Source organism: Salarias fasciatus, unplaced genomic scaffold, assembly GCF_902148845.1.
Source record: "Salarias fasciatus unplaced genomic scaffold, fSalaFa1.1, whole genome shotgun sequence".
Lineage (NCBI taxonomy): Eukaryota > Metazoa > Chordata > Actinopteri > Blenniiformes > Blenniidae > Salarias > Salarias fasciatus.
The window spans coordinates 306,329-443,605 of record NW_021941387.1 but is presented as its reverse complement, the minus strand read 5'-3'; the positions used below and the strand labels follow the sequence as shown (position 1 = coordinate 443,605).

Sequence of the window (137,277 nt, the reverse complement as noted above, 5' to 3'; positions counted from 1 at the left end):
CAGACGGCTCCCAGGACGCTCAGCAGCTCACACAGTGTCCGCAGGTAGTCCAGAGGGACGTCCTCCACCGGGAACGGCGGCTGCAGGACACACACCTCGTCTTCGTCCCCATCACAGACATCAAACCGTGTGTGTGTGTGTGTGTGTGTGTGTGTGTGTGTGTGTGTGTGTGTGTGTGTGTCACCTGGCCCTCCTTCCTGTAGAAGGCCACCATGGTGAAGATGCTCAGGTAGATCATGTAGACCAGGAAGTGGACCAGCAGCAGTCGGGAGGCGAAGTTCTGCCACTTCTCCTCCAGGAGGCTCCGCAGAGGTTCCACCTGCAGCATCTGGGGCCGGTTCTGAGGAGAACAACACTCAGAACACCGTCGCAGAACGGTCTGCCAGTGGCTCCGAGGTCACAGGTCACAGAGGTCAGAGAGGTCAGAGGTCAGAGAGGTCAAAGTGGTCAGACAGGTCAGAGTGGGTCAGGACAGAAGCCTTTCACAGAAGGTTCAGAATCAGGTTTCCTGCGGTTCCTCTGATGTTCTCACAGTTCAGCTGCTCTTCAGCTGGTTTTCCAGGTGAGAGGGCGGGGTCAGTGGCAGGTGGGGGTGTGTCCAGGTGAGAGGGCGGGGTCAGTGGCAGGTGGAGGTGTGTCCAGGTGAGAGGGCGGGGTCAGTGGCAGGTGGAGGTGTGTCCAGGTGAGAGGGCGGGGTCAGTGGCAGGTGGAGGTGTGTCCAGGTGAGAGGGCGGGGTCAGTGGCAGGTGGAGGTGTGTCCAGGTGAGAGGGCGGGGTCAGTGGCAGGTGGAGGTGTGTCCAGGTGAGAGGGCGGGGTCAGTGGCAGGTGGAGGTGTGTCCAGGTGAGAGGGCGGGGTCAGTGGCAGGTGGAGGTGTGTCCAGGTGAGAGGGCGGGGTCAGTGGTAGGTGGAGGTGTGTCCAGGTGAGAGGGCGGGGTCAGTGGCAGGTGGAGGTGTGTCCAGGTGAGAGGGCGGGGTCAGTGGCAGGTGGAGGTGTGTCCAGGTGAGAGGGCGGGGTCAGTGGCAGGTGGAGGTGTGTCCAGGTGAGAGGGCGGGGTCAGTGGCAGGTGGAGGTGTGTCCAGGTGAGAGGGCGGGGTCAGTGGCAGGTGGAGGTGTGTCCAGGTGAGAGGGCGGGGTCAGTGGCAGGTGGAGGTGTGTCCAGGTGAGAGGGCGGGGTCAGTGGCAGGTGGAGGTGTGTCCAGGTGAGAGGGCGGGGTCAGTGGCAGGTGGAGGTGTGTCCAGGTGAGAGGGCGGGGTCAGTGGCAGGTGGGGGTGTGTCCAGGTGAGAGGGCGGGGTCAGTGGCAGGTGGAGGTGTGTCCAGGTGAGAGGGCGGGGTCAGTGGCAGGTGGAGGTGTGTCCAGGTGAGAGGGCGGGGTCAGTGGTAGGTGGAGGTGTGTCCAGGTGAGAGGGCGGGGTCAGTGGCAGGTGGAGGTGTGTCCAGGTGAGAGGGCGGGGTCAGTGGCAGGTGGAGGTGTGTCCAGGTGAGAGGGCGGGGTCAGTGGCAGGTGGAGGTGTGTCCAGGTGAGAGGGCGGGGTCAGTGGCAGGTGGAGGTGTGTCCAGGTGAGAGGGCGGGGTCAGTGGCAGGTGGAGGTGTGTCCAGGTGAGAGGGCGGGGTCAGTGGTAGGTGGAGGTGTGTCCAGGTGAGAGGGCGGGGTCAGTGGCAGGTGGAGGTGTGTCCAGGTGAGAGGGCGGGGTCAGTGGTAGGTGGAGGTGTGTCCAGGTGAGAGGGCGGGGTCAGTGGTAGGTGGAGGTGTGTCCAGGTGAGAGGGCGGGGTCAGTGGCAGGTGGAGGTGTGTCCAGGTGAGAGGGCGGGGTCAGTGGCAGGTGGAGGTGTGTCCAGGTGAGAGGGCGGGGTCAGTGGCAGGTGGAGGTGTGTCCAGGTGAGAGGGCGGGGTCAGTGGCAGGTGGAGGTGTGTCCAGGTGAGAGGGCGGGGTCAGTGGCAGGTGGAGGTGTGTCCAGGTGAGAGGGCGGGGTCAGTGGCAGGTGAAGGTCAGTCCAGGTGAGAGGGCGGGGTCAGTGGCAGGTGGAGGTGTGGGGGGGTGCTCTGGGTGGAGGTCAGGCTCACCGGCGTCTCGCTCCCGAACACGATGAGCTCCAGCACCGACTCCGCCTGGGTGGTGTCGATGGAGCTCAGGTCGTAGAGGGCGGAGCGGACCGGCCCGTACACCCACTCCGTCAGCTTCCTGGACAGAGGCCTCGTCTCCTCGTCCACGAACTCCCGCTGCAGCATGTGCTTGAAGATCTGGAGGCGGGACGGAGGACACGGTCTAAAGGAACCGGCGATCTCAGGTGGAGCTGGACTCTCTGACCAACGTACTGAGAACGGGGAAACCACGGAGGCCCGGGTCTAGAGCCGGGCCGAGGTCCTGCGTTCTACCGGACCTGGCCGGACCGGCGCCTCACCCCGAGTCTCCCCAGCGTGGCGGCCAGCTGGAGCGGACTGAGGTTCTGCTGGTTCTGGATGTCCTCCAGGCGTACGCCCCCTTTCCCCTGCAGCCTGCGATGGAGGACGAGGATCTGGTCGTAGACGTGCGCGACGGCGTGCGTGTTGTCCTCCGAGTCATCCGCCACGACCACCAGGGCGTGCAGCACCGTGTTGCCCTGCGAGTCGGCGTCGGCGGCATCCGCCCGGCGGTGCCGGTTCTCCATCAGGAAGGACACCACGTCGGGCTGGTTGGTGCAGGCGGCCAGAGACAGAGGCAGCTCCCCTGGAGGACGACGGGACGTTAGAGACCGCCGAGACGTTCCAGTTCAGGAGCCACAAGCAGCCCGATCTGGTCCCGACTGAGCCCCGGCGGCAAAACCTTCAAATGTAAACTTCAAGGAGAAGCAATGAGAAGACCTCAGCTGGACGGTCGTGTCCAGACCTCTGAAGACATCAGTGAACAAGCCGTCGTTGTCTTTGGATTGCTGACTCCCTGCTGGGGATTTGACGGACGGACCAGAGCGACCTGTGGGAGGAATACTCACCAAAATAAAAGCCTCTTCCTGCGTCTCTCTGGAAGAACTTCCCGCTGGCTCTGGCCTGAACGTCGGCTCCCTTCTGCACCAGCAGCCTCACCAGCTCCAAGCTCCGCCTCTCGATGGCCACGTGCAGAGCGGTCTGACCTGCCGACACACACACCGCCGGAGGCTCGGTGGGCGGGGCCCGGTGGGCGGGGCCCGGTGGGCAGGGCCCGGTGGGCGGGGTGTGCAGCACTCACCTTTATAGAAGGGATCTGTATAGGAAGAGTTGATCAGAGCCTCTAAATCTCCCGTTCTCTCTGCGACGTCCAGCAGGACGGCGACAGTGTCGTTGACGCCATGCTTCAGGTTGAGCAGAGCTTTCAGGAGGGCCGTTTTTCCATTTCTTTCATCTAAAAAAATCACAAAGATTCAATGTTTTTGGGTTCTAATTAATGGAAACAATCATTTCAATTAATAAGCAAAAGTTACTAATAGTTTTCATTTGCTAAAGATATGAAAATGGACAAAAATATGGAGATAATTTTGTGTCTTTATTATTCAGTCAATCAAAAAAAGGTTTTGCAAACAAAAAAGAGAGTTGAGACCAAAAAACATAAAGTTGCAATCACGCTGTTGCTGCTGCTTCCGCACTCGGTAAAGGCCAGCACACATTACAGGCTTTTTTCAGTCTTCCCCGGTTCAGAGACAGAAGACAACAGAGGACAGAGCGCACCAGATGGATGGAGACGGAGCTGTTCGGCCAATCGGGGAGCTTTATTCTGGGGGTGTGGACAGGTCGGCTCTGAACTGATCATCCAGAGCTCCACACACCACAGGATTTCCGATCGGAAATAATAAACATGTTTATTATCTCCGATCTCAGTTTCCAATGCCTCCAGAGCGGCTCTGACTGGAAAAGAAATCTCTCTGAACACACCGCACACTACAGGAAGGGGGGGGGGGGGGGGGGGGGGGGGGGGGCACGGCTCATCTGAGACAGATGTTCAGCTTTTCAACATGAACATCTGTCCAGGATTTCCAATGAATGACTTATTTCAGTAATAAGTCATTCAATAAGCTGGGATGGGAATCGAACCGCAGTGCCGCTGCTGGGACTGGCCTGTGAAGTGGGGGTCCGTCAGCCTCTGGCCGTGCCGCTGCAGGTAGTCCAGCAGGCCGTCCAGCTGACCGGCGTCCCCCTGGGACACTGCTCTGAACAGCTGGTCCCTGCTGAAGACTGGACTGGAGACGGGGGAACGAACGTCCCCACTGCACCGACTGGGGGGGGGACAAAGAGAGAGAGAGAGAGAGAGAGAGAGAGGGAGAGAGAGAGGGAGAGAGAGAGAGAGGGAGAGAGAGAGAGAGGGAGAGAGGGAGAGAGAGAGAGGGAGGAGAGAGAGAGGGAGAGAGGGAGAGAGAGAGATTATTCATGTTTCAATATTCTTGTACATTTCCACTCTCATGTTCACAAGTTGTTAATCAGTTCTCATGTTTCAGAGAAACACACACACACACACACACACACACACACACACACACACACACACACACACACACACACACACACACACACACACACACACAGAGTTGCGGCTCCGTCAGTGTTTCTCTGTGGCTCTGCTGAATCAGCTGTTCCAGAGTGTGAAGTGAGCCGTCTGGGTCCAGACCGGTCCTCTTGGGTCCAGACCAGTCCTCCTGGATCCAGACCGGTCCTCCTGGATCCAGACCGGTCCTCTTGGGTCCAGACCAGTCCTCCTGGATCCAGACCGGTCCTTCTGGATCCAGACCGGTCCTCCTGGATCCAGACCGGTCCTCCTGGATCCAGACCGGTCCTTCTGGATCCAGACCGGTCCTCCTGGATCCAGACTGGTCCTTCTGGATCCAGACCGGTCCGTCAGCCTGCAGGAGACACCTGAGACACGGCACCACGTCACCCGACACCTCCCTGCCCGTCGCCATGGCCGCCGGCCTGAAGGACGCCGGCGGGGACAGGCCCTACCTGCTGAGGCAGATGTTGGTGTCCATGGGGCCGGGGGGGGGGGTCCGAGTGGACCCCCCTCAGGAGGCGGTCCAGGTCTTCGCTGCTGTCCTCCTTTGCCGACTCTCTGTCGTCCATCTTCACGGGATTCGGGCGGAGGTGTTTGTGGACAGGTGTAGATCTGGAGCAGCTCTGAGGCGGGGCCGACGGCGTTACCACGGCAACACCCCCCTCCCCAGAGACCCGCCCCCACCTGCTGTTTACACACCTGCAGGTTTCCACCTGCACACAGCACACCTGTCATCAGGACAGAGAGCTCAGCATGTCCGCCAGGACGGGTGTCCCAAACAGGATGGGTGTCCCAAACAGGATGGGTGTCCACCAGGACGGGTGTCCACCAGGACGGGTGTCCACCAGGATGGGTGTCCCAAACTGTTTTGGGGTTTTTGTCTTTACCTTCTGTAAAGTGTAAACAGGGATGCTGCCACTTTAAGAAAGAGACTATTATGGGATGCCTGTGCCCTGTGTGTTATGTTGTTGACGGAGGAGCTCACTAACGGCAGTACTTGCTCAGCCGCTGGCTGTCGTCGTGTCTTATTGTATGTCTGACAGAACACACTCATCACACGGTGTCAGGAGAAGAACTCCGCTCCGGGATGGCCAGGCTTGATCCACCCAGCGAGTTGAAGTCCGACGGCCGGCGACTGGCCCTGCTAGCAACAAAACTTAGCCGGGACGGTGGAGACGTCCAAGTGAGTCCGCTGATCTATTCCATGGGGAGCGAGGCGGAAAAGATTTTCAGCTCGTTCAACTTTGAAAATGAAGAAGACAAGAAAAACTACGACGTGGTGCTTGGGAAGTTGGATGAGTACTTTATTCCTCGCCGCAACATCAAACACGAGCGGGCATGTTTCCCTCAGCAGCCCGGGCAAGGTGCAGAGCAATACCGCCGGGTGTTGTACGAACTGCCGGAACATTGCGAGTTTGAAGGCAAGCGAGACGAGTACATCTGAGATGGTCTGGTCCTGGGCTTTCGAGACGAAGAGCTGTCCCGTAAGTTCCAGCTTATTACCGATCTGACGCTGCAAGAGGTGATAGAACAGGTCCGCCAGGCGGGTCAATCTCCAGTCCAGCACGACCAAGGCCATGGCGGTGAACACGCCACAGCATGGGCAGAGCGGACAGACAGGGGCGCCAGAGACCGTCAGAATGAAAGCAGTTACCAAGACGGATAAGCCCAAACACTCAGAGATGAAGAGATGCCCAGCACTGAAGAGCAAATGGAACAAATGAAACAAACAAGGACATTGGGAGAGGACGTGTTGTTCCAAAGCAGTGAGAGGAGCTACTGAAGAAGTGGAGCAGACATACTTCCTTGGAGAAATTGGCAAAACTGACGAGGCAAATAAATGGACAGTGGACCTGGAAATAAATAAAGTGCCAACAACATTCAGAATAGAAACTGGTGCAGATGCTACAGTCATCAATCAAAGCTCGTACAAAAGGATGAAGCCATCAGTCGAGTTGCAGACACCCAAGTCCAGGTCTGTGGTCCAGGCGGGGCTCTCATCGGTATGGGCCTGTTCCAGGCAGCCACCAAGTACAAAGACAGGAAGTATTCCTTCAACACTTATGTCATGGAAGGAGGAGTCAGCCGCTGACCGCAGCTCGTAAAAAGAGTGAAGGAAGTCAGCTGTTTTCAGCTCAGGTGGACTGCCGAACACCGAGCCAGTGAAGACACTCCTGCAACAAGACGCAGAACCGTGCGCCGTGACACAGCCAGAGGAACCCCCCGGCGAGGGCATCACTGAGAAGGCGACCCGGCCGACGGAGTGGCGTGCAGCCGTGGTCCCGGTGCTCAGGCCCAGCAGGAGGTTCGCCGCTCTGCAGATCTCAGGAAGCTGAACCGCGCAGAGAAGCGTGAAAAATACGACCTGCCAACTGTGGAAGAAATCCTGCCAGGCTAGCAGGTTCAGAAGTGTTTAGGTCTTTGGACGCAGCCAGTGGGTTTTATCAGACACCTCTGCATGAGGACAGTCATAAGCTCACGACTTTCAGAACTCCGTTTGGGAGGTACGCCTTCAGACGCCTCCCAGGAAAACGACAGAGACTCTGGCAGGACTGGAAGGGACTGAAGTGAACATGGGTGATATTCTCATTCACGGTGAGAACGAGGTGTTACGGGCGTCGCCGTGTTCTCAGGTCTCCCCCCCATGTGTGTGTGTGTGTGTGTGTGTGTGTGTGTGTGTGTTCGTGTCAGTGCGTGGTTCTCAGGCTGCTGCTGCTGCAGGACCCAGTCTTCCTCACTGCCTGCACCTGAGGAGCCTGGACAGAGAGCAGCTCGTCAACCAGCCAGCAGCTGAGGGGTTAAAAGCGGCCGACGGGACAGACTGCAGCTGGCTGCAGCTGGCTGCAGCTGGCTGCAGCTGGCTGCAGCTGGCTGCAGCTGGCTGCAGCTCGCCACGCTCACGTGCCTCTGGAGCTTAGTGTTGTGTCTGCTGTTAGATAGTGGGGCACTCGTTACTGTTTGAGGCTTTTGGCTCTGTGTTTTGGGATTATCTGTTTTTGATTTGGTTTTGGCTTCAGGTATCCTGGGTTGTTATTCTGTATTATTAGTTACCCGTTGGTTTTGTGTTTTGGTTACACCTCTAGGTTAGAGTCTCTTTTTGTTACCGTTTGTTCTTACTTTTGTTAATAAATAACTTTAATTTCCACATTACCATCTGTGGTCTTTTATGTCACTGCCTACACCCATCTCCCAAACGAGCTGGTCGTAACACGAGGAGATCCATGACCAGCGCTTGGCAAAAGCTCTCCACGTCATCGAGGCAGCAGGACTCAAGCTTAACGAACATAAGTGCAAGTTCCGGCAGAACCAGATTCGTTTCCTGGGACACCTCATCGACAAGAACGGCGTCTGTCTCGACCCAGAGAAAGCCGCAGGAGGAACCGCCACGCCTCAGAGACCGAGTGAGACCAGAGAAGACTCTACTAATGACCCACAGCTACAGACGGTTCCAGGTTTAATCAGATCAGGGTGGCCAGAGTACACTGGAAACGTCCCAGACTCAGAGAGTTCTGCCACATGAGAGGAGAGTTATCTGAAAGAGGGAGCGTCATGGTGATTCCCACAAACATGGGAGAAATGAAACTTGACAGAATCCACGACGGGCACCAAGGTCTGAGCAAATGTAGAGAGAGAGCTCTACAGGCTGTATGGTGGCCCAGAGGGGACAGGATATCTCTGTTAGAGTGCAACAGCGCCAGCACTGTACAGGAAACAGGCACTCTCACAGAAAAGAGCCCTCACGTCCAAGTGCTCTCCCATCAACACCATGGCACAAGGTAGCAGTGGACCTTATCGAGTTCAAAAAGCAGAACTAGTGATGTCTGATTACTTTTCTAGATTTTTACCTCTGCCAGGAGGTTATGTAATCATGTCGGTTTGTTGGTTTGTTGGTTGGTTTGTTAGCAGGATCCCAGAAAAAGTAATTGACGGATTGCAATGAAACTTTGTGGAAAGGTGGGTCTTGGGCTAACTTAGAATTGATTAAATTTTGATGATGATCCGGATCACTGTCTGGATCCAGGAATTTTTTAAAGGATTCTTTATCATTGACAGATAGGGAGTCTTTCACATGGTTGGGCAGGCCCGCCGACAGGGGGCGACAAACGCCTGGTTCACAGGAAGTGGAAGCGCAGCACACCGACTGTCAGATCAGCGCCCCTGTTCACCTCTCTGACGGTTCATACAGGAGGCGTAGCGGCTCGCGCCGTGGACCGCGGCGCTCCGCTCCTCTCTATTTTCTCCGCGAGCTGCGCGCCGTGGACCGCCAGCTGTAAAGCTGGACAGAGCAGATCGCACCACACAGGAAGTCGGAAAAGGAAAATACGAGACAATCCAGTCAATTTTCATATTAAAATGAAGTAAAATAACATAAATTATGTTGCTTTTTGGTTTTCCTTTTCAGATAAACACACACACACACACACACACACACACACACAGGGAGAGAGGGCGACAGAGAGAGGCACCGCACGCTGCAGCGCTCGGCTCCGATCACAATGTTGTGTGATTGTATCTGGTGTTCTTACGGTTGTTGGTGACTGATTTCAGCTGTGGCGGAGGTCTGCGCTCTCTGAGTGACAATTTCTAGTTGGAAATACTACACTTAAGTGAACTACAAGCAGCCCGGTTCTAACTAGGCTTACAGCTACGTTTGCTGGTCATGGTATCCCAGAGGTGCTGCAATATTATATTTGAAATTTGGTATTATTGCCAATTGTATGTAAAGTACCTGAAATGGATTTCATAATGTGCGTTCCTGATGTTTGGGGGTCAGTGATAATTAGATTCGTAAATTTCAATTTTGACCACAAATTGAAATTATTCTTTAAGAAGGGGAGATGTACGAGGGGGTACCGGAAAAAAAACCGGACAGTGGTTCTAACTTTTAATGTGTTTAATTGTAACAATCCTTCAAAGCTGTCGCCTTCACAGTAATCCCCGCTGGTTTGAATACACCGTTGCTTCCGTGTTTTCCAGCTTTCAAAGACGTTTGAAAACTGGTGCGTAATGATGCCGTGCAGTGCGTCCTTCGATTTTTGTTTAACCTCCTCGACGTCCTCAAAGCTCCGCCCCTTCAGCTCTTTCTTCATTCTTGGGAAGAGAAAAAAGTCACATGGTGCTAGGTCCGGCGAATCGGGCGGATGAGGCAGCAGGATCATCCCGAACTACATTCCGCGCAGGGCCCGGTTCGCCGGCGCGTTGTCGCGGTGCAGCCACCACTCGCCATCCTGCCAAAGCTCCGGAGCTTCTGCCTCCCTGCTCCTCGGAGCCCCTCAGGACCTGGATGTAGTGGTCCTGGTTAACAGACTGCCAGGCGGCTCAGACTCGCTGTGTTCGGCTTCCAGAAAAAAGATCCTCGCGGATCTTCTCCTGCGTGCGTGAGGATGCGGGTCGTCCGGAGCGGGGCTGGTCTTCAGTGGACATTTCTCCCCTTTCAAAGCGCCATCCCACTGGAGAACCTGCGTTCTCCCAGGGCGCCGTCTCTATACGCCTCCTGGACCATGCTGAGTGTTTCTGATGCTGTTTTTCCCAGCAAAAAAAAAAAAAAATCTGATTCTTGCGCGCTGATCGCGTTTAGAGACGTGTTCTGTCGTTTCGTGCTTTTCCGAAGACGGGGGTCCCGCTGTGCTGACAGCGGCGCTGTGTGTGCTTTCCCTGTGTGACTTTGTGAGACGATACTTTGCAGAGATCTGCACAAGAACCTGCTGTAGTGACCGAACAACCACAACTCTGAAATCATTCTTGTTTTAATTTTATAAACACAGTCCGGTTTCTTTCCGGTCCCCCCTCGTAATGTGTGATTTAAACACAGGGATGCCGCCACTTTAAGAAACAGGCTATTATGGGATGCCTGTGGCCTGTGTCATGCTGTTGCTGATGGAGGAGTTGACTAAAGGAAGCGCTCGCTCAGCAGCTCGCTGTCGTGTGTCTTGTGTTACACACACATCACACCTTCCACGCTTTCTTCTGTTTCCTGATCACCCTTGTTCAGGTTCCCACGTTTCTCCTCTGACCTTCCCCTGCTGACGGTTCACAGAGGGAGCTGCGCGACACGCTTCACAGCAGGCTCCTGCAGCTGCATGTTCTACCTTCCCCGTGTTCTCTGAGCTGCAGGCCCACTCCAATGAAAATCCAGTTTTTCCTGTGGTTCACAGGACGTGTGGAGAAAACTACGCTTCGAGCTGCACTTCTGAGTATTTCTGTCAAATTGCTGCGAGCAACAATCTGACGAGAAAATGCAGAATCAAAAAGACACAAACCCAGTGGGCGGGGCCACGAGCTCAAGCACCGCCCACTCCACTGGAGCGCAGGACAGGGGAGGAGCTCTCTTTCAGCAGCGCGGCCGGGGTGGAGGCGGTGGGCGGAGGGGGGGCGTGGAGCAGCGCTGACTCCGCCCACAGCCCAGAGGTGCGCTTCAGAGGCCTGGAACAAGGCCTTCGGCTGAAAGCTTCGTCCCCACCACTGACCCCATCCAGAGGGCGTTTCAACCGCTGATGTCAGGACACGTGTCGAGGCTTCCAGGCGTGTCGAGTAATGGAGGGGGCGTTTCCACGAAGCGCGTATCGAGGCCTGCTGCATTTAGGGGAGGAGCCAAAATGATGATGTCCGAAGCCTCGTGAGCCGGTCGAACCACCTGACTGCTTCAGGCAGTGGATTGTGGGTATGATGTGATTGAAAATACAAGGGGCAGCGACAGCAGCGGACTCCCCCGTTCACATCTTGTGGACTTGTGCCGTCTGGATGTTGCACTGGAATCGGTTTGACTCTCTTTTCTCCACGGAGCCAGCCAGCGAGAGACAACTGTCCCCTGTGTGGGAGCATTCTGACTTCATTTCACCTCATAAGGTCGGCACATTGCACCAGTGAAGTTTTTGTTTGTTTTGTTTTTTGGGTATTTTAAAAGGAGAAATGTCTGTTGTGTTCCAAGGAGCTTGAACACAACAACACCTCATCCATGCTGAGGCATTCCAGAGCCCTGCATGAGAACCAGGAGACCGACCGCGGTGGATCCAGCTCAGGTAAAGACTTTCAGGATGCAGTGATAAGTCAGCAAAGAAAAAACACCAAGAACATAGAACTATATGTTTGATACTACAACAACAGTTGATATTCTGCGTATTACTTGTTTGTCAATACATGTAACCAAACAGTGCATTCACTCTGTCATCAGGGATGAAGGATGTGACTGAAGCCCTGGTGGGCGTGGTCACTGAGGAGACCCAGCCCTCCTCTACTGGAGGACGGCGGGCTCAGGAAGCCGGCTCAAGCTTTACACCCTGTCTATGTTCTCCCCACAAGACCGGTCAGTATGTCAGTATGTGAGCACATGAAGCATTATTCACCATTTCCCCATCATGCCCATCCTAAGAGTGTTCTTTTCTTTTGCTTCTTTTAGGGTTTAAAAGCTATGGTGGAGAAAAAACACAAGGAGTCCAGAGAAAGCCAGAGCCGCGGCCTCCAGGCCGGCCTCTGTCTGACATCCGACATGTGGACCTCGATAAACACTGATGCAGATTCGGCGGCGACGTGCCGTTTCATCGATGCAAGCGCCGCTTTGTAATTCTGTCATTGAATGTAGTCACTAATGACATCCTGCTTTTCTGCCTTTCTTAGGTAGAAACTCTGGCAGCGACTCAACGGCACAGTTCAGCAGACAACAACCAGAACGTGACAGCCGACGCAGCGACTGACGTTCAGATGAACCTTGGTGAACCAAACGGAAACATTCTGCGGAGCCCTCTGGGTCACTGGAACAGGCGACTGAAGCTGGTCCCAGTTTGTTCACACTTGCTACAAAAACCCTCTGGACCCCTCTGGACCCCTCTGGACCCCTCTGGACCCCTCTGGACTCCTCTGGACCCCTCTGGACCCCTCTGGACCCCTCTGGACTCCTCTGGACTCCTCTGGACCCCTCTGGACCCCTCTGGACTCCTCTGGACCCCTCTGGACCCCTCTGGACTCCTCTGGACCCCTCTGGACTCCTCTGGACTCCTCTGGACCCCTCTGGACCCCTCTGGACCCCTCTGGACCCCTCTGGACCCCGGCCTCATCGTTCCTCCAGAAAGGGTTTTTTCAGAAGCTGGAGAAATACTGTCCAAAAAAAGAAACTGCCTGAGTCCCAGCACAGCTGAAAATTTAATTTTTTTTTTAATAAAAACGAATAAAATGTTGTCTCTACTTAGTTTTTCATGTTGTCACTAGTAACTCAAGCACAGTCACAAAACAAGTAGCACAAGCACATAAAGTTTTATTTATCAAGCCTGTTTCATATTTAAAAAAATATCGAAGCACTTTCCTGAACACCAGAACCTGACCCCGATCAAGATGGAGGTCCATTTGTTTCTTTGTTTTTCAATCGAAAATAAAGTTGCTCCAATCGCAAAACATGTTTTCAATCAGAAAAAAACTTCACTTCAATAAAAAGACGTTTTCAATCAATGAAAAAACTTGTTCAAACCCCAAAAAATATTTGATATCCCAAAACACTGCACATAAACACGTTTTTTTCTTCGATAGAATTTTTTTTTTTTTTTGGTTGAGAATACATTTTTTAATTGAAGTCCTATTTTTGGATTTGAGCCATATAGGTAGGACATTTGTTTCTTTATTATTCAATCAAAGACATAACTTCAATCTAAAAAAATGTTTTCAATCAAAGCAAAAGGAAAAAAAAGTTCGGAGTGTTTCGACTTTGTTCTGACATTCAAACACCTTTTTTCCGATCGAAGTGAAAAAAGTTTTGAAACCTGTTTTTTGATTTAATCATTTCGTCCCGCAGTGGGCGGAGCTCCTCCATTGGTCGGGCATGTTTGAGTGACAGGTGTCCCCACCAATGACGAGTCTCTCCAGAAGAAGCTGGAAGCTGGAAGCTCGCTGCTTCAAGTGGATCTTTCTGCGGCCTGCGTGTGGAGCAGTGACGTCACTAACGCGTTACTAATTAACGTGTTACTTTAATCTGATTACTTTCTTTCAGTAATGAGCAATCTAACGCGTTAATTTTTCCAAACCAGTAATCTGATTAAAGTTAGTTTCCTAAGTGACTGTGTGTTACTATTTTGTTATTGCCTCATAATATATCAGGGTTTCCGCCAGACCTTTTCAGTCCGGGCGCCCGGTCCACGCTAAATTCTGCAGTGTCCGGACAACGGACAGGAAAAAAAAAAATAATAGCGCTGCGTTTGCGGCTAATTAGCAGTTGCGCTCAATGGATTGAGCTGGACGCTCCGCTATGAGTGAGCGCCGCCCCGCTCTGTGCCGCTTCGACGCTCCGTGTGAGCAGCGCACTGCTCGGCATCGCTCGGTTTACTATTGCAGCAACACATCATCAGTAGGTAAACCAACCTGTCTCACGACGGCCCCCCCCAGGCCACTCGCTCCCCCCGGCCAAACTTTTATCCTGCAGGAAACACTGTATATTGTAACGTTCTGCAATCCACGAAGCACCAGACGTCCCCGGGTCGGTCCAAATGACTTTTTTTTATTTTACTGAGGCCAAGCAGACAATCAACAACACAGGGCTACTGCTGCGGCCGTAACCCACGCCAAAAATCTCCACTCAACTCTCTCCAACAGTCCTGAACACAACACCAACAGGCTGGCTTCAGCCCCCTATCTAATCTTAGAGTGCCACCTTCAGGAAGAATGGTGCAACAGCACATTTAACTGATTATTGTTGTCTCAAGAGTCATTACAACATGTGAATTTCTAAGAGAAAATGTTTCTCTTGCATCTGGAGTGACGTCGCATGTCACGTTTTCCCAGGGGAGGACAACACGCCGGGTCACGTATATTAAAGGTGTCATACAGGATTTTCTCAAAAAGACTAAGCAAAATGTCTGTTACTCACTTTTTGAAAAACGTGCATGCGCCAGACCATCCTACCTGGTCGACGGCTTCTCCAGAGGAAACGCCTGCGGCTCCTCTCCGGGCGTGCACGGCTCGGTTTACAGTTTCTGCGCTCGGCCTCGCTCATAAAGCTGATTTTCCGAAACAGTTCCAGTTTCATGATGTCAGACCAGCCTGCAGGTGGAGCGTGTTTTACACCAACTTCTGTACCGTAAAGCCGATGAAACAGAAACAAAAAAACATGTTCACGTTTCAAGTTCGTGCACTTTCAATAAAGTATCATTTAAACAACCAGTCATTCTTATGTTGAGGCAGCAGAGGGAGGAAATCGGTAAAAAGTACCTAAGTTACTTTCAAAGTAACTTAGTTACTTTGAGATTGAAGTAATCAGTAAAGTAATTAGATTACCTTTTTGAAGAGTAATCAGTAATCAGTAATTGGATTACTTTTTCAAGTAATCTGTGACAACACTGGTGTGGAGCAGTGACGTCACTACTCCACACGCCAAAAGTTACATTTGTCCTGTCTGAGTTCACATTATTCAAATGCACATACTGATCTCTGATACTAAGATAACTTTTAATCCAAGTACGTGCTGTTCCCCTGATCCCATACCTTTCCATGTTATTTAACAGCAGTGACTGGTCTATGGTATCAAAGGCCTTACCTAAAGCTGCTGTCCGGAGTTTCTGTTCGTTTCCAATGTATGTATCGTTTTTTAACAGAGCTTCAATGTGTCAGTCTGGTTCCATACTATAATATAATATTAAGTCTGGAGCTGTGGATGATGATAACAAATGGTGTTGAGTATTATACATATAGTGGAAATTGATATATTGCTGTTATACTGTAGTTACATTATAATTATTCTGTTATATAGTATATGTTTATGGGGATAACTATATGGTATGTGTGGGTATATATTATGTATTTATAGGGATATCTGCATGGTATATGTATACATATATCATATTATGTCATATTATATTATATGATGTTCTAAGATGTATGATTTCAAAACTTGTTAATAGTTAAAAAGGGTTAGGAATCTCTAAAAAGTTTTTACTTCTTCCTACTCCTTTTTTCGAACTATGCTGTTATGTTGGGTTTTTTTTTTTCTTTTTTCGTTGATTTGCATTAACTTTCTTTTTTATCTTTTTTTTCTTTCTTCACTTTCTTCATGTGCGAAAAATAAATAAGTTCATTCATTCATTCATTCATTCATTCATTCATTCATTCATCCATAGCATAAAGCAATAAAAATGTATTAATGAGCCCCGCCTTCCTCTCATAGACCCCCATGTTATCCCAAAAAGTGCCGGTCAGCTTCAGCCAATAGATTTCGAGCTTCCGCCTTGTCCTGCTGTCAGTCAACGTGCAGCAGCCAGAGAGCACGTCGCTCGCCCAGCAGAGGAGAGTTAGCTCTGCAGCAGATATATCCACTGTCTGCTGAACATCCACCAGAAACAGCTCAACATGGAGGATGCTGCAGGACTGGAGGCTCTCATTTTCACCTGACGGATAATAGCGTGCACAATTAAAGGGGCGTGGCTTGGTCGCTCATGAAAGCAGAGGGAGGGGGAGCCTGAAAGGTGGATTATAAAAAACCCTCTCTCTTTCAAAACTCCGGACAGGAGCTTTAAGTCGATAGAAACTCCCACAGTGTTCTCTTTTGTATCCACTGAAGTTGAAATATCCTCCAGCGGCTCCAGGACTGCCACTGATGTTGACCTGTTTGCTCTAAACCCATATTGATGTTCAGCTAACAAATTATGTTTATCTACAAAGTTATCTCGTCGTCTGACAAATAATTTCTCTAAAATCTTTGAAAATTGCGGTAGCATTGAAATCGGTCTGTAATTGGAGAATTGATGCTTATCACCACTTTTAAGAATGGGTATTACTTTAGCTAATTTCATCTTATTTGGAAAGATACCAGTTAAAAAAGAAAGATTACAAATGCATGCAAATGGTGTAACTATAAAGTTTATAATGTCTTTTATAAAGACCACATCTATATTAAAACCATCAGTGGATCTCTTGTTCTTAAACAAACTAACAATTTCAATCATTTCATTCTCATTCACACCTCTTAAGACGAATGAATTTGGATTGTTTTTAATAAGTCTAACGTCAAATTGATTTATACTTGGTTGTGCATTTTCATTGGCTAAGGCGGGGCCAACAGAGACAAAGAATCTACTGAATGCATTATGTATTTCTTTAGCTTCGCTAATAGTGTGATTGTCCTCTGTAAAATATTTAGGATATTCATTTATTTTCCTATTCCTAATGATGCTGTTCAGTACTTTCCAGGTGCCTTGAATATTATTTCTATGCTGTACCAACAAATCACTTACCATGGCACTTACCAGCTGCAATACAGTCATTTTGATATATTTCTTTGTGGACAGGCGCTGTGGGCCCCGGACGGCGACCCTCCCCCCGGTGGCGGTTTTTTTCACTTTTCAGTTCGCGTGTGTGCCGGTGACACGGGTGATATGTTTGATTCCTCTCCCTCAGTTTATGTGGCGGTCCGAAGGCACCCAGCACAGTCCATCCCCTCTCCGTTCAGCGCTCTATGTGTGGTGCCTCCACAATATTAAAAACTGTTTAATACATTTGTTCTTTTAACTTGAGCTCTGTCTCCTGCCTCGTGGTGATCCCAACCTGTGTAGCCTTTTAACAGTTTTAGTTTATTTCCTGGGGTGAAATTCCGCAGGTGGCGTTGTCCGGCAACATATATTTATGACCCCGCTTTGCCGCAATTAACTCAACTGCCAAAGTCAAATGTCCAAACAAAGTCCAAACAGTCCGAACCTTTTTTTGTGCTTTGATTGAAAACATTTTTTTTTTTAGTGAAGTTATATCTTTTATTGAGTAATAAAGAAACAAATGTCCTACCCATAATATGGCTCAAATCCAAAAATAGGACCTCAATCAAAAAATGTATTTTCAGCCAAAAAAAAAATTCTATCGAAGAAAAAAACGTGTTTATATGCAATTTTTTGGGATATCAAATATTTTGGGGGGGTTGAACAAGTTTTTTCTTTGATTGAAAACGTTTTTTTTTTGATTGAAGTGAAGTTTTTTTTCTGATTGAAAACATGTTTTGCGATTGGAGCAACTTTATGTTCGATTGAAAAACAAAGAAACAAATTGACCTCCATAAATCAAACAGTCAAGCTACATATCTCAAATCTCTCCTCGATTTGTTTCCACTTCCCCCTCTGTCCCGCTATCAGGAAAAAAACACACTATATGAAGTTTCTTGTTGTTTATTGGCAGGATCATGAACACAATTCAAAGCTTCACATAGGCGCTCTGCCTGTTTTACTTTCATTCGTCCACTTGATGGCGCAGTAGAGCAAATGAAGCGCCATGGGAAGCCTCAGTGGTTCATGAAGCTTCATCTCGCCATCACTAGTTTTAACACATCTGCAGCAGGGGCGGACCGGGACCGGGACCGGGACTGGGACCGGGACCGGGCCTCGGGTCAGAACTCGCCGTATGTGAGAGGAGAACCGTTGTTTTGCTGCCACTGATATTTCCTATCATGCGGGAGGCCCTGAACGCGTCACAGACCGGTCACGTGGTACGCCCGGTTGGTTCGTCGCGTCACACGTCATCAACCAGCGCCTCGCAGAAGAGCGATCAGTGATGGAGCCCGTGAAGAAGAAGAGGACTTCTGCCATCTGGGAGCATTTCGAGCTCGTCTCTCCTCGGAAGGTAGGAGCCGCAGCGCCGCGGCCGCGCGCGACTCTTCCCGCGGCACGTGCAGTAACGCCCCGCCCCCCCCCGGCGGCCGAAAGGTCCGCTGTTTCTTCTGCTCCAAAGAAATCCGGTTCAACGACAACACCTCGTCCATGCTGAGGCACTACAGAGCCCTGCACGCCAAGAAGAGGAGCGGCGGGCCCGGCTCAGGTGAGACCCGGATCCCGGGCAGAGGCAGGGGGGGCCCGGGGAGACCCGGAGACCCGGGGAGAGGCAGGGGGGACCGGGAAGACCCGGAGACCAGGAGCCAGGTGAGCCCGGGAGCCGGGGGGTCTCAGGCTCAGCTGTGTTGGACCATCAGGACAGAAGAGTCTTGAGGAAAACGCCTCGACCGATCAGTTGATGGATTCCTCACAGAGCAGGACTCGGTTTGGAAACATCAGCGAGACTGGCAGGAACAAGATGGTCCTCAGAAGTCCCTGTCCTCCACCTCCTGTCCTCCACCTCCTGTCCTCCACCTCCTGTCCCCCAGCCCCTGTCCCCCAGCCCCTGTCCCCCAGCCCCTGTCCTGTCCCCCAGCCCCTGTCCTCCACCTCTTGTCCCCCAGCCCCTGTCTTGTCCCCCTGCCCCTGTCCTGTCCCCCAGCCCCTGTCCTGTCCCCCAGCCCCTGTCCTCCACCTCTTGTCCCCCAGCCCCTGTCCCCCAGCCCCTGTCCTGTCCCCCAGCCCCTGTCCTGTCCCCCAGCCCCTGTCCTGTCCCCCAGCCCCTGTCCTGTCCCCCAGCCCCTGTCCTGTCCCCTAGCCCCTGTCCTCCGGACAGACCCCACAGCGTCCCTCAGCGGTCCCGGTGCGGCTGGGCTCAGCAGAGTCTCCAGCTGCTGCCGGTCACTCCACACCTGGCTTCACGTGCAGAGGAGGTTCCTGGTTCCTGGTAAACCCGCTGTGAGGGCTGGGAGAGCGGACTCCGATTCATCAAATGAATAAAAGTCCTCCAACACGAGCACGTTTGTATTTATTACCTTAATCATTTCAGCTCAAACTAGTCGAAGCTTCGCGGTGAAGCAGCGGGGCGAACCAACCTTCGAGTCGCGTGAGCACCGCGGTGTTTTTGTCCTCTGCTTTTTAGTCCTCGTCGGCCGCCGTACTCCGCTAGGGCGAGCGAGGCTAGGTAGCTAGCTAGCTAGCGAAGGGTTAAAGGAGTGTCTTTCTTGTTTCTCCCGGTTCCTCGGTTGTGGCGCCTCCTCGGCCGCTCCGCGTTTCCGCCTCTGTCCGTCCTCTGGAGGGAACCGAGCTGAATATCAAACCGGGTGAGTCAGCGGCCCTGCCTGGTTAGCTTCAGCTAGCTTCAGTTAGCATCGAGCTGAAGACGGACATTGATCCATATCTTGTGGTCTCGTGCTCGCTGCAGGTCTGGACTCTCCCACGAAGCGATGTTTTCAGGGGTGATCAGGCCCGCGCTCATCAGATGTAAGTGTGTGTGTGAAAGTATCGGTACTTTGGTGGATTAACCCGAATATCGACTTTAACTAGTCGATAAAGAAACGGTTTTAATGCTCGGGTCAACTGAGGCAATGAATGCATATGTAGGCCAAAGGTCACTCGCGTAAAAGCCCTTTGTGGAAGGTCCGACGGAGCTGCGGGAGCAGAGGAGTGTTCGGTTCGGTGAGGCAGTGGCTTCAGTGAAGGTCCACACGAAACTGTCAGTGAACCTTTACTGACCACGATCTCTGTGTTCCCTCCAGAGATCGTGGTCACAGCACTCCGACCAGACGTGGCGCTGTGGTCAGCGTCTACAAGAGGCCATTTGTGGTTGAACTAACTGTCCCATGGGAAGATGGTGTGGAAGAAGCGTATGAACGAAAGAAAACAAAATACGCAGAAGTAGCTTCACAAGCAGCACAGGATGGAGGGAAAGTGAATGTCTTTCCTGTTGAAGTGGGGTGTATCAAAATCTATGACCTACCGTTTGAAGAAATTTGACATCAAAGGGTCATCTCTCCAACAAGCCATCAAATCCATGTCTGCTGCTGCAGAGAAAAGCAGCAATTGGCTTTGGATAAGAAGGAGAGATAACACCTGGGCTGCTAGATGAAACTGATGGGATGGAAGCGGAGGGGAGTGTACCTGGGACGCCAGGTATCACTGTTGAGCCCTCTGGAGATGTTGTGGGCTCATCAACGAAACATCAAGGAAGGAGGGTGTCTACCTGATGACCCCAGTGACCCGTTTACCCATCAGAACATCTAATTCTAGGCCACGACCACGAGTAGGGACTCTACCTTGGGATAGAAAAATCAAATCCTGTTAGCTCTACTACTGCGACACTGAAACGGACGGCAGTGCTGCAACTCCCCAGTAAGAAAGTGGCTGGCCTGGCAGTCGCTGGATGACGTCATCACCCAATTTGCATAATTGGCAATTTGCATGCAATTGTCATGGATGTAGAAGAGAGGAATAATGTTGTGGGAGAAGCAGAAAGTGATAAAAAAAAACACCATAAATATGTGGAAATCTACAAAAGAACTTTCTTTTGTTGATTCTTGGTTTGTTTAGATTAGAGTAGAGTTTATTGGAATTGACAAAAAAAGTTGCCAAGAAGCTTTGGAAAGTCTCCAGATTTAGCGAGAAAGTCGCCAAGTTGGCAACACTGCAGACGGACATCCGGGTCCGTCGCCCATAGCAACCAGTGCAAAGGGGAAGGCCATCGTCTCCGCTCGCTTCGACAGAGTAAAGACGAACAATTCGAGAGCGGCTCGGAGACGGCTGTGTGGTCGCTGCACCAGCAGTGCAAGGAGAAACCCCGCTGCATCGCTTTATACAGACCGGAGTGAGAGAACGCCACCAGGAGGCGCCGACTGTGGCTGCAGGCCGTGGACCGGAAGCCTGACCCCCCTGACCCCCTGACCCCTTTGCACAACAACTTACAGCACCCAAGACCTGATTACTCGTGTGTGCTCAGCCCTCCTCCATCCTCCTCCTCCTCCCTCCATCCTCCTCCTCCTCCTCCTCCTCCTCCTCCTCCTCCTCCATCCTCCTCCTCCTCAAAAGACTAAACTATGGTTTTTGTCCTCGAGGTTCTTAAAGGTTCTGGTCTTTTGAAGAACAACTCTAAAGATTTAGTTTATCTGCCAGGCCTGTCCCCCTGTCCTGAGCCCAGAGGACTCCGTCCCCCTGTCCTGAGCCCAGAGGACTCCGTCCCCCTGTCCTCAGCCCAGAGGACTCCGTCCCCCTGTCGGTCCAGCCTATATCCAGACCTGTTGCAGGTTCCTTTCTGTCTTTGTGGATCATGTGCGTCTCCTTGTCTGTCCCCCCCTCAGACTCGGGGTCCAGGCTGTCCTCCCCAGCCGTCCTCAGAGCCATGTCGTCCTCGGCCGGCCCCACCCCCCCCTACACCACGCTGGCCGTCAGCCGGCCCGCCCCGGCCGTCACGCACGTGGAGATCCACCGGCCGGACAAGAGGAACGCCATGAACAAAGCTTTCTGGAGGTCACACACACACACACACACACACACACACACACACCCTGGTCTCCAGGCAGTAGAGGCTGTGTTCACACCGAGGCGTTTGGCTCGACATAAATGACGTGGTGGAGCCGGTAGCGACAGTGTGACATGTTTTTCACGTGGGAGCGACCTACTTGTGGGTGGAGCCTCCAGGAGGAGGTCTGAGGTCGGCCCCGGCTCCATCTGCATGCGGTGAGAACACGGTCGCTCCCCGGGTCCAGCCAGCTTTCCTCGTTTGCCACACTTTTGTCCGTGTGAGGCTTCCGTAACGCACGACACGGACTGTTGTTCTGAGCGCACGTTGAGCACGGCGGAGAGCCGGTCTTCCTTCTGAAAGTCAGCGATTTGTATGGTCTGCAGAAAAATCACGTACAGCAGAACAACCGTTGTTCTGGCTGCGTTTCGTCTGCAGAACGGAATCACCGCAGCACCGTCTGTCTGCAGTCCGCTGGAGGAGGTTGCCAGATGTGTTGATCTCCAACCATAAACCCGTTTAACTCAACAGAAAGCAGCCAAGCCGCCATCTCGGTTGAAAATGCACGTTAAAACTGTATTTGTATAATTAAAAAAACACTTCATAAACACATAATCATTCCATCAACCCGTCAGACGTGTTCAACAAAGAAGCTTGATTTGGTGAAAACCTGCCCAATCTGGCAACACAGAGCCGCTCCGGTCACAGAGCTGTTATGAGCCATTTTGGAGTCATTTGACTTTCCTGCAGAGACGAGGTACAAAACCGTTCATTCTTCTAAAGCGTATAATGACTACATCACGTTGTTAGTTCTGTATTGTACCAGGAAAAGTAGAAAAATAGAATATTAAGACAAAAACACAACACGGATTTAATTTTGAAACCACTTATTTTGGAACACTTATCGCGTTTCCTTCTGGCACCCGACTTGCTTCCGTCTGGTTTGACGCCCCTTCGGTTCGACGGTGAGAGCACTATTCAGTTATTTATGAGGAGGCTGATTTACTAATTCACACTTCCCAGTAGGGTCCTGGCTCGACTCAGCTCGGTGTGAACTCAGCCTGAGAGTCCAGCTGTAAGTCATCAGAATGTTGATCAGATCTGCAGCTTCTGATACACGACTCAGACACTGACACTGAGTGGACGGCACTGAATACCAGGCAGAACCAGCTGGGGGCCCAGGTAGAGTCCCAGGTAGAGTCCCAGGTAGAGTCCCAGGTAGAGTCCCAGGTAGAGTCCCGGGTAGGGGCCCAGGTAGAGTCCCAGGTAGAGTCCCAGGTAGAGTCCCAGGTAGAGTCCCAGGTAGAGTCCCAGGTAGAGTCCCAGGTAGGGGATCAGGTAGGGGATCAGGTAGAGGGCCGGATAGGGGCCCAGGTAGAGTCCCAGGTAGAGTCCCAGGTAGAGTCCCAGGTAGAGTCCCAGGTAGAGTCCCAGGTAGAGTCCCAGGTAGGGGACCAGGTAGAGGCCCAGGTAGGGGACCAGGTAGGGGACCAGGTAGAGGCCCAGGTAGAGGCCCAGGTAGGGGACCAGGTAGAGGCCCAGGTAGAGGCCCAGGTAGGGGACCAGGTAGAGGCCCAGGTAGAGGCCCAGGTAGGGGACCAGGTAGAGGCCCAGGTAGGGGACCAGGTAGAGGCCCAGGTAGGGGCCCAGGTAGAGTCCCAGGTAGGGGACCAGGTAGAGGCCCAGGTAGAGGCCCAGGTAGAGGCCCAGGTAGAGTCCCAGGTAGAGTCCCAGGTAGGGGACCAGGTAGAGTCCCAGGTAGGGAACGAGGTAGAGGCCCAGGTAGAGTCCCAGGTAGAGTCCCAGGTAGAGTCCCAGGTAGAGTCCCAGGTAGAGTCCCAGGTAGAGTCCCAGGTAGAGTCCCAGGTAGAGGCCCAGGTAGAGGCCCAGGTAGGGGACCAGGTAGAGGCCCAGGTAGAGGCCCAGGTAGGGGACCAGGTAGAGGCCCAGGTAGAGGCCCAGGTAGAGGCCCAGGTAGGGGACCAGGTAGAGGCCCAGGTAGAGGCCCAGGTAGGGGACCAGGTAGAGGCCCAGGTAGGGGCCCAGGTAGAGGCCCAGGTAGGGGCCCAGGTAGAGTCCCAGGTAGGGGACCAGGTAGAGTCCCAGGTAGAGTCCCAGGTAGGGGACCAGGTAGAGTCCCAGGTAGGGGACCAGGTAGAGTCCCAGGTAGGGGACCAGGTAGAGTCCCAGGTAGGGGACCAGGTAGAGTCCCAGGTAGGGGACCAGGTAGAGTCCCAGGTAGGGGACCAGGTAGAGGCCCAGGTAGGGGACCAGGTAGAGGCCCAGGTAGGGGCCCAGGTAGAGTCCCAGGTAGGGGACCAGGTAGAGTCCCAGGTAGGGGACCAGGTAGAGCCAGGTCCAGAGCTCCATGCTGCCTCAGACCTGACAGGACTGAATTTGTGTTCTGCTTGTCATTTCACACATCAGCTGATGTTCTGCTAGAAGTAGCCAGAAGCCACACAGCTAACCGCTAACCAGCTAACCACTAACTAACACTAGCATGCTCCCCGCCACATGGGTTCTAGATCCAGTTGATCCGGTCCGGCTCTTCAAGCTGATTCCCAGAGTGCACATGGACCAGATCAGATCGTGAGACTTGTAGTTTGAGTTCGAGTTCCTGAAGTCCGGGCCCCAGTCTGACCCCTGACCTTTAGAGATGAGCGGATGGCTCATTTTTCCATCCGCCCGCCATCCGCCCATATGAACGATTCTTTATCAGTTTTCAAAACCGAACCCGCCCGCCATCCGCAGCAGAGTGTTGAGGTGTATTGAAGTTGCTTTTTCTATTTGATTGCGCCCGAATGTCATTAAAATCTTAATTTTTCGACACGTCATCCGCGGTCATCTGCGGGCGCAACCGCAATCCGCGCATCTCTACTGACCCTGGCTGTGGTTCTGCTGTGCCTCAGGGAGATGGTGGAGTGCTTCAGTGAGATCTCGGAGGACCAGGACTGCAGAGCCGTGGTGGTCTCTGGAGCCGGGAAGACCTTCACAGCTGGTGCGTGGTGCGGGTCTTGCGGTTCTCCCGCCCGTGGCTCGGTTCCTAACTGGTCTTTCTGTTCAGGCATCGACATCGTGGACCTGGCCGGAGAGGTGCTGCAGCCCCGAGGCGACGACACGGCCAGGATCTCCTACAACATCAGGAAGACCATCACCCACTTCCAGGAGTCCTTCTCTGCCATCGAGCGGGTCGGTCTGCTGACGGAGAACCACCCGGTCTCGCTCTGGTTCTGAAGGTTCTGAAGGTTCTCTGCTTTTCACACAGTGTCCAAAACCGGTTCTGGTGGCAATCCATGGAGCCTGTGTGGGAGGAGGTACCACTGTCCAGTTCTGTTCTGCAGGAGGAAGATGCTCTATAGCCTGATGTCAGAGGAGGAAGATGCTCTATAGTCTGATGTCAGAGGAGGAAGATGCTCTATAGCCTGATGTCAGAGGAGGAAGATGCTCTATAGCCTGATGTCAGAGGAGGAAGATGCTCTATAGCCTGATGTCAGAGGAGGAAGATGCTCTATAGCCTGATGTCAGAGGAGGAAGATGCTCTATAGTGTATTTAAACTCAGATCTTTGGTCTCGTCAGTCGTTCTCGGGGTTTCTTCAGATCACAGAGGGGGAGCTGAGCTTGTGGGTTGTGGGCGGATCTTGAGGGACCTTCAGGGTGTGGGCGGGTCTTGAGGGACCTTCAGGGTGTGGGCGGGTCTTCGGGGACTCGGGTCCTGGTGTTCTGGGCTGAAGGTGTGGTTCTCTGCAGGTGTGGACCTGATCACGGCCTGTGACATCCGTCTCTGCACGCAGGACGCCTGGTTCCAGGTCAAAGTACGTCCCGCCCGTCTGGGTTTTCTGGGACACTTCAGAAATCCTGGAGACGGGCCGAGCTGAGCGTCCAGACGTCTCCTGGCGTCTCCCCATGTCTCCTGACCCTGACTGTGCTCCACAGGAAGTGGACATCGGCCTGGCGGCGGACGTGGGGACACTGCAGAGACTCCCCAAAGTCATCGGCAGCCGCAGGTGGGTCTGTGGAGGGCTGTGGAACGGGTCAGAACCCGGGTGGACCTGGTGGAGGGCTGTGGAACGGGTCAGAACCCGGGTGGACCTGGTGGAGGGCTGTGGAACGGGTCAGAACCCGGGTGGACCTGGTGGAGGGCTGTGGAACGGGTCAGAACCCGGGTGGAGGGATAGTTCAGGGATCCGGCCTGTTCCAAAGCGATCGTGGTCGGCGGGTTTCTGCCGATGTGTTCTGATTTCCTGGTGAAGCAGTGAAGGCTGTGAGGCGTCGGAGTCGTCCTCGCACCGTTGGTCCAGCAGAGGGAGCCTCAGTCCTCACTGCTCCGGTCTCAGGACGGAGCATGAGGACTGGTCCAGGCGTCCTCGGGGAGCTTCCAGAACAATCTGCTCTTTTATTCATTTTTCATAGAAACAGGCTGAGTCGCTGTCAGTTTAGTGTCGGAGGGTCTGAGTCGCTGGCGGCGCCGAGAGATTCCACTCTTTCACTTCTGTCGCAGACAGTCTGTCTCCGTCCTCCAGTGTCTCTCTCTGGGTGTCTTTGTGGGCGGAGCTACAGGCTGATGGCTTCAGGGTCACTTTTGAAGTAGCGTCCGTCGTGGTTTGTTTGCCGTGGCGCTCTGGAGCGTGAGCACACCGGCGTGACCGGCGAGTCGCGCAACGCCGTCACAAAATCTGGCTGCAGCGTGGACGACCGGATCGACCCGGAGACCGGCGCACCGAAGAAGAATGATGAGGATTACCATTACTGTCTGTGTTCAGCAGCCGTCGTGACATCATGATGTCATGATGTCATAACATGACAACGCCAAAGTAAAACTCAGTGACATCATGAGTCATGACATGATCATGATGTCACTGAGTTTTACTGTGGCAGAAACTACAGAAACTAGCAGGCCGTGGTGAGACAGGTTAGTTTTACCCCACTGATGATGTGTTGTTGCAGTAGTAATGCTGAGGCTCGGTAGCAGCGTCTGTGCAGTGATGCAGTACTGTCAGTGTGGGACTGTTCGGGACCATTATGTCTTCAAATTTTATTCGTGAATTTTTAAATTAATCAGTTGATAAATCGGACTTGGAATTTTTTTCTGTGGAACATCGGAATCGGCCTGAATAAAGCCGCATCGGTCGGACTCGAGTGTCTTCTGGTTGGTGACGAGACGCTGGAGGACATCAGTCCTCGAAGCAGAGAACCTTCATTCCTCCGTCTGTCCCTGTCTCTGTCCCTGTCTCTGTCCACAGCCTGGTGAACGAACTCGCTCTGACCGCCAGGAAGATGTACGCCGACGAAGCCAAGAGCAGCGGCCTGGTCAGGTAACCCCTCCCCTCCCCCCGGGACCTAATGTCCACCGTCTCCCCTGTAACCTATCGTCTCCCGTCCCCCCCGTCCCCCCGTCCCCCCAGCCGGGTGTTCCAGCACAAGGCGGCGCTGATGGCCGGCGCTCTGGAGATGGCGGAGGAGATCGCCGGCCGCAGCCCGGTGGCCGTCCAGGGAACCAAGATCAACCTGCTGTACTCCCGAGACCACAGCGTGGAGGAGGGGCTGCAGTTCATGGTGAGGCCTGTGGGGGGTCTGGGTCTGGTTCTGGTCCCGGTCCGGTCTCTAACCTGCGCTCTCTCAGGCGGCCTGGAACATGAGCATGCTGCAGACGGCCGACCTGATGAAGTCTGCTCAGGCCTCCATGGAGAAGAAGAGTCCCAGAACGGTGGCCTTCGCCAAACTGTGACCCGGGACCGGACCGGGCGCGCCGGACCGGGCGCGCCGCCCCGGGACCGGACCGGGCGCGCCGCCCCGGGACCGGACCGGGCGCGCCGCCCCGGGACCGGACCGGGCGCGCCGCCCCGGGACCGGACCGGGCGCGCCGCCCCGGGACCGGACCCGGCACCTGGCTTTCTAAAGTTGTGATGAATTAAAGGATGATTGTAAACTGGGTTTGGTCCCTGTTCTGTCCAGCTGGGGGGTGAAGTGGGAAACGTTCAACTGGGGTGTTGAACAAACTGGATTCGGCGAGACATCGTCATACTGAGATTCTGGCTCCATTCAAAACGCGTCCCTGTTGATTTTTAATCATGTACGTTTTGGGTCAACGTCCACTGCAGTGTCTTGTGCTGCACTTCTACTCCTGGCCACTAGTCGGCAGCGCACCACAGCAGGAGAATGCAGAGCCAGAGCTTCCTTGACAGGCTGGGTGGCGGAGGAACCGGGAGACGTGCAGATCAGCTCGTGATTGGTCGGTCGGTCAGACACCAAGTCTGGACGTCTGCAGAACGTACGAAGTGGATCCAGGTCATGATGGGACCTTTGTTGACGTCATAACGACCCAGCTGGCATTCAACCAACCTAAAACGCTGAAATAATGTCAGCTGATGGAAAACGTTCATTCAACATCAAAACGTTGACACTACATGGTTGAAGTCGTGTCGTGAACTCACTGTGGACTCAGCAGTGGAATGTCAACTTTCTTTAGATGGATGTGTAATCGTCAGTATTATTGAAATCACGACTTCTCTAAATTTAGCTGAAATGTCAGTTGAAAAACGTCATTTCAACATCTGTTGATAAATGTACCAGTGGAAAAGTGTTTATGTGAATGTGAACCCCGCCTTGTGTTTCTTTGTCTTTGGGTCTGTTTTCATTGTCTCGTGAAGACAGAATTATGTCTTATAAAAGAGCCGCCCAAGCCGTTCAATCCAGTACGTCATTTCATCAAATTGTGAACTTTGGTGAAAAACTAAACAAACGTCTTTAAAACCACCACTTTGCAGAAAACCACTTATCCTGAAATACAGTGCAAGACGCACGAAGCAGACGAGTGGTCCCCCTCCCGTTCACAGATGAAACACAGTAAACGTGTAGCTCAACAGGTGAGGCTGAGGACCGCTGAACAGTAAGTTGTAAGTTCAAAACCCGTGTTTCACCCGTCTGTGATGAAATGCTGAAAGAAGATGCCTGAGCCTCAGACTGCGAGCCCAGTGGTTAGAACGGGGTTGACTTAATTCCTAACTTTTGCTGCTCAGTTTAACTAAAAGCACCCCTGCATTGGAGGTCGGCACGGCGGCAGATCCACACCTCCGTATGACGTCCAAACAAGACGTCACAAAAACTTTCATTCTGCACCTCCACAAGACCTGATTGGGAGCTTAAAAAATTACGTTAATTATACGTTATTTCAACGTCACACTGTGCAGTGGGTCATAAGGCTGAACTCTGGACACACTTTGTCCTTTACAACCGGGACGGAGGGACGGACGGAGGGAGGGACGGACGAGAGCCACAGCGACGGGCCGCTTCCTCGTCTCAACCAGCAACTTGGTAGCTGGTGAGCAGCTGCTGCATTGGGGCTGGAGACGTGTCTCAGGTCTCTGCTGGACGCTGCTGGTCGCAGAGGACCACCTCTGGTCCGAGAGCAGGCGGTCCAACCTGTTAAATGTAATCTGATTACAGCTCCACTGCAGAGACTCGCTTCCGGACGTTCAGTCGGCTCACAGCAAGAAGCCACATGTTCTCCCTGGGGTTTCTGAAAACCTTTATTAAGATCTGAACCTGGATCACAGCGGAACCGGGGTCAGCGGGGGCTCAGTGGGGTCCGGGGGGGGGGTCCAGGGGCTCAGCGGGGGGGCAGTGGGGTCCGGGGGGGGGTCCAGGGGCTCAGCGGGGGGTCAGTGGGGTCCGGGGGGTCAGCGGGGGGTCAGCTTGGCTCACTGGGTCTGCTTGGCTCGGAGCCTCTGTAAGGTTCTCTGTGGAGAAAAGACAGCGGCGGCTCAGGAACCAGCACTCAGGACCCGTCTGGATGAAGACCTGACCTCTGACCTTGTGGAACTCTCGGGCCTTCAGCCGGTTCCGGGCGGAGTCCTCCTGCCGGTTCCTGACGGTTCTCTGGAGCTTCACCTCCTCCAGCTGCTCGTACAGCCTGGACACAAGGACACCCGGTCATGGACCAGCCAGAACCCAGCCGCCCGGACCCCTCCAGCCCCGGACCCGGACCCGGACCCGGACCTCTGGGTTCTCCGACGCATCTCACTCAGATCCCGTCTCGTCCGCTCGGCTGTCCTCGTCTTCACCGTCTTCTGTCCCTCAGACTCTGCGTTCCCTGCAGGCGACGGATCACAGCTGGAACTCTGGAAGACAAGACAGTTCAGAACCGACGGGACCGACCGGAACCGACCAGAACCGACCGGAACCGACCGGAACCGACCGGAACCGACCAGAACCGACAAGAACCGACAAGAACCGACCGGAACCGACCGGAACCGACCAGAACCGACCAGAACCGACCAGAACCGACAAGAACCGACAAGAACCGACCGGAACCGACCGGAACCGACCAGAGCCGACAAGAACCGACCAGAACCGACGGAACCGACCAGAACCGACCAGAACCGACCGGAACCGACCAGAACCGACCGGAACCGACCGGAACCGACCAGAACCGACCGGAACCAACCAGAACCGACAAGAACCGACCAGAACCGACCAGAACCGACCGGAACCGACCGGAACCGACCGGAACCAACCAGAACCGACAAGAACCGACCAGAACCGACAAGAACCGACCAGAACCGACCAGAACCGACCAGAACCGACAAGAACCGACCAGAACCGACCAGAACCGACCAGAACCGACAAGAACCGACCAGAACCGACCAGAACCGACCAGAACCGACAAGAACCGACAAGAACCGACCAGAACCGACCGAAACCGACGGAACTGTCAGAGAGGAGCCTCACCGACCTCGGTCCAGTCTTCTGCTCCCTGCTGCTGCTGCTGCTCCTGCTGCTCTTCCTCTTGCTCTTCCTCCTCCTCCTCCTGCTGCTCTTCCTCCTGCTGCTCTTCTTCCTCCTCCTGCTGCTGCTCTTCCTCCTCCTCCTCCAGGGCGGAGTCCGTCAGGCTCACCAGACTGATCTCCTCCTCCAGGATCCCTCGGTCCTGAGAACATCACAGGTTCGCAGACGTCAGTCTGACCGGAGACCCTCCTTCCCGCCGCCGGCCGTGATTGGCGGAGCCTTCGTACCGCCGTGTGGCGAGCGCCGGAGGAGGCGGGGCCGGCCGGTCCGGCGGACCGGTCCAGCTGGAGGGGGTTCGGGGAGACCGGGAGCTCACAGCAGGACCCCTGCGAGGAGGGCGGGGCCTCCTCTGAGCGAAGGCGATCTGGGGACGGCGCCGAGCCTTCGGGCGAGTGGGCGGGGTCAAAGGTCACGGAGGGCTGGGCGGAGTCGTCGTGAGTAACCTGGGCCTGGAGCAGCTGGAAGGAATCTGGAAACACATCCGACTGTCAGCGACGGGCCGAGGACGAAAAGCCTTGCTCAAGGGTCCACAGCAGGATTTCAACCGACATACTTATATACTTACATACTAATATAATTATAAGCTCACTACCAGAAAGTCTATCCATCTGTCCTCTGATCAGGGACGCTGAGGCTGTCTCCAGACCCCCATGCCCCCAGACTCTTCCTGGAGGATCCTGAGGTGTCCCAGTCCAGCCCAGAGACTCTGACTACGTCTACATGCAGCTGAACTTCGGGTTCAGGTCCACATCTGGGTTCTGAGACAGCAGGAAAACCCCGTTTACAAGTCAGCGCATTCAGTCGGGATCTCCCTTTCCAAACCACGGCGCACGTCGCTGTTCTCAGAACAAAACCGCTCTGACCGGAGCGGCTCTGTGTTGCCAGATTGGGCGGGGTTTCCACCAAAGCGAGCTTCTTTATTGAACACGTTGGACGGGTTGATTAAATGATTATGTGTTTATGACGTGTTTTTTTTATCATACAAATACGGCTTTAACGTGCATTTTCAACCAAGATGGGGGCTTGGGCTGCTTTCTACGAGTTTCAGATGTTTTTACGGGTTCGATCGACAGATCTGGCAACCTCCTCCACTGGCCTGCAGAGGCAGACGCTGCGTGACTCCGTTCTGGAGACGGAACGCAGACAGAACGGTTCTTCTGTTGTACAGGATTTTTCTGCATGCCGTACAAGTCGCCAACTTTCAGAAGGAAGCATGTGCGACGTGCGCGCTCAGAATAACAGTTCGTATCGTGCGTCACGGAAGCCTCACACGGACTAAAGTGTGGTGAGTTTCGCGCCTACTCGTTGCTGGACTCAAAAGACCATGATTCCTTGCGGATGGGAGCATGCGCAGAGCCAGAAACAATGTCCCTTAACTTGTTATCCATTTACACGGCGGCACTGTGGAGTTTGAAAAGGAGTAACCCAGTGGTCTTTATCGGGTTTTACAAATCTGGAACATGAGCTTTTCCAGGTTTTGGCGGGTGTTAACATGGCTTATTGCCAACATTCGAGTTTGAAAAGGGTTTGAAAAGAGTTATTGGCTGCATGTAAACGTACTGATAGTCCCTCCAGAGCGTCCAGGTCCTCCTCCCGGTGGGGACATGTCCAGAACTCGTCCCCAGGGATCCGTCCAGGAGGATCCATCCTAAAGAGGAGCTGAGCTCCTCACTGCTCCTCCCCATGTGGAGGAGCAGCGGCTCGACTCCCAGCTCCTCCCTGGTGACGTAGCCCCTCCCCTGGTGACGCAGCCCCTCCCCCTGGTGACGTAGCCCCTCCCCCTGGTGACGCAGCCCCTCCCCCTGGTGACGCAGCCCCTCCCCCTGGTGACGTAGCCCCTCCCCTGGTGACGCAGCCCCTCCCCCTGGTGATGTAGCCCCTCCCCTGGTGACGCAGCCCCTCCCCCTGGTGACGTAGCTCCTCCCCCTGCTGATGTAGCCCCTCCCCCTGGTGACGCAGCCCCTCCCCCTGGTGACGTAGCCCCTCCCCCTGCTGACGTAGCCCCTCCCCCTGGTGACGCAGCCCCTCCCCCTGCTGACGTAGCCCCTCCCCCTGCTGACGCAGCCCCTCCCCCTGGTGACGTAGCCCCTCCCCCTGCTGACGTAGCCCCTCCCCTGTCTCCAAGGGACAGTCCAGCCCACTGCGAGTGGTGAAGCTGAGATGCTAACAGCCGACCGATGCGACTGGCTCCTCTGCTGCCGACTGATCCTCCTCACGGGGGAAACGGGGGTCTGTCTGGACCGCCTGCTGGTCGGACAGCGGGGGGTCTGCCTGGACCGCCTGCTGGTCGGACAGCGGGGGGTCTGCCTGGACCGCCTGCTGGTCGGACAGCGGGGGGTCTGCCTGGACCGCCTGCTGGTCGGACAGCGGGGGTCTGCCTGGACCGCCTGCTGGTCGGACAGCGGGGGGTCTGCCTGGACCGCCTGCTGGTCGGACAGCGGGGGTCTGCCTGGACCGCCTGCTGGTCGGACAGCGGGGGGTCTGCCTGGACCGCCTGCTGGTCAGACAGCGGGGGTCTGCCTGGACCGCCTGCTGGTCGGACAGCGGGGGTCTGCCTGGACCGCCTGCTGGTCAGACATGCTTCAGGACGTTTGACGGATCACTCTGCAGTCGGACCACCGGGATGAAGTCTGGGGTCTCTGAAGGACCAGCTGTGGTCTTACTGGACCAAACAGGAAGCAGGTGACGGTGAGAAGAACCAGGTGGACCCAGCAGAACCCTGGGCCTGAAGACCTGACAACCTCCTCATGATGCTCACTGACAGAACTGGAACTCTTAGGACTCACCGCTGCTCCCGTCCGCCGGCAGGACTGGATGGTCTGGATGGTCTGGGTGGTCTGGGTGGTCTGGGTGGTCTGGCTGGTCTGGGTGGTCTGGGTGGTCTGGGTGGTCTGGGTGGTCTGGGTGGTCTGGCTGTGGGTCTGGGATGCTGGCTGGGTCTGCTGGGTCTGGTGGGTCTCCGCCGTCAGAGCAGCTGTGCGTGGGGGTCTCGGGAGTCTCGGGGGAGGACAGAGGGACCAGGCTCTGCTCACCTACAGACAGGAAGACTTCAGGTCACTGAAGACACAACATGTCCATCCTCAGGGAGAACATGCAGGCACACAAACCCAGAGGAACCAGGAGCGTCTGAGGTGAGAGCAAACCACTGCACCGCCGTCCAGAACACCGCGGAGCCCTGCAGGGTCCGTCTGACCGGGACCAGACGCAGCATCAACACAGAGCCTGCAGAACCAGCAGAACCAGCCGGTCCTGGCTCTGGACCCGACGGGTCTAGCGGGCGTCCTGCCACCTCGCTGTATCAGGAGCTTCAACATGTGGCTGCAGAGCAGGTCAGACGGGCCCCTCCCGGGACTCAAACCGGCAACCCTCCAGTCACTCACCTGAAGCTCCGCTGAGCCGCCCCGCAGACCGATCCGCTTCTCCGGTCAGCGGCCTCATCCGGCTCTCCGGCCACGAGCCCCGCCCCTCGCCGGAGCCCCGCCCCCGGACGGGGCAGTGAGCCGAGGGGGGGCCGACCGGCTCCCAGGACCACGCCCCCCCATCGGCGGCCAGGAAGGACGACTCGTCCGCCAGCTGGCCAATCAGAGTGTGGAAAGAGTCCCGGTCCGGGTCCGGGTCCGGGTCCAGGTCGTCTCCAGGGACACGGTCCAGGGAGGGGCGGCCAGCGCCGTCCCTGTCCTGCAGAGCCAGGACAACCAGGGTCAGCGAGCTTTAAGCCCCCAGCTGAATTGTGGGTAAACATGAGGATCCAGGCTGACTTCCTGTTCACACTGCAGGACCAGGACCAGGACCAGGACCAGGACCAGGACCAGGACCAGGACCAGCAGGTCCAGACTGTCTACACACTGCAGGACCAGGACCAGGACCAGGACCAGGACCAGGACCAGCAGGTTCGTCCTGATGTGTTTAGAGAGACTCTTAATCAGCAGCGTCAACATTAGCTGAGCTTTGCTAGCTCCCCGCTCTCTGAGGCCCCTTAGCTGCCCTGCAAACGCCTGAACACAAAACGTAAACCCGAGGCTCCTGCAGGACCCAGCAGGAGCCTCAGGAGCCTCAGGGGCCTCAGGGGCCTCAGGGGCCTCAGGGGCCTCAGGAGCCTCAGGGGCCTCAGGGGCCTCAGGGGCCTCAGGGGCCTCAGGGGCCTCAGGAGCACTGAGGAGATGTGGAAGAAATACATGAAAGGATGAGAACGTCTCTGTCCACGATCAGTTCAGGAGTTTGCAGTTTGTGACAGGATGAGCAGAGAGCGGAGAGGTGAGGGTGCGGGTGAGGATGCGGGTGCGGGTGAGGGTGCGGGTGCGGGTGAGGGTGCGGGTGAGGGTGCGGGTGAGGGTGAGGGTGAGGGTGCGGGTGAGGGTGCGGGTGAGGGTGAGGGTGAGGGTGAGGGTGAGGGTGCGGGTGAGGGTGCGGGTGAGGGTGTCCTCCTGTGCGGGCCACAGAGCTTCAGGACAGGTTCCGTCTGTCCTCACATCTCAGACTGGTTTGATTGGAGCCGTCAGCTCTGCAGCTCTGCTGGACTCTGACACTGAACCTTCACTGGGAGCAGAGCAGCGCTGGGCTTTACTTGACAGCAGAGTTGTTGGGGTTTCGCAGACGGAGGTGGTGACAGAGTAACAGTCCAGATGGTGGAGTTTCATTAGTCATTTTTTTATCGCAACATTTATCGTTAGCGGAATAAAGTCCAGAAACTATTGGGATCATTTTCCAGCGCCTAACGGTCAGCGCCTTCAGGCAGCCTGAATCCAGAGCTATTCTGGCACCTAGCCATTAATGCACACTGTAAACACTTCAACAACACTTTTTAATCTGCAGCTGATCAGCTGGGTGGAGGCCATCTTGAAATCCAAGATGGCGGACTCAAACACCGTTATAAACAGCATCATTGAATCATGGGGGCAGATCTTGAAAGCAGCTTTGTATCTGCTGCATTAAAGCTGCTGTCCGGAGTTTCCGTTCGTTTCCAATGTATGAATCATTTTTCAACAGAGCTTCAACGTGTCAGTCTGGTTCCATACTACAATATAATGTTAGCATAAAGCAATATAAACATGTATTTATGAGCCCCGCCTTCGTCTCATAGACCCCCATGTTAAGGCTGGACGATTCATTGAATTTTAATCTTGATTTCGATTTTGGTTACTCACGATCATAAAAACGTTATAATCGGAGAAAAACGATTAATTAGCCGCACGGCGCGGCGTGTATGTAATTTCCTACGCTGCCAAAGTACCATGAATGCACCTTGTGCAGCAGCTGCAGCCAGGGCTCCATCAGCAACACGTGAAGGAAGGTTTACAAACACGGCAGAAAAGGAGCCTTTAGTGGACAAGAAAGGCAGGACTGCTTCAGTCATCTGGAAGCATTTTGGCTTCAAGTCGTCGGACATCCAGCATCCTGCCACAAGTGCTGCATCAGGCGGGTTTTCAGCGCAGGTGGAAATGTTGTCACCTGCCTTCGTTAGTTGCTGAAGCCAGACCAGGTGAACAGACTCGTCTTCCTCGCCAAAAACCTGTAGGAAGTTAACTACAGGGAGTGTTTAACTACGCAGCCAACCCCTCTTTTGTTATTTAAAATAGTTTTTGAGAGAGTTCAAAGAATATTTTCAGGCTGTGTTTTTGACTGAGTTATTAGTGTATTTTGCATATTGCTATTTTTGCAAGTTTTATAGAAATGCATGCAGATTGGGTATTTATTTTTATTTGTTTTATTGATATTATTTAAGACATTAATTTTTTATGTTTGTTTTTGATTGTTCTTTCAAGTTGTAGTTTAATAAATACTCAAGTTTTGGAATTATGAATAATCGTGGTTATTAATCGTGATTTCAATATCTATCAACATAATCGTGATTATTATTTTTGCCATAATCGTCCAGCCCTACCCCATGTTATCCGAAAAAGCGCCGGTCAGCGTCAGCCAATAGATTTCGAGCTTCCACCTTGTCGTGCTGTCAATCAAGGTCAGGAGCAGCCAGAGAGCACGGCGCTCGCCCAGCAGAGGAGAGTTAGCTCTGCAGCAGATATATCCACTGTCTGCTGAACATCCACCGGAAACAGCTCAACATGGAGGATGCTGCAGGACTGGAGGCTCTCATTTTGACACCACGGGTAATGAGCGTGCACAATCAAAGGGGCGTGGCTTGGTCGCTCATGAAAGCAGAGGGAGGGGCCTCCAGACGTTGGATTAAAAAAAACCCTCTCTCTTTCAAAACTCCGGACACGAGCTTTAAAGCTAGGGATGGCGATTTGAATGAGATAAATTTTTTTAAATACTGGTTAAAATGATCTTTATGACCCGATGGGAAACAATTCATAGCGTGTTCTTAAAGTAGTTTGGAAAATATCCGCTATCTACAGCAGGAGTAAAACGGGAAAAACAGCAACCAATCGTCTTGACGGGACACCTTTTTTTAAACCAATCAAATCCCTTCGCCGTTCGACCTGCCCCCTGCGCGTCCATGTCAATGGCGTGCACTGACCCTGGTTCAGTGCGCGTAGAAGGACGGAGCGTCGTTGCAGAATGGCGGAGAAGAATGTTTGGGGCTTTACTTACCGGTGAGTGCGCCATACTTGGCATAGTGCAAATAAAGAAAAACGAAGCGCTGAGGACAGGTTACGCCAGGAACGCACTGGACGCGGAAGTGCTGCGCGCACCGCGCGCGCGGAACGTCTCTGCGTCTCCGCTCCCAAGGAGCTCCTCCAATGGGGTGGGAGCTGGGCGGAGCCTTGGGAGATGCTACATTCGTGCTACATGCTAGTTTTCCAAGATCGCCAACCCTAGCTTTAAGGCAGATATTACATAAAATAAGTCTAGCAAGGCGGCCATGTTTCAATTCAAGATGGCGGCCACCAGGGGGCTTAGGTTTTAAGGGTCATCCTCTTAAATTCATTGTATGGTTATTCACTACGTGCTTTTAAAATCTGGCGCTCTCCTGAAAAAGTGAACTATCATTTGACTGATCCACCTAACTATGATGACCCCTGTGCCCCCTGTGCCCTCTGTGACCCCTGCCGCCTGTGTCCCCTGTGTTACTGCCCTGTGCCCTCTGTGACCCCTGCCGCCTGTGCCCCCTGTGTTACTGCCCTGTGCCCTCTGTGACCCCTGCCGCCTGTGCCCCCTGTGTTACTGCCCTGTGCCCTCTGTGACCCCTGCCGCCTGTGCCCCCTGTGTTACTGCCCCGTGCCCTCTGTGACCCCTGCCGCCTGTGTCCCCTGTGTTACTGCCCCCTGTGCCCTCTGTGACCCCTGCCGCCTGTGCCCCCTGTGCCTTCTGTGTTACTGCCCCCTGTGACCCCTGGAGTTTCTAAGGGACCCTATGTGACCTGTCCTGTTTTCTGGCTGTAGTTTAAAAAATGACCCCTGACCGCTCGTCTCCTCGGAGCTGCCGATCCGTCCCACTGCCGCACCGCGCCGCCACCGCCCTCCTCTCGGCTGTCCGGGGCTCCGAGCAGGCGGTCCACTTCACCGTCTGCAGGCAGACAGAGGTGACACGGTGGGGTAGTGGTTAGCTCTCCTCAGGAATCCTCACACACACCTGACTCTCTCCCATCCATCCAAACTGCACCAGACCAGCGTCAAGTCGGGATTCAAACCAGCAACCCTTTACTGATGACACCATCACCACTTAACTAATGCAAACTGAACTATTACAGCTGAGCATCATCAGAGTAACCATGGAAACTGATGAACAGCTGAGCATTATCATCAGAGTAACCATGGAAACTGATGAACAGCTGAGCATTATCATCAGAGTAACCATGGAGACTGATGAACAGCTGAGCATTATCATCAGAGTAACCATGGAGACTGATGAACAGCTGAGCATCATCAGAGTAACCATGGAGACTGATGAACAGCTGAGTATCATCACAGTAACCATGGAGACAGATGGGTGGGGGGTTTCCCCTCCTTGGTGTGGGGGTTCCGCAGTCTGGCGGGGTTGGGGGTCGGGTGTCGCAACCCCAGTAGTCCTGACCTATGACCTCTGGTGGTGTTTCCCATGATGCTCAGTGCCATGGCTTTGCATGAGACGAACTGGGAATGTGTGTGTGTGTGTGTGTGTGTGTGTGTGTACACCTGGGAGTTTGAGTTTGTGTGTGAGCTTGCTGTTACACAGACGTCACTGTTCAGCACTTGGTGTGGTTGTCATGAAGATGAAAAGTCATCTAGAAATAGAGCTGGACTGACTGATTGACTGACATCCGGCGTTTTCCCATCAGGCAGACGGTCATGATATGAGGACCGGCGTCCGGCCGGGTTCCAGTTCCCTTACTCAACTGTTACCTGCGGTTCCCCCTGCGGTTCCCCCTGCGCCCCCCAGGGACCGGTCCAGCTCCCTGGTGTATCGCTCGATGATCCGCTGGACGCTGCTGTCGCTGAACAGCAGGTCCACAGCGGCAGCAGCACCACCTGCCACCCAGCCTTCCTCCACACACACACTCCGCCCGGGGGGAGGGGAGACGGGGGGACTGGGGTGGAGACGCCTCTCTGTGAGGAGAGAAGAGGCCGTGAGGAGAAGGAAGAACATGAAACGGTGATGAAAGGGTGGAGATGGTCACCAGCAGGGAGGAGCCCGTCAGGACAGGAGGACGGGGGGGACGAGGGGACCAAGCTGCCGGTGGACAGAGTGGAGGAGAGGACGTCCAACAGTCCACAGTTCACCGGTCTGAGGGGAGACTGAGAGGAGAAAACAGTGAGAGACAGAGACTAACGGAGGGGGGGGGGGGGGGGGGGGCGAGGCGAGGGGGCGGAGAGAGAGAGAGAGACTTTCTGAGCTCAGCTCAAGTGTAGAAACCTTCATTAAATGTATTTTTTAAAATACAATTCAGGTTCAGTTATTTGACATCATTGCTCAGAAAATGGAGAGAGAGAGAGACAGAGAGAGACAGAGAGAGAGACAGAGAGAGAGACAGAGAGAGAGACAGAGAGAGAGACAGAGAGAGAGACAGAGAGAGAGACAGAGAGAGAGACAGACAGACAGACAGACAGACAGACAGACAGACAGACAGACAGACAGACAGACAGACAGACAGACAGACAGACAGACAGCTTCTCGTGTGTCTTCAGAGCTGAGGCAGACCGCCTGAGCGTCAGATTTGGCTAATTTTCATCATTGATCCACGAAGGTGGACCTCAGAGGGTTTTCCCTGGTCTAGTTTCGGGGGTCCAGAGGGGGAGTCCGTACCTCTGTGAAGGATCGACAGCCGGCCACGGCAGCTCCGCACACCGGGACGTCTGTCCCAGAGCCAGAGGACGGAGGAGACGTGATTCTCCGGATCCAGTCTGGAAAAGCAAGCATTTCAAGTGTCAGAGCTCCAGTGAAGCCCTGATGAATGAAGCTCCGCCAGCAGAAGGTGGAGGAGGCGTGGCTGAACGCCACCGACCTCCAGTCAGCTGAGAGGACACCAACAAACCCACTGGAAAGCATCATTTCCTGCTTCAAAGTCCTACTCCCCACTGACCAGCTCACAGCCAGCAGCCAGACTCAGAGGGACGAGGGCTGCAAAAATCCAGGAGTTTTCAAAGATGGAAACTTTCCATGGGAATTTATGGGAATAAACAGGAATAAATAAGACATTTACAAAACTGCAGGTTGGCCCTTAACAGGGAACTTATACAAAGCTGGGTGGAATATATTGCAGTATAGTTTTGGCAAACAACCAGATTTAATGCAAGTACACTCCTCCATCACATGCACACAGCTTACTGCAGGGCTACGAGGCCACGCCCCCTACATGCACACAGCACACAAACCAGTTACAGACCAGTATCCAACCTTCCCTTTATTTCTAAAATCCTAGAGAAAGCTGTTGGAGTCAGCTCTGTGACCATTTATATAACAATGACCTGTTAGAGTCTTTTCAGTCAGGTTTCAGAGCTCATCACAGCACAGAGACAGCTCTGGTAACAGTCACTACTGATCTCCTCACAGCCTCAGATAGAGGACTGGTCTCTGTTCTGGTCTCTGTTCTGGTCTCTGTTCTGGTCTCTGTTCTGGTCTCTGTTCTGGTCTCTGTTCTGGTCTCTGTTCTGGTCTCTGTTCTGGTCCCTGTTCTGGTCTCTGTTCTGGTCCCTGTTCTGGTCTCTGTTCTGGTCCCTGTTCTGGTCCCTGTTCTGGTCTCTGTTCTGGTCTCTGTTCTGGTCTCTGTTCTGGTCCTGTTAGATCTCAGTGCTGCATTCCACACTGTTGATCATGATATTCTACTACAGAGACTAGAACAGGGGTCGGCAATTAGCGGCCCGCGGGCCAAATGTGGCCCGCCGAACCGTCCAATCTGGCCCGCGAGAGGATCCCAACACGCGCACGCACAAACGCATTAACGCACGCATTACCCCGGGCCCTCGAGCGGACGCACGCACCCCTGTGAGAGTGCGATATCTGTCATTGTGTTGCAATAGACAATCTTCGAGGGATGTGTTGTTTAGTTGTGGTTGCCGGTTTGTCACTGAAAAATAAAGAGGAGTGGCGCCTCGTCTGGTGAACAGAGAGCGCAAGTGAGCGCTGCACCGAGCTCACCGGGTGGTTATTCTCCAGTCAGTTTGAGTGTGTGTTTCACAAAGTCACTGTAATGACGTGATTGTCGCTCAACCTTGAGCGGTGGACGGTGAGCGATGACGCGGTGAGCGGCCAGCGGCCAGCGTTTCAAGGGAAAAATCCACGCGCCCGTCGACTTGCACTGCCACTCGCTGCCGCCGGCCACCCACCGCTCCATCGCTCGTCGCTCGAGTTGAAATAATTGAACCTTTCAAGCGAATTGGCGCCAGGACAGCCTGTCAGCGTGGAGCTCTTCACGGACGTGCTGACGGAGGGCAGCAGGGCTCCGACCACGCAGAACAGTTGGCGTGATGCCAAGGCGAGCGGCGTGCGCGATCTCACTTGTTCACCGCTTCTGGTGGAAACACAGCGTCAGCCTGAAGCAGCGCTGGAACCGGCCGTCCGGGCAGCTCCTGCAGAAGACGGTGGAACTCACCGAGCTCAGACCGCCTCCGGAGGGCAGCAGCAGCCTGAAGCGACGCCGCCGCCTCGCTGCAGCCGGAGCTGAGTCCTCAGGCCAGATACAGAGCAGCGACGGTGGCAGGCGGAGCATCTCAATCTCTATTTGTAAAAGTACCACTCGTTTTCATAAAAGTGCTGAACAGTAAAAACAGTAAGAAAAACAAAAAAAGAACAAAACCCGCACCATCGATCAGTATGCGCGCGCGCGCGCACACACACACACACACACACACACATACACGTCACACACACAGACAGCCGGGTGCACACAGGACTGTGGGACAAACAGAAGAATCCTGACCACTGCTGCTGTGCAGGAGACGGTGAGGAGGAGCTGTGATGTTTCTGCAGGATGTTCTGTGTTGCATATTTGTACCAGCGTGACGCGTCCCGCGAATGAATTCACACACCAGCGACAAGTTTTGCTTGTAGCGCGGCACGGTGTTACTTGTTGCGCAAATGCAGTCGCGTGAAATACGTCCAGTGCCCCCCTGCACCCCCGCTCTCCAGTCCGCGGATGGACGCCCGCGATTGAAGTGCCCCCCAAAAAAGTGGCCCGCCGCCAAATCTAATTGCCGACCCCTGGACTAGAATATACTGTTGGGATTAAAGGTTCAGCATTAAACTGGTTTCAGTCATATTTAACAGACAGGTTCCACTTTGTTCATGTTAATGACGACTCTTCAGCCCGGATCAGAGTTAAATATGGAGTCCCACAGGGTTCTGTTTTAGGACCTATACTCTTCACATTATACGTGCTTCCTGTAGGAACATCATCAGGAAACACTCCATTAACTTCCACTGTTATGCAGACGATCCACAGATCTACCTATCCCTGAAGCCAGACGACACCGATCAGCTGGTCAAACCAGAAGCTTGTCTTAATGACATAAACACCTGGATGAGTCATAATTTTCTCCTCCTAAATTCAGATAAAACAGAATTTATTTTATTTGGCCCAAAACACCTGAGAGAAAAATGATCTAATCAAATACTGACCCCAGATGGTGTTGCTTTAACTCCCAGTAACACTGTGAGGAACCTGGGAGTGACCTTTGACCTTTAACTCCCACATTAAACAGGTCTGCAGGACCTCCTTCTTTCACCTGGTAATATTTCTAAAATCAGGAACATGCTGACTCAAAGCCAGGCTGAGAAATGAATCCATCATCTGTTCCTCCAGAGTAGACTACTGGAACTCCTGTTATCAGGAACCAATAACTGCCTAAAAAGTCTCCAAATGGTTCAAAATGCTGCAGCAAGAGTTCTCACAAGAACCAGTAGGAGAGATCATATCAGCCCAATATCAGCTTCCCTTCACTGCTTCCTGTTAAATCTAGAATAGAATTCAAAATCCTCCTCTGAACCTATAAAGCCCTGAACAACCAGGAACCATCAGATCTTAAACAGCTGTTAGTCCCAGACTGTCCCAGGAGAACGCTTCCTTCTCAGAGCGCTGGTCTGCTGGAGGTTCCTGGTTCTCTAACAGTAGAACAGGAGGTGGAGCCTTTAGCTATCAGGCTCCTGTTCTGTGGAACCAGCTCCAGAGTCTGGAAGGGAGGCTGACTCAGTCTCTGCTTTAAGACCAGGATGAAGACCTTTCTGTTCAATAAAGCTTACAGCTAGGGGTCACGTTCTCTCTCTCTCTCTCTCTCTCTCTCTCTCTCTCTCTCTCTCTCTCTCTCTCTCTCTCTCTCTCCCCCCCTCCCTCCCTATTATGTAACTGTTCTGTAAGGTGATGTTGGGAAAATGAGTCGTGGATTTATTGTATAAATCTGTGAACCTGTGTCCACTTCAATGGAAATAAAATGATCTCTCTCTCTCTCTCTCTCTCTCTTTCCACTGTGGGAGACCAAAAAGTCAGAACACCAGAACCCTGGACGAACAGGCTGTCTCTGAGGTGGACTAGACCTGTGATTAAGGGATCTCAGACAGACCATCAGTCAGCTGATCCATTGAGACAGCCTGGATCCAATGGGTTCAGTTCTAATTGGGCTTCAATGAAAACAGCTGCTCCACTGATTAATGGAGGAACCCGGACCCAGTGGGTGGAAGGTTTACTGAACCCCGGGTTCTACCATGTGGAACCGGCTCCCAGCTCTGCTCCTTCTCTCATTTCAATGTAATTTCATTGTACTACTGTAATTTCATTGTTTTGCTACATGTCACTGATGATTGTTCCTCTTGTAGCCTCTGTACCCTGTGTTTCTATATGAACTGTATGTAGATACAAGAACCTGTCTGTCCTATCTCCTTCTCTTTCTGTCCCCTCACCCCAACCGGGACAGCAGAAAGACCACCTCTGAGCCTGGTTCTGCAGGGTTCTCCTCCTCTGAGCCTGGTTCTGCAGGGTTCTCCTCTGAGCCTGGTTCTGCAGGGTTCTCCTCTGAGCCTGGTTCTGCAGGGTTCTCCTCCTCTGAGCCTGGTTCTGCAGGGTTCTTCCTGTTAAAGGGAGTTTTTCCTTTCCACAGTGGCTCATGCTGCTCATGTGGATCTGCTGGGTTTCTCTGTAAAGTGTCTAGAAACCACCATGTTGTAACTGGCACTTCATAAATAAAGCTGAATTGAATTGCTGACTGCAGGCCACTGAGGCCACGCCCCCTACATGCACTGTGCATCCCTCCATCACATGCACAGCTGATTTCTTAAAGCCTGGAGGCCACACCTTGAGCTCAAAGCACAAGAACGTTGAAGCCACACATTTGAGCAGCGGACTTTAAATAAAAATGTATTACTACAGTTGCAGAAGTTAACTGGCTGGTAAGTTGGTGCTAAATGAAAGCTATTTTCCTTTGCATTGACATTTAAGAGGCTGGCTAGTTATGGCGGTAGCTAGCTCAAATTTGATGCAGTTTCTTCTGCAGATGGGGGGGGGGGGGAGTATTTACTCAACATTCATGTTTTGGTTGTTCATTAAAGGAGGGTTTTATGCAAAGTCCACTTTTTTGAGCTTTGTATAAAGCTATGGAGTCGTTTCCTGAACCATTCAGCACATGTGAGCTGAACCTCCCCTGGCAGCCATGTTGAGGCTGAAACGCTCGGTGCTGCACAGCTCCACCCATAATGCACAGCTCCGCCCCAGCTCTGATGCAGTCTGCACAGCTCCTCCTGCACAGCTGGCTGCCCCGCCCCTCTCCACTCTGAGGGGGCGTGTCTCTAAGCTGAGGAGCTTCTTAAAGAGACAGGGACTCATTTCCAGCGTCTGAGGCAGCCTGATGCAGAGGAACATGGATTTCAGTTGTTTTTGACTCACGCAGCAGCTTTCAGCCTCCGGCTCTGGGCAGAGCTGCTGCTGGAGGCTGGAGACTGATACTGAAGGCCTAAAAACACCTGATACCCCCCTTTAAAATAAATGTTCATCCAAGAATAAAAACTAAAGTTCTACTGAAATAAATCTGTTGAAATGTCATGTTCTTGTATTATTTCGCATGGATGTCTGCTTATGACAAAAAAAAAATTTACACTTATGTTTAGATATGATAGTTTGTTTAAATTATCCCCAATTTCCAGTTAATTCCCATAATTCCCATGGAAAGTTTCTAATTTGGAATATTTCCAAAAACCCCCAGCTTCACTTCCCATGGAAAGTTTCTGGAAATTTACCGGAAAAGTCCCGCCCCTTTGCAACCCTAAGACAGACCTGCCAACCTTGGTGAAATTTTTTGAGTACCACTTGCCAGAACACTTGTTGACCGGGGGGGGGGGGGGGGGGGGGGGGGGGGGGGGGGGGGGGGGGGTTAAAGACTTAACAGATGTTTTTCTGATACACATTACATTGTGGCTGACCGTGCACGTTGTCCCCAGAAAAGAGCTTCAAAATGCTGCTACATGTCCTTTAACTAAGCATTTTTTGCTGTGTGTGTGCGCATGCGTGCGCGTGTGTGTTCCATTACTAAAACCTTTATAAAGCAGTGAATACGGTGTTTCAAATTAACTGGTGTCCTTGTTACCTGGTGACTGACTTCCTTTAGCATTTCCTGCTGCTGCTGCTAGTAGCAGCAGATGTTGAAATCAGACTCATAAAAGGTCTGACACGACTTTTTGTCTGGTTTTTAATATCTATCAGCAACAAGGGACGTGAAAGAAACCCAGTCGCCAGTTAAAAGGGACTCAGTTATTCCAAAACACCGGCTCCGCTCCGGTTTCGCGACACTCCTCCTCCGCTAGTTAGCTGCTGCGTTCAGGTGACTGGAGCTGCTGCGGAAAAGTGAAACTCGGTCGTTAACACGAAAGCAGCGGTGACAGCTGGACTCAGGAGACACTCAGGAGACACTCAGGAGACACGTGAAGGAAGCGTGGACAGTTTGCACAAAGGAACGGCTCTCAGACAGCTGTGAACCGGCTCTCGTCGTTCACTTGAAAGAGCCGTTCAAACGAACGACTACGAGGGTAGCACATGTGTTTCCTCTCGGTTCCATAGCTGCGGCGCACCAGCCTAATTTACCGGTATTTTTTTTCAGCGTGACAAATACAATGTGTGCCGTGACTGCGTGACAACACACCGAAATGCGTGACACTTCAGAGTGCATCGTGTCCACGGTCCGCATTTATAACAGCGCTCACAGACGTCTGCAGCTTTTTGCGTAGTTTAATGAGGCAGAGCGTACCAGCGTATTTTGATGTCAAATTGCGTACCTGCTACGCAAAATGCGTACAGGTTGGCAGGTCTGCTAAGAGTGACTCACGGTACAAACCACCACCGCTCCTGTTCCAGGCTCCTGAAACCGGCCCATTCACGGGGGAGACGGGCTGTTCTGGCCTCCGTCAACCGGGGCTAAAGGTTGAAAGTTCCCACGGTTGCTCAACGGCGAGCGTGTTTGCGGCGTCACACAGACGGACTGACTTCATTGGCTCTGGCCGTCTTGTGAAAGCAGGAAAACCCCGACTGGGGTCAATAAGAGCAGCAGAGACCCAGCGGTACCAAGCCAGACCAGGACCCCAAGATGAAACCAGCCGTCCTCCTGATCGGTGAGACACTTCATCCTGACCGAGGCTCTTCTGCCGGAGCTCAACTTTTCATGTTCCTGTGTGTGTGTGTGTGCAGCTGTGCTGTGTGTGAGTGTGTGTGATGGTGTGAAGTTCGGCCAGCTGTGCAGCGGGAACCCTCTGAACAGCCGCAGGACGTCGGACCACTGGGGCACCGGGAGCTACGGCGCCAGCCGGACCCACGGACGCCACCAGGGCCTGGACATCCGGTGCAGCGACGGGGCGGAGGTCTACGCTCCCTTTGACGTCACGCTCCACGGGAAGCTCCTCGTCTACAACAGGCCCGAAAAGGCCGCCATCGACCAGGGAATCAACCTGAGGGGCGGCGGTCTCTGCTTCAAGCTGTTCTACGTGAGGCCGGACCGAACCTCGGGGACGGTCCTCAAGGGCCAGAGGATCGGCACCATGCTGCCCATGCAGAGCGTGTACCCAGGAATCACCTCACACATCCACGTCCAGATGTGTGACAAGAGCGACCCCACCCCCCACTTCTGACCCACAAGGAGCTGATCCACCCGCCAGAACCTGATCCACCCACCAGCACCTGATCCAGCACCTGAGCCAACAACCAACCCCTGATCCAGCACCTGATCCAACCGCCAGCACCTGATCCAGCACCTGAGCCAACAACCAACACCTGATCCAGCACCTGATCCAACCGCCAGCACCTGTTCAGCACCTGATCCAACCGCCAGCACCTGATCCAGCACCTGATCCAACCGCCAGCACCTGATCCAACAACCAACACCTGATCCAGCACCTGATCCAACCGCCAGCACCTGATCCAGCACCTGATCCAGCACCTGATCCAACCATGTGATCCAGCGCTTGGTTGCTCACATCATGAAGTCTTTTTTCTCACCTGTCAGTCATGATTGAACAAAAGTAAATTGAACTTAAAGTAAAAGTGTTTTGTTGTCTGGATGAATCACTGTGGCTTATTTGAAAGAAAGAAAACAATCACTAATCAGTTCAACTAGTTGTAAAAAAAACATCAGCTGGCTTCGATAGATTTCCATCCCTCCAATTTCCACCACTTATCCGGACCGGGTCACGGGGACTAAACAGTCTCAGCAGGGATGTCCAGACTTCCTGTCCCCAGACACTTCCTCCAGCTCTTCCTGGAGGATCCTGAGGCGCTCCCAGTCCAGCCAAAAGACAGTCCCTCCAGCGTGCCCTGGGTCTTCCCCGGGGCTTCCTCCTGGGGGGACATGTCCAGAACTCCTCCCCAGGGAGGCTCCAGGAGGTTCCATCCTAAAGAAAAGCACAAACTTCTCAGCTGCTCCTCTCCATGTGGAGGAGTAGCGGCTCTACTCCGAGCTCCTCCCTGGTGACGTAGCCCCCCCCCCCGGTAACGTAGCTCCTCCCCCTGTCTTTAAGGGAGCCCAGCCCCCCTACAGAGGAAGATCATTTCAGCAGCTTGTATCTGGATCTTGTCCTATGGGTACTGACCCAGAGATCCGGAGCAGAGGTGGGGGTGGGGACATAGACTGACGGTAAACCCAGAACTTCGCCTTTCAGCTTCTTCTTCTGCATCCCTGCAGACGCTGTACTGATCCTCCAGTCAGGCTCCCCCCCATCCTTCCATTACGCAGGAATAAAACCCCAAGATACTCCAACTCCTCCACTTGGGCCAGAGTGTCTCCACTGACCTGGAGAGGACAGACCACCCTCTTCAGGTCCAGGACGAGGGCCTTAAACTTGGAGGTGCTGCTCTCATCCCCAACGTTTCACACAGGGAGACGGAGGCATTAAGAGACTGCCTGGAAAACACTAACTGGGAGATTTTCTCTCACTCTTATGACAGTGTGGGTGTTCTCAGAGACCATTCAGGGTTTCCCTCAGTGCTTTCTGGGCCTGGCGGGCCACCAGGCTTTTCTTGCCCCCCTGCCAGGCTAAGCGTCGCTAGTTTATTAATTGTAAATGTGTTTTTGTTTATGCACCAAAACAGCGACACCAAAGACGGTCTCTAGAGCTTTTAATGGCATCTGGTGATACGGTTGCAATGGCGACACCTGATGGTGGATACGTGAACACACAGGGGGTCAGAGGTGAGGCGTGTTTTCATCAGAGAGAGTCGGCAAGTTGATGAGGCAGAGCCGGTGCGAGTAGCATGGATGTTAGCACGTCAACAGAGCAGCCTTCTGCGAGCCGCGATGGGAAACATCGAACTACTGGATTAAATCCAGAATGGTTGGTGTTCTGTCCTCAGAATGATTCACTGTCCAGACGGTGGAACTGCTTCTGTTTAATGAACAACGTGCTTCATCAGTCAGGAGGATCCATTCAGACACATTCTTCTACTACTGCTTCACACCGCACTGTACAGCTAACAGTGACACTGCGCCCTCTGCTGGACTGAAGGAGGTACTGCTGGACTGCTGCACTGCTGTGAACTCCATAGAAACAACAAATACTTAACGCTGTAGCAGAGGACACAGCCATCACTGTTTAACGCTGTAGCAGAGGACGCAGCCATCACTGTTTAACGCTGTAGCAGAGGACACAGCCATCACTGTTTAACGCTGTAGCAGAGGAGGCAGCCATCACTGTTTAACGCTGTAGCAGAGGACGCAGCCATCACTGTTTAACACTGTAGCAGAGGACGCAGCCATCACTGTTTAACACTGTAGCAGAGGACGCAGCCATCACTGTTTAACGCTGTAGGAGAGGACGCAGCCATCACTGTTTAACGCTGTAGCAGAGGACGCAGCCATCACTGTTTAACGCTGTAGCAGAGGACGCAGCCATCACTGTTTAACGCTGTAGGAGAGGACGCAGCCATCACTGTTTAACGCTGTAGCAGAGGACGCAGCCATCACTGTTTAACGCTGTAGCAGAGGACGCAGCCATCACTGTTTAACGCTGTAGCAGAGGACGCAGCCATCACTGTTTAACGCTGTAGCAGAGGACGCAGCCATCACTGTTTAACGCTGTAGCAGAGGACGCAGCCATCACTGTTTAACGCTGTAGCAGAGGACGCAGCCATCACTGTTTAACGCTGTAGCAGAGGACGCAGCCATCACTGTTTAACACTGTAGCAGAGGACGCAGCCATCACTGTTTAACGCTGTAGGAGAGGACGCAGCCATCACTGTTTAACGCTGTAGCAGAGGACGCAGCCATCACTGTTTAACGCTGTAGCAGAGGACGCAGCCATCACTGTTTAACGCTGTAGGAGAGGACGCAGCCATCACTGTTTAACGCTGTAGCAGAGGACGCAGCCATCACTGTTTAACGCTGTAGCAGAGGACGCAGCCATCACTGTTTAACGCTGTAGGAGAGGACGCAGCCATCACTGTTTAACGCTGTAGCAGAGGACGCAGCCATCACTGTTTAACGCTGTAGCAGAGGACGCAGCCATCACTGTTTAACGCTGTAGCAGAGGACGCAGCCATCACTGTTTAACGCTGTAGCAGAGGACGCAGCCATCACTGTTTAACGCTGTAGCAGAGGACGCAGCCATCACTGTTTAACGCTGTAGCAGAGGACGCAGCCATCACTGTTTAACGCTGTAGCAGAGGACGCAGCCATCACTGTTTAACACTGTAGCAGAGGACGCAGCCATCACTGTTTAACGCTGTAGCAGAGGACGCAGCCATCACTGTTTAACGCTGTAGCAGAGGACACAGCCATCACTGTTTAACGCTGTAGCAGAGGACGCAGCCATCACTGTTTAACGCTGTAGCAGAGGACGCAGCCATCACTGTTTAACGCTGTAGCAGAGGACGCAGCCATCACTGTTTAACGCTGTAGCAGAGGACGCAGCCATCACTGTTTAACGCTGTAGCAGAGGACGCAGCCATCACTGTTTAACGCTGTAGCAGAGGACACAGCCATCACTGTTTAACGCTGTAGCAGAGGACGCAGCCATCACTGTTTAACGCTGTAGCAGAGGACAAAGCCATCACTGTTTAACGCTGTAGCAGAGGACGCAGCCATCACTGTTTAACGCTGTAGCAGAGGACGCAGCCATCACTGTTTAACGCTGTAGCAGAGGACGCAGCCATCACTGTTTAACGCTGTAGCAGAGGACGCATGCAGGACACCCTGAGGGCCCTGGACAGCTGTGTGAGGGACAGACTGCGTCCCCCAGGTGTGTGAGGGAGTGTTACCACAGGTCCTTCCTCCCTGTTGCCACCAGCACTGCTCCAACGACACCAAACACACACCACACACTGTCCTAAATCAAACTACTGTGTATATATCTTCTTGTGTATATATATTTTCATGTTTGTCATATTTTTCTATAATATTGGACATATGTGTCTTGTATATTTAATTTATATGTAACTCATATATTTTATTAATATTATAGTTTACATATGTGTTGTGTCTTAAATGTATATTTAAGTTATATTTAAATGTATCGTTTGTATCATAGTGTACATATGTGTCTGTCTGAAATGTATATTTAAAGGTGCATTAGGGAGTTTTTCAACTTTTAAAATACTTATTTTCCACCATAAATATGTTCCAAATATTCAATGATGTGAACAATGTCCCTGACATATTCATTGCTAGCACCACTAACGGCGCTAAACTGTCACTTGAAAGTCACAGTGCCGGTGTAAGATTCCATATTCCGCTGCGGAATCTGGACCCCAGGTCCTTTTTCCAGTGGGTCCATATTCCATACTACACCGGTCCGGCACCAGAATTTTTTGGGGAGAATTTGAGACGATGTGACGTAATGCGCCTCCTGCTGGCCTGATTTAAATTTGGTTTTGTCCGCCATTACTCTGTCAGATGCTCAGCGAGCAGCAACTGAGCAGTAGTGAGGATGGAGCTTCCAGAAAGTCAGAACAGACCGGCTTCCAGCGCTGCAGCTCCACACTGACCCACCAGGCAGAAGAAGCTTAAATTTTACTCCAGCGCTACTAAAAGAGCGAGGAAGGAGTTCCCCTCTTCAGTGCACGTACATGGACGCAAGCCACAGGCACGAGCGTTTCACTAAGCTGCAGTTACACCCAAGGCCTGCAGGGGCGCTGTTACATTTGATGTATATCTGTGTATATCTGGTACTCATTTAATTACATTTACATCTGCTGATGTAGACATGTTATTTAACTATATCTGCCTTAGATTATATCTAATTCATATCTGTTAGTCTATATCTGTTATTTAATTATATCTATCCTAAATTTATAGTTATTTTTTCTATGTATGGTCGGGCCTTATAAATTCTCATATTTCACATTTCTTTTCTACTTAAATTTCTTTTCTCTGTACTGCATAACGTTGCAATTTCCCCATGAGACAATTAAAAGATGTTACATTTTTGAAGATATATTTAGCCTTTATTTTTATTTACTGTTCAAATGAAAAAATACCTTGCAACTTGTTTGCTGTTAAATATAGATGCTTGAGTGCTGCTGTTGCATTTGGGATGAATAAAATGTGTTTCATACAAGTTTTCTCATGAAGTAGTACTAGTTTACAAATGAGTTGTTCCTAAAGTATTGCAGTTATCGTCATAGACACTGGTTTGGGGTTATATATCGGGATCGTATCAGATCATGACCCATGAGTCGAGATGTGAATCGTCTCGCCGGATACCAGGCAGTACACATCACTAATGTAGATGAGATAAGTGGAGTAGGCGCAGTTCTTAGGGGTGATTCAGCAACCAAGATGGGTGTCGGTTAGAACACAGGAGGGGGAGGAGGTTTGGCTCTTCAGGTGTGCTTTTACTAGTTGATGCCCATGATCACAAAGTAGTTCTGAAATAAATCATAATAAACAAATCAGCTTCAGTCTCTGTGTTTCCACTTAACAGGAACATAAATACTTCATTTAATGACAAATGATACAAATATATAGGTGAGTAAACACCACCCGCCAGGCTACACGATGTGCGAAACGAGCGCTCCTATAACGTCATGAAAGACCGAGCATATCACTTAACCCCGCCCGCCTGGAACGTGTGGGTGTAGGAACAAGCGCTCCCACCAGCGCAGACGCCGACAATCGGCTTATCAATTAAGGAAATAAACACGGGTTAAACTACCGGACGGCACACAGGCACGAACTGGTAGCGGCAGGAATGAACATCTGTCTGTAATAAGGAAGGACGGCACGGCACGGGGAACACAGCTGACAGGGACCAACGCAGGCTGCAGATAGACCGTACTCACTCTGGTCCTTTACTGTGGATCCGCGCATCAACCAGACACGCACGTCCGCAAGGCGAGGCAGGAAAGGTGAAGGTGATACCGACTCTTCGGCAAAGGATTCAGGTAACTCAAAGAGGGGGATCTGCTAATCCACACGCTCAGCGGGACATTAACACGCCACAGCTGACGACCCGTCGTCATTTCCGGCCGCCAGGAACCAACCCGGACACTCCCTAAACCCAGCCTTTTATACAACTAATATATCGTGATTTTTTGATATCACAATACCCTGTATATCGCAATATCGTCATAATATCGTATCCTGACTTAAATATCGTGATAATATCGTATTGTGGTGTCTCTGGCGAGTCCCACCCCTAGTTGAGACTTAACAACTTTAAATTCCTCGGCACACACATTGACACGAAACTTGCTTTTCTTGAAAATACTGACTTTGTTTTAAAGAAGTGTTCGCAGCGTCTCTACCTTCTTCGAAAGTTCAACAGTTTCGGGGTGAGTCAACCAATCCTTGAAACTGAACAAAAGCCTGGTGGAGAGCTGATGTGGTCTGGGAACCTCAGCGTGAAGAATAAACTGCAGAGGACTGTGGACTCGAGCCCAAAGACCACTGGGCGGCCACAGAGAGCTGTGAGCAGCCTGTACGAGGAGCGCTGGGGAATCAGGCGAAGAGGAATATCTGGGGAGCGAGCCCTGCGGCCACCATGCCTGCAGGGCAAGGTCTCCACTGTTTCTCATCCGTTTCTTATTTTACTTACGCATAAAGAAACCCTAATTTGACCCCCTAAACATGCACGAAAACTCACCAAATTTGGCACGCGCATCATGACCGGCGAAACATTTGATAAAATGGAAAAATTAACCCCACCTGCTCTCTAGCGCCACCTAGAAACAGTAAAATAGGCGCCACGGCCTGTAGGAATGTCGCAGAGAGATCAAACCAACGTTGCCGCGTTCGTCTCATCAAGATCTACATTTCACGCGCCGACACCCCTGACCTATATTTCCCTTTCAAAGTAAAAAAAAAATCGCTCCTCCGTGTGTTTGGTGAAACCAAAGACACATGTCCACCTCGGTGGACAATAAAGTATTCGTAATCGGATTCCTCCCATAATGCATCTGCTCTAATGCTGTGAGGAGCACAGTGCTGCTGGTTGGACCTCTATCTGCTGCTGACTGTCTCCACGCTATAGGACAGCTCCCTGTACCATGACCAGGAGAATTCCACCCCTCCCTGCTCCTGTAGACCCGCCCCTCCCCGCTCCTTTAGACCCGCCCACCCCACCCCTCACGTACCGCTGCCCGGCGCTCCAGGGGACGCTGCGTCTGCCGCTGGAAGGGCGGTCGTCCAGGCCGGGCAGCCGCAGGGCTCTGTGCTGTCCTCCCTCTGCAGACGCATGTCCTGCATCTCGCCACCGGGACAGGAAGTCCTCACGCTGTCCTCCAGGCCTGACGGTTAGAAAGAGGAGTCAGCACAGCGTCCTCGGGGGCGTCGGGGGGGGTTCTCTGTCTGCAGGACAATACCTGCGGCCTGGCTGCGGTCCACGGGCGTCTCCACTTCCTCGATCACACTCAGCTCCCGCTCCGCCGCCATCGTCTCCAGGAGGCCCCGCCCAGTCCCCGTCACCGGGGGCTGCCGGGCACCAGGGGGGGCAGGCGATGTCAGGGACGGTTCTCCAGAAGGGGGGGCAGAAGACATCCTGGGAGGAGGTCCAGGAGGGGGGACATTACTCAGAGCAGCAGACGCTGAAACGGGGGACAAAATAAATAAATAAATAATTAAATAAACAAATGTGTTTTACAGTCTATAACTACAATCTGATTATGCTGTCTGAATTCAGGATGATCCCATCTGATATTCTGGATCAGTATCGGGACTAAAATAGGTCCAGAGGAGGAAGAGAGAGGAAGAGCTGAGTGTCGTCAGGTGGAAAAGAGAGGAAGAGCTGAGTGTCGTCAGGATGAAGAGAGAGGAAAAGCTGAGTGTCGTCAGGAAGAAGACAGAGGAAGAGCTGAGTGTCGTTAGGAGGAAGAGCTGAGTGTCGTCAGGTGGAAAAGAGAGGAAGAGCTGAGTGTCGTTAGGAGGAAGAGCTGAGTGTCGTCAGGTGGAAAAGAGAGGAAGAGCTGAGTGTCGTTAGGAGGAAGAGCTGAGTGTCGTCAGGTGGAAAAGAGAGGAAGAGCTGAGTGTCGTTAGGAGGAAGAGAGAGGAAGAGCTGAGTGTCGTCAGGTGGAAAAGAGAGGAAGAGCTGAGTGTCGTTAGGAGGAAGAGCTGAGTGTCGTCAGGAGGAAAAGAGAGGAAGAGCTGAGTGTCGTTAGGAGGAAGAGAGAAGAAGAGCTGAGTGTCGTCAGGTGGAAAAGAGAGGAAGAGCTGAGTGTCGTCAGGAGGAAGAGAGAGGAAGAGCTGAGTGTCATCAGGTGGAAAAGAGAGGAAGAGCTGAGTGTCGTCAGGAGGAAGAGAGAGGAAGAGCTGAGTGTCGTTAGGAGGAAGAGAGAGGAAGAGCTGAGTGTCGTCAGGATGAAGAGAGAGGAAGAGCTGAGTGTTGTCAGGGGGAAGAGCTGAGTGTCGTCAGGAGGAAGACACAGAGGAAGAGCTGAGCGTTGTCAGGAGGAAGAGCTGAGTGTTGTCAGGAGGAAGAGAGAGGAAGAGCTGAGTGTTGTCAGGAGGAAGAGAGAGGAAGAGCTGAGTCTTGTCAGGAGGAAGAGCTGAGTGTCGTTAGGAGGAAGAGAGAGGAAGAGCTGAGTGTCGTCAGGTGGAAAAGAGAGGAAGAGCTGAGTGTCATTAGGATGAAGAGAGAGGAAGAGCTGAGTGTCGTCAGGAAGAAGACAGAGGAAGAGCTGAGTCTCGTTAGGAGGAAGAGCTGAGTGTCGTCAGGTGGAAAAGAGAGGAAGAGCTGAGTGTCGTCAGGTGGAAAAGAGAGGAAGAGCTGAGTGTCATTAGGATGAAGAGAGAGGAAGAGCTGAGTGTCGTCAGGTGGAAAAGAGAGGAAGAGCTGAGTGTCATTAGGATGAAGAGAGAGGAAGAGCTGAGTGTCGTCAGGAAGAAGACAGAGGAAGAGCTGAGTGTCGTTAGGAGGAAGAGCTGAGTGTCGTCAGGTGGAAAAGAGAGGAAGAGCTGAGTGTCGTCAGGATGAAGAGAGAGGAAGAGCTGAGTGTCGTCAGGAGGAAGAGCTGAGTGTCGTCAGGTGGAAAAGAGAGGAAGAGCTGAGTGTCGTTAGGAGGAAGAGAGAGGAAGAGCTGAGTGTCGTCAGGATGAAGAGAGAGGAAGAGCTGAGTGTCGTCAGGAAGAAGACAGAGGAAGAGCTGAGTGTCGTTAGGAGGAAGACAGAGGAAGAGCTGAGTGTCGTTAGGAGGAAGAGCTGAGTGTCGTCAGGTGGAAAAGAGAGGAAGAGCTGAGTGTCGTCAGGAAGAAGACAGAGGAAGAGCTGAGTGTCGTCAGGTGGAAAAGAGAGGAAGAGCTGAGTGTCGTTAGGAGGAAGAGAGAGGAAGAGCTGAGTGTCGTCAGGATGAAGAGAGAGGAAGAGCTGAGTGTCGTCAGGAAGAAGACAGAGGAAGAGCTGAGTGTCGTTAGGAGGAAGAGCTGAGTGTCGTCAGGTGGAAAAGAGAGGAAGAGCTGAGTGTCGTCAGGTGGAAAGAGAGGAAGAGCTGAGTGTCGTCAGGAGGAAGAGAGAGGAAGAGCTGAGTGTCGTCAGGAGGAAGAGAGAGGAAGAGCTGAGTGTCGTTAGGAGGAAGAGAGAGGAAGAGCTGAGTGTCGTCAGGATGAAGAGAGAGGAAGAGCTGAGTGTCGTCAGGAGGAAGAGAGAGGAAGAGCTGAGTGTCGTTAGGAGGAAGAGAGAGGAAGAGCTGAGTGTCGTCAGGATGAAGACAGAGGAAGAGCTGAGTGTCGTTAGGAGGAAGAGCTGAGTGTCGTCAGATGGAAAGAGAGGAAGAGCTGAGTGTCATCAGGAGGAAGAGAGAGGAAGAGCTGAGTGTCGTCAGGAGTAAAAGACAGGAAGAGCTGAGTGTCGTCAGGTGGAAAAGAGGAAGAGCTGAGTTCTGCCAGGTGGAAGAGAGAGGAAGAGCTGAGTGTTGTCAGGGGGAAGAGCTGAGTGTCGTCAGGAGGAAGACACAGAGGAAGAGCTGAGCGTTGTCAGGAGGAAGAGAGAGGAAGAGCTGAGTCTTGTCAGGAGGAAGAGCTGAGTGTCGTCAGGAGGAAGAGAGAGGAAGAGCTGAGTGTCGTTAGGAGGAAGAGAGAGGAAGAGCTGAGTGTCCTTAGGAGGAAGAGAGAGGAAGAGCTGAGTGTCGTTAGGAGGAAGAGAGAGGAAGAGCTGAGTTCTGCCAGGTGGAAAGAGAGGAAGAGCTGAGTTTTGCCAGGTGGAAAGAAAGGAAGAGCTGAGTGTCGTCAGCATACAGTGGTAGGAGAAGATATGGGAGTGAATCACTGCACCAGGTGAGGTGGTGGTCAGAGAGAAGAGTCAGGGGCCAAGCACCAACCCCTGAGGGACCCCTCTGATAGGCCATGTGACCTGGACTCCTCCCCTCGCCATGACACTGAAGGATCTACCTGTGATTTTACAGACAACAAGCTGAAGAGCTGTGAGAAAAGCCGTCGTGAACATAAGAGCAGCTTCACAGCGGAGCCGGGGGAACCGGACATGCAGCCTGAGACAGTGGTTGATGACAGAACAAGGCTCTCGTCTGAGGTCTGCTGGAACGGCTTCGATTGAACGGGACTATGAGGGACTGGATTTCAGTGAAGACAGAGCCCTCTAGTGGCTATAGAGTGACACTGATCACTAATGTCTGGCGTCACGCAGAGTTTCCCCTACATACACTTTACTTGGGTGGGCCGCCCAAGTAGATTGACACCCGCCCAAGAAGATGAATGAAAAAAAAAAAAAACGCGCGGTCTGTCTCTCACACTGGGTGTCAGGCTCGTGCACCCCCGTGTACTCTGATCTCTGGACACATAGCATGGAAGCATGCTAGTTTAGCCGCTACCGGCTACAGGCTAACAGCCTGCAGGCTGCAGATTAATGCTGGTCGACCGTCCCGGACAGTAAAACTTATAATCAGCTCGATTGGCTGATTTTTCCTGCAGAAGCTCCTCATGCTGTTTTATTGAGCAGGCTGTATGTTCTGGTGTTGTGTTTGTTTATATGACGCTGCGTGTGCAGCTCCGAGTCCTGCTCCGTGTCTTCTTCTCTATTTTGGAGTTGCTGTGTCAGAGTGACAGCGCCATCTGAAGGCCTAGCGGATGAACTACATCGTTTTGAGTCCTTGTTATGTTGCGTGGATGTCGATATTTCCTGAAGCGATGCTGTGTGGACAGGAAACTGAGAAGGAGATTGTAAACAAATAAGTTGGGCTCATTTGTAATTCAGGGACAGGTAGACGTCCAGTTGTGTTCCATTCTCAGCTGCTCATAACACCACATCACACTGGAAACATCTGGAACCACGGAACATGAATAATTTTCTATAGTCTTCCAGTCATCGGATTTTCCCTAAAGCCCACAGAGAAGACATTTACATTACCAGCAGAGTTCTGTCGGATTTGGACGTCTGTTGCTGTGAAAGTTAGGATACATAGATATGTTTTGTACCCTAATCTTGATAAATGTAATAGCATTTCATGAAAATTGACCCCATTTAATGAGAAATAAAATAATAATAACGTTTGCACCACCTGAGCCCACAGTAAGCTGTCATAAATTTAATACAGTACAATAAAAAGCTTGATTAAATGCCCCCCCAAGTAGATAATTATCATCCATTTATCGTTATCGAGGTGAACTGCTTAATATTATCGTGATATTGATTTGAGGCTATATCGCCCAGCTCTAGTAAGTGATTTAAACCATAATGCATAAGAGCACAATGTGAATAATTTCAGTTAATTTTCTTGTGCTCTTTTGCATTATGGTTGTGCAAGTTTTTTTTCTCTTTTAGATCAAAACTGAACTGAGGAACAGGCTGCAAGGGGAGCATCTTGCTGCATGCATGCGCATCAGCATAAATGGACCTGACCCCCGATCCTTTCCGTACCGAAAGGCATTGGAGATCTTTTTTACTAAACCAAGAAAAATGCTCTGACACAAACTGTCAGCTTTGCAACTAGCTGTGCAAGTGGCTTTAAATGGCTATTTTTCCTTCATTTTTTTTTTTATTTCGCTTTTCTTTTTGGTTCTGTTTATGTTAAAGCAGGCTTAAGATGTATCTAGAATAAATAATACATGGTTCATAAACCAGTTTGACTAGGTTATTGTGAATGCACTTATCAAAGACCGCAACGTCCTCCTACACCGCCCGGCCCACCACCACAAGTAAATTCTCAACCTAGGGGAAACACTGCGTCACGTGGAAGCAGCTCCATGGCGGTTAACGTCCCGGTTACAGCAGCAGAAAACATTAGCAGCCACGACACCCCTACCGCTGACACAGAAGAGACCGGGTAACCTCTCCCTCTCCCCTGAACAGAGGCGGCCACGCCGCGGTGCCAACCTTCCACAACCAAGGTGAGAACAGGGGTGAACTGCCGTCGCTGCCCCGGCCAGCACGGTTGGTCAACAAGCTTCCAGCGATGCATTATGGTCCCGTAACGGTTTGTTTCCACCGGATGCGACGTGAATTTTTCGCGCAAAGACATTACATGCAAAGTCAATGTAATGACACAGTTGTCGCTCAATCTTGAGCGGCGGCCGGCGAGCGATGACGCGGCGAATGTTTCCAGCGAAAAATCCGTGCGCCCATCGACTTGCACGGGCGTTCGGCCCCACCCACCGCCCGAAGCTTCATCGCTCCACGCTTGTCGCTCCAGTTGAAATAATTGAACTTTTCAAGCGAATGGGCGCCAGGACAGCCTATCAGGGTGGAGGTCTTCACTAGGGTTGGGCGGTAATAAGGTAATAAGGTATACCGGCGGTGTCTTTCAAAAGCAACGGTATCAGTTTCAATACCATCATTGAAAAAAATGGCAGTGCACTTATATAGAAGATAAGGATTAAATGTAAAATATAATTTATTCACTGCCTAAAAATGATTCCTTGTCCAGCAGCACTTATGTGTGGTTGAATTTTCAATTTTACTTCCACAGGAGTTTAACTTTTTGAGACTTTTGATTAAGTTTATGAACATGACGTCATCACGTGAGAGAGCGAGAGAGAGAGAGAGAGCAAGAGACAGAGAGAGAGAGAGAGCGGGAGACAGATGGCGAGTCACGCAGCGAGTGACCTGGTCCCAAGCAGACCAGGACTGCAGCGGACCAGCAGTATTTCGGGTTCTGAGCTAACGAGAAGAGAGCGGTGTGCTGACCAGGCAGTTTGTAAATTGTGCAATATGAAGGTGACTGAATTTAATTGACGTGTGCGCGGCGCATTCTGTGTCAAAGCTGCTCTGGACGGTCAGGTTAGTTTAATTGTTTGATTGTTGTATTTACACCTTTTTAGAAGCTGCTGTTTTTTGTTATTCAAAGTTGTTCAGGTTGTGATTTTCATTTAGTTGATGTGTTTGCGGCACATTCTGCACACAAACTGTTCTGGATGTTTGTGTTAATAGTTTGTTGTATTTGCAGTTTTTGCACTGTTGCTAATAAAAGTTGTTAATATTTTGCACATTATGTTGTTGTTCTTTCATTATCAGTGGTTGGGTTCCAGTTTCTGGACGGTGTAGGGACAAGACAACAGTCTGGTGATGCTGTCTGAGCCTTGAGTTATCATTTTTAATTAGTCACGGTCATACCGGGTACCGGGGTAAAATGTGGAGACGGTATGACGGTATCAAAATTTGGATACCGCCCAACTCTAGTCTTCACAGATGTGCTGACATGGGGCATGCAGTGCTCCGACCACGCAAAACAGCTGGCATGATGCCAAGGCGAGCGGCGTGCACGATCTCACTTGTTCACCGCTTCTGGTGGAAACCGGGCGTCAGCCTGAAGCGGCGCTGGAACCGGCCGTCCGGGCGCAGCTCCTGCAGACGGCGGAACTCACCGAGCTCAGACCGCCTCCGGAGGGCAGCGTGCCGCCAGAAGCGATGCCGGCGCCTGGCTGCAGCCGGAGCTGACTTCTCCGTGACAAATACAGAGCAGCGATGGCGGTGGGCGGAGCATCTCAGTCTCAATTTGTAAAAGCACTTCTCATATTCATAAAAACAACACAAAATGCTGAACAGTAAAAACGACCATAAAAAAAGAACCAAAACCGCGCACGCACACGCACACGCACAGAGGAGACGGTGATGAGGAGGCTGTGATGTCCCTGCAGGGTGTTCTGTGTTGCATGTAGGTACCAGCGTGACGTGTTGTGCGAATGACTTCACACACCAGCGATGACACTCGGGTGTGTCGCGTTAAACGCGTGTGGTGGAAACACACCGTAATGCTCAGGGCTGCAGTCGGCTGGACGCCAGCAGAGGAGAGAAGCCAAACCTGCGGCGATCCCGAACATGACCCTGTCTGGGGTCACTCAGGGGTCACAGGCAGGGTTTCCGCTATTAAAAAATGGCACCAGACAACGTGACCGGCAGGTTTCCAATTTACCGGACAAGCGCTGGATTTCCCAGTCAAATGTTATTGGGGGGGGGGGGTGTCCTCGCTTGTCAAATTTCATGTGGACCAAACTTTAATAGAGTGGTCAGGAATTTATTCAAAGATTTGCCCAAAGATCAGGACATATATATAAAGTCTGCTCACCTGCAAAGAAGCAAGCCTGTAAAAGAATCCATTCCTGTTTTTAAGGGGGGGTGTCTTTTCAATCGATGTAAACTTTGTCGCTCTACGTGACAAAGCCATTTAAAGACAAATAATTTGGTCCAAGAAACATTTTTTCAATCTTCAAAGTAAAGTTGTGTTTGCAAAAACGGACTCTAAAGCCTGCAGTGTGCGTCAATGAGTGAGGAGTCAGACGGCGGCGTCCCGGACAGCGCCTCACCTGGCTCTACAGCTCTGACCCCTCCTCCTCTGAACTACTTTGTTGAATAAAAACGTGTTTAAGTTTTGCCTGTTTCCACACGTGTCTCCTGTTGTACTGTTGTTGTGCTGTGCGCTTTGTCGGAGTGATGAAGCACTGCTGCAAGTTTCGTTTTTTGTTTTTTTTTACCTTTGCTACAAGTTTATAACCTTGCATAGCAGATGGGCCTGATTCAGTTCCTAAATCCTGCAGCTCCCATCTTGCAGCGCTCCACAGACCAATGTTTCACTCTGTTAAAATGTCACCGGCCCAATCAGAGGAAAGAGGCGGAGCTGCGGGAGGAGCGGACGTGACGAGAAGACGTGACGACAGCGGGAAGCGCACGAAAGTTTGAAAACAATGGCGGCATGCAAAGCGATCTCCGTGGACACGGCAATATCTGCTGTTTTATAAGAAAGTGACTCAATTTCTTCTTTGAAAGAGGAGCACAGAACATCACTTCAAGTCTTTTTGTCAGGAAACGATGTCTCCTGCTTCTCAGCAGCACAGAGCTCCGTCACACCGCGGCTGGATGCGGATTGGTCTGTGGTGAGTGTGTCGCGTGTCAATCAGAACGGTCGTCCAATCTTCTTCTTCTTTGGTTCGAACGGTCGTCCAATCGCCAGCTACGGATTGTTTCGAAGGTCCCGCCTCTGAAATCAAATCGGAAGAGCGGCTACCCAGATGGACTTGTGTAATATTTCCGTGGCGGACATGAAACTGTCCATCTGGAGCGTCGGGTTAACAAGTTTAGTTCCGCCTGAAAAAAAAAAGTTTTTTTCCACACAGACCAGGCTTATTCATAAAAGATCAAATTCGGGGTTTTATTGTTCTGTTTTTTTATAAAACGGCGTTGAAATTGCCTTTTTGAATTCAATTTTTGCTTGGAGGGAAGATTCAAATAAAAACTGATTTTGGGGGGAATATTTTCCACCGGACATTTTGACCAGTGGTGTTAAAATATGTTGGACTTGGGCAGATTTTACCGGTCAAAGTCTGGTAATTACTGGATAACGGAAATCCTGGTCACAGGTGATGCTGGTATGAGTACTCAGCACTGCCTCCTGGTGGCCAGGAGGGGTGAAATCTCTGGAAACCCTGGAAAAACCTGGAAATCCTGGAAACACTGTAAACCCAAAGGGTCAAGGCATTTCAGTCCGAGTTCCTCCAGGACAAGTCCTGGAATGTGTAAACCGTTTGATGTGGCCAGGATCCTCCGGACCTGGTCCAGGACCAAGAACACCAGCTGACAAGACAAAGCGGATCTGGACGGAATGAAGGGTGCATTTAATGCTCAGTGTCAGACTGACTACAGGTTGTGGTATCAAAGCCATCCTCAGTGTTTGTGATGAGAGTCCAGACAAACACTTAAACGTCAAACTCATCCAGAAGCTGAAGACAACACGTCAGTCTGCACTGTGGCACCTAATAAAGCATCATTCATTCATTCATTCATTCACTCACCTGTGTCAGGGGGCGGCGCTGGACGGCAGCTCGGGGTCTCTCCGGACGCCTCCAGGTGAGACAACGTTCCTCCGTGAGACTCTTCGATGGTCCTCAGCAGTGAGGACAGTAACCACAGACGCTTCTGAGCCAGCGTGTCCGACAGCGGCGAGTCCCTGCTGCTGCCTGGAACCCACTGGAGGGAGACAAACCCCCAGTAGTCCAGATCAACTCCTGATTAGTCCAGACTAACTCCTGATTAGTCCAGACTAACTCCTGATTAGTCCAGACTAACTCCTGATTAGTCCAGACTAACTCCTGATTAGTCCAGACTAACTCCTGATTAGTCCAGACCAACTCCTGATTAGTCCAGACCAACTCCTGATTAGTCCAGACTAACTCCTGATTAGTCCAGACTAACTCCTGATTAGTCCAGACCAACTCCTGATTAGTCCAGACCAACTCCTGATTAGTCCAGACTAACTCCTGATTAGTCCAGACTAACTCCTGATTAGTCCAGACTAACTCCTGATTAGTCCAGACTAACTCCTGATTAGTCCAGACCAACTCCTGATTAGTCCAGACTAACTCCTGATTAGTCCAGATCAACTCCTGATTAGTCCAGACTAACTCCTGATTAGTCCAGACCAACTCCTGATTAGTCCAGACTAACTCCTGATTAATCCAGATTAAAGGTGCCGTAGGCAGGATTACTGTCACAAGATGGCAATCTGACCCATCCAAGATGGAGATTTGAAACCCGGAGTCGTGCCCACCTCGGGCTGCCGGGCGGGGCCGGCAGTGTCACGGCCGCCTGCGCCGGTGGGTCGATTCACCTGTGACCTTTTCACGGCGGCCGGGGGTCAAAGCCTTCTTTTAAGAATTCCAGTAGAAACAGACGGTGTCCTCCGTGGAGTTTTGATGATGTTATGTCCGATGAAGCAGGTCACTATGCGGGCCTGGACTTCCTCATGCGCGTTCACGAGAAGCAGAGCTTTGAAGCACCGCCCCTCGACCAATCAGGATAGAGCCTCAGGGGCTCTTCTGATTGGTCAAACATACCGGGAGCGGTGGAGATTCCTTTTCAGCTCAGAACAGAGACAGATGGAAACGCTGCACCCTCGCGGTAGAGCAGTTATGCTACACTCCTAAAGGATTATCAATGGATACTCTAACATTTAATCCAAAGAAAACACAGAAACATCAGCAGTGACCAGCAAAATCCTGCCTACAGCACCTTTAACTCCTGATTAACTCCTGATGACTCCAGTCAGACTCACTTGTGCGTCGGTGTTGATCAGAACCTGTAACGTCTCCTTCTGCCTCCTCCTCTGCTCCCGCTGCAGCTCCTCCACCAACTGCCCCTGCTGCTCCACCACCGCCTCCTGTTCCGACGGGCGCCCCGCCTCCATCAGCTCCATCAGCTCCGGGCGCCCCGCCTCCATCGCCTCCATCAGCTCCGGGCGCCCCGCCTCCATCAGCTCCGGGCGCCCCGCCTCCATCAGCTCCGGGCGCCCCGCCTCCATGACAGGCTGTCTAAAGCTCAGGGGGGCTCCTCTCGGCAGGGGGTCTAGTAGGGGGGCTCCTCTCGGCAGGGGGTCTAGTAGGGGGGCTCCTCTCTGCGGGGGGTCTAGCAGGGGGGCTCCTCTCTGCGGGGGGTCTAGTAGGGGGGCTCCTCTCTGCGGGGGGTCTAGCAGGGGGGCTCCTCTCGGCGGGGGGTCTAGCAGGGGGCTCCTCTCAGCGGGGGGTCTAGTAGGGGGGCTCCTCTCGACGGGGGGTCTAGTAGGGGGGCTCCTCTCTGCGGGGGGTCTAGTAGGGGGGCTCCTCTCAGCAGGGGGTCTAGCAGGGGGGCTCCTCTCGGCGGGGGGTCTAGCAGGGGGGCTCCTCTCAGCGGGGGGTCTAGTAGGGGGGTTCCTCTCAGCAGGGGGTCTAGCAGGGGGGCTCCTCTCGGCGGGGGGTCTAGCAGGGGGGCTCCTCTCTGCGGGGGGTCTAGTAGGGGGGTTCCTCTCTGCGGGGGGTCTAGTAGGGGGGTTCCTCTCTGCGGGGGGTCTAGTAGGGGGGTTCCTCTCAGCAGGGGGTCTAGCAGGGGGGCTCCTCTCAGCGGGGGGTCTAGTAGGGGGGCTCCTCTCTGCGGGGGGTCTAGTAGGGGGGTTCCTCTCAGCAGGGGGTCTAGCAGGGGGGCTCCTCTCAGCGGGGGGTCTAGCAGGGGGGCTCCTCTCAGCGGGGGGTCTAGTAGGGGGGTTCCTCTCAGCGGGGGGTCTAGTAGGGGGGCTCCTCTCGGCGGGGGGTCTAGCAGGGGGGCTCCTCTCGGCGGGGGGTCTAGTAGGGGGGCTCCTCTCAGCGGGGGGTCTAGCAGGGGGGCTCCTCTCAGCGGGGGGTCTAGTAGGGGGGCTCCTCTCAGCGGGGGGTCTAGCAGGGGGGCTCCTCTCGGCGGGGGGTCTAGTAGGGGGGCCCCTGGTGTGGAGCCTGCTGGGACCAGAAGTGGACCGTGTCCATCCCTGTGGTGCAGGTCCCGGGGGTCTGGCTGTAGGGGGGGCCAGGCTGTGGGTCTCTGCCTCTGAGGAAGATGCTTCGTAACTCTGTCCATGACGGCGTCGGTCAGGAAGGCCGTAACGTCTGAAAGTGTTTCTACCTGGTCCCACGGGAGCGCAGGCAGGCGGGGAACCGGGGCCCACATGGAGGTCTGCGGGTTCTCCCGAGGGTCTGCGGGGAGCTGGGAGGGGGCCCGGGTCCACGACTGAACCCGTCCCGCAGGTCTGACCGTGGGCGGCCTGTAGCGGAGCTGTAGAGATCGCTGATACTCCTCCAGACGCTGGCGAGCCACGCCCACTGACCTCTGAGGGACTCTGAAGACACAAGGTCAAAGGTCATTTAGGATACACAAACCTCCAAGGCCCTCCTTCCAGACCCGGAGCCGTGCGGGGCAGCGATCGGACCTGTTGAGTCGCAGCAGCAGCTGCTGGTGGTCTCTGATCCTCCGGGCCTGCTGGCCTCCCTCTGCAGGGCGGAGCAGCTGAGGACACAGAGAACAGGGTGGAACCTCCACAACCAGTGACCTGGAGGAAACCGCGACGCTGCGGGCGGAGCCCGGACCTCAGAGGGGGGCCGAGTGCCCAGGGGGTCCGGCGCCTCCTCAGAGGGGCTTCCAGCAGCCTGCAGCTGGTCCCGCCCCCTCTCAGCGCCCAGCAGCAGCTGCTCCAGGCTGGCCTCCTGCTGCAGCTCCGCCTCCTGCTGCAGCTCCGCTTCCTGCTGCTGCAGCTCCGCCTCCTGCTGCAGCTCCGCCTCCTGCTGCAGCTCCACCTCCTGCTGCAGCTCCGCCTCCTGCTGCAGCTCCGCCTCCTGCTGTTCAGTCACAGCATAGCGGTGAGTTCACCATGTGGAACATATGAATGTGAGGGAAAGACACTGAACCAGAGAACCTGCTGCTCCCGTTCTCCCTCAGGTTCTGAGGTCCTGCCGGCGGCGGGCTGAGGGGACGGAACGTCTGCCGGGCCGGCGGCGGGCTGAGGGGACGGAACGTCTGCCGGAGGCTCCTCGGATCCAGATTCACCAACAGGACGGAGAACCTTCCAAGGTTCTGTTGGGAAGCAGGAACGTCTCTCAGAGACGACCATGACTCACCGGTTCACAGACAGAACGGATCCACCACCGACCTGGAGGAAGGGACGCCGCCTGGACGGGACTGGACAGGGACCCCGTCTCCATGGAGGAGGCCTGGTCCCAGACGCTGCTCAGAGAACCGGCTGCGGGCTCGGCCATCTGGTTCCTCTGGTTCCTGATCCGATCCAGCAGCCTCCGGAGCGCCTGGCGGGGGGCCGGCCTGCAGGGCGGCGCTGCAGGACAGGAAGCAGGCTGACCCCGTCTGACACAGCTGAGGTGACGGATCCACCGGGGTCTGGATCTACCTGATCTGGTCTGGATCTACCTGATCCCTGTCTGGTTCTACCTGATCAGGTCTGGATCTACCTGATCCCTGTCTGGTTCTACCTGATCTGGTCTGGATCTACCTGATCCCTGTCTGGTTCTACCTGATCTGGTCTGGATCTACCTGATCCCTGTCTGGTTCTACCTGATCTGGTCTGGATCTACCTGATCCGGTCTGGATCTGCCTGATCTGGTCTGGATCTACCTGATCTGATCTGGATCTACCTGATCTGATCTGTATCTACCTGATCCCTGTCTGGTTCTACCTGATCTGGTCTGGATCTACCTGATCCCTGTCTGGTTCTACCTGATCTGGTCTGGATCTACCTGATCCCTGTCTGGTTCTACCTGATCCGGTTTGGATCTACCTGATCTGGTCTGGATCCACCTGATCCGATCTGGATCTACCTGGTCCAATCTGGATCTACCTGATCCGATCTGGATCTACCCGATCTGGTCTGGATCTACCTGATCCGGTCTGGATCTACCTGATCCCTGTCTGGTTCTACCTGATCTGGTCTGGATCTACCTGATCCCTGTCTGGTTCTACCTGATCCGGTCTGGATCTACCTGATCTGGTTTGGATCCACCTGATCCGATCTGGATCCACCTGATCTGGTCTGGATCCACCTGATCCGATCTGGATCTACCTGATCTGGTCTGGATCCACCTGATCCAGTCTGGATCTACCTGCAGCAGACGTCTCCAGCAGCTGGTCTCTGGGTTCCAGCTCAGGTTGCAGTTCGAGGTCCCCGGACGTCCCCTCGGGTTCCGCTATATGGACGCCGGTCGGAGTGACGTCCAGGTCGGGGTCCAGGTCGGGGTCCAGGTCGGGGTCCAGGTCCGGGTCCCGCCCGGCCGGAGACTCGGGCAGAAGAGGCTCGGGCTCCAGCCGGACCAGCAGGTCACCTTTGACCCCTGAAGGACAGTGGAGGTTTGACTCCGAGCCGTGACACCCGTCTCAGCAGAGGCGTCGTCCTCACGTCTCTCGCCGGTATACATGTCCTCGAAGGCGAACTCCAGGAGTCTCTGGACGTCGTCCCGGGCGTCCCGGCGGATGGAGGCCGGCTGGAAGACATGAGACGGCGTCCCGGCCGCCCGGCGCCGCCTCAGCAGGTCGGCCTGCTGCAGGCGGTCCAGCTCCACCAGGAGACGCTCGCCGTCCTGAGGACGCAGGAGGACGGTGCAGAGTGAGGACGGTCCAGAGAGAGGACAGTAGAGAGAGGACAGTCAAGAGAGGACGGTCCACAGAGGACGGTCCAGAGAGAGGACAGTAGAGAGAGGATAGTCCAGAGAGGACGGTCCAGAGAGAGGACGGTCCAGAGAGAGGACAGTAGAGAGAGGACAGTCCAGAGAGGACGGTCCAGAGAGAGGACGGTCCAGAGAGAGGACGGTCCAGAGGGGGTCTCCTGTCCTACCTGGACCTGGCGCTCCCTCCTCAGGGCCCGCCTCCCCCTCAGGCGGGCCGTCTCCAGGCGCTGCTCCGTCCTGCGGGCCTCGTCCCTCTGGACGTCCCGCCGCCGGCTGTCCTCCAGCTGGGCTGCCTCGGCGGCGCCGGGCTGCGGACACGGAGGCAAGTGTTGTGATACTGGGCTACACAAAGATGAACTGATTCATTGATTGGCACGGAGACTGAGCAGGTCCAGACCCGGCAGGTCCAGACCCGGCAGGTCCAGACCCGGCAGGTCCAGACCCGGCAGGTCCAGACCCGGCAGGTCCAGACCCGGCAGGTCCAGACCCGGCAGGTCCAGACCGGCAGCGGTGGAAGCAGAGGACCCGGGCTCACCTGCTGGACGCCGTCCTCCGGCTCCGTCCTCTGGACCAGGTGGAGACGGGAGGCGGCGAAGGCTCCGGCGCCGGCGCCGCCTCTCCGGACCGCCGGAGGCTCCTGGCTGCCGGTGACCTGCTGACAGGAGGAACATCCTCCATCAGGTTCTGCTGGAGAACGCCCCACAGCAGGTCTACGCAGGGGGCCGCTCCTCAGAACCCAGCTCCACGCCAGGGTTCGGCTGGGAGCTGCAGGGGGTCGGTCCTGGTTCCCTGCAGGGGGTCGGTCCTGGTTCCCCGCAGGGGGTCGGTCCTGGTTCCCTGCAGGGGGTCAGAGTCTGGGTTCCCCGCAGGGGGTCGGTCCTGGTTCCCCGCAGGGGGTCGGTCCTGGTTCCCCGCAGGGGGTCGGTCCTGGTTCCCTGCAGGGGGTCAGAGTCTGGGTTCCCTGCAGGGGGTCGGTCCTGGTTCCCTGACCCGGTCACCTGCGGGGCGTCCGGGCGCGGCGCTGGCAGACGGGCCACCCGGGCCGCTCGGTCCCTCTCGGCCTGCAGGACCCTCTTCCTGGCCTCGGCGGTTCTGCACACAGAGGCTGTTAGTGCCGGCGACCCGGGTCGGTGTGGAGCCGCCGCCGGGCCGGGACTCACCGGTTCTGCTGCTGCAGGTCCTGCAGCTTCTGGGCCTGGAGCTCCTTCAGGGCGTCCCGATAGCGCCGCTCCGCTCTGGACCGCTGGTCCTGGTCCTGCTGGGCCCAGGCTACAGGGTCGGGCTCCTGCTGGGACCACACCACAGGTCATCCTGACTCTGACCTCACAGGAAGTCCTGACTCTGATCCCTCACAGGAAGTCCTGACTCTGATCCCTCACAGGAAGTCCTGACTCTGATCCCTCACAGGAAGTCCTGACTCTGACCTCACAGGAAGTCCTGACTCTGACCCCTCACAGGAAGTCCTGACTCTGATCCCTCACAGGAAGTCCTGACTCTGATCCCTCACAGGAAGTCCTGACTCTGATCCCTCACAGGAAGTCCTGACTCTGATCCCTCACAGGAAGTCCTGACTCTGACCTCACAGGAAGTCCTGACTCTGACCCCTCACAGGAAGTCCTGACTCTGACCTCTCACAGGAAGTCCTGACTCTGATCCCTCACAGGAAGTCCTGACTCTGACCTCTCACAGGAAGTCCTGACTCTGATCCCTCACAGGAAGTCCTGACTCTGACCCCTCACAGGAAGTCCTGACTCTGACCCCTCACAGGAAGTCCTGACTCTGACCTCACAGGAAGTCCTGACTCTGACCCCTCACAGGAAGTCCTGACTCTGACCTCACACGAAGTCCCGAGTCTCAGCTCAGGGCGGCAGCAAACTCTAAGAGCTGAGGAGTCCAGACGGAGGGACGGTTCAGCAGAACCCTGCCGGGTGAGACCACAAGAACCCAACTGGTCCCCAGTCCTGCTGTCCTCCTGGGGACCGGTCACCTGCTGAAGCTCTGGTCCAGACTCCTGCTCTGGATCTGGGTCTGGACACAGTCCAGGTCTGTCTTCGGGCCCCCGTCTGCGGCAGCCGCTCCCTGATGATGCCTCCTCCATGCTGGTGGGGCACTAGGGTCCTGAAGACAGACTGAGACCTGAGCTGGTCCTGCAGGACTCAGCGACTGAGTGAATGATGTTCTTCTGGGAGTCTGGACCGGTCCAGCGGTCTGGAGAAGGTCCCACTAGGAGGCGGACCTTGAGGAAACGGTAGAAATTCTATTTTCCCTGTTTTTAACGTGAGCCTGCCCCGGAACCAGCAGGGAGTCTGCATGTTCTCCCTGGCCCTGCGAGTGTGTCCTGCCCCGGACGAGCAGGACCCGGACCCGGTCCAGAGGACGGACAGAGGACACAGCAGTGTGTGAGACAGGCTCTGGGCGTGCATGTGAGCGAGTGTGGCGCCTCACGTTCTCCTTGGCGTCCCGGTGTCCCTGTCCCAGCAGGCGGAGGCTCTGCTGGACCAGGCCGTCCACGCAGAGCAGCCTGTCCCTCTGCCGCTGCTCCCAGGCCCGCCGCAGCTCGGCCTCCAGCCGCCGCAGCTGCTGCTGCCGCCGCCGCGCCACCTCCCGGCGGGTCTGCAGGGCGAAGCTCCGCTGCTGCTCCCGCACCTGCCGACACACACACACACACACACACACACACACACACACACACACACACACACACACACACACACAAACACAAACACAAACACACACACGTGAAGGGAAACGTCTGACGACAGAACTTGAAACAGAACTGAAAGCAGAACTTCTCAGGTGAGGCGAGCTGTACCTGCTGCAGCCGCAGCTTCCTCCTCCTCTCCTGCTCCTCTCGGATTATCCGCGCCTCCTCGTTGGGGCTTAATCTCAGTCTGGATGTTTCTCTTTTCATTTTCTCGGGACGTTTTTCGGATAACATTCCAGAGTCTTGCTAGCAGCGAGTGATTCGAGCTAATGCTGATTCGCGTCCATCGCGTCGTCAAGCGACCCAGGAAAACACAGGAGTGTCGACAGTGTGTTCAAAAAGGCACCAAAGACGTCTGGACGAGTCCGAAGTTGATCCTGTAACAACAAAACCACCGTGAAAGCAACGGCCAGTGTCCACACATCGCATCCGGCGGTTCAAACTGCCGCCGGAAACAGCAGCCTGCGCGCGAAACATCAGTTCCGACCCACGGCGTGTCCGGCTGAAGAAGCTCATTGAACACAACACTTGAGCAGATAACACAAAAAGTGTGTTCGGAAGGAAACTAGGTTCAAAAGAGGACGCGGAGTCTTTTTAACTCAGTGAGGGACGCTCGGTTCGTGTCAGGAAGTGACCGACGGAAGACAGAGCTGGCACACCGGAAGGTGTCACCGGAGCGCTTCCGAGGAACACATTCATTCTACTCAGACAACAACAAATCTACTATTTCAGCGTTTAACCCTCAGCTGCCGTGAGGACCAGAGGTAGGACGACAGCAGACACCTTACCGCGCCGTTACTCCAGGTTTCACTCTGGCCTGGGGCGTTTTTATTCTCCGAGAGCAGCTCCAAGCTAGCTGAGGCTAACTGAAGCTAACTGAAGCTAACTGAAGCTAGCGGCTTGTAGAGGCGAGATGGTCCAATGAAATATAAATATCTCTTTAACCTGTTAGATAGAGCCAAAGCCAGACGAGTATCCATGCATCCTACGTTTTTTGACTGACTTTTCATCCTGCCATCAAAGTTCTCATGAAGTACTAGTCAAGGTTTGGAAAATCTCAGAAAAATAATTGCAAATAAAGATGCTGGTCTCCATTTTTCACATTGACACTAAACTCTTTTTGGCTTCACCTCCTTGCTTTACATTTAGAAACGTAGTGTAGCAAAAGAAAAGCATTTATTTGCATTGCATTTAAGGTGTGCCATTATAATTTATTTCTGGAGTTCCATTCAGACTCAAGGAAACTCAGAGTGCTTTCAAACAAAATGTACAGAAATGCTTTAAATCAAAGCAGTTAAGATTCTTATTCTTATGCCTTGATGGACATATGGCACCTGGATCCACTGGGATCAAGGCTGGCTTTTTAAGAAGAGGTTTAATACCAGAACCTTGAAGGCCTGTGGAGCAGAACCTGGTACTAAAGATAGTTGATCTGGTCTGGTATTGATCACTGATCAGGGGAAATGTCTTTACACAGTCTCGTTGGACTGGATCAGTAGACCAGTTAGAGTTCTGTATATGGAGCTGGATCGCTGTGAGTCCGGTTCTCCTGGCAGATCTGAGGATGTGATTGGTCGGTCTGTCTCCACTTTGGGCAGAGTGCTTTCAGTTTGATCTCTCATACTTATAATGTTGTGGTTGAAGGAGATTCTAGATCCTTCCTGCTTCAGGTTAAAGGATCTGAGGTTCCAGAGCTGGACTTCCTGTCAGCCTGGCTGTAGAGCCAAAGAGAACCCTGGGGTTATATCTGAAATAAGATAAAGAACACACCTCTTACAGGCCTTCATGTTTCAAAGTTTTCAGTGTTTTAATCCCAGTCTTTGCTTGGGGAGGGGGTCCTCCTGGCTGTGGGGGGGGGGGGTTCCAGGTCTGCTCCAGGTTGTCTTTGGCCCGTGCTGGCCTCAGAGCGTTCTTTACACTGAGCTGGACGCCGCTGCGGTGGGACGGGTCCTCGGTTCTCCAGACGCTCCTGTGAAATGTGGTCTTTGTGCCTCGTCCCCCAGCCTGCTCGCCATGTCCAGCGCTCCGGCGGTGAGGGTCAGCATCGAGTCCTCCTGCGAGAAGCAGGTGCAGGAGGTGGCTCTGGACGGGACGGAAACCTACGTCCCCCCTCTGTCCATGTCCCAGAACCTGGCCAAGTTAGCTCAGAGGATCGACTTCAGTCAAGGATCCGACTCTGAAGAGGACGGACCGGACGGCGAGTCCAGGGACCAGGACCGGGACCGGGACCGGGAGTGGGGCAAGCAGGAGGTCGAAGAGGAGGAAGGTAAGGTCTGCTGGAGAGAGGACAAGTAGGGATTTTCCGAAACCATTTTTTGCCTCCCGATACTGATTCCGATACTTTTCCTGCGGGTATGGGCAGATACCGAGTACCGATCCGATATCAGTATATTCTAAAATAACACCATGCCTCGCCTGCAGGACTGTCACATGATCATCACGGTGGTGAGGCCTGGCTCAGGTGAAACCCTCTAAAACATGAATCAATACAGCAAATTCAAGCCATTTATTTTTAAATAGAACAGTATAAAAAAAAACAGCAGTGCAAATACAATTGAACTAAATCAGTCGAGGAATAATTATTTTCAATGACTTAAAGTGCAGCCCCAATATTTTTAAATTAAAGGGAATTTAAATAGAACAATATAAAACAGTAGTGCAACGGCAACTTAAATAAATCTAGGAATATATGTAAATTGAAGTTCAGACACAAAATTGTAAAATGAAGTCATTTAGATAAAAAAGTATAAATAACAGCAGTGCAACAGTAACTTATAGCAAATCTAGAAATATTTCAAACATAACAGTGAAATGAACAAGGCATTTAAATAGAACAGTAAAAACATAGTTCAGCAGTAACTAAAAGATTACTTTCCAAAATGTTATCGTCCAAAACCAACCTATGAAGTTACATTCAAAAAATAAAAATCCAAAGAGCAGAAGCTGCTCTCTAAACAAAAAAATAGGCTTCTGTAACAGGCGTTGTACGTCTGTCACCTGATCCGTTCCTCTTCTTCTCAAAAACAGCGGCTGCAGCACAGCGGCAAAGAACTGTGTCAGAGCTAACGACCAGCAGGTGGCGGTAGTGCAGCCAACGGGATGCAGGCTGCTGTAAAACATTACAGAAGAAGAAGTGTCAGTGCTAACGGAGCTAACGGAGCTGACCAGTAAATAGATGAATAATTTAATAATGACGTGGTCTCGGATCGGTGCCTGGACTCGCCGACACCAATGCCAGCATTTTCGGCAGTATCGGCGCAATTTCCGATGCTGGTATCGGAATCGGAACGACTCTAAGAACAAGTGGACGATGGACACATTTCTAGGGTTCATGTTATCCAGCTGTCTTACTTTAACTGTCCACTGATCACCGTCCTTGTCCATCAGTCCCCTCCTCTTTCCCGCCCTCCTCTTTCAGCCCCTCCTCCTCCCCCCGCCCTTTCAGCCCCTCCTCTTTCCCGCCCTCCTCTTTCAGGCGCTCCTCTTTCAGCCCCTCCTCCCCCCCCCTCCCCTTTCAGCCCCTCCCCTTTCAGCCCCTCCTCTTTCAGCCCCTCCTCTCCCCCCCCCTTTCAGCCCCTCCCCTTTCAGCCCCTCCTCTTTCAGCCCCTCCTCTTTCAGCCCCTCCTCTTTCAGCCCCTCCTCTTTCAGGCCCTCCCCTTTCAGCCCCTCCTCTTTCAGCCCTTCCTTTATCAGCAGCAGGCAGCACACTGATTTTTGCTGCGATCTTTTGGTTTGAGGCATCAGAGGTCCGGGGTCGGCTGTGGTTCAGTGGGGAGAGCGGTCGTCTCACAATAGGGATGTTATGAGTTTGAACGCTGCCTCCCCCATCTGCATGTCAAAGTGTCCTTGGGCTGGACACTGAACCCTGAATTGCCCCCAGGGTTGCATGTCGCTTTGGACAAAAGCGTCTGCTAAATAAAATTATAGATTGTAGAAATCCGTGCTGCTGCTTTAGAGAGTCACATGGTGTGAGAACGTCCCCCACTTTCACTCAAACTGAAGTGTTTTCAGGTGTTGTGAGCAGACAGCCTGAACGGACTCAGGGCTGAACGGGGTGGGCTGAGATGGAACGTGTCTGTGTCTTCATGCTGCAGATCCTGTCGTCTCTGCTTCAGCAGCTGTCTGAATTCAGAGCAGTTTGAAATGCAGTCGGAGCAAAATGAGGCTCAGGGTTCTGTCTCTCAGCTCGGAGCCCAGTGCAGTCTGGGAACTCTAGCAATGTTTACAAGCATGCATTGATGCCGTCATGTCGCCGCCCCCCCCCCCCCCCCCACACACCCCCCCCCACACACCCCCGTGACTCACTGGCGGGTGGTGTTCTGATGGACTGGTGGTGTTCTGATGGACTGATGGTGGTCTGATGGACTGGTGGTGTTCTGATGGACTGATGGTGGTCTGATGGACTGATGGTGGTCTGATGGACTGGTGGTGTTCTGATGGACTGGTGGTGGTCTGATGGACTCGTCTTCTGATGGACTGGTGGTGTTCTGATGGACTCGTCTTCTGATGGACTGATGGTGTTCTGATGGACTGGTGGTGTTCTGATGGACTGGTGGTGTTCTGATGGACTGGTGGTGTTCTGATGGACTGGTGGTGTTCTGATGGACTGGTGGTGTTCTGATGGACTGGTGGTGTTCTGATGGACTGGTGGTGTTCTGATGGACTGGTGGTGTTCTGATGGACTGATGGTGGTCTGATGGACTGATGGTGGTCTGATGGACTGGTGGTGTTCTGATGGACTGGTGGTGGTCTGATGGACTCGTCTTCTGATGGACTGGTGGTGTTCTGATGGACTCGTCTTCTGATGGACTGATGGTGTTCTGATGGACTGGTGGTGTTCTGATGGACTGGTGGTGGTCTGATGGACTCGTCTTCTGATGGACTGGTGGTGTTCTGATGGACTCGTCTTCTGATGGACTGATGGTGTTCTGATGGACTGGTGGTGTTCTGATGGACTGGTGGTGTTCTGATGGACTGATGGTGTTCTGATGGACTGATGGTGTTCTGATGGACTGGTGGTGGTCTGATGGACTCGTCTTCTGATGGACTGGTGGTGTTCTGATGGACTCGTCTTCTGATGGACTGATGGTGTTCTGATGGACTGATGGTGGTCTGATGGACTGGTGGTGTTCTGATGGACTGATGGTGTTCTGATGGACTGATGGTGGTCTGATGGACTGGTGGTGTTCTGATGGACTGATGGTGTTCTGATGGACTGGTGGTGTTCTGATGGACTGGTGGTGTTCTGATGGACTGGTGGTGTTCTGATGGACTGGTGGTGGTCTGATGGACTCGTCTTCTGATGGACTGGTGGTGTTCTGATGGACTCGTCTTCTGATGGACTGATGGTGTTCTGATGGACTGGTGGTGTTCTGATGGACTGGTGGTGTTCTGATGGACTGATGGTGTTCTGATGGACTGGTGGTGTTCTGATGGACTGGTGGTGTTCTGATGGACTGATGGTGTTCTGATGGACTGATGGTGTTCTGATGGACTGGTGGTGGTCTGATGGACTGGTGGTGGTCTGATGGACTGATGGTGGTCTGATGGACTGATGGTGGTCTGATGGACTGATGGTGGTCTGATGGACTGATGGTGTTCTGATGGACTCGTCTTCTGATGGACTGATGGTGTTCTGATGGACTGATGGTGTTCTGATGGACTGGTGTTCTGGTGTTTGGTGTTCTGAGGTTCCTCGGGGTTCTCCCCCTCACGGTTCTCCGCTGCGTTCCGTCTCAGGCACGGTGAAGTTCCAGCCCTCCCTGTGGCCCTGGGACTCGGTGAGGAACAACCTGCGCAGCGCCCTGACGGAGATGTGTGTCCTGTACGACGTTCTCAGCGTGGTGAAGGAGAAGAAGTACATGGCTCTAGACCCGGTGTCTCAGGACCCCTCGGCCGCCAAGGTGAGCGCCCCCCGCCCCGCGCTGCAATGAGGGCGGTGCTGATGCCTTCTGTCCCGGTCAGGCGCCGCAGGTGTTCCAGCTGATCAGCAAGAAGAAGTCCCTGGCCACCGCCGCTCAGCTGCTCCTCAAAGGAGCCGAGAAACTCAGCAAGTCTGTGGCGGAGAACCAGGAGAACCGCAGGCAGCGGGACTTCAACTCGGAGCTGCTGCGCCTTCGCTCCCAGTGGAAGCTCCGCAAAGTGGGCGACAAGATCCTGGGAGACCTGAGCTACCGGAGCGCAGGTAGGTCAGGGTCATGGCCTCAGGACCGTTTGACCTGCCCGCATCCCAGGACCGTTTAATCCCTCCTAATCCCAGGATAGTTTAATCCCACCTAATGCTAGGATGATTTAATCCAACCCTAATCCCAGGATGGTTTAACCTGCCCTTATGCCAGGATCATTTAATCCCACTTCATCCCAGGATTGTTTAATCCCACCTTATCCCAGGATTGTTTAATCCCACCTAATCCTAGGATGATTTAGTCCGACCCTAATCCTGGGACCATTTAATCTTCCCTCATCCCAGGATAGTTTAATCCGACTCTAATATCAGGATGATTTTACCCGCCCTCATGCCAGGATCATTTAATCCCAGCTAATCCCAGGATCTGCCTGACGTGCTGACATGGCGGCCATCTTGTGGAGGGGCCACTCACTACCAGCACCATGAATTACGCCTAAATTTTTCAAACTGCTTCTCCTTCTTTTGTTTTGTTGGGGTCACAAACAGTGTTAAGGTGCATAGCGCCCCCTACTGTACAGGTCACATCACATCACGGACCTCTCAGTTTCCCAAACTACGGTGCGAGACGACAGTCACAAAACGTGCATTAAATAAATTAGTGGCATTAAAGCTCGTGTCTGGAGTTTTGAAAGAGAGAGGGTTTTTTTAATCCACCTTTCAGGCTCCGCCCTCCCTCTGCTTTCATGAGCGACCAAGCCACGCCCCTTTAATTGTGCACGCTATTATCCGTCGGGTGAAAATGAGAGCCTCTGAGTCCTGCAGCATCCTCCATGTTGAGCTGTTTCCGGTGGATGTTCAGCAGACAGTGGATATATCTGCTGCAGAGCTAACTCTCCTCTGCTGGGCGAGCGACGTGCTCTCTGGCTGCTCCACACTTTGATTGACAGCAGGACAAGGCGGAAGCTCGAACTCTATTGGCTGACGCTGATCGGCGCTTTTTCAGATAACATGGGGGTCTATGAGACGAAGGCGGGGCTCATAAATACATTTTTATTGCTTTATGCTAATATTATATTGTAGTATCGAACCAGACTGACACGTTGAAGCTCTGTTGAAAAATGATTCATACATTGGAAACGAACGGAAACTCCGGACAGCAGCTTTAATGGGAGTTTTCATGAACTCATTATTACTGTGCTGATTTAGGGCCAGTCCCACTTTCATCCTGTCCTGCAGGATAAAACTTTGGCCCGGGGGGGCGGGGGCGATGCCCACAGCGCTCTCTGTTAGCGCGCTCCGCATAGCTGCTCCGCGGTGCTCACTCGTAGCGGAGCGTCCAGCTCAATCCATTGAGCGCAACTGCTAATTAGCCGCAAACGCGGCGCTATTATTTTTATTGTTTTCCTGTCCGTTGTCCGGGCGCTGCAGAATTTAGCGCAGGCGGGGCGCCCGGACTGAAACGGTCTGGCGGAAACCCTGTACATTTGTAACTTCTGAAGAGAAATCACTGAAATCACTGTATCAACGTCATCTTTTATCATGTCTTTAACCTAATATGTTTGACACAGGACCCCCGCTGAAACCCGACTGCCGATGAGGGCTGAGGGGTGTCCCGACTCATAGTGCTGCAGAGACAGCCCAGCCCTCAGCCCTGTTCTAGAAGGGTAGGAGAGTGATAGGGGTCGGGGGAAGGGGAAGAACTGGGACTGGCCCTCAGACAGCCCTGATTAAAGCCTGAGCAGAGCTCTCAGAGCTTCGTGAGTCAACTGTTCCCCGGTTCTCCTAATATCTGAACAGAGTTCTAAAAGGTTCCTCAGTGAGACTGGAGAACCGACCCGCTCTGTAAACCTGAAGATGTTCCGGTTCCATGAAGAAGTTCTCCAGGTTCCCTTGGTGCTGTGATGTTCTGCAGGTTCTCTCTTTCCTCATCACGGAACCTTCGAGGTGATCAAGAACACCGACATCGATCTGGACAAGAAGATCCCCGAAGACTACTGTCCTCTGGACGTGCAGATCCCCAGTGACCTGGAGGGCTCGGCCTACATCAAAGTGTGTGTGTGTGTGTGTGTGTGTGTGTGTGTGTGTGTGTGTGTGTGTGTGTGTGTGTGTGTGTGTGTGTGTGTGTGTGTGTGTGTGTGTGTGTGTGTGTGTGTGTGTGTGTGTGTGTGTGTGTGTGTGTGCGTTCTCGTATTTCTATCCTTGTTGGGGCCAAATGTCCCCACAAGGATAGCAAAACGTGGAACGACGTGCCTTGTGGGGACCTTTTTCCGGTCCTAAGTAGGAGAAACAGTGTTTTCTTGACCATGTTGTTGTTACTGAAAAAAGTAAAAGTGCAAAAACATTTCTTTAGGGTTAGGCTTTGTTGTGGTGTGGGTTAGGGTTAGGGTAAGGGTCAGGGTTAGGGGCTGGACATGAATGGGAGTCAATGGAAGGTCCCCACAAGGATAGAAATACAAGACTGCGCGTGTGTGTGTGTGTGTGTGTGTGTGTGTGTGTGTGTGTGTGTGTGTGTGTGTGTGTGTGTGTGTGTGTGTGTGTCACTCTCACACGCTCTGCTGCTGTCCTCAGGTCTCCATACAGAAACAGGCTCCAGATATCGGTGACCTCGGAACCATCAACCTGTTCAGGAGAACACAGAAACCCAAAGCTGGTACGACCACACACACACACACACACACACGCAGTCAGCTTATCACACACACTGCTCAGCGTGTGGTCCGTCCCCAGGCGCCCAGCCGTGGCACGTGAAGCTGGAGGCGGCGCAGAACGTGCTGCTGTGTAAGGAGATCTTCGCCCAGCTGTCCAGGGAGGCGGTGCAGATCCGGGCCCAGATCCCCCACATCGTGGTCAAGAACCAGATCATCTCTCAGCCCTTCCCAGGTCCTCCTTCCCTCCATACGCGGCTGTCTGTGTCTCTCTCGGCCAATGGTTGCTCCTCACACGGTGGAGGGGGCGGGGCTTAGATCCACTTAGACTTTACAGACGGAATTCTGTTTGACTGCTGGTTCAATTCCCTTCAGATTCACCCACAAAGGTCCAGGTAGAAGAGTCCTGTCCAGGTAAACCAGGGACTGGAGAAGACCACAACCTTTAACTGGAGGAACCCTGTAGAACCAGACCCAGAGGAGACTTCCTGTAGAACCAGACCCAGAGGAGACTTCCTGTAGAACCAGACCCAGAGGACACTTCCTGTAGAACCAGACCCAGAGGAGACTTCCTGTAGAACCAGACCCAGAGGAGACTTCCTGTAGAACCAGACCCAGAGGACACTTCCTGTAGAACCAGACCCAGAGGAGACTTCCTGTAGAACCAGACCCAGAGGAGACTTCCTGTAGAACCAGACCCAGAGGAGACTTCCTGTAGAACCAGACCCAGAGGAGACTTCCTGTAGAACCAGACCCAGAGGACACTTCCTGTAGAACCAGACCCAGAGGAGACTTCCTGTAGAACCAGACCCAGAGGAGACTTCCTGTAGAACCAGACCCAGAGGACACTTCCTGTAGAACCAGACCCAGAGGAGACTTCCTGTAGAACCAGACCCAGAGGAGACTTCCTGTAGAACCAGACCCAGAGGAGACTTCCTGTAGAACCAGACCCAGAGGACACTTCCTGTAGAACCAGACCCAGAGGACACTTCCTGTAGAACCAGACCCAGAGGAGACTTCCTGTAGAACCAGACTCAGAGGAGACTTCCTGTAGAACCAGACCCAGAGGACACTTCCTGTAGAACCAGACCCAGAGGAGACTTCCTGTAGAACCAGACTCAGAGGAGACTTCCTGTAGAACCAGACCCAGAGGACACTTCCTGTAGAACCAGACCCAGAGGAGACTTCCTGTAGAACCAGACCCAGAGGAGACTTCCTGTAGAACCAGACCCAGAGGAGACTTCCTGTAGAGCCAGACCCAGAGGAGACTTCCTGTAGAACCAGACCCAGAGGAGACTTCCTGTAGAACCAGACCCAGAGGAGACTTCCTGTAGAACCAGACCCAGAGGAGACTTCCTGCAGAACCAGACCCAGAGGAGACTTCCTGTAGAACCAGACCCAGAGGAGACTTCCTGTAGAACCAGACCCAGAGGAGACTTCCTGTAGAACCAGACTCAGAGGAGACTTCCTGTAGAACCAGACCCAGAGGAGACTTCCTGTAGAGCCAGACCCAGAGGAGACTTCCTGTAGAACCAGACCCAGAGGAGACTTCCTGTAGAACCAGACCCAGAGGAGACTTCCAGCAGAACCAGACCCAGAGGAGACTTCCTGTAGAACCAGACCCAGAGGAGACTTCCTGTAGAACCAGACCCAGAGGAGACTTCCAGCAGAACCAGACCCAGAGGAGACTTCCTGTAGAACCAGACCCAGAGGAGACTTCCTGCAGAGCCAGACAGAGACAGGCTCTGAGGCTCTGAGGCTGGGTGTCCAGACTCCTCCAGTCTCTGGTCTGAACATGTTTCTGCAGCATCAGACCCGACTGGTCCACACCTCACCGTTTCACTATTAATGTTGACGCGCCGGATTCCAGGGAAGTTTTAACCAATCACACGTCTTCTGGCAGGTGGAGATCACAGCCCCGTGGCGGATCGTTTTCCAGACAGACTCGTCTCGCTCTGCTGCCTTCAGATTCCACCAGGACCGTTAGTCCTTCAGTAATTCCTCAGACCTCGGTGACATCGGGACATCCCAACTCCCGACTGATGGAGATTTTTCCTAACTGACACTAAACCGACTGCTAGTTTAGTTTCTACAAAATCTCTGAACTTCTTGACATCAGACCACAGTGGAATTTAATGTGAACTTTGGTTGTGGAAAGTCTGCTTTGAATAGTCGCTTTGATTCATTATTGCTCATTGAAGCACGGGTTCATAAAGAAATGTGTGATTTCTCACAGATTCGGTGCTTTTTAACGGCTCTCCAGGCGATGGTTCCGTTGTGGGAGGCGTTCAGGGCCAGAGGAAGGATCTGTGTTCAGGAGCACAGCTCGCCAGACGCTCTCCACATGCAGTGTTACCCCGTCTGACGCTTCGCAGCAGCTCCTGGCTCCGCCTCTCTCGCCACTTGTTCCAGGAGCTTGATAGTCTGGTCCCATTCCGCGGGTGAGGGCAGGAGCAAGGCAGCGTTCAGACCTCCAGCTGTGACGGCTGGTAGAATCCACGCCGGCTGACTTGACGAGGCTGCGGTTTATTTTTGTGAGCAGGGATCTGATGGAGGACCGCAGCCGTCTGTCTGTCCCACTGCGGGTGGACACTGTCCAGGGTGACCGTCTGCTTCTGCTCTTGACCTGATGCTTGTCCGCTGGTCCGGGTCTGCCGGGTGCAGACCCGCTGATCCAGACCCGCTGGTCCGGGTCTGAGGGGTCCAGACCCGCTGGTCCAGGTCTGAGGGGTCCAGACCCGCTGGTCCAGGTCTGAGGGGTCCAGACCCGCTGGTCCAGACCCGCTGGTCCAGACCCGCTGGTCCAGACCTGCTGGTCCAGACCCGCTGGTCCGGGTCTGAGGGGTCCAGACCCGCTGGTCCAGGTCTGAGGGGTCCAGACCCGCTGGTCCAGGTCTGAGGGGTCCAGACCCGCTGGTCCAGACCCGCTGGTCCAGACCCGCTGGTCCAGACCTGCTGGTCCAGACCCGCTGGTCCAGGTCTGAGGGGTCCAGACCCGCTGGTCCAGACCCGCTGGTCCAGACCCACTTTTCTTTCTTCACTCTGCTGCCCGTCAGGCTGCGTCGTCACCCCGTGTGAGTACCGGACGATGTGACTGGCTGGCCAGCGTGGGTCTGGACCGGCCACTCGTCCTCCTCTGCTGTTCCCTGAAGAGTTTTTCAGGACGGACGCTCAGGTGGGACGGAATGGCTGTGAGCTCAGGGGAACATCGTGACGAGACATTTGATTTATCTGCTGTACGAAGCATGAGAGAACGTCGTGACGGCGCCCGTCCGGCGCCCGTCGTGACGGCGCCCGTCCGGCACTCATCGTCACTGCGGTCTTTTCCAGGCCGTCCAAATTCAGGTCGTTCGGCCCGATTTTCAGGTCCGCTCAAAACGCCAAGTCTAACCGCCGCTGACCGTCAGCCGGCTGCCCCGGATGAAAGCCTTCCTGACCTCAGGGTCATGTGACGTCAGTCAGGTGACGGACTGGACGACGGGCCGGCGTCTTCATTATGATTGTAGTGTGGTATGGAGCGGCCCCTAACCCGGCCGCCGTGTCCCCGGTGTCCCTCCAGGGCTGCAGCTGTCCATCTCGCTGTGCCACTCCACCGCAGACAAGAAGAACAGCCGCTCGTCTCCAGAGAGGACCAAGCCGGACGACCACCTGTACGTCCTGGAGCACAACCTGCACCAGATGATGAGAGAGGTGAGCGACACCCGCCGGTCTGATGTCCAGACAATGACCCGGCGGCGCCATCCACTTCCCATCAGCCCCAGGGCCCAAGAACAGCGCTCACTGATACCCCACGCCTGCTTTACCGCATCTCCACGGGACTCAGACACACTGACCACTGCATGGTAACAGACCAGCAGGACTGACCACTGCATGGTAACAGACCAGCAGGACGGACCACTGCATGGTAACAGACCAGCACCTCTGACCACTGCATGGTAACAGACCAGCAGGACTGACCACTGCATGGTAACAGACCAGCAGGACTGACCACTGCATGGTAACAGACCAGCACCTCTGACCACTGCATGGTAACAGACCAGCAGGACTGACCACTGCATGGTAACAGACCAGCAGGACTGACCACTGCATGGTAACAGACCAGCAGGACTGACCACTGCATGGTAACAGACCAGCACCTCTGACCACTGCATGGTAACAGACCAGCAGGACTGACCACTGCATGGTAACAGACCAGCACCTCTGACCACTGCATGGTAACAGACCAGCACCTCTGACCACTGCATGGTAACAGACCAGCAGGACTGACCACTGCATGCTAACAGACCAGCAGGACTGACCACTGCATGCTAACAGACCAGCAGGACTGACCACTGCATGGTAACAGACCAGCAGGACTGACCACTGCATGGTAACAGACCAGCACCTCTGACCACTGCATGGTAACAGACCAGCAGGACTGACCACTGCATGGTAACAGACCAGCACCTCTGACCACTGCATGGTAACAGACCAGCACCTCTGACCACTGCATGGTAACAGACCAGCACCTCTGACCACTGCATGGTAACAGACCAGCAGGACTGACCACTGCATGCTAACAGACCAGCAGGACTGACCACTGCATGCTAACAGACCAGCAGGACTGACCACTGCATGGTAACAGACCAGCAGGACTGACCACTGCATGCTAACAGACCAGCAGGACTGACCACTGCATGGTAACAGACCAGCACCTCTGACCACTGCATGGTAACAGACCAGCAGGACTGACCACTGCATGGTAACAGACCAGCACCTCTGACCACTGCATGGTAACAGACCAGCACCTCTGACCACTGCATGGTAACAGACCAGCAGGACTGACCACTGCATGCTAACAGACCAGCAGGACTGACCACTGCATGGTAACAGACCAGCAGGACTGACCACTGCATGGTAACAGACCAGCACCTCTGACCACTGCATGCTAACAGACCAGCAGGACTGACCACTGCATGCTAACAGACCAGCAGGGTCTGTTGTGTTGAAATACAGACGTGAAGCCGGCTCGGCAGTCCCGGCCTGGCGCTCTAGAACCCGGTCCTCCTCCTTCCTCTCGCAGTTCCACAAGCAGCAGCTGAGCTCCGTGGTGATGCCTCGTCCCGCCAGCGCCCCCTTTGGCCACAAGCGCCTGCGCCTGGCCGGACCGCTGGCCTACGACAAGGCGGAGATCTCGGGCCTGCAGCAGAGCGAGGGGCTGCTGGAGAAGATCATCAAGCAGGCCAAGCACATCTTCCTCCGCAGCAGGTGAGCCCGGCCCGGCCCGCCCCGCCCCGCCCCGCCCCGCCCGCCAAACCAACCTCCTGTGTCTCACCAGGACGGCCAAGACCATCGATGGCCTGGCCAGTCGCATCGAGGACCCTCAGATCCAGGCTCACTGGTCCAACATCAACGACGTGTTTGAGTCCAGCGTGAAGGTTCTGATCACCTCGCAGGGCTACGAGCAGATCTGCAAGTGAGTCCGTCTGCCGCCTCCTCAGCAGCGTGGCTCCTGGCCTGAGGCCTCCAGGTCTGGACTCCAGACCCCAGGCCTGGACTCCAGGGCCGAGGTCTAGACTCCAGGGCCAAGGTCTGGACTCCAGGTCTGGACTCCAGGGCCGAGGTCTGGACTCCAGGGCCGAGGTCTGGACTCTGCGTATGATGGGTGTGTGTTCAGTTCAGTCATCACTGTGTGTGTGTGTGTGTGTGTGTGTGCAGGTCCATCCAGCTGCAGCTGAACATCGGGGTGGAGCAGATCCGGGTGGTCCACAGAGATGGACGTGTGGTCAGTCTGTCCCACCAGGAGCAGGAGCTGCAGGACTTCCTCCTGTCTCAGGTAGGACCGCCTCAGGACCCCCCGCCCCCCAGAGGTGGAGGGAGGTTCTCCGCTGTCAGCTGTCAGCAGAAACAGGGAGCTGTGAAGAGGGCAGGTTCCCTCCATGAGTCTGAGGAGGCGGGCCTTCCCCGGAGCTGCTCCTGGGTTTACAGCAGGGTCACCGTGGCAACAGCACGTCCTCAGCAGGGTGGAACCAGCCTGTCTGGAGGCCTCGAGCTTCCACGTCGAAGACTGCATTGTTGGCCAGCACAGATGGAGCCGTTAATATCTTGGATCAAAAATGATACAGCAACTCGCTGGCTGAATATCCGTTGCTGAGAAACACTCTGGAGTACTTTTTTGACGTTTCAAATGCAGCTGGAGATGTTTGGGGACTTTCGTTGTCAACAAACAGGGACCGACAGAGCCCGACAGAAAAAATGGTCCATAAAGTCCACAAAACGTTCCCATTTTCCTTCATACTGCTCGTCCGCTGTAATCCAAGTGTCCTGAGCGCGTAACGTCCATAATTAATTCTTAACGAGGTCATTTAGTACATTTTAAGAGCCCAAACAGTGCGCTCTGTACAGCTCCATTGCATGTCTGCGCGCGCACCCTGAACTACGGAAGCCGCGGCAGACCAAGCAACTCGCTTGTGCGCTTTCAGCAGAACTTCTTCTTCTACGCTTGCAATTTAGAAAAGTAGTCGCTGAAAGCGCGCAAGCGTGTTGCTTGGTCTGCCGCAGCTTCCGTAGTTCAGGGTGCGCGTGCAGACATGCAATGGAGCTGTACAGAGCGCCCTGTTTGGGCTCTTAAAATGTACTAAATGACCTCGTTAAGAATTAATTATGGACGTTACGCGCTCAGGACACTTGGATTACAGCGGACGAGCAGTATGAAGGAAAATGGGAACGTTTTGTGGACTTTATGGACCATTTTTTCTGTCGGGCTCTGTCGGTCCCTGTTTGTTGACAACGAAAATCCCCAAACATCTCCAACTGCATTTGAAACGTCAAAAAAGTGCTCCAGAGTGTTTCTCAGCATGAGGGTGAGTAGAAAATGAGGCCAAATTGTTTTTTTGGGTGGAGTATTCCTTTAACTTACATTTTTATTTTTTTGTGTGTTTTGGTTTTCTTGTAAGGGTCTTGTACATGAAAGTATTTTGTTGAAAAACAAATAAAAAATTTGTTCAAAAAAAAAAAAAAGCTAACCCTCTCACCACGGTCTCAGGTAGAGGCGGAGCGCCGTGATTGGCTGCCTGGGCGTCTTCAAAACCCAAGCAATTTCGTTGTAACTTGTAACTTCGGTAGCTTGTTGCGATGACAGTAAAGACTGTTGTGACTGTGGTTCTTCTTCTGTGGTGCAGATGTCGCAGCACCAGGTGCACGCCGTGCAGCAGCTGGCCAAGGTCATGGGCTGGCACGTCCTGAGCTTCAGCAACCACGTGGGCCTCGGCGCCGTGGAGAGCATCGGCAACGCCTCCGCCGTCACTGTGGCGTCCCCCAACGGAGAGTACGCCATCTCCGGTGAGTCCCGGTCCTGAGGGGGGCCCGATCCGGGAGGTGGGGGGGGGAGGGAACAGGAGCGTCTGGAGGGAACAGGAGCGTCTGGAGGGAACAGGAGGTCTGGAGGGAACAGGAGCGTCTGGAGGGAACAGGAGGTCTGGAGGGAACAGGAGCGTCTGGAGGGAACAGGAGGGAACAGGAGCGTCTGGAGGGAACAGGAGCGTCTGGAGGGAACAGGAGCGTCTGGAGGGAACAGGAGGTCTGGAGGGAACAGGAGCGTCTGGAGGGAACAGGAGGGAACAGGAGCGTCTGGAGGGAACAGGAGGGAACTGGAGGGAACAGGAGGGAACAGGAGGGAACAGGAGCGTCTGGAGGGAACAGGAGCGTCTGGAGGGAACAGGAGGGAACAGGAGGGAACAGGAGCGTCTGGAGGGAACAGGAGCGTCTGGAGGGAACAGGAGGGAACAGGAGCGTCTGGAGGGAACAGGAGGGAACAGGAGCGTCTGGAGGGAACAGGAGCGTCTGGAGGGAACAGAAGCGTCTGGAGGGAACAGGAGCGTCTGGAGGGAACAGGAGGGAACAGGAGCGTCTGGAGGGAACAGGAGGTCTGGAGGGAACAGGAGGGAACAGGAGCGTCTGGAGGGAACAGGAGGGAACAGGAGCGTCTAGAGGGAACAGGAGGGAACAGGAGCGTCTGGAGGGAACAGGAGCGTCTGGAGGGAACAGAAGCGTCTGGAGGGAACAGGAGCGTCTGGAGGGAACAGGAGGGAACAGGAGCGTCTGGAGGGAACAGGAGGGAACAGGAGCGTCTGGAGGGAACAGGAGGGAACAGGAGCGTCTGGAGGGAACAGGAGGGAACAGGAGCGTCTGGAGGGAACAGGAGGGAACAGGAGCGTCTGGAGGGAACAGGAGGGAACAGGAGCGTCTGGAGGGAACAGGAGCGTCTGGAGGGAACAGGAGGGAACAGGAGCGTCTGGAGGGAACAGGAGGTCTGGAGGGAACAGGAGGGAACAGGAGCGTCTGGAGGGAACAGGAGGTCTGGAGGGAACAGGAGGGAACAGGAGCGTCTGGAGGGAACAGGAGGGAACAGGAGGTCTGGAGGGAACAGGAGGGAACAGGAGCGTCTGGAGGGAACAGGAGGTCTGGAGGGAACAGGAGGGAACAGGAGCGTCTGGAGGGAACAGGAGGGAACAGGAGCGTCTGGAGGGAACAGGAGGGAACAGGAGCGTCTGGAGGGAACAGGAGCGTCTGGAGGGAACAGGAGGGAACAGGAGCGTCTGGAGGGAACAGGAGCGTCTGGAGGGAACAGGAGCGTCTGGAGGGAACAGCAGGGAACAGGAGCGTCTGGAGGGAACAGGAGGGAACAGGAGGGAACAGGAGCGTCTGGAGGGAACAGGAGGGAACAGGAGCGTCTGGAGGGAACAGGAGGGAACAGGAGGGAACAGGAGCGTCTGGAGGGAACAGGAGGGAACAGGAGCGTCTGGAGGGAACAGGAGGGAACAGGAGCGTCTGGAGGGAACAGGAGGGAACAGGAGCGTCTGGAGGGAACAGGAGGGAACAGGAGCGTCTGGAGGGAACAGGAGCGTCTGGAGGGAACAGGAGCGTCTGGAGGGAACAGGAGGGAACAGGAGCGTCTGGAGGGAACAGGAGCGTCTGGAGGGAACAGGAGGGAACAGGAGCGTCTGGAGGGAACAGGAGGGAACAGGAGCGTCTGGAGGGAACAGGAGGGAACAGGAGCGTCTGGAGGGAACAGGAGGGAACAGGAGCGTCTGGAGGGAACAGGAGGGAACAGGAGCGTCTGGAGGGAACAGGAGGGAACAGGAGCGTCTGGAGGGAACAGGAGCGTCTGGAGGGAACAGGAGCGTCTGGAGGGAACAGCAGGGAACAGGAGCGTCTGGAGGGAACAGGAGGGAACAGGAGCGTCTGGAGGGAACAGGAGGGAACAGGAGCGTCTGGAGGGAACAGGAGGGAACAGGAGCGTCTGGAGGGAACAGGAGGGAACAGGAGCGTCTGGAGGGAACAGGAGGGAACAGGAGCGTCTGGAGGGAACAGGAGCGTCTGGAGGGAACAGGAGCGTCTGGAGGGAACAGGAGGGAACAGGAGCGTCTGGAGGGAACAGGAGCGTCTGGAGGGAACAGGAGCGTCTGGAGGGAACAGGAGCGTCAGGAGGGAACAGGAGGTCTGGAGGGAACAGGAGGTCTGGAGGACATTCCTGTTTGTCACTGAGCAGCAGAGGAGGACATGAGTCCTTCAGTCCAGGACAGAGACGCTGCGGAGGACGAGTCTGTCCTTCTGTCCAGCTCTTGGTGATGTTGGTAACTGAGTTGCATGTTTTGACGTCAGTGTTGGTAAAAACGACCCGTTAACGCTGCGTTCTGGTTTTTGTAACGACGCCTCATTTTGAAAGGCGGAGCGGCCGCCGTTCCCGTTTCCTGTGGCTGATGCTAAACCGCGATACAGCAGCTGGAGATGTTCCAGGTGCTTCAGTAATACTCTGTCACCTGACGACCCCGGTCTGGTGCACGCGTCGGGTGTGGCCGAATTGCTGCACCGCTTGTTAAACAACCTCAGGAGCTCCAATATGATTGGCTCTGGAACCAGGAAGTGTGACGGTCTAGCCCCGCCCACTGAAGTTGTTCCATTCCAGAACAATCATTTTTGAAAGAACAAAACTTTCCAAGACGTTTCAGGGTTTCCCCCAGAAAACCTGCTAACCCTGTTGGTTGGACTGCCAGAGAAGCCCACCCTGTTTATGCCTAAACAAAAAAAACAAATACAAAAGCTAAAAGTTGACAGAACTTTTAAAATCATGACTATTTTGTGTTATTGTAAGCATTTATTAACATTACTTAAATTTTTAGACCCTCCAGAAAAACGCGATCGCATGAATTCACGCAGAAATCACTCTTTTGCCGCTGATTATGCGGAGGCCACATATTTTCCAAAAGGGCGCATAATCCCCGCAATAATCTCACATTTACTCGTCGTTCGTTTGAACGGCTCTTAAGTGAACGATGAGAGCCGTTCACAGCTGTCTGGGAGCAAACTGTCCACGCTTCCTTCACGTGTCTCCTCTGAGTGTCTCCTGAGTGTCTCCTGAGTGTCTCCTGAGTGTCTCCTGGGTGTCTCCTGGGTGTCTCCTGAGTGTCTCCTGAGTGTCTCCTGGGTGTCTCCTGGGTGTCTCCTGAGTGTCTCCTGGGTGTCTCCTGAGTGTCTCCTGGGTGTCTCCTGGGTGTCTCCTGGGTGTCTCCTGGGTGTCTCCTGGGTGTCTCCCGGTTGTCTCCCGGGTGTCTCCCGGGTGTCTCCTGGGTGTCTCCTGGGTGTCTCCTGAGTGTCTCCTGAGTCCAGCTGTCTCCGTTGCCTTCATGTGAACCACCGAGTTTCAGTTTTCCGCAGCAGCTCCAGTCACCTGAACGCAGCAGCTAGCTAGCAGAGGAGGAGAGTCCAGAACCCGGAGAGGAGCCGGTGTTCTGGAAGAACTGGTTTCATATTAACTGGCGACTGGGTTTCTTTCACATCCCTTGTTGCTGATAGATGTTAAAAACCAGACAAAAAGCCGTTCAGACCTTTAATGAGTCTGATTTCAACATCTGCTGCTACTAGGTTTTAGCAATGGAACACACACACACTGTGTGTGTGTGTGTGTGTGTGTGTGTGTGTGTGTGTGTGTGTGTGTGTGTGTGTGTGTGTGTGTGTGTGTGTGTGTGTGTGTGTTCCATTTGTGAGTACTGGTGAGTAACAATTTAAGATAAATAACAAAGTGATATAAAAATTAATGTGACGGAGGCGTGCGTGCATGCGAGAGAGAGAGAGAGAGAGAGTGTGAGTGTGTAACCTACATATCTGGCATCTTTTCGCATATTTCACAGCATACTTCACACCTGTCTGCAACTTTACCGCATTAAATAGCATAAAACCTGCATATTTATTTGCATAATCAAGCATTTTAGCTCGCATAATCTGGGACTTGAGTACGCAATATCAAGAATTTTTGCTTGTGTTTTTCTGGAGGGTCTATTAAATGCAGAGTCTTTCAAAAAGGCACAATCTTAAAATAAAGTTTTAACAAGCACAAAAAATACAATTAAAATACATGTCAATTGTTTTCTCTTAAGTTAAATCCTAGTGAATCTTAAAACAGCCATTGCTGTTCACATTTACAGGTAAAATAAATTAAAGGTGCTGTAGGCAGGATTTTGCTGGTCACTGCTAATGTTTCTGTGTTTCCTTTGGATTAAATGTTAGAGTATCCATTGATAATCCTTTAGGAGTGTAGCATAACTGCATCTGTCTCTGTTCTGAGCTGAAAAGGAATCTCCACCGCTCCCGGTATGTTTGACCAATCAGAAGAGCCCCTGAGGCTCTATCCTGATTGGTCGAGGGGCGGCGCTTCAAAGCTCTGTTTCTCGTGAACGCGCATGAGGAAGTCCAGGCCCGCATATTGACCTGCTTCATCGGACATAACATCATCAAAACTCCACGGAGGACACCGTCGTTTCTACTGGAATTCTTAAAAGAAGGCTTTGACCCCCGGCCGCCGTGAAAAGGTCACAGGTGAATCCACCCGCCGGCGCAGGCGGCCGTGACACTGCCGGCCCCGCCCGGCAGCCCGAGGTGGGCACGACTCCGGGTTTCAAATCGCCATCTTGGATGGGTCAAATCGCCATCTTGGATGGGTCAAATCGCCATCTTGGATGGGTAATCCTGCCTACGGCACCTTCAACAAAAATAAAAAAGTGCAAACATGATCAAGGTGTAAAAGTAGGGCACTCAGAGGCTGAGGAGGTATCTGCTGGACGGTGTGACCTCGTCTACTTTTTGAATGAAAAATTGAAGAAAAATCATTAAAATTATTAGATTGCTTACAGTTATTAATATAGTGAATATTTTAAAACATGCTCACCATACTCAGTCTTGTAGCCATCCGCTAAATGTAGGGTCAGCGAGCTGCAGCATCACAGTAAATCATTGACTGTTGGACAGATTTCCATATTGCCAGTTGCTACGGTAACGCTTGTTGCTGCCATGATGTTCTTTAAGTATTTGTTGTTTCTATGGAGTTCACAGCAGTGCAGCAGTCCAGCAGTACCTCCTTCAGTCCAGCAGAGGGCGCAGTGTCACTGTTAGATGTACAGTGCAGTGTGAAGCAGTAGAAGAAGAATGTGTCTGAATGGAAGGAAGCATGTTGTTGGTGACGGTTCATTCAGCAGAAGCAGTTCCACCGTCTGGACAGTGAATCATTCTGAGGACAGAACACCAACCATTCTGGATTAAATCCAGTAGTTTGATGTTTCTCATCGCGGCTCGCAGAAGGCTGCTCTGACGACGTGCTAACATCCATGCTAACTCGCACCGCCGCGGCTCGGTGGGCTCACTGCGGCGCCCCCCCCTGGCCTGGGGGTGAACGAGCGGCCTCATCGTCTCCTCCTGTGTTCCTCTGACTCTGGAAAAAAAAAGTGTCCGACGTCTTTTGACCCTTTCTCCATCACATGTGGCGTAGAAGTAGGGCTGCATGATTTTGCCGAAAAATAAAATCCCAGTTATTTTCTCTGAAACCCGAGTTTTCGATTACGATTACGACTTTTTGTAAAAACGAACAAGAAAAAAAGAATAAAGTACTTTGAATGTCTTTTTATTGAACCTTATTTTCTCTGTTTGGATTCAACAAACCCCAAGTCCAAAAGTTACAATCCAAAACAACAGTTCTTTTCCAAAGACCAGGGAGGTATTTTGTTCTTTACCCATCATGAGTGGTTTTTTCATGGAGGATCTGGAGGAGAAGGCCATCAACACTGCACCAGCTCAATGTGGACTTACTATGTGGAAGAGGTATGTGGACGACATCTTGGAGAAAATAAAAAAAGGACACACACAAGAATTAACAAAACATGTCAACACAATCGACACCACCGGAAAAATACAGTTCACACACGAAGAAGAAGAGAACCATGCAATAGATTTTCTGGATATCAACATTTCCCACAAAGAGGACGGCAGCATTAAAATAAACATTTACAGGAAACCAACGCACACCGATCAATATCTCTGATGGAAATCTGAACACCCCACAGCGCACAAACTCTCTGTAATAAGAACACTGTTTGACCGGGCCAACATGATCACAGACGAGGAGGACAGGAGGAAAGAAGAACAACACATCATCCAAGCGCTCAAACAATGCGGATACCCCAACTGGGCAATACAAAAAGGAAGAAGGCAGGTTCAGGAGAAGAAAAAGACCCAAGCCAAAAGAAAACAACAGAGAGCAGATGGAGAGCAGCACGATGGTAACCCTCCCATACATCAGGGGCGTCACAGAGAAAGTACAAAGAGCAATGAAAAAACACAACATCAATACTCCAGTAAAACCATATAGGAAACTCAGTCAAATACTAGTACACCCCAAAGACAGAATACAACCGGAACAAAAATGCAATATTATCTACGAAATCCCATGTAAGTTATGTAACAAAACATACATTGGAGAGACAGGGAGGACTTTCAGCACACGAAAAAAGGAACACAAGACAGAATGTGAGAAAGAAACCACAACAGCACTAACACGAGCAACAAAAAGAAAAGCTGGACAGGAACAACTCAAGTCGGCCATTTCAGATCATTGTAAGAGAGAAAATCACATTCTGGATTGGGGCGGAGCGAGAGTCATCGGGACAGAGGAGAACAAACACCGACGATGGATAAAAGAGGCTATTGAAATCCGGAAACGTGCCCCTGAGACAGTGAACCGGGATGAGGGGGCCTTTCTGCTTTCACACACCTGGGATGCTGTACTCAAGAAGTCGGACTGCAGATGGCGCTGTTCTCCCGCTTCCACTAGTGGGAGAATAGCGCCAAAACCTGTATAAATCAGCTGACAAGATACGTCTCAACAACATCTCGTGACTCTCTGAAGAAGACAGCTGACAGCTGCCGAAACCGTCAGGTAAATAACAAAATACCTCCCTGGTCTTTGGAAAAGAACCGTTGTTTTGGATTATAACTCGGAAGACCAATGAACCTTTTTGGGCCCAAAAGTTCCAGTCACGTTACTGACTGAATAGTGCAAAACTGTCAATTATAAAATGCAAAGTGAACAATCAATCTCAAATATGCCTCCTTACTGCCAGTGAACTTAATTCTGTTGCAAATAAACACAAGAATCCCCTGGGATTAAGAGCACCTTATCTTAACACACTCCAGGTCCCTGTTCTTACTTAAAGCAAAAAATAAAATGAATAAAGTCACTTTTTGTAAACGAAAAAGCCAGGAGGAGGTCCGGGGTCGATCTAGATGCCCAAATCGTTATGAACACAGCCTGAAACTTCACCGCCCTGAGCAAATGTCACTTCTCCAGCAGCAGCCATGCTTGTTGTTGTTAGTTAGCAGACGCTGAGCGAAGGCAGACACGCACTTCCTTCATGACGTCATGAGACGGGCCGGAGAAACTACGGTGGCTTAGAGGCACCAAAAAGTTCATGTGAAAAGCCGAAATTGTTCACGTCCGATTTCAGAGTTTTTAACATCGTCTTAACCCAAAAAGTCGCTTACGATTCAAAATCCATTAATCATGCAGCCTTACGTAGAAGTTGCTAGCGTGCAGACAGGTGAAGACAGGCAGTGGTTGTAGGGTCAGGTGATGAAAATACACCTGACCTCTGACCCCTGTGTGTTCACGTATCGACCATAAGATGGCGCCAGTGCACCTTCAGCCGTATCACCAGATGTGATTAAAAGCTCTGGAGACCATCTTTGGTATTGCTGTTTTGATGCATAAAAAAAAGATGTGTGAAAAGGAGCGGAGCCCTGGTCACTGACCAGTTCCTCCAGAGAACCACTGGATGGTTCTCTCTGGAGAGCCAAGCAGCACCACATTCATCAGTACAGTCCTGGACGCTGTGGACGGCTGTCCACTGGCAGAGAACAAACCACACACACAGCTTAAATCCACTGTCTGAATATCTGCCAGCAGCTCCGCCTCTGACCCCTGAGGAGGACCCTTCACTGTTAGCTACATCCCAGTCTGCTGAATGGGACCACTGTGGGCCCCCCACAGTTGACTGCTGAGGTTTGAACAGTGAAGGACAGGCCACGCCCACCACTGCCAAAAGAGAACCAAGGTGTTGTTGCTACTGATAGGCATCCAACATGCAAAGCTTGTCGTCAGTGTTAGCATTAGCTAGCATTAACCAGCGTTAGCGTTAGCCTCAGCTAAGTCAGTGTCATGGTTCAGTTTCACCTACTGGATTCTTCCTCAGCTGGAGCAGCTTTAACGCCCTTCAGGCTGTTTTCCGGTGGAGCCGGCTGACAGACAGCAGGTCGACGGTGCTACAGCTACTGATCGCATCAGAACCACCAAGGTGTTTGAGGAGCAGAGACAGGTTATTGAGTTGTGTATTGACACCATGTGACTGTGATGGTTGGTGTGTGTTCCTGTCTTCCCAGTGCGTAACGGTCCGGAGAGCGGTTGCAAAGTTCTGGTCCAGTTCCCGCGCAGCCAAACCAAAGAGCTGCCGAAGAGCGACGTCATCCAGGAGGCCAAGTGGAGCCACCTGAGGGGGCCGTACAAGGAGGTGCAGTGGAGCCGCATGGAGGGGCGCAACTTCGTCTACAAGATGGAGCTGCTGATGGCCGCACTCACTCCCTGTCCTTAGAGCGTCACTTCCTGTTCTCAAAGCTTCACTTCCTGTCCCCAGAGCTTCACTTCCTGTTCTCAAAGCTTCACTTCCTGTCCCCAGAGCTTCACTTCCTGTCCCCAGAGCTTCACTTCCTGTTCTCAAAGCTTCACTTCCTGTCCCCAGAGCTTCACTTCCTGTCCCCAGAGCTTCACTCACCAGGAACTGAACTTGCTTCCTGAGCTCTGCTGTTCAATCTGACTTCTTTTTAATTCGTTTTACATCCAACAGTTTTCTACAAAATAAAAAGACATCTGAGAATGTCTCTGCTGTTTCTCTGAGAATTTCTTTCTGTTCTTAAAACTTCAGATTTCAGGAACTGAATCTTGTGTGTTCAAACAGCGTTCCAGGTCTCAGCTTCTCCTTCACCGGATGTCTTGATCCATTTGGTTCCTGCAGCTGAGGCCAAACGGAAGCGTCAGGGTTTCAGCTTTAACAATAAATAGTTTGTAATGTTCTCAGCTGTGACGTATTTACAGTATAAAACAAACACGGTGCAGGATTTCAGCTTTAAAACTTAATCTTTTGTGTGCAGCTGGAAGGGTTTGCCGTCCTCCATTTCCATGTTCCTGGTTCGATCCCCTCCCACCCTGTCCACGTCTGAAGCTCAGACGTGCAGGTGCCGGGGTGTGAAAGTCCACCACAGCGCGGGAAGCGTGAGCTCCGTGTGAGGTTAGAGAGGACATGATGTGCGTTCAGGTCTGTCCTCCAGCCCGGGCGTCGCAGCAGCTTCAGGATCCCAGTGTTCCAGTGAGAAGACGGACGTCAAAGAGGCTGCAGTTCTGTAGCGTCGTTTTCTGCACAGAGGGAAGATTGACCACATAGCACCGATGTCTGAGACCCATCAACACCCCCTCACTGTCTACCCATCATGCCGTGCACATGTATGGACACGCTCGATGGACAGCTGGAATCTCTGGGCAAACGTAACGGTTCGATTCTTTCAGAGCGGACGTCCAGTCTGCTTCTACCTGGCATCTGTTTCCTGCGTCTCCATGCTGCGATCTTCCTGTGCAGCTTGTCCAGCAGCCACATGGCCAGCATGAGGAGTCCAGCCAGACCGGCCAGGGCCACGGCCGAGACGGACAGGTACTGCAGGTCCTCGTACAGCACCTCTGAGGAGCAGCAAACAAGAGGACAAGTCACGGTGGGAGGACACAGCCATCATCCCACCCTGAGCTCCGAGCTGGCTCGTCCTGATCAATACAGGAGTCCTGATCAGTAGAGGAGTCCTGATCAATACAGAGGAGTCCTGATCAATACAGGAGTCCTGATCATTAGATGAGTCCTGATCAATACAGAGGAGTCCTGATCAATACAGTCCTGATCATTAGATGAGTCCTGATCAATACAGTCTTGATCAATAGAGGAGTCCTGATCAATACAGAGGAGTACTGATCAATACAGAATCCTGATAGAGGAGTCCTGATCAATACAGAGTCCTGAACAATACAGAGGAGTACTGATAAATACAGAGTCCTGATCAATACAGAGTCCTGATAGAGGAGTCCTGATCAATACACAGTCCTGATCAATAGAGGAGTCCTGATCAATACAGTCCTGATCAATACAGAGTCCTGATCAATACACAGGAGTATTGATCAATACAGAGTCCTGATCAGTAGAGGAGTCCTGATCAATACAGAGTCCTGAACAATACAGAGGAGTACTGATAAATACAGAGTCCTGATCAATACAGAGTCCTGATAGAGGAGTCCTGATCAATACACAGTCCTGATCAATAGAGCAGTCCTGATCAATACAGTCCTGATCAATACAGAGTCCTGATCAATACACAGGAGTATTGATCAATACAGTCCCGATCAATAGAGGAGTCCTGATCAATACAGAGTCTAGATCAGTAGAGGAGTCCTGATCAATACAGAGTCCTGATCAATAGAGGAGTCCTGATCAATACACAGGAGTATTGATCAATACAGAGTCCTGATCAATAGAGGAGTCCTGATCAATACAGTCCTGATCAATACAGAGTCCAGATCAGTAGAGGAGTCCTGATCAATACAGTCCTGATCAATACAGAGTCCTGATCAATACACAGGAGTATTGATCAATACAGAGTCCTGATCAGTAGAGGAGTCCTGATCAATACAGTCCCGATCAATAGAGGAGTCCTGATCAATACAGAGTCCAGATCAATACAGAGTCCAGATCAGTAGAGGAGTCCTGATCAATACAGTCCTGATCAATACAGAGTCCTGATCAATAGAGGAGTCCTGATCAATACAGTCCTGATCAATACAGAGTCCAGATCAGTAGAGGAGTCCTGATCAATACAGAGTCCTGATCAATACACAGGAGTATTGATCAATACAGAGGAGTCCTGATCAATACAGAGTCCTGATCAATAGAGTAGTCCTGATCAATACAGAGGAGTCCTGATCAATACAGAGTCCTGATCAATAGAGTAGTCCTGATCAATACAGAGTCCAGATCAGTAGAGGAGTCCTGATCAATACAGAGTCCTGATCAATACACAGGAGTATTGATCAATACAGAGGAGTCCTGATCAATACAGAGTCCTGATCAATAGAGTAGTCCTGATCAATAAAGAGGAGTCCTGATCAATACAGAGTCCTGATCAATACAGAGGAGTCCTGATCAATACAGAGTCCAGATCAGTGGAGGAGTCCTGATGTAACCCTAACTAACCCTGACTGCTTTGTGTCTTGTTCTGGTGCACTTCAGACTCCCACCACAGGGGGCAGTGTCAGAACCCCCTGACCCTGACCCAGAGCAGGAAGAGGAACACAAGCTCCCACAGGCTGTTGGTTATAGCGGCTGCTACTGCTACAGCTAACTGCCAGAGTCTGCTGGAAGCTAGCCGGGCTGAAGCGCTCCATTCTGCTGCTCAAACAGCTGAGATCAGAGGAACGCCGCCGCCACCACCGATAAGCTGAGCGCAAATCCAGACGGCAATCAACGGCAACGCAAGGCCTGGTGGAGAGAACGACCACCTGGCGCATCTCTGAGGGGCCAGCCGGGGGCCAGCCGGGGGCCAGCCGAGGGTCAGTCAAGGGCCAGCCGAGGGCCAGCTGAGGGCCAGCTGAGGGCCAGCTGAGGGTCAGCTGAGGGTCAGTCAGGGCCAGCCCGGGACCAGCCGAGGGCCGGTCAAGGTTCAGTCAGGAGCCGGCCGAGGGTCAGTTGAGGGTCAGTCAGGGCCAGCTGAGGGCCAGTCAGGGTCAGTCGAGGGCCAGTCAGGGCAAGCTGAGGGCCAGTCAGGGTCAGTAAGGGGTCAGTCGAGGGTCAGTCAAGGGCCAGCCAAGGGCCAGCTGAGGGCCAGCTGAGGGTCAGTCAGGGCCAGCCCGGGACCAGCCGAGGGCCGGTCAAAGGTCAGTCAGGAGCCGGCTGAGGGTCAGTCGAGGGTCAGTCGAGGGTCAGTCAGGGCCAGTCGAGGGTCAGTCGAGGGCCAGTTGAGGGCCAGTCAAGGGTCAGTCAGGGCAAGCTGAGGGCCAGTCAGGGCCAGCTGAGGGCCAGTCAGGGCCAGTCAGGGCCAGTTGAGGGTCAGTCGAGGGTCAGTCGAGGGTCAGTCAGGGCCAGTCGAGGGTCAGTCGAGGGCCAGTTGAGGGCCAGTCAAGGGTCAGTCAGGGCAAGCTGAGGGCCAGTCAGGGCCAGCTGAGGGCCAGTCAGGGCCAGTCAGGGCCAGTTGAGGGTCAGTCAGGGCCAGCTGAGGGCCAGTCAGGGCCAGTTGAGGGTCAGTCGAGGGTCAGTTGAGGGTCAGTCGAGGGTCAGTCGAGGGCCAGTCGAGGGTCAGTCAGGGCCAGTCGAGGGTCAGTCGAGGGTCAGTCGAGGGTCAGTCGAGGGCCAGTCGAGGGTCAGTCGAGGGTCAGTCGAGGGCCAGTCGAGGGTCAGTCGAGGGTCAGTCGAGGGCCAGTCGAGGGTCAGTTGAGGGTCAGTCAGGGTCAGTCGAGGGTCAGTTGAGGGTCAGTCGAGGGCCAGTCGAGGGTCAGTCAGGGTCAGTCGAGGGTCAGTCGAGGGTCAGTCGAGGGCCAGTCGAGGGCCAGTCGAGGGTCAGTCAGGGCAAGCTGAGGGCCAGTCAGGGCCAGCTGAGGGCCAGTCAGGGCCAGTCAGGGCCAGCTGAGGGCCAGTCAGGGCCAGTTGAGGGTCAGTCGAGGGTCAGTTGAGGGTCAGTCGAGGGTCAGTCGAGGGCCAATCGAGGGTCAGTCAGGGTCAGTCGAGGGCCAGTCGAGGGCCAGTCGAGGGTCAGTCAGGGTCAGTCGAGGGCCAGTTGAGGGTCAGTCAGGGTCAGTCGAGGGCCAGTCGAGGGTCAGTCAGGGTCAGTCGAGGGTCAGTTGAGGGTCAGTCGAGGGTCAGTCGAGGGCCAGTCGAGGGTCAGTCAGGGCCAGTCGAGGGTCAGTCGAGGGTCAGTCGAGGGCCAGTCGAGGGTCAGTCGAGGGTCAGTCGAGGGCCAGTCGAGGGTCAGTCGAGGGTCAGTCGAGGGTCAGTCGAGGGCCAGTCGAGGGTCAGTTGAGGGTCAGTCAGGGTCAGTCGAGGGTCAGTTGAGGGTCAGTCGAGGGCCAGTCGAGGGTCAGTCAGGGTCAGTCGAGGGTCAGTTGAGGGCCAGTCGAGGGTCAGTCAGGGCCAGTCGAGGGTCAGTCGAGGGTCAGTCGAGGGCCAGTCGAGGGTCAGTCGAGGGTCAGTCGAGGGCCAGTCGAGGGTCAGTCGAGGGTCAGTCGAGGGTCAGTCGAGGGCCAGTCGAGGGTCAGTTGAGGGTCAGTCAGGGTCAGTCGAGGGTCAGTTGAGGGTCAGTCGAGGGTCAGTCGAGGGCCAGTCGAGGGTCAGTCAGGGTCAGTCGAGGGTCAGTCGAGGGTCAGTCGAGGGTCAGTCGAGGGCCAGTCGAGGGTCAGTCAGGGCCAGTCGAGGGCCAGTCAAGGGTCAGTCAGGGCAAGCTGAGGGCCAGTCAGGGCCAGCTGAGGGCCAGTCAGGGCCAGTCAGGGCCAGCTGAGGGCCAGTCAGGGCCAGTTGAGGGTCAGTCGAGGGTCAGTTGAGGGTCAGTCGAGGGTCAGTCGAGGGCCAATCGAGGGTCAGTCAGGGCCAGTCGAGGGTCAGTCGAGGGTCAGTCGAGGGCCAGTCGAGGGTCAGTCGAGGGCCAGTCGAGGGCCAGTCGAGGGTCAGTTGAGGGTCAGTCGAGGGTCAGTCGAGGGCCAGTTGAGGGTCAGTCGAGGGTCAGTCAGGGTCAGTCGAGGGTCAGTCGAGGGTCAGTCGAGGGTCAGTCAGGGTCAGTCGAGGGTCAGTCGAGGGTCAGTCGAGGGCCAGTCGAGGGTCAGTCAGGGTCAGTCGAGGGTCAGTCGAGGGCCAGTCGAGGGTCAGTCGAGGGTCAGTCGAGGGCCAGTCGAGGGCCAGTCGAGGGTCAGTCGAGGGCCAGTCGAGGGTCAGTCGAGGGTCAGTCGAGGGCCAGTCGAGGGTCAGTCGAGGGCCAGTCGAGGGCCAGTCGAGGGTCAGTCGAGGGTCAGTCGAGGGTCAGTCGAGGGCCAGTCGAGGGCCAGTCGAGGGTCAGTCGAGGGCCAGTCGAGGGCCAGTCGAGGGTCAGTCAGGGTCAGTCGAGGGCCAGTCGAGGGTCAGTCAGGGTCAGTCGAGGGCCAGTTGAGGGTCAGTCGAGGGCCAGTCGAGGGCCAGTCGAGGGTCAGTTGAGGGCCAGTCGAGGGTCAGTCAGGGTCAGTCGAGGGCCAGTTGAGGGTCAGTCAGGGTCAGTCGAGGGCCAGTTGAGGGTCAGTCGAGGGCCAGTCGAGGGCCAGTCGAGGGTCAGTCAGGGTCAGTCGAGGGCCAGTCGAGGGTCAGTCAGGGTCAGTCGAGGGCCAGTCGAGGGCCAGTTGAGGGTCAGTCGAGGGCCAGTTGAGGGTCAGTCAGGGTCAGTCGAGGGCCAGTTGAGGGTCAGTCGAGGGCCAGTCGAGGGCCAGTCGAGGGTCAGTCAGGGCCAGTCAGGGTCAGTCGAGGGTCAGTCGAGGGTCAGTCAGGGCCAGTCGTGGGTCAGTCAGGGCGCAGCCAACATCAGGCCAGCAAGTCAGTGAATCTGGTGCTAAATTACAGCCACTGCTCCTCAGTGTCATGAGTTTTCAAGGCAGCGTGTTTGAGTGTCTGGGATGGACGAGCTGCTGACCCCTCACGGTCCTCGCTGCCAGCTGGACCCTGGACTCACTGCCGGAGGAAGTCGGTGTAGAAGACAGAGCGCAGACGGTTTAAACCCGGTTCGAACCCGGGCCGGGTCGCTCACCGTTGACTTTCAGGACAAAGCCGACATCCTTGCTGCTCCCCGCCGCCTCCGACACGGTGACCACGTAGAAGCCGGCGTCCTGCAGCCGCAGGTCCGACAGGCCCATGGAGCCGTTGTCGTAGGCCCGCACTCTGCCGCCGTAGTCGTCCGTGATGTTGGCGCTCGCGCCCGGCCGCCACGTGCCGATGAGGCGGCTCACCGCCCCCGACATGAACGTCCACCGGATGGTGGGGGTCCCCGGACAGGTGGCGTCCACAGAGAAGAAGACGTCCTCCTGCACCGACCGGGTGAAGCTCCGCTGAGGGGCGAGCACGGAGATGGATCCAGCTGCAGCAGGAGACAAGAGACACAGCATGAGGAGGGGGACGGCGCCCCCTGCTGTCTTCACACTGAACGTCACTCAAACTGTTGGAAACTTTCAGATCATCTGCAGTATTTTGGTGTCAGTGACTGAAGCCCCTCCCTCCTAAAAGGCTGGAACCAGTGAGTCAGGACCCCCCGGGGTGGGGTTGTCAGGTTGTCAGGTGGTGTAGAGGCGAGCTCGCCTCCGCTCTTTAAACAGGAAGACAATGTCGAAGTCCAAAAAAAACTGCAATTCCAGGGAAATTCCAGCAGGGGGTGATGATGCTGGTCTCAGAAAGAGCCCCGGTCTCATTGGAACCATTCAAAATGCTGATTTTCAGAGAGCAGATAAACATATAGAGCTCCGGGGTCCAGACCAGGTCCTGGTCTCGGTCTGTGGCTCTCCAGCCTGCTGCTTCACCAGACTCTGGTTTTCACATCAATCATCTGTTGGTTTTATATTACGAGTTCAGCATAAATCGCCCAATCACAGCGCCTCCTCTGTCCACGTGATGCGGTCACGTGACGGGCTGGACCAATCACCGCTTTTTCCCTTTCGGGGTCGCGGGTGGCTGGAGCCGATCCCAGCTGCTGTGGGCAAAGGCGGGGTACACCCTGGACAGTTCGCCAGTCTGTCGCAGGGCTGACATATATAGACAAACAACCATTCACTCACACATTCATACCTAGGGGCAATTTAGGGTGATCAATTAACCTACCATGCATGTTTTTGGACCGTGGGAGGAAGCCGGAGTACCCGGAGGGAACCCACGCACACACAGGGAGAACATGCAAACTCCACACAGAAAGGCCCCGAGCCCCGGCCGGTATTTGAACCCAGGACCTTCTTGCTGTGAGGCAAGAGCGCTAACCACTGCGCCACCGTGCGGCCATCAATCACATTACAGCTGGTTTCAAATCTTCAGTGTGGAGACGTCCTGCTGGACTGGCTGGAGTCTTCAGAACAGAGTGTGGGACGCTGTGGGGGACGTCACCAAACCTCTGTCCACTGTATTTACCATCTGTGTGTTCAACACGCGGCTCTGGAGCCACACGTGGGTCCTTGGTGGTCTGTGGAGGCTCCAGGGAGGGCTCTCATTTCAGACATGAATGAACTCTCAACTTTTTGAAGAAACAAAGAAACACTCCACCCCGAGCCAGTTCAGAGCAGGACGGTCTGGTCCCAACCTCCTGGACTCTGACCGAACCAGTGGACCAGACGCTTTGTGAGGATCAGATCTCCAAGAGGCAGGTTGACCCCTGACCTGTGTACCGATCAGGTGAATGAACAAACGGCAGGCTGGCGTTGACCCTTGGTCCAGATCCCCTGCAGGAACAGGTCGGCCATAAAAAGGCAAATGTTTAACAGTCTGCCGCTCGCGGTGGATTCCAGGACGCTTCTCGCCAACCTCCAACTCCAGGAAACTCGTCTGACGAGCCTCGGAGCATCAGTCTGACGCCAGCCTGCAGTGTGCTGGGTGGATCTGGTTCTGCTGGCTGTCTGGGGCGGTGGATCTGGTTCTGCTGGGGGAGTGTTTGCTCAGTGAAGCAGCAGTCAGGAATTCAGTGACGAAGAAGAGGCTCGCTGGGAAGCCTTCCTGTTCTGAGTTTCTTTACAGAGCTGGGAGAAGAGTCTCTTCCTCCCTCTGGGTTCTGGACCCTGACGCCGGTCTGGGACGATCAGGAGAAGCCGTTCACGCCTCGGTTCTGCTCGCTTTACCTTCAGAGCCGAAGACTCCCGGTCTGGACCACACGTGGTGCTTTTCTGCTGGAAACCTGTTGAGTCAGAGTGAAAACCAGCGCAGGGATGTGTTGACGCTCACCGAGCTGGACCAGACACGCTGCGATGCTGACAAACACCGCCACGTCCCGACCGTCCCACAGCCTGAAACGCCACATTGGAATCCCACACCCATCGGTCGACGACGCTCTCCTGCTGCCGCCTTCACATGCTGAGCTGCTCTCCGGTCTCCGGGCTTCCGGGTCCGCCGCCGCTCGGAGGAGATCCCGCCGCCTCCACAGACAAACCACAGTGAGCACCGCGGCGGGCCACGCCCCCTCCCTCCTCCCCCCTCCCCCCTCCTCCCCCCTCAGCACGTCTCATACCTGCACAAGGCGCTGCAGCCAGCCCCACCCACCCAACAGGTCGAGCCAGAGAGTACTGAGCAAACACTCTCTCACACACACACACACACACCCACACACACACACACACACACACACACACACACACACACACACAACCACTGACACACCTCAGGGAAGAAGCTGGGAAAGGCTGTCCTCCTCAGTTTACTCAGCAAACACCCACCGGAGGACCGACGCAGACAGGCTCGGACAAAATAAAAGCAGGACAGCGAGCCTCCTGATCAGACTAACAAAATAAAAGCAGGACAGCGAGCCTCCTGATCAGACTAACAAAATAAAAGCAGGACAGCGAGCCTCCTGATCAGACTAACAAAATAAAAGCAGGACAGTGAGCCTCCTGATCAGACTAACAAAATAAAAGCAGGACAGCGAGCCTCCTGATCAGACAGGAAGTGTTGTCACTGGGGCAGAGTTCTCTGGTGTTTGGCTGGAGTGTTTCTGGCTGGAGCAGAGGTGGGGGTTGGGGGGGGGGGGGGGGGGGGGGGGGGGGGTGTTGGTCTGCTGTGTGGACCCAGGGCTGCTGCTGATTGGCTGCTGATGAGTGATTGATCAGCTGAGGAGGTTCTCCTCTCCTGGCAGTGTAGCTGATGCTAACAGGTGGCTAATGCTATTGTGGTCACAGGTAGAGTTCTCTCTCCCTCCCTCTCCGGGGTGTGTGTCTGTCCTGTCTCAGGTGTGTGTGTGTGTGTGTGTGTGTGTGTGTGTGTGTGTCAGGTAAGATCCAGCAGTCCAGACGTCTCCAGCTGTCAGTCCAGCTGACTGACTGACTAAAGCCCCGCCCACTCTTCACACCCCCCTCTCTGTTATCATCTCCAGCAGACACACGGAGAGGAGTTCATCTTAAAAACCTCATCAAAATTAAAACTAAACCTGCAGTAGAACAAAAACCCACAAGAGTCAAATGTGGACTGTTAAATATCCGATCCCTCTCCTCCAGATCCTGCTGACTGGTGACCTAATAACTGATCATAATTTACATTTTTAAACCTCACTGAAACCTGGCTGAGGAAGGATGAACATCTCAGTTTAAATGAAGCAACATGTCAACTATCATATTCCCCAGAGTCTGGCCGAGGCGGTGGAGCAGCGTCCATCTAGAACTCTAAACTTCTAATCAGTCCTGGAACTAAACCAAGCAGAAAACCTTCTAGAGTCTCACTCTGAACCTCACTAACTCCAGCTGGAAAACACAGAAGCCAGTCCTGCTGGCTGGAGTGTATCCCCCCCCCCCTGCTCCACACTCTGAAGGTTCAGACTTTCTCTCCAGTTTAGTCTGAAGCTCAGATCAAATCATTGTAGTTTAGACTTTAATATTCATGCAGATGTGGACACTGACAGCCTGAACACTGCTTTCACTTCACTACTTGATACAGTTTGTTTTTCACAGAAGGTGAATAAACCGACTCATCACTTTAATCTCAGCCTCCACCTTGTTCTCACGACGGTATTAACATGGACCAACTAACAACCCTGTACTGTCTGATCACTTCCTGTTATCATTTGAGTTTACGTTAACTGGTTTTAAAGTACCTGGGAAAAAACTTAAACTTAGAAGAAGTCTGTCAGAGGATAATGTGACCAAATTCAAGGAGATGATCCATCAATATTAACTTCACTCCATCTGTTGGCCCAGTGGACAGCAGTATCAGCATTAGCATTAGCATTAGCATTAGCAGCAGTATCAGCCCCACTCAGGGTGATTTAGTCGTAGATGAAGCAGCAGCTTCACTCTGCTCCACTCTGGACTCAGCTGCTCCCCTGAAGGTAATAACATGACCCCACAGGAGACGAGCTCCATGGTATTTGTCCAAGGTTAGGCGGTCACGCATATATCCAGGGGTCGATCCGACCTGTAGCAGGTGTGGAAGCACACCTGACACATTGCTTCACATGTACTGGTCCTGTCCTTCATTAGTTCTTTTTTGGAACTCCGTCTTTCATACAGTTTCCATAGTTCTGCAACATAAGGTTCAACCAGACCCTCTTTGAGCTCTGGAGTGGCTCTGGACATTAACTTGCCCAATTCCAAGCGTGGAATGTTACAGTTCTCACTTTTGTTAGCCAGGCGAGTCCTCTTGCTTAAATGGAAGGACGATGTGACCTCTTCACATTCACAGAGGATCAAAGACATCATGTCTTACATGCTTCTGGAAAAAATTAGATACAGTTTGTGGCTCTGAAAATAAATTTTATCAAGTATGGCAACCTTTTCTAAACCACTATGAGAGATCTACAACTATAACTTCTGAGTAGCTTAGACCCTCTTACCCCCCACCCCCCAAACCCACCTCAAATTAACAAGGCATGTGTAGTTTTTTTCTTTTTCCCTCCCTTTGATAGCTGGCTGCCTGTGCTTTGTCTTTCTGTTTTTTTTCTTTGTTAAAAATAAATAAATAAAGGAGAATAGCTCCATGGTACAACAAACAACTGCAAACATTAAAAGGTCAGCCCAGAGGAGGGCAGCTCCAGGGCACGCTTTCAGGCTGAAGACCTTCCTATTCAATAAAGCTTACAGTTCAGGCTGGCTCAGCACACACCGGGCCTTTATTTCTTGTTGTTCCTGTAGACTACTCTCTCTCTCTCTCTCTCCCTCTCTCTCTCTCTCTCTCTCTCTCTCTCTCTCTCTCTGTCTCTCTCTCTCTGTCTCTCTCTCTCTCTCGCTCTCTCTCTCTCTCTCTCGCTCTCTCTCTCTCTCTCTCTGTCTCTCTCTCTCTCTCTGTCTCTCTCTCTCTCTCTCGCTCTCTCTCTCTCTCTCTCTCTCTCTCTCTCTCTCTCTCTCTCTCTCTCTCAGGGTGTACCTGGGCAGCGAGGTCTTCCAGGGGAAGAACTGGGACGGTCTCAGGGGAAAAAGTGAGTGCCGATTGTCTCGGTGGACATGGGTCCAGCCCCAGCGGTCTCACAGGGGGAGGGCTCTGGTGATCATCAACCTGGCTGCCTCCACCTTGTGGCGTCGCTCCACTGCTCCACCCTCCACCACGGAGCTGCTGGACTTTCAGAGACGGCTGGTGGATTTCTTCTGGGGGGGATTCCACTGGCTGGGGGCGGCAGTGCTGTACCTCCCTACCGAAGAAGGGGGCCGAGGTCTGGTGGACCTCGCTAGTCGGGTGGCAGCCCTTCGTCTACAGACAGTGAGACGCTTCCTGTACGGCCATCTGTGGGAGAGGACCGCCGCGGTCCTGCTGCGTGGAGTCGGAAGGCTCGGTTTTGATAAACACCTGTTCTTACTAGACCTTCAGAACATGGACATAACCGGGACCTCTGCCGTCTCCCAGTCCGTCCTGAGGGGTGGAGGTCGGTCCTGACTGTCCAGAGACCAGCCGTATGGACGGACGGAGGAGCCACTGCTTCACAACCCACTGGTCAGGAGCAGCCTGCTGGACTCTGCATCACGTGAATCTCTGTCGCTGAGTGTGTGTGTGTGTGTGTGTGTGTGTGTGTGTGTGTGTGTGTGTGTGTGTGTGTGTGTTTGATTGGGTGCGTACGTGCGTATGTCTGTTTGTGTGTGTGTCCATCTCTCTTGTGATTAGACCCAAGTGACAAATTACAAGGGTGTACCCAAAAGGTCCCGGAATTTGACTGTAACTTTTTATTTCTGACATTTCAAAATAAAACACCACCGTCGCCTTCAAAATAATCTCCATCTGCATTAATGCAGCGCTCCAGCCGTGTCTAACACTTCACCAATGCGTCGTCAGACCCGTGCGTAATTGTGCCATTTTTTGCCGGCTGTGATTTTTCTGTCACCTCCTCCACATCTGCAAACCGCTGTCCCTTCAGCTGCTTCTTCAACCTGGGGAACAAGAAAAAGTCCCTGGAGGCTTCATCTGGAGAATCAGGCGGATGGGAGAGGAGATTCATCTCATTCTTCTCCAGAAACGGCGTGAGGCGCAGCGCCGTGTCCGCTGGCGCTCTGTGGTGGTGGATCAACCGGCTCCACTCCGCCACGACGCTCTGCTTCCTCCTCACATCCTCACGGAGCGTCTGAGGACTTCCTGTAGTAGTCCTGGTTTACAGTCTGACCTGGAGGGACAGACTCGCTGTGGACGAGACCCTGGACAGCCGAGAAGCAGCTCAGCATTGTTTTCACGGCTGAGCGGACCTGACGCGCCGACATCTGGCCCTTCTCAGACCCCCGGACCACTCATGGACCTGAGTCTTCCCCAGAGCAGCATCCTTGTAGGCTCGCTGCAACAAGCTGAGTGTTTCTGCTGCTGTTTTTCCAGCAAAAAGCAGAATTTAATGTTTGCGCTGCTCTGGCTTCCCAGTCAATGTCGCCATTTTGGAAAAAATCGCAGACCGCCGCTGCACTCTGTTACTATAAATAGCTCCTGACAGGCGTCAGTGTCACTCTGGGAGCTCAGATTTCTCACAGATGTGCACGAGGCTTACCTGCAGCACATCTGATGGCCAGAAATCGGAACTCATTATTATTATTGTTTTCTGACCAAATTCCGGTTTCTTTTGGGTACCCCCTCGTATAGACGGACGAGCAACACCGTAACTAATTGTCATTTCATTTATTTTGTTTTGAAAACTGACCGGATTCTCTTGCCTTTTCTGTTTCCGACTTCCTGTCTGGTCCGATCCGCTTGATCCAGCTTGACAAATGGCGCTGTCGGCTCGCGACAACAGAGCAGAGCGGGCGCTGCAGAGCGCCCCCCTGCGCGTTGCGTGCGGCAGTCAGATAGGTTAACATGGGAGGCCATCAGAAACTCCGTGCGCGGCGTCCAGTGCGTTCCCCCCCCCACGGCGCTCGCTGCAGCACTCCACTGTGTCCCCCCCCCCCCCCGTCTCCACCTTGTAGACAGTCACACTGGATGACAGTGACAGTGAGTGTGTGTCAGACAGTGTGTGTGTGTCAGACAGCGAGTGTGTGTCAGACAGCGAGTGTGTGTCAGACAGTGTGTGTGTGTCAGACAGTGTGTGTGTGTCAGACAGTGTGTGTGTGTCAGACAGTGAGTGTGTGTCAGACAGCGTGTGTGTGTCAGACAGTGTGTGTGTGTCAGACAGCGAGTGTGTGTCAGACAGCGAGTGTGTGTCAGACAGTGTGTGTGTGTCAGACAGTGTGTGTGTGTCAGACAGTGTGTGTGTGTCAGACAGTGAGTGTGTGTCAGACAGTGTGTGTGTGTCAGACAGTGAGTGTGTGTCAGACAGTGTGTGTGTGTCAGACAGTGAGTGTGTGTCAGACAGTGAGTGTGTGTCAGACAGTGTGTGTGTGTCAGACAGTGTGTGTGTGTCAGACAGTGAGTGTGTGTCAGACAGTGTGTGTGTGTCAGACAGTGTGTGTGTGTCAGACAGTGAGTGTGTGTCAGACAGTGTGTGTGTGTCAGACAGTGAGTGTGTGTCAGACAGTGTGTGTGTGTCAGACAGTGTGTGTGTGTCAGACAGTGAGTGTGTGTCAGACAGTGTGTGTGTGTCAGACAGTGAGTGTGTGTCAGACAGTGTGTGTGTGTCAGACAGTGTGTGTGTGTCAGACAGTGAGTGTGTGTCAGACAGTGAGTGTGTGTCAGACAGTGTGTGTGTGTCAGACAGTGTGTGTGTGTCAGACAGTGAGTGTGTGTCAGACAGTGAGTGTGTGTCAGACAGTGTGTGTGTGTCAGACAGTGTGTGTGTGTCAGACAGTGAGTGTGTGTCAGACAGCGTGTGTGTGTCAGACAGCGTGTGTGTGTCAGACAGCAGTGATGTTTCTTCAGCAGCTCACAGAGAAACAGGTCACCACACAGCGCAGACATCATGAAAACGTTCGTACAGCAGACCCAGAACCAGCACAGGGTGAAGGTGGGGATCATTTTCCTGGTTGAAGTGTTTTTATTTTCTGGGCCAGGAGTCTGGCCTCACTGAGCAGGAGAGCTATAGACTGAAGGAACTGGTAACAAAAGCAAGAAAGCAACTAAATGAGGGTGGCAGCCAGGTGGTTTTTAATGAATGTATCTGTTCTTCTCCTGGTTTCAGACATCTCATTCACCATGGAGGTTTTTAAGCTGGTGTTTTAAACATAAACGGAGCAGAGATCTGAGGAAGAGACAGTCAGTTTATGAGACAGCCACACTGAAGAAGATCGACGTCCTGTTGTTTTCAGGACCTGTGATGTTTCACCGGTTGGTTTTACTGATCATTGTCTCCTTCTCAGCAGTATTTCTATCAGGGATGTTCGGCCAGGGAGGCTTACTGGCATTTTAACTCTGTTTTAACCTTTGATAGAGGTTTCAGGGAGGCTTTAGTGTTTTTTTGGGAGGGTTTCAGGCAGAGGAAGGGAGATTTAAGCTTTATACTGTTCTGGATGTTAACTGCAGTGTATTTGTTGAACTTTCAGCATAATTTGTAAAATACTGTAATCTACTAGTTCTTGGAACTTCAGCAATTTTAATTGAAGGAATAATGGATTAGTTGGATCTCTATATTGTTTTCTACTGATTATTCTTATGGCTCTTTTCTGTAATATGACAACTGACTGAATACATGTTTTGCAGGCATCTCCCCAGACTTCAGTGCAGCAGGTCAGATGTGGAACGATCATGGTGTTATATAAAATGTACAATGCTTTGTTATCCAGTGAATCTTTTACTTTGTGTAACATAGCTATTGTTTTTAATATTTTTGCCTTTGCATACTGGATATGTGATTTCCAACACACATTTTCATCCAGAATAACACCCAGAAACTTGGTTTCCTTTACTCCATTGATTTCAGTGCCATCTATGGTAACTGAAGCACCAGTGTCTCTCCCTCTGGTACTAAATATCATAAAGTTTGTTTTTTCAAGATTCAGTGATAATTTATTTACACCAAACCACATTTTTATTCTTGTAAATTCTTCTTTAACCACATTTAACACCAGTGCTAAATCTTCCCCACAATAGAATAATGTTGTATCATCTGCAAACAGAATACATTTGAGCAATTTGGATACAGACACACAGTCATTAATGTACAAAGTAAAGAGTTTAGGCCCAAGGACCGATCCCTGAGGTACTCCACATGTAATATACTGCAAATTGGATTCTGAATTATATATCTGCACAAACTGTTTTCTACTAAGTAACTTGAAATCCAGTTATGGGCCACCCCTCCAATACTGTATTTGCTCAGTTTTTTAAGAAGTACGGCATGATCAGTGGTATCAGAAGCCTTTATGAGGTCAACAAAAACACTTACAAAAAATTGTTTCATATCTATTGCGGTGGCTATTTCTTCAGTTAATTCCATGAATGCCAATGATGTGGAGTGGTTGGTTCTAAATCCGTACTGACTATTGCTCAAAGTATTGTGTCTTCATATGAATTTGTCCAACCTGCTTACAAACAATTTCTCTAGTATTTTTGAAAATTGTGGAAGTAAGGATACCGGTCTGTAGTTGGAGAAAACATGTTTATCTCCATTTTTATAAAGTGGAACGACTTTGGCTATTTTCATATTCTCAGGAAAGACCCCTGTTGAAAATGACAGATTGCAAATGTATGTAAATGGTTCAATAACCAGTTCAATTATGCTTTTTACCAATATCACATCTATTCCAACACCATCAGTGGATCCTTCACTTGCACAACTTTTTACAATATTCAATATTTCTTCTTTTCCTACCTGACCAAGAAAAATACTATCCACATCATCCATGATTATATTTGATTTGCATTGTCTTTTATAGTAGGTATGTTTGCTGCAAGACTGGGGCCCATATTTACAAAGAAATCATTAAACTCATTTGCTATTTCAGTTTTATCATTTTTATCATAACTATTTTTCACAAAATAATTTGGATAAGCTGATTTTCCTTTGTCATTTTTTATTACACTATTTATTATTCCCCAAGTAGCTTTCATATTGTTTCTATTTTTATTTCATAAGTCGCCATAGTAGCCCTTTTTGTGTTTTCTTATTATCCATACTAATTTATTTCTATATTTCTTATACCTATCTTCTGCTACTCTTGACCTTAATTTTAGAAAACATCTATACAAATAATTTTTCTTCTTGCAGGCATTTCTTAGTCCTTTCGTCATCCATGGTTTGTCAATAGTATTTTTCTTGGCAATACTCCTGAGTCCAGTGTTTTTCATACAAATCTGTCAGTGTCATCATAAAAGAATCATAAGCTGCATTTACATCCTGAACATACACTCCATCCCACTTCTGTTTTTTCAGATCATCTTTCAGTGCCTCCAAGGCTTCTTTAGATCTGGTTCTTATTAATTTTTCCGAGGTGATTTCCTTGGTATTAAATTTGTATTTTTTATAAACTGTAAATGGTAAATGATCGCTTACATCAGGTATCAAAACACCACTCACAGTTTTTCCTTCAGTTGCGTTTGTGAAAATATTATCAATAATCGTAGCACTTTTCAATGTTATTGTAGTTGGTCTGGATATCATGGAAACAGATTCAGGCTATACACTGAATTTATGGAATCACTTGTTGAGTTCAGTGAATTAGACTTTTCCAGATCAATCTTTACATCTCCACATAAGAACAGTCTTGTTTTGAATCCTGTCAAATAACTCTATTATTCTATCTGAGAATGTCTCCACACCGGTACCTGGTGATCTATAGACACAACTAATTATTACATTTCTGGAGTTTTCATTAATAATTTCCACTGTGATCATTTCCATAATACCATCCACAACAGTTGTCATTTTACCAACATTACATTTCAAACTAGAGGTGACATACAAAGCCACACCTCCGTCCTTTTTTATCCTTCTATTTACATAGTACAACTCATAACCATCTATCTGATATTCCTCCATTTCCCCATCATTCAACCATGTTTCCGACACTACAATTATACTAAAAGTCGTTCTAAGTTGTTTTAAGTCGTCTTTGATTTTTGCCAAGTTACATTTTAAACGTCTGCTGTTGAAATGGATGAGAGACAGTGTTTCATTCATCATTACTTCATCATTAAATTGCTCCTCAGTGTAGTATTCACATTTGTTGTTAGCAGAAATTAAACCATTTATACATGTACCCTCATCTACCTCATATATTTTGCTGTCTAAATCTGTATCTCAGTTTGTGTAAACATCCATGTTCAAGTATTTTTCCTGTATCCACTCTTCGATCCATTACCGTCAAGCCTATGTCAAATACTTTCAGTCAACAGTGTTTCATTTTCCTCTTCTGAATTTTTGTAGCGCCTTGAGGTCTCTTATCATCGCAGCCGGTGACTCTTCTTGTTCTTTAATCCATACGTTGCCATTTTCAGTCCAAGTTGCCGTAATTCTTTTCTGTTTTCTTAGCATCCTCGCCTCTCGTGCAATGTCCCCATTTTTCTTTGTCAAGTGTTCATTTAAGTATACATGAGTGCCTTTCAGTTTCTTTGCTTCAAATCAAATCAAATCAAATCAAATTTTATTTGTATAGCCCTTTACACACAAAAAGTGTCCAAAGTGCTTTACAGTGAGATAAAAGCAATAAAATCATAACAACTAAAACAAATAAAACAGATAGTACAAATTGAAATTTTGTCCAAGATCAATTAAAAGGAGCTATGAAAATAAAAACAGATAAAATGCAATTGAAGCAAAGAGCCACTGTGCTGCTGAGAGTTAAATGCCAGCCTGAACAGATGAGTTTTAAGCCTGGATTTCAAAAGGCCCAGGTCAGTGATGGTTGGCATGTCGGGGGGCAGTTTGTTCCAGAGTCTGGGCCCAGCAACAGAAAACGCCCGATCTCCCCGGTGTTTGTATCGGGCTCCAGGGACTTCCTGCAGAGCTGATCTGAGGACCTCTAAGTCCTGTTTGAACTGTGAACTTTGAGAAGCTCTGTCAGGTCGGGGGAGCGAGGCCATTAAGCGCTTTAAAAACAAAAAGTAAGAGTTTAAAATCGACTGAAAGAAAGTGGAAGCCAATGCAGTGATAGAAGAACCGGGGTGATGTGCTGACGGCGAGGCGTGTCTGTGAGGGAGCGAGCTGCAGCGGTTTGCAGCAGCTGGAGGCGATTCAGGCGAGACGGGGACGCTCCGATGTGAAGGGCGTTACAGTCGTCTGTTCTGGAGCTGATAGAAGCAGGATTGTCTTTTCCAGGTCAGAGCGGTTCAAAAATGGCTTCACCTTGGCTAGGAGGCGCAGCTGATAAAAACCCGCTCGGACCACGCTGTCACTCTGTTTGTCAGATCTGTCAGAAAGAACACCGAGATTTCTTACAGTGGGTTTAAAATGATCAGACATCACACCAAAGTCTCCAGGCAAGGAGTCGCCAGATAAGATGCAGTCTGTTTTTGCTTCATCAAGATGAAGGAAGACCCCAAGATACTTGAACTCCTCCACTTGGGCTAGGGTCTCTCCACCAACCTGGAGGGGGCAAGCCACCTTCCTCCGGTCGAGGACCATGGCCTCGGATTTGGAGGTGCTGATCCTCATCCCTGCCGCTTCACACTCGGCTGCGAACCGCCCCAGTGCATGCTGTAGGTCCGGGTTCGATGAAGCCAACAGGACAACATCATCTGCAAAAAGCAGAGATGAAATCCTGTGGTTCCCGAACCGGACCCCCTCCGGCCCCTGGCTGCACCTAGAAATTCTGTCCATGAAGATTATGAACAGAACCGGTGACAAAGGGCAGCCCTGCCGGAGTCCAACATGCACCGGGAACAGGTCCGACTTACTGCCGGCAATGCGGACCAGACTCCTACTCCGGTCATACAAAGACCGGACGGCCCTTAACAAGGGGCCCCGGACTCCGTATTCCCGGAGCACCCCCCACAAGACACCACGAGGGACACGGTCGAATGCCTTCTCCAAATCCACAAAACACATGTGGACTGGTTGGGCAAACTCCCACAAACCCTCGAGCACCCTATGGAGGGTGTAGAGCTGGTCCACTGTTCCACGACCAGGACGAAAACCGCATTGTTCCTCCTGGATCCGAGGTTCGACTATCGGTCGGATCCTCCTCTCCAGTACCCTGGAATAGACTTTCCCGGGGAGGCTGAGGAGTGTAATCCCCCTATAGTTGGAGCACACCCTCCGGTCCCCCTTTTTAAACAGGGGGGGTCTTGTTCACGAGTGGGGGACGGATGGAGCGTGAGATTGACAGGCGGATCGGTGTAGCGGCTGCAGTGATGCAGTCGTTGTATCGGTCCGTCGTGGCGAAGAAGGAGCTGAGCCGAAAGGCGAAGCTCTCGATTTACCGGTCAATCTACGTTCCCACCCTCACCTATGGTCATGAGCTTTGGGTCATGACCGAAAGGACAAGATCCCGGATACAAGCGGCCGAAATGAGCTTCCTCCGTAGGGTGGCTGGGCGCTCCCTTAGAGATAGGGTGAGGAGCTCAGTCACCAGGGAGGAGCTCGGAGTAGAGCCGCTACTCCTCCACATCGAGAGGAACCAGCTGAGGTGGCTCGGACATCTGTTTAGGACGCCTCCTGGACGCCTCCCCAGGGAGGTGTTCCGGGCATGTCCCACTGGGAGGAGACCCCGGGGAAGACCCAGGACACGCTGGAGAGACTATGTCTCTCGGCTGGCCTGGGAACGCCTTGGGATCCTCCCAGAGGAGCTGGATGAAGTGTCTGGGGACAGGAAGTCTGGGCATCCCTGCTGAGACTGCTGCCCCCGCGACCCGGCCCCGGATAAGCGGTAGAAAATGGATGGATGGAAGATGAAGGAAATTCTGACAAAACCGCCGTTTAATGTCAGACATGCAGCCCATCACTGGTTTGACAGCATCACTCCTATGTGAGGACACAGGCAGATAAACTTGCAGGTCATCTGCGTAACAGTGAAATGATCATTTGTGATTCGCAATTATTGATCCCAAAGGCAGCATGTAGACAGAAAACAAAATAGGACCCAAAATAGAGCCCTGAGGCACTCCACATGTTAACGGGGCAACAGAAGAGGACAAACTGCCGATCCTAACAGAGAAACTTCTGTTCGATAAGTAGGATTTAAACCATTTCAACACAGTACCACGAATACCACCATCTCTAGGCGTGACAAAAGAATACTGTGATCAATAGTGTCAAATGCTGCTGTTAGATCCAATAGTACCAGAACAACAGGACATTTAGCGTCAACAGGGAGGGCGATATCATTGTGAACCGTCAACAGGGCAGACTCTGTGCTGTGTCTTGACCTAAAACCAGAATGAAATTTCTCGAGAATAGAGTTATGATCTAGGAACACATGGAGCTGTGTAAAAACAACTTTCTCAAGAACCTTTGAAATAAGACAGATTAGATACTGGTCTAAAGTTAGATAAGATACTAGAATCAAGCTGAGGCTTTTTTAGCAGTGGTCTGACAACAGCATGCTTAAAAGCATCAGGGACACATCCAGAGTTGAGAGAAGTATTGATTAAGATCAGGAGGGACGGCCCCACAATGTTAAAAACCTCCTTCAGCAGTTTTGTTGGGAAGATGTCTAAAGAGCAGTTGGTGGTCCTCATACCGCTTCCAATGTCTGTGAGGGACGGAAGTGAGGCAGGCTCAAACTGACTGAACACTGCTGAGTATGAGCCCGTCAGATCGGACTGGTCTGGACAGTTGCCACTGCTGCACAGGGCTCTCACAGACTTCACTTTGTCCATGAAGAAGTGCAGAAAGTCCTCGCAGGTAGAAACAGTGGCATCTCTTAAAGATGATATATGAGGGCTCACCACAGAGCTGATGGTACTGAACAACACTCCAGGACAGTGAGCACTTGCAGAAATAATATTAGACAGGAATTGGGACTTTGCCTCTGTCACTGCCCTCTGGTACTGGGTGAGACTATCCCTCAGCATCTCCAGTGATACGTGGAGTTTGTCCTTTTTCCATGGTCGTTCGGCCTGACGGCAGCGCTGTCTCAGGGCACGTGGAGAGTCATTCAACCAAGGGTCAGCTCTTGGTCTGGAGGACCGACACTTGAAGGGAGCTATTAAATCCAAGATGCTGGTGCAAGTGGAGTAGAAAGAAGACAACAGGCTATCCGGATTAATATTATCAGAAACAGGAAGCTCCATGTCTATGAAAGCAGCCGCTAATTCCCCTGCCGTTGAAGAGGTGATTATCCGACGGGAAGAGGCGGGGACAGGAGCCTTACAGACAGGTGGAGGGGTGAGAACATCAAAGATGACAATCGAATGATCGGAGATGGGCAGGTCTGATATTTCCACTATAGACACGGGCAAACCATAGGAAATTATCAAATCCAATGTGTGCCTGCCCTTGTGTGTGGGCCCATTCACAGACTGAGTTAGATCAAAAGATGATAGCAGGCTTTTGAAATCCTCTACCTGCTGATTGGACGGGCAACAGACGTGTATGTTAAAATCTCCACAAATCAGGATATATTCATATTTGGGTGCAACTTCTGCTAAAAATTCAGAGAATTCCTGGATAAAAACCCTGTTGTATTTCGGAGGTCGATATACAACAGCACAAAAGATTGGAGAAACAAGGCCCAATATAAACAACTGCACTTCAAATGAGGAATAATTATTTGCATGTAAATACTTGCATGCATAGTTATCCCTACAAACCGTGGCCACGCCCCCTCCAGTAGACGCCCGCGGGGTGCTAAAAAAAGAGCAGCAAGGTGGGAGGAGCTCCGTAGAAAGACTGTTATCATCATGTTTTATCCAGGTTTCAGTCAACAAGAGGAAATCCAACCTGTGGCTCTTGAAGAAGTCCTTTAAGTTGTAGGTCTTCTTTGAGAGAGACCTCGTGTTGAAGAGAGCAAAGCGCAGCGTGGAGCGGCCTTTCTGCTCAGAACCAGGAGCAACGGGATGAAGGTTTTCCTGTACGGAGCCTCGCCGACAGACGCTGATGCGCCGCGGGCAGCTGAGTTGTCCATAATCCACGGCGGGGACAGGTGACCGGAGCCACCGGACCTCCGAGGAGCGCCGCACGGTGAGACCGAGGTATTTGGGAGGGATCCGCGTGACAGGGTTGCACGCTGAAGACCGCGCCAGGTAAGTCCTTAAGCGAACAAGCTCACCACCTCTTCTGCCCCGCTTTCTGCTGCGGCGTTTGTGTGGCAGCGGTGCGGGTAGGCGCTGCAGATAGTGAGGCAGAGACGCCAAGAATGGCGGTAGCGTCTTTGACTGATCGCTACAGCCAGAGATTCCGGATTTTGTCACGGAATCACGAATATCCAGAAGGGTCTGGCGATCATACAACAGTAGTGGTGACACACGTTCAATAAAAACAGTGAGAAACAGCAGTAAAGTTAAAATACTGCGCAGAGGTAGACGGCCAGCCGGGTACAGTGGCGCCATCTTGGAGCCTTGCATTAACAAATCCTTCCTCTGCTTTCTACTGATGAATCTAACGATGATAGCTGGTTTTGCCTTCTCTGTCTTTCTTGGTAATGTGTGACAAACAGAAAGCTCACCACTTGTTGCTCCAGTGTCTGCAGTTCTTCTCGTGGTTGATCTTCTGTTGTCTCCAAGTTGGCCGTAGCTCGAGCATAGGTTCCATGTGGAGTTTCTAGACCTGTTAACACTAAATTGTCTCTTTTTGTATAGGGCCTGGGATCGTGAGTCACTCGGAGTCGCGGCCATGTTGGCCGCTCTCTCCCGTTGTTCACTTGGACCGTGAACGCACTGCGTCCAGACGTGCTGTCCTCGCTCGTGCGGACACATTCGCTATTTTTTTCAATCTACAATTCCAACCCTGCCCAGACGTTGTTGTGTTGTTGGGTGTGATAGCAAAACACACGATCGCCAGGGTAAAAAGATCCAAAACGGACTTTGCTTTTATCATTTTCCTGCTTGGAAGCACCATCAAGGAGAAGGAGTTTCTGTACTGACTAAATCTCGCCGTCTCGCTTGGATCGCGGCTGTAAGACGACCAAACTTAACCTTTCATTGCATTCTAATGTGGGACTTATATGCGCGGAGGTAAACATTCCTGTCTTCACAAAATTCCGCTGTCAGCTGGATGCAAGAGATGAGAGCACCAGAAAAATTGCTCACCTCCTCATTCACGTCGAAAGGGTAATCAGAACCTTCCACAACAAATACACAGTTATCTGTGAAAGCAACAGTTCACCTGGTTTTTCCCTGCAGGGATGAGGATGTGACTTTCCTTGATAAGATAATTACTGTACGCTGCGCGCTGACGAACATGAGCCCAAGCTGCTGAAATGAAGGCCTGTTAAGTGGAGCTATAAATGTCTGTGGTGTCCTTACCCACTAGTTTTAAAATAAACACACTGAAATGTATTTCAGTTGTTTGGGTTTTTTTTTTTTTTTTTGGTGTTTGTTGAAATGAAGTGTCTCGTAACACATGCAGCCTGCAGTCATAAATATATTCTGTCAAATGAACAAAATGATCGTAGTGCAAACAAAACATTTAAACATAATGTTAAGAGGAGAAAATAAAGTTAATAATACAGAATAAATAGTAGTTTTTCAAAACTACATAAAAGGGTGTGTGTAAAACTGGCAAAATGTTTGACATGAAAAAAATGTGCATATTAAGACAATGTTATTTGTAAAAATACTCTCAAAATGAACACAAATAACAGTAGTGCCAACAGAGAAATAGAATAAAAGGAGGATATATAAATATAAAAGGAGAAAAATTCTAAATGTATCCTATAAACTCAGCTAACAACACAACCGAAGAAAACACAGTAAGTTGATAACCGTTCAAACCTAACTGCGATTTTTTTCAAGATAACGGCTCCTGGCTTCCTTATTAAGCGTAAGCTGATATATATCCGACCTTTTTCGGCATTTCAGCATGTTTTCTTGCTTTCTGCAGCTCTACTCGTCCGTCTTCTCCTGCTCCTGTCTGGGTTTGTTATGTGTCTGTTTACACTCGTGAGCGGCCAACATGTCCGCCACTCCCCACAATGCAAAGCGTGATCCCAAGCCCTAAATTGCTCCTTCCAGCCGGCATTCTCTCCTCCACTTAGCAGCCAAAGTGGGAGCTGGTCGCTGCTTGGAGCCCGGTGGTCGCTGCTCGGAGCCCGGTGGTCGCTGCTTGGAGCCCGGTGGTCGCTGCTTAGAGCCCGGTGGTCGCTGCTTGGAGCCCGGTGGTCGCTGCTCGGAGCCCGGTGGTCGCTGCTGGCTGGAGCCCGGTGGTCGCTGCTTAGAGCCCGGTGGTCGCTGCTCAGAGCCCGGTGGTCGCTGCTCAGAGCCCGGTGGTCGCTGCTGGCTGGAGCCCGGTGGTCGCTGCTGGCTGGCAGTCGCTAGGCGCAGCCGGGTTGTAGCTGCTTGCTGGAGCCCGCTGGGGTTTGAGGAAGGCGCTGGTGGCGTGGAAGAGGCAGACGAGGAGCCGCCACACCCGGTCCTCACCGGAACTCCGCAGCCGCGGTGATCCGTGTGTCTGGATCCCGGTAACGAGGTGGAATTTTCACCTAAACAAACAAGCGAGCAGCCGGGTGTATGTACAGGATGGAGCGGCAGGGTGCGTTAGCGAGCGTCCCGAGTGAACTAAACATGTCGGCGGAGGCCGACAACGACAGCAAGACACTCCATCCTGACCCGAAAAAAGTGTGTTTAGCAACACTGACTGCACGTTGAAGCTGGTGAAGCCGGGTAGTAGTGGGGCCCCGTTAGGTAGGTTCCAGACGTGTCATTGTAATGAGTCCGGGGGGTTTCAAGTTGTGTCGCTGATATCCGCCATCTTCTCCGCCGGCCCCCTTCCAGCAACTAACTGGTGAGTACTGGGAAAAGGGCCCCATGTGGAGGATTTTCAACACGTTGTCGTTGCAGCGTCTAGTGTAGCGCCTTAAATTTGTCATTGAAATTGACTGATGTCAGCCGTCCCTCGGGGCCCCCTTCAGCTCGGGGCCCTAGCCAGTAGCGGCGCCTCTGGCTGGAGAGAAGCAGCTGCTGCTCATTCCGCCTCGGATCTAAACAAACAAACAAACAGAAGTTCTCGGCAGTGTGGTGGTGGTACAGGATTTCACCCCAACAGGGCCCGAGGGTTTTCATAACCCACCAACCCTACGTAAATGACGCCTCTGCTGTGGATCCTCTGTTAATCAGTTCATCAGGTTTTAATTAGTTGAGTGTAACTACACTGTTGGTATGCAGTTGTACAGTCACTGTTCTCATATTGTTTCAACACCTCATTTGACAGGTATTCTGAATGTAATTCATCTGGGAAAAGAGAGAAAACAAACAAAAATAAAATTAAAGATGAATCTGAATGTTTGTACCATTATTAGTTACATTTTTGCTGATATTGTGATAATATCGTTATCGTGATATTTTTTGCCCACGATAATCGTGAGAGAAAATTTGATATCGTGACAGCCCTAATACGGAGGACAGCGGTGGGCCTCTACTCCTCCCTGTATGGGAGTGAGTTCACGGAGGAGCAGGAGCTCCTGGAGGGGTTCCTGAGGGGACTGGAGCTCCTGGAGGGGTTCCTGAGGGGACTGGAGCTCCTGGAGGGGTTCCTGGGAGGTCTGCCCCGTGTCTCCGAGGAGACCAACACCGAACTGGAGGCCTGCCTGGACATGCAGGAGCTGCAGGCGATGCCACCAGCAGGTCTCCTGGGACCGACGGGCTCACCGCCGAGTTCTACAAGGCATTCTGGGACATCCTGGGTAGGGATGTCCTGGACGTCCTCTGGTTCCTTGCCAGTGTCCTGCAGGAGAGCAGTGCTCACTCTGCTCCCCAAGAGGGGAACCTGCAGGACATCAGGACCTGGCTCCCCGGGTCCTGCTCTGTGTGGACTACTAACTCCTGTCCAGGTTTGGTTTAGTTTAGTTTATTAAGATCCCCATTAGTCGCTGAAATCTCAGTAGCTATTCTTCCTGGGGTCTTTTCAAATTCAATACATACATTTTATTATAATATAGGCACACACACACACACACACACACACACACACACACACACACACACACACACACACACACCTTGAATATGAAAGCCCAATGTTAATCCTGATCCCATTATTTTCCAACTCTATGGACACACAATATATATAAAACATAAAGCATCAAATACAAAACATAATACAGCTCATTTTAAATATGGAAACACGTACATGTAGCGCTAAGTAAAATACATACTAACAAAATGAATCAGATCATTGTGTAAATAGGAAAAGTTTCAACTTTTTCTGAAATAATATTTTGCTTGTTTCCAACAGTAAGAAAAGAGGTGATGCATTCATGAAACCATGGCCCGATAAACGACACTGCGCTGCATTCGACTGCTTCTACACCCCGGGTATCAGCCTCTCACCTCACTGCTGTGACGAGTGGCATAACTATGAACATTAGAAAAGAATGATCATTTACCATAAATAATTTCTGGTGTTTTGGTTGTAGTAAGATTTCTAATTAGTGTCAACAAATGATATTTCAGCCGACTCTTTACCATCAACCAGGCAAGCTCACTGTGTGTGAATGTTACACTGCTTCTGTCAGGGCAACCCAACACGAAGCGTGCTGCTTTATTCTGGGCTACTTGTAACCTGTGCAGATTATTTTCACTAGTATTTGACCACACAACACACACATAATCCATCTGAGAAAGTACTAATGACTGAACTAGTTGTTTGGCCAAATATTGTGGAATCCATTTTCTCCAGTGTCTCACCATGCCCACGCTTCTACCCATTTTCTGCTACATGTGATTTGTGTGACTGGTCCATGTTAATTTGGAATCTACAGTTACATCCAATAATTTCATTTCTTCTATCTGTTCAATTTCAGTTTCTTCTAATTTTAAGTGTATTTTTTATTTAACTGTTTTCAACATATATTGTGACCCATTTAACATACATTTAGTTTTCTTTGCATTGATTACTAACTTTTGTGATCAATTTTTTATTCATTTTTGCATATTTATACAATGATACATTGATTTACATTGCTTGTATTTTTACCCACCCCCCCCCCCCCCCCCCCCCCTCCCCTCCCTTTCCCCAACCAGCCTCCCTCACACCCACCCTATGGGACATCAGAAGGCTGTAAATGATTACAAAATAATAAAAGTAAAATAAGTAATAATAATAATAAGAAGAAGAAGAAGAAGAAGAATCATAATGATTTTTTTAAAAAAGGAGAGAAAGAAAAAAAGAAAAATGAAAGGGTTATGGCAGATTATTGACAGAACATTTGAGAGAAGAAGAAAAAAGGGTGAACCCAGCCCACCACCCCTGGCTGTCCAGGCATTGGTACAATAACAATAACCTTTTCACATACAGATACAAAAACTTAATACTGCTAATTTCCTCTGTCATTGACATCCACAGAAACAGCTCTTCATACATAGAATGTATGTAAGTACATCACAACAGGAAACAATAAGATACATATGGCAATATGTAGTATGTAGGAAATTGCTTGTGAAACGCAGAGGTTGCGATAGTGCCTCAACAGCAGAGTTAATCCGAGACACTACATTAGACCAACATAAAATATTTGAGCTTTTGGCTCCATGAATCCGAGCTGCTGATAGTTCCAGTTGTGCGATTTCTTTGAATGACCGGAGCCACTGCCCCACACTCAGAGGTTGTCTTGTTTTCCAGCGGCATGCTGTCATCTTTTTAGCAGCTGTAAGACCAGCTAGAACATGACGGCATTGATTAATGGTTAGGTTCAGATTTGTTGTGTCGTTGAGTAAGAGAAGCCTCTGTGTGTGGGGTGTATGGATTTCCATGATCTTTGATAAAACACTAGCAACATTTCTCCAGAGATCATAAACCTCTGGGCATTGCCACACCATGTGGAGGAAAGTGCCAATGGTATTGTCCGTGCAGAAATCACAATAAGGACTGTCTTTCACCTTCATCATGTGTAATCTCCTAGGATATAAATAAGACCTGTGAATAATTGTATAGTGAATCATTTGGTGGTTTGGGTTTCTGGATGACAGAGAAATATTACACCAAATACGTGTCCAGTCCCACCAGTTTGATCTTTTAGCTCTGATTTCCAGAGTTGCTGAATGGACAGATGCTTGTATGATTCATTAGTTACAGTTTTATATAGATCAGACACAATACCATGGTGTTTTTCTCCACTTAAAATGGTGTGGAGGGGATGGTCTTCAAGAGCACATCCCCATGGGACGCCATGGGCACGCATAGCTGCTCTGAGCTGCAAATAGAAAAAGAAGGATGTAGCAGGTAAATCATAGGCTTTCTGAATATCCTGAAATTCTCTTAATCCACTTTGATCAATTATGTTATGTAGCGTAAAAACACCTTGGCGTTCCCATGGGGAAAAGGCTATTGGTTTCTTGTCTATTGTTAACAGTTCGTTATGAAAAATTGGAGATTGCATAAAATATTTGTCGTTAACTTTCATAAACCGATTAACTTTGTGCCAAACCATCAAGAAATGGGCAATAACAGGGCCATATTTGCATTTTGCTGCCTTGGTGGGTATATTAGAATACAAGAAATACTGCAGATCATCGGGCTTTAGTAAGGTCTCTTCTATTGGTCTCCATGATACTGGAATAGAGGGTTTGAACCATAGAGTAAATGCACGTAATGTAAAGCACCATGAATACCATTCAAAATTAGGAAGACTGACGCCACCTGATGATTTAAAGCGATGTAATGTTGAAGCTTTAATTCTTGGCTTCTTTTTATTCCAGAGATAAATGCTTACAATAGAGTGTAGTTTCTTCCAGAATCCTTGTGGGGAGTCAGAGGCAACATAGAGCTTAAGAAGTTTATGTGAGGTAAAATATTCATTTTTATGACTGAAAGGTGAGACTGAAAGGATGTTGGAAGGGAGCACCAATGATTACAGTCATTTGTAATAGAGTTTAGAGTTTTGTTAAAATGATTCTTTGCCACTGCGTCTATAGTGGGATATATGGAGATCCCAAGATATTTAAAGCTTTTGACAACTGGGATTTGTGAGGGTGGCAGATTGGCTGAGGTGTCACTCAAGGACATCAGAGCTGACTTCGTCCAATTCACTTTAAATCCAGAGATTTTCCCAAATTGTTCAAAAGTTTGGAGTAGATAGGGTATTGGCATATCTGGATTACTTGTATATATCAAAATGTCATCAGCATAAAGTGAGATATAGTGAGGAGTATCGTGTACCATGATTGGCGCTACTCTTCCAGATGTTCTAAGTTGTGCTATGGGCTCTAGTGAGAGACAAAACAAAAATGGCGAAAGGGGACAACCCTGACGGGATGAGCGTGATACAGTAAATCTGGATGAGCAAGTATTGCCAGTTAATACTACAGCTGTAGGGTTTGCATACAGTGTTTTAACCATAGATATAAAACCTTCGCTGAAGCCCATATGAAAAAGTACAGACCATAGATATTCCCATTCAAGCTGATCAAATGCCTTCTCGGCATCCAGTGAAAGGACAGTATTTGGATCGGATGATTTGGATGACGTGTCTAGGACATAAAGTAAGCGACGTATATTCTCAGAAGCGTGGCGTGACTTCATGAACCCTGTCTGATCATGATGAACAAGGTGCAGCATGTGTTCCTCCAGCCTCACAGCTAAAACTTTAGCGTAAATTTTTATGTCAGTATTTAAGAAGCTAAGGGGTCTGTAGGAAGCACACTCAGTAGGTGGTTTATCTTTTTAAGGAGTAAAGAAATAATAGCTACATTGCAGCTGTCATTAAAAGAACCTTGAGAGATAGAAAAGTTTAACATTTCCAGGAGGAGTGGACCAAGCTGCGGCCAAAATGCAATATATAATTCAGGAGGGATCCCGTCTAAGCCAGGCGATCGGCCTTTATTCATATTGTTTATTGCTTTGGTTAATTCTTCTAATGTAAATCCTTTTTCTAGAGCGCTTGCTGCATCAGAGGGAATTTGGGGCAAATGAAGCGATTTTAAGAAAGAGCTGCAAGTTTCTTGGTTGTGCACGACTTCTGAAGTGTAAAGCTGTTGATAGAATGTTTTGAAGGTATTGTTAATACAGGTGGGATCAGAAGTTATTACGCCTTCTTCTGTCCTGATTGCAGGTATACTTGCGAGTTGTTCACTGCTCCTAATTTTGAGGGCTAGAAGACGGCTTGGGCGAGCATCATTTACGTAGCGTTCCTGACGTGTCCTGTATATCTGAAATTCAGTCTTCTGCCTCAAGCCCGCCACACACTACAGGATGTTTTCAATCTTCCCCGATCCAGACACCACACACTACAAGACAGCAGAGGACAGATCGCACCCGGTCTTCCTCTCCTGATCTTTAGTGTGTGTGTCGCTCTGGAGCAGAACACACACCAGCAGGTTCTTCAGCCGAGAATCGGCTCCTCTCTCCTGCAGATCTCACGTTGTCCAACGTGACTTTGTGCTGCTTCCCTTCTTTGCTGTTTTTACATTCATCTCCACTTTCAATAATAAGTGGAGAACTCATTCATTCCCTCAGTTCATTCATTCACATCGGTATCGCTCCTTCAGTGCAGATCCCCCCCCCTACCCTCCACATTTAATAATAATTCAGCTTATTAGCCAATCTGTTTGTGTGTGTGTGTGTGTGTGTGTGTGTTTTTTACTTCTGACTCCCGAGTGCAGCAGTAGAATAAAGTTATCAGCAGACCGTGTCAAATACAAGCTACTTTTTTAAATCACCAAATATCTTGAATCATTCTTTTTGTCCACAGATGTGATAGTTTCCACCAGAATAAAAACACGTTGAGCTCTGATTAGGTCAGTTTCATTATAGTCCGCTCTGTGTCTGAAGGCACGGAGTCAGCGGAAAGTTTTTTTATTATTTTTTTCTTCCCCATTCTTCCGTGATGGTTAATAACGGAGATTAATTAAAACATTGGGATTATTGCAGGACTGGCGGAGATGCAGATATTAGATCGGAGTTTGGGTCTGAATGGAGGAAACAGTTCATCCAGGAGCGACAGGATTAACCATCACTTCCTGTACAGCTGAGATATAGTGAATATATTCACAGACATAGGCCGTTTCTCAATTCTTAGTCCGAGAGTGCGCACTCGTGGACTTGGAGAGTACACACCTGTTAGTCAGACTTCGAGTCCAGACTTTGGACGAGGCGAGAACGCATCGAAGTTAATGCGCAATTGGAACACTCGTGTACTGGATGACTTCATAATGCATTTATGTGTATACATATTCGCGTTCGCACATACACACACAAAGATAAAAATATCTATTTATACATACATATATACAGTATTTGCAACACATTTTTTTTCTTTATATCATCCATGCAGTAAAATATTAATAATAAAAATAAATACTTTAATAAAAAGTAACGTAGGATGATTGTTTATAGCGGGGGTATTGGCGGGAAATATTTGTGGGAGATAGTCGTGGATAGAAGTGGATACCAGAGAAGTGATAAAAAATGGAACAGGCGACGGTTGCTGTCCTAATTGGACAGAAATACTTGGAGGCCGAGGAGGAAGCAGCAAAACTGTGGAGGAAAACTCGGGCTGGACGAGCCAGTACGCTGCAGAGGAGGAGGAGGAGGAGGAGGAGGGGACGGACGAGCCGCGCCCTGTTAGCTTACCTCACTGCGTCGGGAGGTGGGCCTAAAAACTTGGCTCATTCATTGATTAAAATACGGGAGACTCTTAACTTCAGAAAAATTGGGTCAAATTGTACCTTTTCTGACACATACGAATATATACTGTGTATAATCCAGTGTTAATATTACCTCTGGGCTACAAATAATAGCAACATTACAAGTCCCAGCCTACCTGCCCTCCCCTACAACCTTTAAACTATTATGCATTCACTCCAAAATAAAAAATGTTCACAAATTTCCTACTACTATAATATATCTACAATTATATACTATATGTTAACATCCTTGATGTATGATAAATGATTTTACATGCATTCCACATACCTACCTCCCTTTTGCTGTCCATCTCGTCAGGTTCTCTAGCAGTCTATACTGTAATATGTGAAGTTAATCTGAGCACTATTGATGTGTCTTGACTACATACATGAATACAACATGACCTACACTGGAGAGCAAAGAAACATATCAAGCATAAGCTGGTGTGTAACAAAGAGACCCAGGAGTTAAAGAAAACTTTATTGGAAAAAAAAACTTTAACAGAACCTGCAACAGTAAAAGCACAAATAAGTTAGAAGTGTTATGAACTTAAATCACAAAGACATCTACAAACTTTCTTTCTTTCACCAGGAGCACATGCCTGTGGAACATTATGCACAGGTGAATTACAGTGTGCCCATCTTGGACACCTTCTTCTCTGGAGGTGACATGACTCCAGCCTGCAGGGTGTCGAGAGAAAGCATCACAGCACTCACACAAATGCTGCCCCGGGAAAAAACTCATGGCTGGAGTCACGAGCTGGAGGTGCTGGTCACCATTTACTGGCTGGCCTGTGGAGCGTCCTACAGGGTGACGGCAGACATCTTCCACATCCCACTGGCAACGGTCTGCCGGATCATCCACAAAGTTGTGGATGAAATGATGTCGATCATCCACAACGTCATCCACTTCCCCAGGCAGGAGGAGATGGAGGACATTGGAGCTGGGTTTGCTCTCCTGGCTGGCCATCCAGTGTTTAGCCGGGCTGCAGGGGCCGTTGATGGATGCCATATCCGAATCGTTCCGCCTGCAGAACCACAAGACATGTTACATAAACAGAAAACTGTTCCCCTCAATCATCCTCCAGGGCATCTGTGACGCCAAAGGCAGATTCTTAGACGTCTACGTCGGCAACCCAGGGTCTGTGCACGATGCCCTGGTCCTGCGCAGATCCCCAATATACCAGCAGGCACTGTATCCACCAGCTGGATACTTCCTGCTGGGCGACGGTGGATACCCTTGCCTGCAGCACCCAGTTGCAGTGATGACACCATACAGACAACCTGTCGCAAGTGAGAAAACTTAATCTCAATATCGACAAATATTAACACTAAGGATGCACAACAAATGCTTACCATCGTTACATCGCAATATATCACGTTTCTCGTGTAAATTTTAATTTACAGGCCAGGTGGAAGCTCGGTATAACTGACACCACGCCAAAGGGCGTAACATCATTGAGCGTGCATTTGGAATTTTGAAAACTCGCTGGCGCTCCATCTTCCTCCGAGCCCTGGAGATTCGGCCCATCTTCGCGCCCAAGGTGGTCGCTGCCTGCTGCATCCTCCACAACATCTGCGTGGCAGCAGGTGACATCATGGAGGAGGAGGGAGGTCCACAGATGGAAGATGGCGACGAACATGACGATGTTGAGGTGGATCGGAGGGACCTGGCAGGAGGCGACGTACGAGCCAGGCTCGCTGCTCAGCTGTCTGCGCCAAATGAGCTCCCAGCATGCCTCAGTGAACATGACTACATATAACTCAGGAGCTCCCCGGATGGAGTCATGTTCACTGTGCTCATTTGTAAATATATGTACATAGACAGACAAAGAGAGAAGTGTAGATATGTTATTTGAGTTGTGTGACATTGCAGTTTCTTTTTCATCATGTGATTGTGAATAGTTCTGTATGTTCTGTTTTGTTTCTTGAGCAATACACTGTTGCTTTAAAAAAACTGATTGTCTTGGGTGAATTTCAAGAATTACGATTTATTAACAAGTTTTTCAAGGAGCGCTAGATATCTCTCTGCTCTCGCTGCCGCTGCTCTCTCTCGCTCCTCTTCCCTGGCCAAGGCCTCTCTCTCTCTCTCCTCTGCCCTGGCCAAGGCCTCTCTCTCTCTCTCCTCTGCCCTGGCCAAGGCCTCTCTCTCTCTCTCCTCTTCCCTGGCCAAGGCCTCTCTCTCTCTCTCCTCTGCCCTGGCCAAGGCCTCTCTCTCTCTCTCCTCTGCTCTGGCCAAGGCCTCTCTCTCTCGCTCCTCTTCCCTGGCCAAGGCCTCTCTCTCTCTCTCCTCTGCCCTGGCCAAGGCCTCTCTCTCTCTCTCCTCTGCCCTGGCCAAGGCCTCTCTCTCCCTCTCCTCTTCCCTCTCTGCCTGGTCCTGGAGGAACTGGAGGACAGCATCACAGGCCCTCCCTCTCTTCCTCTGTGGCTGGCTGCCTGAAGCTCCATCAGGGCAGAAGGGGGGGAGGCTGGAGAGCTGACCGTGCCACCTGTAGTGGTAGTCAGGTTTGCTGCAACTACCAGAGGCGGACTGATGGAGTGCCGCCCCTGGAGAGCAGCATCCATGACGCTGTACCACGGCCAGGTGGCAGCGGTCACACAGCCAGCCTCCACCCCTTTCCCCGCTGGTGGGTCCCTAAGCTCCTGAAAATAGTAATTAAACACAACAACAAAAAACACAATACATATATTAATTATACTGAGAAGCTAAGTGTCTGAATATATTCACACTGCTAAAGTTAACTTCACGGCCACTGCATCTGTTCTGTTGTCTGCTAAACGTCATATATGGGCTAGCAGAAAACAGCTCAAACAGTTTCTTTAAAAGCAATCACAAGAAGCATCTGTGAAGTGTAATTCAAAGCAAGCAAACAGGTAATGTACCTTGTATTTGGCCTTCAGGTTGTCCCATTTTTTTTTGGCCTGTTTGGCCGTAACGGCAACACCTGAAGAGCTCACAAATTCTCTGAGGATATAAACAAAAACAACTGCTAACTACCAATTCAATACATTACTAATACATGTATGAACAAATATGCATGAAATAATCCAAGCGTTCAAAAACAATACTCACTCCCATCCACATCCAGATGAATTCCTCCTCCCTGTAAAGAGGGATTCATTCCCAGAGCGCCACTGGATAAGGGCTTCGGTTTCCTCAGTAGTCCCTTGAGTGAAATAGTGAATAGTGTTAAGTTTCAACGCACAACATTCACCAGTGTGAGTAGAGGAAATTTGCGAGATTGAGAAAAAAAACCCCAATACGTCCATAATAACTTTCACCTCTCATTTAAAACAGTTAAGTTAAGCAACTTCAAACATGAGCCTTTCCTTCAGTCGAGTATGTTGACTCTAAAGAAAATAAAAATTGACCCAGACATCGTTGGATTCAATGAAACGATTTATGCGTCGTGTTTGAATACAGCAGGGTGACAGCCAGCCGCAGCCGACAGGAAGCAGCTGAGCACCGGGTCACCTCGGGCTACAACACCGTCCCCCGAATGTCCGATATTGTCGAAACATATTTTCAAATAAGCTTAACTATGTAATAATGATCCCATAAAAACGCTTTACAGTACTATATTCTCGCCAAAAATATTCTTAAAACCACATTACGGTGACAATTCAGAGTTTTTACTCACAGTTGTGTGTTTTCTCCTCCGCCATCTCTTGCGAAATGCATTCTGGGTAATTCTGTCTTCGAAGTCTGCAAAAGTCTGGTCCGATGCAGACTCGGTAAAGTGGGCGGAGTTAGTCACATCCGGGTATTTTATGCGGACTTGGTGAGATGTGAACTTTGAATTGGAACAGTACTTGGTCTCTGACTGATGACGTTTCACGAGTCCGTGAGTTCACAAGTACAGAGAAGTACGCGTATTGAGAAACGGCCATATATTCATCCAGCTCTGACAGCTGTGAGTGGATTTTTTTAATCAGCGGCACCTTGGTGAGACGGAGCTGTTCAGCCAATCAGAGAGCTTTATTTCGAGGGTGTGGACAGCTCTACTCGGAGCTGATCGGCGCCTCTCGGAGCTCCACACCCCACAGGATTTGCGATCGGAAATATTGAACATGTTCATTATCTCCGATCTCCCCTTCCGACGCCTCCCGAGAGGCTCCGACCGGAAAAAATCTCTCGGAACACACCGCACACTACACGAAGATCGGACCCGAACTCATTTGCATACTCCCGACAATCGGACCCTGTCGGCCTCGATCGGGAGGAGAAGATCGGGGCAGAATTCGGCCCGATTATCCTGTAGTGTGTGGAGGCCCTTAGTTGTTCTAAAATTTTCTGGCGTTTTGTAGTCATTTCGGGTGTGATTCTATTTGACAAGTCCCTTTCAATGATGACTAGCTCTGATTCTAATTGATTAATTTCATGATTCTTTTCTTTGTTTAATCTTGAAGCGAACGATATAGTAGTGTTTCCAATGCAGCCTTTTATTGCATCTCATAGGATCCTTGGGTCCTTCACTGAATGCTTATTTATATTGATAAAAAAATCTAGTTCTTGTTTGAGTTTCTGTTTAAAGGCTTCATTCTGGAGCAGTGACGTATTAAAGCGCCAGCGTGAGGCCCTCGGATGCCCAGTTTTGATTTGAAGAGAGCAAAAAACAGCCCTGTGATCAGATAGTGGAAAAGGTATCATCTCTGAGCAGCAGATTTCCTCAAATAAGAGTTTTGAAATGAAAATATAGTCAATTCTCGAGAATGTTTTGTGTCGTGCAGAAAAGTAAGAGAAATCTTTAACAGAAGGGTTCATAAGTCGCCATCAATCAATTAAACCAAATTCGTTTGCCATTTTCTTCAGTGCAGTGGAAGCTGATTTTTGGTCACTCCCCTCTTGACCCCCTGTCCTGTCCATTTCATGAAGCCATGCAGCGTTAAAATCTCCACCTATCAGAAGCTGAGAATCACGTGGATCAAAAAGCATACAGTTTAAACTGGTAAAGACATTTTTGTCAAAATTGTTTGGAGCATACACACAGGCTACTGCAATTTTCATTCCATTACAGGAAATTTTACAGTAAGTGATGCGGCCATCGTCACTTCCTCCTGAACCCAAATTGATAAAAGATAGATTTCGTTTAATCGCAATGAGAACTCCCTTGCTCTTTTTGCTATAACAGGAAGAAGCCACCACATTGTAATGTTAGAGAATCTGTGTGTATCAGTTTCTAGAAGATGAGTCTCTTGAATGAAGGCAAAGTGTATATTTTTCCTTTGTAATAGATCTAAAACACTGAAACATTTTGGTGGAGAGTTTAACCCGCGCGCATTTAATGATAGTACATTGAATTTATCCATTTATAACAAGACCTTTGCACATAACACACACATGCCTGGACAGCCCCCCCCCCCCCCCCAAATAAAAAAAAAAAAAAAGTCCCATTGAACCCTTTCCCATCAAAATTGTACCGGTAACCATGGGCACAACCAAATCCTCCACCCTCTCCGAGCGAAGCCAAGCAGCGTGCTGCTCAAATGGGCCGTCACAGCGGCGCACCCTGGGCGGCGCGCCTCACAGCCTCCGGCGCCCCCTATGGCTCGGCGCCCTGGCCAAGTGCCCCGGATGCCCAGCCTAATCGCTGGCCCTGTGTCTCGGCGTGTGCGACGCGCTCCTGAAGTTGCGAGGTGTCTGTGCGCAGAGCTTTCAGTTCTTCGTGTGTCAGGTTAGCGTGGCGTGCATGTTATCAAGCCGCTTCTCCAGTCTGTTGTTCCTGGCTTCAGATTTCTCGTCGGCCTCTTTAAAATGTTTTGCCATGATCCTCTCGATGGTTTTGGCCAGGGCCGCATTCTCCACGCCAAGCTCTGTTCACCTCACTCATGGCGGCTTGCTTGGCAGCGGTCGCTTTTCTGGTACTGCGCATATGAAAAAGGTCAGGATTGTTGGGCTGAGAAGCACGCTGATGAAGTTACAAAAAAATTCAAACTGCAAAAAATTCTAGTAAATCACACCATGAAGCAATAGTTTGAGTTAATTTGTGAAGGGTGACGTGGACGTGGTCGTCTAGGCTGCCGCCTTGACCCGGAACCGGAAAACTCCTTCAGTCTAAAGTTCATTATTTTCTATCATTGATTACTAACTTATTATTTCGAATCCAGCATGCTGCTGTTGCCAACTCCTCATTTAAGATGTTGCTGCGTTGTTGTCCAGTCGGTGCAGATGCATAGTGTTGTGTCATCAGCATATGGTTGCATGTTTCAGTACAAGTGGAAAATCATTTGTAAAAATAGAAAATAAAAGGTGTCCCAAACAACTGCCCTGGGGCACTCCACAACTCATTCCCTCAGTCACAGAATAACTACCATTAAAGAAAACGCTGTACATACCATTATTTAAATAGCTTTCCATCCATTTTAAAGCTGATGATTCAAATCCATAACAGCACAATTTATTCAATAACACATTATGGTCTAACTCATCAAAGGCTGCGCTTAGACCTAAAAACACGCTTCCTATAAGATTTTTGTTATCCATTTCATTTAACCAATCATCAGTAATGTGAGTGAGTGCAGTTGAAGTGGAATGACCCTTTTTATATGCATGCTGACAGATTGTATTTAACCCGTTCACTGAGAAGTATGTTTGTATTTGATCATATGCCACCTTTTCCATGATTTTGCTCAACACAGGCAGTAAGCTAATCGGTCTGCTGTTTTTACCTGGTAACGCTTCTTTACTATTTTTAATCAGAGGAATTGTTTTAGCAGTTTTCCATTGTGTGGGAAAAAACATTCAGTCAGACTTAAATTAATGACGTGAGAAACTGGCAGGTCAATAACCTCAGCCGCCATTTTCAGAAGTTTGCTTTCAGGATTATCAATGCCAGCCGGTTTATCCTCACCTGTTTTGGGTAATTCTTTAATATCATTTTGTGTTACTTGATTAAACTTGAATTTACATTCCTTCTCTTTCATAATATACTTACTTATTAATTCATAGGAAATGTTATGTCTTTGTCCTGTCTCCATGCAGTTTCTTAATTTCTCAATTTTCTTTTTAAAAATACTGGCTCAAATGATTTGCAGTTTCCTTTGGTTTTGTTAGGTAAACCCCGTTTGATTCTAAATATGTAGTTGTTAATTTTCTCCCTCCTAATATTTCACTTAATGTTCCCCAAACTTTTGCAGGATCACATTTTGCGTGTTCAATCTTCTTCTGATAATATAAATGTTTTTCTTTTTATTCAGTTTGGTCACATAATTTCTTAGTTTACAGTAATTGTTCCACTGTTCAACATTATCAGTCTGAAGTGCTTCCTTTTTGGTGTTGTCTCTCTGTGTCATGTACTCCTGAAGCTCTGGACCGAACCGCGGGGCGGAGATATTCCTCACAGCTTGCTTCCTTATCGGAGCATGTTTGTCCATGACTTGTGACATCGTTTTGTTAAAAACCTCCACTGCTCTGCTTCACCTCTGACCAGTTAATGCTACATACATCTGAAACAAAGCTATGCTCATTAAAATGTTGGAAAGATCTTTTACTCATAAATATTTGACCAGGTTTTTGTTGTTCTTACCATTGCAATTAAATTGTGGTCACTGCAACCAACAGGAGCAGAAGTAGCCTCAGTACATAATTCTGGAACATTTGTGAAAATGAAATCAGTTAGAGTGGCTGAGCGGGAACGTCAGCTCTCACATTTATCCTTGTGTGTTTTCTGACAATTTGTGATAAATTACAAGTTTTAGTAAAGGAAGATAATTTCTCTTTTAAAGTACAACTTTTTGTTTTGAAATCAATATTTAAATCTCCTAAAAAATAAATGTCATTTTCATTATCACATACATGATCTAACATTTCACATATTTGGTCAAGACACCCTGCTGTGGCATTTGGTGGTCAGTAACAGCGAACACGTAGTACAGGCTTTAAATGAGGCAACTGTAACTAAAGCCACAACACCTCTACCCCTTGAACACTGAGATCATTTCAGATTTTTACCGGAATGTGACTTTGAACAGAGCATGCCACACCTCCACCAGCTCTAAACGAATCATATCTCTCTATATTCAAGGCACAGTTATTAATACTAGAGTCCAAGTGGGTTTCAGACAAAGCTAATACAAGCTAATTATAATCCTGTGTTAAATTTAAAACATCATTCACCTTGTTTTGTAAACTGCACACATTTAAATGAGCTATTTTAAATCCTTTTTTACTGAACATCCAATTTAAGCATAGTTCTTTTAATGTTACATTGAGCTTTCATAACATATAAACAGTGATCAGCACACACACGTTCAGTCACACACACTCCCATACACATTTCCAACATGTAATGAAATAATCAACTGAGCAACGCCTCTCTGAATATCTGTCATTTTACAAAAACATCTTGGCTTCTACACCTAAAGTCGGCTGCTCTTCAAAGTCTTTTCACTGAAATGTCCCGCTAACTAAACCATAACCCAGTCCATAACAGAAGCAAACCTCGAGCGTCCTGCGTTCCCTGAAATGGACCTGTAGGCCATTAATCCATTGTGTCCCGTGTGTCCTCCTCCCCTTTTGTCTCTGGAACTTGTAATACTGTTATCCAGTGTGTTTTAAGCCTGGCTCCATTACAGTTTTCACATAAGTGAACGTTTTAGCCTCACCTCTGAAAGTTATGATCAGCGTGGCTGGGTGGAGGATTCCATGTCTTACCCAGCATCCCGCAGTTTGGCCCTGATCTCATTGAAGCCGGCCCGTTTCTTTGCCATCTCTGAGGTCAGGTCCGAGAAAATCCTTAAATTCATTCCGCGAATTTGTAGCATCCCCTCCTTTTTCGCGATTTTCAGGATCTCCTCTGTGGCAGCTCGGTTCTGGAGGCGCACAATCATCGCTCTCTCTTTGGCTTTCCCCGCCGGCCCGACCCGGTGCGCAACTTCCACCTCAGGCGCCGATTGTAATTTCTCCTCGAACACTTCTTTAAACAACTTGGACATGTAGTTGGTCGGGTTACCCTTGTCAATGTCTGTTGTTAAGCCAAATAGGTCTTGGCCTCCAGGCTGGGGAGGGCCATGGAGCAGGTCCTCCACGGGGATCAGACCTACTGTGTCCCCGGCAGGTCCACGGTGGACAACGTCCACCTGATTCGGGACATTTTGGAAGTCTCTAGTTCTTTGGACATGGATGCTGGTCTGGTTTCAGTAGACCAGGAAAAGGCTTTTGACCGAGTTGAACACAGCTTCCTTTGGAGGGTCATGGAAGGTTCTGGGTTCAGCGCTGGTTTCATAGCTAAGATCCAGGTGCTGTACAGGGACATTGAGAGTGTGCTGAAGATCAACGGCAGTGTGTGTGCTCCTGTTAGGGTGTGTAGAGGTGTCAGCAGGGCTGAGCTCTGTCTGGGATGCTCTATGTTCTCTCCCTGGAGAACCTCCTCTCTGAGCTACGTTCCAGTCTGCAGGGTCTGCTTTTACCGGGTTTTAGTGAAAGCAGGATTTTATCGGCCTATGCAGACGATCTTATTGTTTTTATCAGGAATCAGGGGGACGTAGATATTTTAGTTAATATTATTAAAGATTTTAATGTGGCATCCGCAGCAAGGGTCAACTGGGGGAAGAGCGAGGCCCTTGCTGTCGGCAGGCGCCATGGCGGTCTTCCAGTTCTTCCCCAAAATCTAACATGGAGGAGGGAAGGCCTCAAATATCTGGGCATCTATGTTGGGAGAGAACATTTTGTTCAGAAGAGCTGGGAGACCGTCATGGAAAAGGTGGAGGCTAA

General features: G+C 51.5%; 5 protein-coding genes across 15 annotated transcripts in view; 2 read left to right on the top strand and 3 right to left on the bottom strand.

Annotated features, from left to right (window-relative positions):
- The window catches only part of LOC115385443 (transient receptor potential cation channel subfamily V member 1-like), a 14,810-nt gene extending 9,694 nt beyond the window's left edge, over window positions 1-5,116 (bottom strand). Inside the window, exons 1-8 of the mRNA XM_030087440.1 lie at window positions 4,949-5,116; window positions 4,070-4,227; window positions 3,207-3,359; window positions 2,974-3,111; window positions 2,407-2,711; window positions 2,069-2,245; window positions 185-340; window positions 1-80 (exon numbers count right to left, since the gene is read on the bottom strand). The exon at window positions 1-80 is cut by the window's left edge and continues 16 nt beyond it. Coding sequence (XP_029943300.1) covers window positions 1-80; window positions 185-340; window positions 2,069-2,245; window positions 2,407-2,711; window positions 2,974-3,111; window positions 3,207-3,359; window positions 4,070-4,227; window positions 4,949-4,974 — 1,193 coding nt within the window. The 5' untranslated portion in view covers window positions 4,975-5,116. The remainder of the gene's footprint in view (window positions 81-184; window positions 341-2,068; window positions 2,246-2,406; window positions 2,712-2,973; window positions 3,112-3,206; window positions 3,360-4,069; window positions 4,228-4,948) is intronic.
- A 12,853-nt stretch (window positions 5,117-17,969) lies between these two features.
- Window positions 17,970-27,460, top strand: ech1 (enoyl CoA hydratase 1, peroxisomal). 4 transcript variants are annotated; one of them, XM_030087460.1, is made up of 12 exons: window positions 17,970-18,071; window positions 18,155-18,266; window positions 21,373-21,541; window positions 24,443-24,531; window positions 24,598-24,722; window positions 24,799-24,847; window positions 25,282-25,346; window positions 25,468-25,538; window positions 26,775-26,846; window positions 26,937-27,087; window positions 27,155-27,283; window positions 27,344-27,460. In XM_030087460.1, exons 1-11 carry the CDS (start codon window positions 18,003-18,005, stop codon window positions 27,257-27,259), a joined length of 1,077 nt encoding a protein of 358 aa, XP_029943320.1. In that variant the 5' UTR covers window positions 17,970-18,002; the 3' UTR covers window positions 27,260-27,283; window positions 27,344-27,460. The 4 variants fall into 4 exon arrangements, with proteins under 4 accessions (XP_029943320.1, XP_029943319.1, XP_029943321.1 ...); XM_030087459.1 differs by having other exon boundaries at window positions 27,155-27,460; XM_030087461.1 differs by lacking the exons at window positions 17,970-18,071; window positions 18,155-18,266 and adding exons at window positions 19,187-19,362; window positions 19,464-19,522 and having other exon boundaries at window positions 27,155-27,460.
- Window positions 27,461-29,047: 1,587 nt separating this feature from the next.
- Window positions 29,048-64,464, bottom strand: cep295 (centrosomal protein 295). Of its 8 annotated transcripts, XM_030087468.1 has the most exons (16): window positions 64,269-64,464; window positions 64,079-64,211; window positions 62,820-62,994; window positions 53,957-54,178; window positions 53,729-53,881; window positions 39,502-39,599; window positions 38,876-38,993; window positions 38,601-38,804; window positions 37,682-37,785; window positions 33,699-33,996; window positions 33,105-33,350; window positions 30,546-30,787; window positions 30,266-30,460; window positions 29,530-29,651; window positions 29,344-29,443; window positions 29,048-29,270 (listed from the first exon to the last, which is right to left on the bottom strand). In XM_030087468.1, exons 1-16 carry the CDS (start codon window positions 64,322-64,324, stop codon window positions 29,232-29,234), a joined length of 2,505 nt encoding a protein of 834 aa, XP_029943328.1. In that variant the 5' UTR covers window positions 64,325-64,464; the 3' UTR covers window positions 29,048-29,231. The 8 variants fall into 8 exon arrangements, 6 of the variants coding, with proteins under 6 accessions (XP_029943328.1, XP_029943326.1, XP_029943324.1 ...); XM_030087466.1 differs by having other exon boundaries at window positions 29,530-29,623; window positions 30,262-30,460; window positions 64,079-64,464; XM_030087464.1 differs by having other exon boundaries at window positions 64,079-64,464.
- A 6,826-nt stretch (window positions 64,465-71,290) lies between these two features.
- On the top strand, window positions 71,291-95,692 carry med17 (mediator complex subunit 17). The gene is made up of 13 exons (XM_030087446.1): window positions 71,291-71,441; window positions 72,681-72,943; window positions 76,417-76,580; window positions 76,642-76,861; window positions 78,717-78,853; window positions 79,373-79,454; window positions 79,532-79,684; window positions 83,009-83,139; window positions 84,512-84,696; window positions 84,767-84,904; window positions 85,147-85,264; window positions 86,610-86,769; window positions 95,191-95,692. The coding sequence occupies exons 2-13, from the start codon at window positions 72,691-72,693 to the stop codon at window positions 95,397-95,399; spliced, it is 1,950 nt and encodes a 649-aa protein (XP_029943306.1). The 5' UTR covers window positions 71,291-71,441; window positions 72,681-72,690; the 3' UTR covers window positions 95,400-95,692.
- Window positions 95,396-104,253, bottom strand: vstm5 (V-set and transmembrane domain containing 5). The gene is made up of 5 exons (XM_030087447.1): window positions 104,247-104,253; window positions 103,815-104,005; window positions 101,650-101,976; window positions 96,392-96,535; window positions 95,396-96,217 (listed from the first exon to the last, which is right to left on the bottom strand). The coding sequence occupies exons 2-5, from the start codon at window positions 103,888-103,890 to the stop codon at window positions 96,186-96,188; spliced, it is 579 nt and encodes a 192-aa protein (XP_029943307.1). The 5' UTR covers window positions 103,891-104,005; window positions 104,247-104,253; the 3' UTR covers window positions 95,396-96,185.
- Between the last annotated feature and the right edge of the window lie 33,024 nt (window positions 104,254-137,277).

Bases quoted from the DNA above. Each gene is read 5' to 3' on its own strand.
- med17 (XM_030087446.1), top strand. From the start codon at position 72,691: ATGTCCAGCGCTCCGGCGGTGAGGGTCAGCATCGAGTCCTCCTGCGAG. The intron at 79,455-79,531 runs GTACGACCACAC...GTCCGTCCCCAG, and splicing joins AACACAGAAACCCAAAGCTG to GCGCCCAGCCGTGGCACGTG. The intron at 79,685-83,008 runs GTCCTCCTTCCC...GTGTCCCTCCAG, and splicing joins CATCTCTCAGCCCTTCCCAG to GGCTGCAGCTGTCCATCTCG.
- cep295 (XM_030087464.1), bottom strand. From the start codon at position 64,324: ATGGAGGCGGGGCGCCCGGAGCTGATGGAGGCGGGGCGCCCGGAGCTG. The intron at 38,994-39,501 runs GTACGGACTCCC...TTCTCCTCTCAG, and splicing joins GCTGTCGATCCTTCACAGAG to TCTCCCCTCAGACCGGTGAA. The intron at 33,997-37,681 runs GTCAGGGGTCAT...CTGGCTCTGCAG, and splicing joins CAGCTCCGAGGAGACGAGCG to GACAGGGACGGCGCTGGCCG.
- ech1 (XM_030087460.1), top strand. From the start codon at position 18,003: ATGGAGCCCGTGAAGAAGAAGAGGACTTCTGCCATCTGGGAGCATTTC. The intron at 18,267-21,372 runs GTGAGACCCGGA...TCCCCCCCTCAG, and splicing joins GAGCGGCGGGCCCGGCTCAG to ACTCGGGGTCCAGGCTGTCC. The intron at 25,539-26,774 runs GTGGGTCTGTGG...CTCTGTCCACAG, and splicing joins AAAGTCATCGGCAGCCGCAG to CCTGGTGAACGAACTCGCTC.
- vstm5 (XM_030087447.1), bottom strand. From the start codon at position 103,890: ATGTGGCGTTTCAGGCTGTGGGACGGTCGGGACGTGGCGGTGTTTGTC. The intron at 101,977-103,814 runs GTGAGCGTCAAC...CTCCTGCTGCAG, and splicing joins AGCGTGTCTGGTCCAGCTCG to CTGGATCCATCTCCGTGCTC. The intron at 96,536-101,649 runs GTGAGCGACCCG...GCTGCTCCTCAG, and splicing joins CTTTGTCCTGAAAGTCAACG to AGGTGCTGTACGAGGACCTG.